General features: G+C 41.5%; 1 pseudogene; it reads right to left on the reverse strand.

Annotated features, from left to right (window-relative positions):
* Positions 1-12,679: 12,679 nt before the first annotated feature.
* On the reverse strand, positions 12,680-120,137 carry LOC119850628 (annotated as a pseudogene).
* Positions 120,138-129,036: the final 8,899 nt, after the last annotated feature.

The raw sequence follows: 129,036 nt of genomic DNA on the forward strand, positions 1-129,036 counted from the left end.
GGCGGGTAAAATAGACTATTCTTTAGTGTCTCATTTCTTCTTCTTCCTTGGATTTTGTATTTTAGGAATTGGTATTTCAAAAGCTGTTCAGGAGCTAAGTACTAATTCCAGCAATTGTGTCTCCTGGACTATAAAAATGATCTTCTCTTGCAGTGAATAATGCTGACTCTATTTAAAATAAAATATCAGCAGTCTAGGCTTGTTTCACAAACTCTCTCCTATGCCTTCAGAGCCCTTATTAACAAGACATATGTGTGGATTGTTAATGTTCTGGGTTTCTTTTCTCTCCTTTGTCATATTTCTGTATTAACAGCAATATTAGCTAAAACCTTGAATCCTACTTTTCTCTGCCCAGCCAGTGCTGTCTTGGTGGAATGCCCTAATGATGGGTGAGATGAGTATAGCTTTTATCACGGCATGCATTCCAACCTTCTAGGAAATCCAGACTCCCTGGATCAAGAGATTAATGGAATAATTGATATATCAGTAACTATATGGTACCCACAGATAACAAGCACTTTGTACACCTATTCCATAAACCAAACTTTACTCCAAGCCTTTCTGTGGTGTTGGACTGCATGTTCTCCCTCATGTTTCGCACAGTAGGTTTCCTTTTCCTCCTTTGAAACATTTTGGCCCCGACACACTTTACAAATCAGGAAATCCCTTTTTCTTTTTCTTGCTCCCCAATCCAAAATGGTAAGAGAACATCTATGACCACAAGTGAGCTGAGCTAAACTCATAGAGGCTTCCAGAAAAATAAAGGAATAACTCACCTACCTCACTTCTCAATTCACAAAACCAAATGTTCAGGAGCTAAAAAACAAAGGTGGCCATGTTATGACTTTCTCCCAAGGTAGTCTCACCCATTGGCTACATCCACACTATATGCTATTGACAGTGGCATGCAGTGTACATATAGCTACATGCCATGGTAAAAAGCAGACGGCATCCACACTGCGGAGTGTAGCTACACGTGTTACCGAAAAGCTTTGGCAAAGCAAAGGCAGTGGGGAAAGGCTGCAGCAGCTCTCCGCTTCCAGAGCCTATCCCCATTGACTCCCCACAGCCAGAGACTTTCCCTGTTGCCAGAGGCTCAGGATCATATCCCCATTGCATATCCCCTGTCGCAGGGAATCGGCACTAAACCTTACAATGTGGATGGGGAGGCACTGCTTGGGTAAGTAGAGATCTATGTAGGGTATGTACTTTCAGGTGTATTTTTACTCTACTCACTTAAGCCATGCCTCACAGTATACACAGCTATTTATACTTATGTGAGGGACACTAAGCGTGTATGTACATTACATGCCACAGAAAGAAAGTCAGTGTAGATGTACCCTTTAAAAGAAAACTGTACAGCTTCACCAAAGGCCTCAGCTCTGTTTCAAGTGATCCTAAAGGGCTGGTGTAAAGGGTTTTGACTTCAAGCCAACTGGTGTCTCAACAACAGTTGCTGGTAGGAAGAAGGCAGCAGAAGCACCTTTCACACTTTATAAGGAATTTTTTTTCTTTATTTTTTAATTATTATTATTAATAATTATTATTAATTATTTAATTTTTTCCAGTATTTATTATTTGTTGGTAGGAAACAAGCAGTTTCAAGGGCTTCCTGCCCTCCCAATGAATTATATCCCAATGCCTCAATATCCCCACTTTAGGGGGTTCTCAAATCTTCAGAATAAACATCAGAAATAAAGGTAACATGTGATAACCAAACTACAAATCATTAAGCCACTAAATTGATTAATATAGTCACACCTCCTCTGCCAAACTGCACAAACTGTGGAGAACTGGAGGACACCATACAGAAAGGAAAATACTGTGTTGAAAATTTTCCTCCATGCTACACAGCAACCAGCAACCTCTCTGGGCCCAAGTCCAGGCCATAGTTATACACGAAAGGGGTGAGGGTCGTTGAAGAAGTGAAGTTAGGACATAATGAAGTGGGCTGTAGCTCACAAAAGCTTATGCTCAAATAAATTTTAGTCTCTAAGGTGCCACAAGTACTCCTTTTCTTTTTGCGGATACAGACTAACACGGCTGCTGTTCTGACACCTGTATGTGGCACTTTCCTTTTGGGAAAAGGCATAAGCCAAAATAACTGTCCCTACTGCTCTAAGGTGCAGTAGCTATTATTACATATTCTGTGATGCCTTCCCCCTGTGCACCTCTATCAGAGAGGACACTTACCTTGTCTATGTGCAGGTATGAGTGCTTGTGGAAGTGTTCGGTTGGCAGCATGGAGTTAAAGGCAACCTACACAGATCTTAAGACTTTGAGATTTGCACTGTTATTTCTCAGAGGACCTCCCCTCCAGCCAACGTGCGTAATATGGGGATGCATCCACACTTGTTCCAGTGGTCCAGAAAGGGATCATGTGGCACAATGGGAGATTCCCCAAGCATCTTTGGTGGTAAGTTTCTTTTTGTAGACTTTTACCTGGGAGGAGAAGCAAAGGCGTCACAGCCTTACCTTTCAAATGCCCCTCATTGCACTCACTTTGGTCCCAAATTACCTCTGCTCTAACACAAATTAGGCGTCTCCTTCTATTGCTGAAATTATTTGCATCAGAAATAAAAAAATCATAAAACTAAGATCATCCAAAGTTGTTTGTAGAAAGGAATTAATTTAACGTTTCTGGCTGAATAATATTTTGAGATCCCTTATTTTTGTTCTTTGTGTCCCTTAGGCATTGTGTCCCACAGGAAAAAAAAACTTTCATTATTTTAATGTTTGTATTGGATAATAATATTTATAGCTTTTCATAAAGAATGACTTTTTTCTCATTTTTAGATTAGTTTTATGTAACCATTATCAGGTTTAATAACATGAACTTTCCTGATGTTAAGTGATTATCTGATATACAGGTATACCCAGGAGTGACTCTTACCTAACTCTGTCATCAATTTCTCCTCCTAAAAGAAACAATTTGAAAGAACCAAAACTATACTAATCACTCAGGCCCAAAAGGGTTACGATAATAATCATCATCTAGTTTTTCAGTCCTCAAAAATGGTTTGATGTGGTTTGGATTCCATTCCAGTTCTAGATGAAGATTTTTGGACCAATTTTATTTTATACAAGCCAACTAGCTCATCATTTTATACAAGCAACTAGGCTGCATGTCTTGGTGTAAAATGACGGAGGAGATTGACCTTTCCTAGTTACGAACAAAATCTTGAAGCAACATTCTTTGGGGAAAAGTGTGGCTGCATTTCCCTAAAGTAAAATGATTGATTATACCTGGTATACACTCTGCACAATGATGCATGTGGCCAAGTTTCTTTAATGATATGTGATGCCTGAAGCAATATTTGCCTGGTATAAAGAACATAAGAAGCTACTCCTGGCCTTTCCCTATCTATAGCGATGCATGAGACATAGTTTCTCTGATATCCAGTGATGCATGGAATTGTTTCCCTTACGTAAATTGATATAAGATGTAGTGTTTTTCTGATGCCCATCAATGTGTAATTCAATTTTTCCCATGTGAAAAGAGAAACACAAGGAAAGAATTCCTTGATGTAAAGTAATATTTGATGGCAGGGTTCACTGACATAAATTGATGCATGAGATGCTGAGATAGCGTTCCCATGATATAAACTATTGTGTGAAGCTGGGTTTTTCTGATGTTCATTGTCACTCGTGGCTTCATTTCCCCTATGTAAACATATACAAGACACAATATTTTTCAGATGTCCTTCAATATCGGAGGCCCACAATGGATGCATTCATCCATGTCTCTGATTTAAAAAGTGAGACAACCTTCCTAATTTATACTATATCTACCATTCAATAAGACATGATACCAGTCTTTCTTAATGTAAATTGAAGTACCTAATACATGCTCCTGTGCACCCCAACTGGGCTATACATTCCAAGTTTGCATGCCAGTATTTCTGCAGATGCTAGGAGGTGAACGTAACCTCCTTCAAATTACCTAACATCATAGCATCTAACAAATTTGTGACACTCCAGGAACCAGCATCAAAACTCAAATACAGTGATAGCACCTAAAAAGTTCGTTCTATTTTCTGCAGCGGTGTTTCCCATTTTAAAAGTATAGCAGGCGGGTAGCCAAATGCAAGATTTTGTCAGTGTCTTACAATGCGTTTTCTTTTTAATTCTGAATTTCAAGACCCCAAATTCAAAGAAACTGCTTGATGACACCTTCTCACTATTGAGCATTTTGAAATATAAGCAGTTATTTCCACCCCATCCTGATTCACAAGTCAGGTGATGGTGAACCACTTTCACTGAATCTCCATTATTTTCAATATAAACTTCACACTAATATTTTATTGTGGAACTCATTAGCTAGGAGATGCATATGTTATGTCCATATCATGCTATTATGTCCTCTCTTTCTTTCTCCCCAAACAATGACATAAGCCATATTCTTATTGTGTTCTCAGAGCATGCACACTTAACAAATTCTTACCATTCACTCAAAAGAATTCATTTTCAAGTATCGGACAACCATAGATATTCATAAATTATAAACCAAATACACAGCATCCCTTTGACCCAAGTAAGCACCCAGAGACAATAGTAACCATTGTCAGTGGTAGAGTGGCACCACCATCAGTCAAGGTAGGTGACACACTTCCAACTGGAATTCACCAAATGCAAACATTTATATGTATCTGGCTTTTATGGCCCAATATCAAGGATAGTAGAAACACTGGCAGTGACCCCCAAAAAAAAGCACGTACGAGCTGGTCCAATGAAAGATATTTGACACTAACTTTATCTATTCAAGAGTGATAGGCCTCCCTTTAAGTTCACAAGAGGCTGATATCAAGAATATTTTGCCACAAGATTTGGCTCCTGTACCAACATCAATGTTCACTGACTCTGGTGACATACGGATAGCCAAGGCTAAGTCTAACCTAAAGAAGCAGCAGCAGACAGAGGTGTCAACTAGACGTACTTCACAAGAAGTCAGGTGCACAGTCATTGATAATTCTGCAGTTCTTAGGGTAGTTCGCCAGCCAGCAGTATCAAGGGCTTTGTGACCAATTTCAGAGTCTACACTGAACACAAGTTGGCAGCAGATGATGTACATCTTGTCTTTGACGGTACAAAGACTTCAACACAAAGCATGTCATAAGTTCTAGCAGAGCAATAGAAGCTAGCAGAATGAATCAGTTGAGTACAAATACACAGTTACTTCCACAGAAAGTTGTCTTGACTGTTACTGAAAATAGAAACAGTTGAATGAAATCATCATTTGTGCAGAACATATTCAAGACAAGAAGTTTCACCTTTGACTAAAGCATAAGATAGTTATCATGGGCGGAGACAACACCCCACCTGAAATAAACCAAGGAGGTGTGGTGATCAACAGAAAAGATATGGCAACTTCACATGAGGAAGCTAACAACATCCTTGTACAGACTGATGTATTTGTCTTACTCTTGCACTACTACCTTATACAGGGCCTGACGTCTTTAGTGATTATGGAAGCCTCAATCCAAGACAGACCTGTAATAGACCTCCATGTTACTGCAGAGCAACACCAGAAAGTTGTACAAGGACAGCTAGTTGCCAGTGGTCTCTCAGGCTGACACAATAGCTTCCTACTTTGGCCTTGGCAGAGGCACTGGATTGATACTCCCTCCTGAGTGACATTAGTGCAGTAGTACCCCACATTGATGTCAGTGAAATACCTTCTATCCCATAGAGAAGTACCCCTTTACATTGATGTACTCCACCACACGATAGGGGCCAAAATTGGAATATGCATGCCATCTATCACCCCGCCACAGTTAGGGAATCCCATTGCCGCAAAGCCATCCACAATTTCATGCACATTGCCAAGAGTGGTAGCAGGATCTGATTAATGGCCCTGCACACTTGCATTACCACAGCCCCAACGGTCAACTTCCCAACTCCAAATTGATTCATGACTGACTGGTAGCAGGCTGGAGTCACCAACTTCCACACAGCAATTGCCATGGACTTCTCCACCAAGAGGGCAGCTCTCATTTTGGTGTCCTTGCACTTCCAGGCTTGGGCACGCGCCTCACACAGTTCCAGGAATGTGGCTCTTCTCATCCAAAAGTTCTGCAGCCACTGCTCCTCATCCCAGACCTGCATAATGATGTGATCCTCCCACTCAGTGCTTGTTTCCAGAGCCAATAGTGACAATCCATCATGTTCAGCTGTTCCATGAATGTCAAAAGTAATCTGCTGTTGTTTCTTTCCATGGCATACAGCAGGTCAGTAAACTCTGATTCCTGTTCATATTGGAGTACTTGTGGCACCTTAGAGACTAACATGCGTTCGATGAAGTGAGCTGTAGGTCACGAAAGCTTACGCTCAGATAAATTTGTTAATCTCTAAGCTGCCACAAGTCCTCCTTTTCTTTTTGCGAATACAGACTAACACGGCTGCTACTCTGAAACCTGTTCATATTGGGTGCTTATGCATGACCATCCACAATGTGTTCATAACAGTGATCACAACAGCAGAAAGCAGTGCAGATTCATCCTTTTAAACAGAGATGGCAGGTGCAGAGTAAACAGGGGCCATTGAAAAATGCCACAAAATGCAGTCAGAAGCCTATGGAATGCTGGGATGGAAAGAACTGCATCCACTCCAACTTCCACAACTCCTAGCTGCAGAAGGTGGTGAGTAGCACCTGGTCTTTCAAGTGTTTTTCTTAGCATCTGAGCAAATGTTTAGTCTACAGATGAAATACAGTCTTGTCAGTTTTTGAGCTATGCAAGGTTCTGTGCAGCAGCAGTAGTTGCTGGAGAGGGAGCTGTGTGAGCAGCCGGAGAATTGCTCTCTGCCTTGTTCTTGGATTTGAGTCTATTCTTGAGGCAGAGTTGCGCTCCCTGGAAACCAGGCATTGGTGTTAGGCTGGGATTCCTGGAAGAAGGGCTTTCCCTGCATACTGTTTGACCACCTCTGTTCTAGGACTGGTATACATGTATATCTAGAATATGTTACACTTAGAGTATACCCAGACACTGCATCACTAATTGCATCTCCACTGGGAAGCTGCCCTGAAAGGCCTAGATGTCTGCTACTGTTCAGCAGATGGGTGTCATAGGTGTCAGATTTTTCTGATGTCCACTAAGTCATAAAAGCATAGTTTCCTTCATGACAATGATTTTCTCAAATGGCCAGTGATGCAATCACTGCCATAAAGCTGAGGCCCTCTGACATACTCTTATGTATGATCTTATGTTTCCATCATGTCTAGTTGGCAGCCGGTATCAAGCAGAGTGTCCCAAGGGTCAGTCCTGGGGCCGGTTTTGTTCAATATCTTCATTAATGATCTGGACCATGGTGTGGACTGCACCCTCAGCAAGTTTGCCAATGACACTAAACTGGGAGGAGTGGTAGATAGGTTGGAGGGTAGGGATAGGATGCAGAGAGACCTAGACAAATTAGAGGATTGGGCCAAAAGAAATATGATGAGGTTCAACAAGGACACGTGCAGAGTCCTCCACTTAGGATGGAAGAATCCCCTGCACCGCTACCAACAGGGACCGAATGGCTAGGTAGCAGTTCTTTAATAAAGGACCTAGGGGTTACAGTAGATGAGAAGCTGGATATGAGTCAACAGTGTGCCCTTGTTTCCAAGAAGGCTAACGGCATTTTGGACTGTATAAGTGGGGCATTCCAGCAAATTGAGGGACATGATCATTCCCCTCTATTTGACATTGGTGAGGCCTCATCCGGAGTACTGTGTCCAGTTTTGGGCCCCACACTACAAGAAGGATGTGGAAAAATTGGAATGCGTCCAGCGGATTAGGGGACTGGAACGCATGACTTATGAGGAGAGGCTGAGGGAACAGATTATTTAGTCTGCGGAAGAGAAGAATGAGGGGGGATTTGATAGCTGCTTTCAACTACCTGAAAGGGGGTTCCAAAGAGGATGGATCTACACTGTTCTCAGTTGTACGAGATGACAGAACAAGGAGTAATGTCTCAAGTTGCAGTGTGGGAGGTTTAGGTTGGATATTAGGAAAAACTTTTTCACTAGCAGGGTGGTGAAGCACTGGAATGCGTTATCTAGGGAGGTGGTGGAATCTCCTTCCTTAGAGGTTTTTAAGGTCAGGCTTGACAAAGCTCTGGCTGGGATGATTTAGTTGGGGACTGGTCCTACTTTGAGCAGGGGGTTGGATTAGATCTCCTGAGGTCCCTTCCAACCCTGATATTCTATGATTCTGTGATCATCCGAAATACTGAATATGCCTGATGATAATGATGTGTGAGGCTGGGTTTCTCTGATGTAAACTGATTGACAAGCTTGTTTTCTTCCCTACTGTCAAACACCTTCTGTGTTTGGATTTCCTTCGTGCTAAGAGATATACTATTTTTGCAGAGGTCAATTATGATAATTCATCAGACTGTGTTTCACTCTAACAGAAGGTAATGAGTGGCTACGTTTTTCTGATATGAATTGATGTTTGAGCCTGGATTTCCATGAAATTAATGGATATAACTACATTTCCCTGATGCCCAATGATGAATGAGTCTGGCTTTCTTTGATATTCTCTGATGCGTGGTGCTAAATTTCACTGGTATAAACCAATGCATGGTACTGAATATCCTTGGCTTAATATGATACATGAGGCTGGGTTTCCCTGTTCTGGACATAAAGAGGTGTACAAGGATAAATTTCTCTGAAATTCAGTGATATACGATGCTACATTTCTCTGACGTTCAGAGAAACGCCTTCCCATGCATTAAGCAGTTCCAGTCTTTTCACACTTCAGTAAAACGCAGCCCCATGCATTACTGGTTATCAGCAAAACTGAGCTGCTTCCATCATTTACATCAGTGACAACGGATCAGGCACCATTTTTTATCAGACAGCGCCAGTCTCATGGATGCCTAGACAGAAGAAATGGCTACATTATGAATCACTTTATATGAAATAAATGTACTTTATCACGGTTGGGTTTGTTTGGTTTTTGGTTTTGGATACATCTTTTTACATCTGGAAATCTCAGCCTCACTCAGGATTTTATATTCTGAAAACCCTGTCTCACGCATCACATAGAAACCAAGTGTTGTGCAATACTGTACTTCAGGAACAAACAAACGAAAAGAATCCAATCTATCTCTTTATGTCTGAAAGAGTAACCCAGCTTCATACATTTACTTCTTGGAAACATAATCTCTTAATTCACTTTCCAACAGGGAATCTAGACCTCAACTGTCACGGTGCGTCAGAGAAATCAAGTTTCATGAATTTCTTTGTACATCAAGGAAAACACATCCTGAAGTATTAATTATTATCAGGGAATTGCAGCTCACTTATCAGCTCTTGTGACCTTCAGTCCAGAGGTCTGTCACATTTATCTTGAATAAAGAAACCTTTATCAGAAGACTGAGAGAAAATTAAAGTGAATCAAAGTTAAACCATATTAAAACCATTTATAATCTAAGGTCTGGGTAACAGTTTAGCTAGATAGTTTAACTTTTTGTATTTATGGATTTAATCTAGAGTAAAAGTCTTAGGGCCAATTATTATGTCGGTGCACAACTCCGGTTGATTTCTCTCTCTTTCTCAGTATCTCAGAATCATAGTGTCATAGAATCTTAGAAATGCAAGTCTAGAATTAACCTCAAGAGGTCATCTAGTCCAGCACCTGCTGCTGAGGCAGGACCAAATTTGCCTAGACTACCCCTGAGAGGAGTTTGTCTAACCTGTTCTTAAAAAGCTCCAGTGATGGGATTCCACAACCTCCCTTGGAAGCCAATTCTAGTGCTTAACTATACTTATAGTTAGAAAGTTGTTCCTAATATCTAACCTAAATCTCCCTTGTTTCAGATTAAGCCCATTATTTCTTATCCTGACTTCAGTGGATGTGGAGAACAATTGATCACTGTCCTCTTTATAACAGCTCTTTACATATTTGAAGACTAACAGGTCCACCTTCAGTCTTTTTTTCTCAAGAATAAGCATATCCATTTTTTTAAGCCCTTCCTGATAGTTCAGGTTTTCTAAATCTTTTATCATTTTTGTTGCTCTCCTCTGGACTCTCTCCAATTTGTACATCTCTTTCCTAAAGTGTGGTACCAAAAACTGGACACAATACTCCAGCTTATGCCTCACCTGCGCCAAAGGGAGTGGGACAATTACCTCCTGGGTCTTATATATGAAATTTCTGTTAATACACCTGTGGCAAATTGCCGGCACTACTTTGATGGGTCTCGCGCTTTCTCTTCTTGGGGAGGGTTTCTCACCTCGGAACTGGGGTACTAACTGGCCCACTAGTGTCCTCAAGGAGGGGAGTAGAGAGGGAGGGACCAAGGCCTGCCCTCTACTCCGGGTCCCAGCCCAGGGGCCCTCAGGATAGCGGTAAACTGCTTGAACTAGCAGTTTCTTCCCCGGACTACTTCCCTCTCCTGCCCTTCAGCTTGTGGGGCTTCCTGCCGTCTCTCTGCACAAACCAGATGTCCCTTTACCTAGGGTCTTGGTCTTCTTAGCCCACTGCAGCACTTCTCCAAACTCTCCTCTGCTTCCCTCGAAACTGTTCTCTGCTCCAACGCCAATCCACTCTGCTTCAACTCCTTCCTTGTCTGATTGAAGCAGGGGGGGTTTATCAGGTGACTGGCTTCAGGTGCTTTAATTAATTTATAGCAAACTTTCTTCCCTCTACAGTGAGAGTCACACCATTTTCTGACAGGGAAGCTCTTGCCGGCCTGTTTATATTATGTCTCAAGTCTTTTATTACTGAGCTGTTGATCCCTCTCTATCATTTGACTTCCACACAAACCTCTTTGTAAAATGAACACTGGAATTAGACTTCATCCATATAACTACATTTCTGCCACTATACAGTTCTCTACTGTGTTTTTCAGTTTGCCCAATATTAAAATTAAACAGACGCTTATATTCTTTTTCCTTTTGTATTACTTCAAAGGAATCCTTTGAATTCAGGTCTGTGTGTAGAGTAGTTACTCATGTTCTACTTGCATGCAGCTCAACTTCACACCAGTTGTAGTTTGTCCTCTTTAGACCAAAGTCTAGCGGCATGTTGATAGCCCTTCCTCCTCATAGGGTCACTTGCTGCCTTTGGCTGAATGATGGAGGGAGGATTCTTTTAGTCATATGTGAAAAGTTACTATATTTCTTTAATTTGTGTAATTTATATCAAATATGATCTCACCTGGATGGTCCTCTGTCTGTTACACCTGTTCATCAGCAAATCTCAGCCTCAGGCAATTTATATTATGGAAAAACAACTACAGATTTCACATTACACTGGAGAAGCACAGCACCATGGATCATGGAGCATCAAAAATCCCCCAGTTTACACATCAGTTTACATCATGTATATCTGACCTCAAGGAAACCCAGCCTCATATTACTCTTTGTTTCTGGAAAAGGAATTTGAGGCCTACATATCCTGGTTAATCAAGATACTAACCCCCCAGACATCACTTTATATCAGTGAAATCCCTGCTCACTCATCACTGAACACTAGGGAATCCCAATGTTATTCATCATCTTGAATTGTGAATAATTAGTGTCAGCCATGCCTTTACAGTAGGAAAACCTCAACCTCATTCATCACTTCACCACACAAGGGCTCTTTCTCCTACATCACTCTACACCAGAAACAGTAGACTAGCCATGTGTGTTGTTTTACATCACTGGCTTACCTATGACTTTATATAGGATGTTTCAGCATCAAACATAATTTTATATAAAGGAGCTACCTTTGCCCATCACTACATACCAAAGAAACCCAACTTTCAGCATCACTTTGTTTGAGAGAAAACCAGCATCATGCATCACTTTACATTAGGGCAAAAAACAGCCTCACGTAGCACTTTAAATCAGAGGAGCCCAGATCCAAAATGATTCATGAAACAGGGTTTCCCTGGTATAAATAGATTAATGAGGAAAGATTTTTCTGATTAAATCTGATAAATGATATTGTGCTTCCTATATCTAATATGATGTGCAAGGCAATGTAGCAAGGCAATGGGAAAAGATACATAAGACTAGGCTTCCTTCAGGGTGTGATAAATGAGATTTAGTTTCTCTTTCATTATACAATTCATGGGGGTCAGTTTTCCTGTAGAAGTATGAGTCTGAACAGATACCAAATATATTTTGGACAGGCATACCTCTTAATTCAAGATAATGCATGGTTTTATAATTTATTAGTATATATTTACCTGTCTCTTATGACTTAGCAATATTTATTTAAAAAAACCAACAACCCCACACCCTTAGAGCTAATAATGGGTTGTAGATATCTCTTCAAAGGAGCTGTCCAATTCATTTTACTGGATATACTGACCTCTGGTGGTTCATAACTGAGTATGAAATTTCTTAATTTTTAAAATATTAATTCTTAAAATTTCTTAATTCTGAGCCACAATAACACCAAAACATTTTTTCTTTACAATAACTGATCCATATAATTATTCAGGTATTTGCATATTTATATGTATTTAATTAGAAAAGGTAAATGTCAATTTCCAAAAGTGTCTTTGATGCACACTTTGCTCAATGCGAACATTTGAAGGGCCACATTCTGCCTTTTTGGTTTTCCCTGTCTAACACCAGGGAGTTTTTCTTTTATTATTTGTGAGAATTATGATTCGTTTATAAAGGTTGGTTTTAATATGGCAACTGATATTGTTCGTATCTGTGCACTATTATCTGAGTAGATTGACTCTACTAGTTATTCTAGTTTAACTCTGTTGATAATATGAGAACATCTCTGCATGGCTGAACTCTCTGTCTGTCTAACTTGGCCTTTTCATATACAACATATTTTGAATCATCAAATGAATATGAATCATCTCTTGCCAATGGTTCTTTCCTAGTAGAAAGTTTCCCAAGTTCAGAACAGATAGTCAATGTGTCTTTTTCTAATGTTAATTTTCAATGTGTGCATTATTTCCGTAGCTTTTCCTATAATATAAAATGAGCTACTTTTCAGTCATTAGGACAAGTCTTGAAGCCCCAGTGGACATTTTGTCAATTTAAGGATTGTGTAAGGACTTCAAAAGACTGACCTCATATTAATAATACTGCCCTTTGATTTTACTTTTGGATCCTACAGTTTTATTTTTGGCTAGTCTCTTTATGCCTTGTCTTCACTAGGATTTAATAGTTATTTTTAACATGTGTTAGATTTTCCCAGTGAAGGCAAGGCCTGAAAGTGTTTCATTCAAGTCCATTTTGACAATGCAACTCAAAATGTACAGTAACAGCCAAAACACTGATAACAAGCTAACTCTCCACTGAGTTAATGATTTGTTCCTAAATTGTAACTATAATTATCTTTTCCTTTTACCGCCTATCTTTGATTTTAATTTCCTAGGGATGTATACTATATTTGAAAACTGAAACATTCATGAAAGTGTATTTTCTCAGTAGCTTACTGGCATTAGTGTTCCAGCCTTTTCAGTGATTCACTTTTAATTACACATCAAAGACTAAGGCCCAGATTATTAAAGGTAATTTAGGTGTTGTAGTGGTAACCGATTTAAGAGCCTCAGTGCTTGTCTATACAAACACTTTGTTTGTGAAAGCTGGAGTGCAAATCTACCCCACACTAGCCTGCTGTTCACTAAGGGTCCACGTGAACCCTGCTGCCATATATTAAAAGTTCCATAATGCACTTTAATCTGTTCCCATTTCAAAGCAGGGTAGCTCAAAGAGCACTAGGGGGCATTTAGCACATGGCAGGCTATTGTAGGGTATTTTTACACCCCAGTTTGCCACAAATTAAGTGTTCATTTAGGCAGGACGTAAATCTCACTTTCAAAAGGATTTAGGCACTTAGGAGCTAAAATTCCATTGACAGTCAATGGGATTTTGGCTCTAAAATGCCTAAATCCCTTTTGAAAATGAGACCTAGGCTTCTAAATCAGTTATGCAATGCCATGCTCAGCATTGTACTGCCTAGATACCTTAGATATATGGGCCTAAGATCCTGCTTCTCCATTCACTTACATCAATGTGAATCAGGAATAACTCCACTAAAGTAAATGGGCAAAATCCTGGATCTATCCAAGGCAATGGCAAAACTCCTATTGACTTCTGTGACTCCAGGATTTCATCCAATGGTTTACACTCATGTAAAACCAGTGTAAGTGAAAGGAAAATCTGGCCCTTGGTTTTAATTTTTTACTTTTGCTTTTCTACAAATATAATATGGGGCAAGGCCTTTATCTGTTAGCACCCCTTTGTGGCAGAATGGGGAGCTACACCATTGGACTGCATCCCCCTTATGCTACCCCTTATCCACACACTCCCATGAATCTTGTCTTTCCAGGACATAATTCAGTATCTGCCCATGTCTATATGGGTTCAAGCAGGGTCACCCCTTTAGTCATCTTCTCTAGGTCTACTAGCCTACTCACCTCCCTTAATCCTTTCTTCCAGCCAGGGCTGCCTCAAGGAAGCATGCAAGCCCTTTAATCATTTTTCTATGGTTGTCAGTGAAGTATGAGAATACTGTAAGTTGTGTTCCCCAAAGCCCTATGCCAATCATGTGACAAATGAACTGCTCCATAGTCCTTGGTATGTTATCATTCAAAATTGTTGTGCATCTTCTAAGTCTAATCCTCTTACTTCTGAGGTAATCAACAGCGCTGTGCTCTCGCCATGGGTAAATCTGTACAACACTGTCTCTGTCTCTTTGGTCACAGGCTTTCAGGATCCACTCACAAGCACAGTCTTCAGAAACAATGTTGTTTTTCATCCAAACTAACTCCTCATTTGGGTTTCTAATTATTATGGCCTCTTCTTTCCTATGGCCATCAATAAAGAGCTTATAAGAACTCATATCTGAGCCTCTTGCACCCACAATATATTGTGTGTAATGCTATCTGTTCTCCCCAAGAGGTTCTCCTTTACCTGTACAACAGCTCCATTTTCTTTAGGGCCTTGCATTGCCGTTTCCAAATCTCAGGTCTCAGAGAGGAGCATTAACCCCTCCTCTTGTACTTCAGCTGCTTCTTGGGCATGCCTTTTTTTCCTCACCAGCTTGGAGGCTTTCCCTGGCAGGCACAGCCTCACCTGATCTGTCTTGGGCCTGACATTCCCTGGGGTTCAGTTCCTTGTTTGGGGCTACCTTTTCACCCTCCAATGATTCAGTCTTCTTATCCTGTGTCTTGATAACCTGGGACTCTTGAATGGCTTTTTCACAAAGCTCCCTCAGCTCCTTCTGTCATTCATTGTCCTCCTTTTTTTATGCTCATGCAGACTAACACTTGCTCTCGTTTTATGGCTACAGCTAGGATCCAGTCCCATGAAGAGCATATTTCCTCTAGCTCCTGCAAGGCTACTGCCTTTTGGCCCTCTGGGGTGCTGAGTTGTGCCATGACTTCCTTTTTGACCCTATCAGCACAGCAACCTTATTTTCTACCTTTCTCTATTCCAGTGGGGATTGTTTGTTGGGTAGCTGGAGATCTTACTGCAGCTTCTATAGTTGACACAGGCTATGGACGGACATGCTAAGTCCTTCACTGAGTGGTGAATCCATCCCCTTAAAACTTTGTGCAGGGTGCTTGAATAATTACCCCATTCTCCTCTGGGGATGCAAGCTTCCATATCAACTGTCACCAGGCTTTCTATTTCAAAGTTCATGCTTGTGCAGTTATTGCACCTCTGTGCCTCCTCCTGGACTGTCACCTTCAGTTCGCTCATTTCCTCATTTTGCTCCAGGAGGTGGTTGTTGGCTTACAAGGATTCTTGTAGCTGAGTTTAGAAGTTGTCCCATTGCCCTATGAGCATCTCTTTCTCACTCTGTTGCTGCTGCAGCTCCAGGCTAAGCATTATGCTCTGGTTTCTCAGATTCATCTCCTGGATCTTCAGCATCTGGATCTGGTCCTGGCAGGCTTGTTGAACCACCTCACGTGCCTTCTGCTGGCTATGTAATTGGTCCTTGGAGACACTCTGCGTAGATGTCTGAAGACCTGTTACAGTTTATGGTTTTGAAGCTGCAGCAATTTCAGCTCCTTGTCCTTCCTGTCCTGGATCTCCTCGATTTGTGGTCTTGCTATGACTAAAAGGAATTTCCTTCTCTACCAGTAGCTGCAGGAAACTCTCTTCAATGTTTAATGTGCTTATCCAGCTCATCCTTAAGTCTGGAGATCTGTTTATTTCAGTCTATACACTCTTCAATTGTTCCTTCCTTCAGCAGCCTCTGCTCTTCTTTCTCCATCAGCAGCTGCAGGGTCTGGGAGGGGCTGCTGTCTGGTATCTGCCTGTCTGCAGGCTCTGCCTCTTGCCTTGGGGGTCCTGGGGCCTATCCTCTACCCCCCACTCCTGTCCTCAGCCTGATGGAGTATTTCCTTTTGTATTGCTCCTGCAGGGGTGCCACATTTTTCTGCAGCGCTGTGTTCTCAGGCTGTAGCTTCAGTTGCTCCCTATCTATTGGGCCCGGGGTCTGTGAAGCACTGGGACTCTGTATCACATCCTCTTGTCCTCGTCCAGCCATTCAGTCTGAGAACACTTCTCAGAGGGCTTCTGCTTGAGCATGCTGTTCTGGAGATGAAAGTCATCCTCCGGGCTATGTAGCTTGTTCTGGGGTATCTCATTCTCATGGAGCAGCACCTCAATTTCCCAAGACTTTTCACTTTTACTCACAGCCTTCTTAGCCATGTCAGATTCCTTGTCCATAAATACTACATGCTGGTCAGCTCTGCACTGTTCTTCTGCAGCTCATCTGTTAGCTGATGGTTGTGAGTCTGGAGTTCTAGCAGCTGACCCTGCATGCACTGGAGTTCCTCTTGGTCATCTTCTTATCTCAAGACATGGCTGTTACTTCAAATCCTTTCAACTTGGTGCTGGCCAATGTCTGTCCACCCTTTCTGCAGCATCTCTATTGGAGCCAAAAGGCTTGTTCAGGCCCTTTCCATTAACAGTCCCTTCTTCCCCTGGGTTGCCTCGTGGCCATATGAACCTGGTGCTTCCTGGACTCTGAGTCCTATTGCTGTTGTTGCCAGGTTATCCTTCCAAAGCAATGAGGGAAGATGTGTACTTGGACACCATCATATCTCCTATCATCCTTATAGTCTCTATAAGTCTATATTTGTTTTCCTAAACTGATTGTCCCTCATTATGCTTTTGCTGTGGCACTCCTCAGTTTGAACTATACAGTACTCTCAGCTCTGCTTCCCTTCTAAAGTTAAGGTCCCTGGCCTTGCGTATTGGCCACCAACACAACTGGTCCCTCCCAGCCACGTGCCATCCGGCCTTTGATATCTTGTTCATGTGCACAGTCCTTCAGTGTGGGGACTGCTTTAGACATCGCCTAATGGAGCAGCACCCTCAACTGCTGAGCCTCTTGGATGTTAACCCAACTCTTGTAGAAGGCCACATTCCCTATGCAATTCCTTAATTAGTCCCTGTATCTTAGACTCAACTAGGTAACTTATCTCCTACTAACTCAATCTACCTGATTGGTAGTCTCTGGGTTTGCTTCTCTTTTTGGAATAATTTTACTAGGAAAGCCCACATTTTCATCTACAAACTGAATAAATGTTCCACCATCTCATTAGTAATCTTGCTACACCTGTTTCCTGAGACGCTGAGGACTTTGGGACCTAGGCTGACCTTCCCCACCTTCTAAGCGATTTTTTTCTGGCTCCTGTATTATGCCCTTCAAACTTCTCAAACTCTTATGCCCTGAGGCTGAAGGAGACATCACCATATCCACAATAAATGGGGAGAAGTGTGAACCCCATTGTTGAGCACTTACCCTGGTCTCTATATCCTGGGTCTGCCCAGACATACAGCCTCTGATACCACTGTAGTGATGTCCCATCTGTGGCTTAGAGCTCTTTCTAGACAATGTCTCTTTACATCCCCCAGCTCCCCACACTTGAAACATATTATCCCTAGGACTTCACTCTTCTCAGTAATGAACTATGATTCATCAAACGTTTTGTTTGGCTTTATTATCCACTGGGGTCTCTGGCATCTGAGATGCAGTGTTCTGCATAACCTGGATCTCCCCAAGTGTGTCAGTGCTCTGCATCATCCAGCAACCCCTTTGTCTCTGCCAGTCTAGGGACAAGCCCAACTTTCTGGTTGCTGTGGTGGATACTGGGCTCCCTACCATTCCCAGGACAGGTGCTCCTGGAGTCATTGCTGCTACTCCATCTGTAGATATGGGATATCCAATATTTAGTGCTCAAGAGGGATGTAAGCATTTCTCTGTATCATCATCCTTCCTTTATGGGACGGGCTCTCTCATCCCACTTTTCATACCATGTGTAGTATGGGTCCTTTATCTGTTGGTGTTCCTTTGTGGTGGGGTGGGGAGCTACACCACCTGACTCCATCCCCCTTTCTGTCACCACACACAATTCTGTGTTTATCAAGTCCTTGTTATGGCCCAGTCCTTTGGCCAATAGTCTCTGTCCCCTTCAGGATAATGGGGAGTCAGAAGTTCCATGGCTCCAGTGGGACCAGACAGCATTAGGTCTCTTTGGTTTAGAGCCTTCTCCAAAGTCTTTGGATGAGTAGGCAGGGGAACTCATGCCTTTCCACTCTAGTCAGCTCCTGCTCAGTGCCCATGTTTGGAATAGCCAGATCCAATCCTTCTTAGTCCCTTGCTGCTCCCTAAGCTACCTCTCCTCTTCTGTAAGCTTCCCCAGCCACCTCCTGTGCCACTTCTCCTTCCTTGGAGTGTCAGCTTCTCAGGCAGATTCTCACCAGTTTGCTGGAGGGATCCTCTCTCTGTTCTCTCACTGAAGTCAATGGCAAATTCCCATTGATTTCAACAGGGCCAGGGTTTCACCCTTTAATTTTTATATTGGTCATATTTGCCATTTACAGTAAATGTTTAGGGTCGGCCACTTGCCCACCCATAGCAGCACTTCACCTGGAGTCTCCTTCTCTGCCCCTATTGCCCCTCAGTCTCCTGCTCTCCCCTACTTTGTGCCCTAACTTTCCTTTGTCCTATTTAGCTTTTAAACATTTAACATTTAAATTTTTAAATCTAAAAGTGTTGATTAAAAACACATTTAAAGCCTGATCAGGGCAGGGGAAGCAAGAAAGACTCATCCAGTAGTTTGGACACCCACATGGGATTTCAGAGACCTCAGTTCAGTTCCCTTCTCCACCACAGACTTCCTGTGTGACCCTTGAACACTTAATCTCTCTCTGCCTCAATTTTGTAAAATGGGGATAATATCACTTCCCTACCTCACAGGGGTGCAGTGATGACCCTGTTTTCCTCCCTTCCCCATACCACATAGCTTGCAATGTCGATATAAAAACTTTTGATTAACTGATGTCTGATTGTCATGGGTATCAATGTCGGCAATGAACACATCAGTGCTTCAAGTGCTGTGAGGCTTTGTCACCAATGTATTTGTCATTGAGCTCTGTAGTCATCAAAGAGTCCCATATAATGGCATCACATGAAGGCAGACAACTAAATATTGACAAATTTGATAAGTGCTTGTATATAAATGCTAGATGTCTAAATGTAAGCAGGGTCTGAATGAATTCTTCTCTGACAGCTAGCTAGAGACTTTAGGTGTGTTCATGTAAATACAATTTGCTCCTGCTCTGCTTAGATATCCAGCAGATAGAGCAGTGTTTTGCTCAAAATAATCAACTTTGGCTGGTGTTGGGTTACCAATCACTTTAGTACTGAATGCAGGGATAGTGAAATGCTGTTACCAATGCTTTAATTATTGTATGAATAAACGGGAGCAGAACTGTACTTAACCTGCCCCAATGAGGGGGCCACCCTCAGCTGAAAGGACCTCATTAAGCCAGCAGCTTGAATGCCAGAGCCCTGTGAAAGTAAGAGGGGTGGGGACAGGTGTCCTAGCCAGGAGGTATGGACCCTTCCCCAAGGGTCCTCCCTGGATTGTTTTAATCTATTTCCCTCCCCCCAATGCACACACACACTTCAAAGAAAGAGCTAAATAGGCTTCATTAGGTGCCTCTTTGTTATTTTAAATGCTTAATCAGACCTGAAATCAGTTGTGGTAGGATTGTGTTTCTGCCCTGCCTGAGAGCTAAAAATTACTAAGAGACTGATGTGCAGAGGTCACAGCAGAGAGGCAGGTGGCAGCAGAAGGTGACTGACAGTTGGCTGGTGGTGAGCAGCCAACTGGAGGAGAGGGGCGGCAAGGGTGGTGCATAGGCAGCCAGCAGGAGTGGCCGGCGATCAGCCAGCGGGGCAGCTGGCAGAGAAGTGTGGTGAGTGGCCAGCAGGGCAGGTAGCAAGTGCGCGGGCAGTAGAGCGAGTAAGGTGCCTCTTTACCCCCCCATCCACCCAGGATGGGAGGTGAACTCTGCAGATGAACCTCTGAACTCTGAGTCTGCACTGATCAATGACAGCAACTGTGAGTGGGGTGCAGAGAAGGATCAATCACGTGAAAGGGACTTTTGAGTTGCTGGATTTAAGAACCTGAGAGGAAAAGGACACTGCCCAACTTACTTGGGGATGGGTCTTTTGCTCATAGTTTGTTTATGAATCCTGATTGTGGTGTTTTCCCAAATTAATGCTGAGTTTCTCCCCTCCTTTTATTAAAAGTTTCCTTTCTACACTCAGACTCTGTGCTTGCATGTGGAGAAGTATTGCTTCTCAGAGGCACTTAGGGGCAGTGTGTAATTTTCCCAGGTTACTGGGTGGGGGCTCAAGCCAGCCCTGTGTTGTATCAATGGAAAGGAACCCCTAGATATTGAACTCGGCTCTGGTTGCTGCTGGCTGCACCTGCAGAAAGGTTACACTAAGATGAGTGAACTTGAGTGCCGGTATTATGAGGATATTGATATAACAGGCATCACAGGAACTTAGTGGAATGATAAGCAATGGGAAATGCAGGGTACAAAATTATATAGGAATGACAGAGTAAGTTATGCTGGTGGGTATGGCACTATATGTGAAAGAAAGTGTAAAGTCAAATATAGTACAAAACTTAAATGAATCAGTCTATACCATAGAATCTCAGTAGATAGAAATTTCATGCTTGAATAAGAAGATTATAGCAGTAGAAATGTGCTACCAGTCACCTGACCGGGATAGTGACAGTGGTTGTGAAATGCTCAGGGAGATTAGAGAGGCTACAAAACCAGAAAACCAAGCAACAATGGAGGATTTTCAGCTATCCCCATACTAATTGGGAACATGGCAGCATGCAGAGATATAATTTTTAGGTACCATGAATGATTGCTTCTTGGAGCAGCTAGTCCAGGAACCCACAAGGGGAGAAACAATTCTTGATTTAGCCCTAAGGGAAGCCCAGTATCTGGTCCAAGAGGTGAACTGCTCAAAACTAGCAAACATAATGTAATTTTAATTTAAAATCCTTGCGGGGGGAAATATCAAAGAAACCCACTATAATAGCATTTAACTTCTAAAAGAGGAACTACACAAAAATGAGGAAGCTAATTAAACAGAAATTAAAAGGGAATGTCACAAGAGTGAAATGCTTGTAAGCTGCATGAAAACTATTTTAAAACACCTAATAGAGGCTCAAATTAAGTGTGTACACCAAATAAAAAAAAAGTAAGAGGACAAAATAAAAAGACTAAACAACAGAGTAAAAGATGATTACAAGCAAAAAGGTATCCTTTAAAAATTACTATATTTTTCTCAGTAGGATTTGATTTCTAGTGTGTAAAAGTGTAATTTTTAGCAGGCCACAAAAAAATTTGAAAGGCAAGTAGCAGACACAAAAACTAACAGCAACAAAATTTTGAGTACATCAGAAGCAGGAGCAAAAGTCTGAAAAACAACGTGGCCATTGGATGACTGAGTGCTAAAGGAGCACTCAAGGAAGACAAGGCTGTTGGAGAGAAGTTAAATGAATCTTTTGCATCAGTTTTTACAGCAGAGGAAGTGAGGGAGAGTCCTGCAGCAGAGCTATTCTTTTTAGGTGACAAATCTGAGAAACTGTCCCAGATAGGGGTGTCAATACAGGAGGTTTTGGAACAAATTGATAAGTTAAAAATAAGTCACCAGTACCAGATGGTATTCACCTAAGAGTTCTGAAGGAACTCAAATATGAAATTGCAGAACTACTAACTGTGCCATGTAAGCTATTGCTTAAATCATCTATACCAGATAACTGGGGGATAGCTAATATAACACCGATTTCTATAAAAGGCCCCAGAGGCAATCTTGGCTATTACAGGCCAGTAAGCATAACTTCAGTACCAGGCAAATTGGTTGAAACTATAGTAAAGAACAGAATAATCAGACACATAGATGAACACAATATGTTTGGGAAGAGTCAACATGTTTTTTGTAAACGGAAATCATGCATCACCAATCTATTTGAATTATTTGAGGGCATCAACAAACACATAGACAAGGGTGATCCAGTTGATATAGTGTACTTGGATTTTCAGAAAGTTTTTGACAAGATCCCATCCCAAAGGCTCATAAGCAAAGTAAGCAATCATGGGATAAGAGTCATGGTCCTCTAGCAACCACACACCACACAACAGAACCACTAACCCAGGAACCTATCCTTGCAACAAAGCCCGTTGCCAACTCTGTCCACATATCTATTCAGGGGATACCATCACACGAAAGCTACAGCTCACGAAAGCTTATGCTTTAATAAATTTGTTAGTCTCTAAGGTGCCACAAGTACTCCTTTTCTTTTTGCGAATACAGACTAACACGGCTGCTACTCTGAAACCTGTAGTTAAAAGTAGTAAACAAAGGGTAGGAATAAGTGGTCAGTTTGCACAATGGAGGGAGATAAACAACAGGACCCCCCAAGGATCTGTACTGAGAGCGGTGCTGTTCATAAACGATCTGGAAAAAGGGTAAACAGTGAGGTGGCAAAATTTGTAGACAATAGAAAAGTACTCAAAATAGATAAGACCAACCCTGATTGCAAAGAGTTCTCGCAAAACTAGGTGACTAGGCAACAAAAAGGCAGATGAAATTCAATGTTGATAAGTGCAAAGTAACACACATTGGAAAACATAATGCGAACTATAAATATTCAATAATGGGGTGTAAATTAAGTGTTACCACTCAAGAAAGATTTTGGATTCATCGTGGATAGTTCTCTGAAAACATCCTCTCAATGTGCAGCAGCAGTAAAAAAAAAAAAAAAAAAAGGCATCAGAATTTTAGGAATCATTAGAAAAGGGATAGATAAGACAGAAAATATCATAATGCCACTCTATAAATCCATGGTACTCCCACACCATGAATGCTGTTTGCCCCATCTCAAAAAAGATATATTAGAATTGGAAAAGGTACACCGAAAGACAACAAAAATTATTAGGAGTATGGAACAGCTTTCATCTGAGAAGAGATTACATGTTTATCTCAGAATAGAGAAGACCAATGAAGGTATGATAAAGGTCTATAAAATCATGGTGGTGAGAAAGAGAATAACAGTTTTTTATGCAATCATGTAACACAAGAACCGGGGGTCAGCCAATGAAATGAAAAGGGAGTATGTTTAAAACTAACGTAAGAATGTACTTCTTCATACAATGCACAGGCAACCTGTGGAAACTGTTGCCGGGGGATGTTGTGAAGGACAAAAAAGTATAACTGGGTTCAAAAAAGAATTACATAAGTTCACGGAGGATAGGTCCATCAATTGCTATTTGCCAAGGTGGTCAGGGATGCAACCTTATGCTCTGGGAGTTCCTAAGCCTCTGACTGCCAGAAGCTGGGACGGATGGCAGGGGATGAATCACTTGATAATTTCCCTGTTCTGTTCATTCCCTTTGAAGCATCTGGCACTGGCCAATGATGGAAGACAGGATACTGAGCTAGATGGACTACTGGTCTGATCCACATGGCCATTCTTTTGTTTTTATGTTGTGTTCTAAGGGTAGGATTTTCAAAAGTGTTCAAGACTGTACTCAAGTACTCAAATCTTCCCCTATTGAAACTTGACTTCAATGGGAGCAGAGTCAGACCAGCATTAAATGCTTCTGAAAGTCCCTCTATCAATTCAGAGTTCAGCGACCATCTGGAAGTAATGAACTGGCAGTGGAACGCAAAGTGCTGATGTACCAAATTAACACAGCACCCAGGTGCTGATGTGTTATTTCCAGCTGTTGATCAGTCTCCATCATTCAAGTGCATAGACTTCAACGACAAGCACATTAGGATCTTGATGTTGTGGTGCTTTTGTGCCAATGTGTTTATCGTTGCATTATATTATTGCTAGAGCTGGTCAAGTAATGTGGAAAGTTGAAATACTTTTTCAAAACAAAGGGCAAGTATTTTCCAAAAAATATCCCCTTTTTCTTTTGCCCAACTCTAAAAATCAGGTTCAATAAAACTTTAAAAATGGTGCTGTTATTTTCCTTGATTCTCTTTTTTCCTTTGCTTCTATATTTTTTCTTGCATTTCTTTGATTGCTATCTATGTCTCTTGGTCTCCCCCACTCATTTGTTTCCTATTACAGATTTTTTTCTCCTCTGATTCTCTATTTCTTCACCTGAACTTATTCCTTTTCCATTCCAATATATTCTCCTTCAGCGTACATCTCTGTGCCCTATATTTTATTCTATTTTCATACCTTCATCATGTTTCTTCTCTTGCTTCATCTCTGTCTCCACCTCTCACTTTCCATCACCACATCTAGATTACCCTGTCTAGGCCACCCTCTACAGTACCTCCCCACATTACTCTTTGTCAAACTTTACATTCCCTACTTCCACCCTATTTTCTTTGCTAGTTCACACCTTCTGTCCATTCCCCAGGCTCCCCTCTCCACCCCATACCTTCTCCAGCCTCTCCCAATCCCCATGGTTTGCCAGTTCCAATCTCCATCCCCTCCTCCACGGGTTTCACTCAACAGTTCACACTTTGCATCCCCCGTTAAAGGTAGATAAAGAGTGTGGAGAAGTGGCCCCTTCTTGGCCCCATTTCAGTATTAATATCCATGTAGGTGTTACAAGTGAGTATGGCCTGTGCTCCCCAAAAAGATACTGGCCACCTCCTATGCCAGGTCACAACCAGGAGAAGTTACTTGCATAGTCTTGTCTTTTCCCACCCAGAAGGGTCAGCTAGGAAAGAATCCTATGGGCTTAAGAACATAAGCTTTTGTATGGAGATATAAGTAAGAGGTTCTTGCTTTTAAGAGAAGTTTATTAAGAAAGGGGAAAAAAGTTTTTGTTGCAAATGTTCCCTTATGTTGAAATTTGTTTGAAGATGAAAGATTAATGCTCAATTGTTGGATTAACAAAGTATGTGAATAATAACTATTCAAAAAGGAAAAAAATCTGTTGTCAGGCACACAGGTATGATTCCTCTTGACTTTATTGGGAGTTACACCCCTGTAACTAACAGAAGACTTTGACCTCAAATATAGGATTGGATGCTGTGCATGTGTTTATTGTATCATGATCACTGTTAGCGAAAAGATTTTGAGGAGGAGAGGGAGGGAATAGAAAGGGAAGCTATCGAATGAGGGGGATATTCTTGGCTCATAAATCCCAACACATTGAAACAGATAATAAACCCCTAACATTTGCATTCTTTTAAGCCAGCCCCTGCCTAAAGTTCACTCCCGTCCTGAAATCTGCTGAACTGTTCAGCATATCTACCCTGAAGTAATGAATTGGCAAGCCTATTTCTTATGATGATTAATGAAGCCTTTCAGATGCAACCCATTATTTGATCCAAAGTTAAAACAGTGGTTCACCATTAATCACTATAAGGAATAGGCTCTCAGATTCATAATTCTAAGCAACCCCATTTCATTAAGGATCACAATCTTTCTTTTGTTAACCCAGAAGCTCCACATATTTCACAGCCCTTTGCTAATCACCTTCCTGACATTCTATTTCCCGATTAGTTTAAATAAAAAGTCACATTCCCTGGCAATATTTTTCTGAGCCCCCAAAGCCTTTGAAAATTGAAATGTCTTCTTTTACATTTAAAAAACTCTGCTCCCATAAAAAGATGCCTCCGTATATTACAGATGAGCCAACATTGGCACCCAGTGGCTGAACAAATTAATCACAGACTGAGATTCTCTTGAGGCTACTTTTATTGTTCTTCAAAGACCTTTTTTCCATAAAGGTATATGTGCTATTTAAGATAGATGTGCTATTCTCAAATAGCATACCAGCCCAGTCCTACCTGTTCATAATTTTGAACCAATGACTTTAAAGAAAGGTGGAAAGAAAACACAGATGTTTTGAACCTGATTCTCCTCTCCCACTGGGGTAAATCAGGAATAACTGCATAAAAGTCAAAGTGGTGTAAATGGTGTAAGTATGAGGAGTGTCAGACCTTTCATCTCTACATTACCTTGTCAAATTTGTTGCAGGCCAGAATTGACTGAAAGTTGTTATCAGAGAGCAATTATTTGGTGTCCTGAGTAAATGCAATAGCAGTCACAGGCCATTACCAGCACAGACGGCACCAACAGACACCCTTTATGCCAGTCTCCACCGAGAGGTCAAGGATTAAACAGATAAAAGGCCAGACTGGCTTTAAGCCCCTATCTGCACTATAGGCAGGTGAGGAAGGGCCACAGATCAGCCAGAGTCCCTCAGATTATTTTCTTAAACTCCTTTGGACGAGTTCATGCTGGTGTGGCACCTCGATCGACTTATTATGTATTCCTCCCATGAGGCCAGATCTCCTGACTGGCACAAAGGGAAAGTTGTAAACTTTCTTCTTGGCCACTTCTTCATGTGAACTCCTTTTGTGGTGTCTGCTCTGATACTAGCACTGTAACATGGTGTCTGTGTTTGCTGCCCTTACTGCCCGTGTTGCACCTGTCATGTGGACAAAGAGGCTTCAGTTATCTGGACTATCCATCTGGCTCCTTTCACAATCACTAAATTCACTGTGAAATTTTAAAGGAAATCTAAAGAGCTAAGTGGAGGAAGAGGATTATAATACTCAAGTTGGACTGTAAATAATAATAATTAATCAATGAATTAATAACACTTAGTATTTATGAAGCAGTGCTGATTTTGAAAGCACTTTATAAACATTCAGGCCCAGACATAAGATGAGATAGTCCCTCCAAGTCTGTCTAGGGTTGAAGGAGAACCTGGAGACTTGCATTGGACTCAGCCACAATCAAATCCCCAATGAGCTTGGATGAGCAAAGCGTGGATTAGCATTCAGGAGTTCCGGACACTCAATCTAACACTCATTCATCTACACTACGTTCTGGGGGAAAGTCTGAAGTTCTAAATTTGTTATTGTTCCAAACTGAAACCAAAATCCAAAATTTACTGCAGAATGGAAATTCAAAAAAACCCCTCATTTGGAAACACGAAACATTTCCCTTAAATAATGTTGAATCATTTTGTTTTGATAATGATGAAATATTTCATTTTGATGGGGGTAAAAACAGTTTCAAAAATGTGAAAATATTATCATATAATGTAAAGTGTTAAATATAGCATATCATATTAAATATATTATACATAAATATAATGCAATGTTTAAATTACAATTGTAATATAATATAAACAAACAAAATTAAATGAAATGGTAAAGCCAAAACACAATGTTTTCATCTTGTCACAACAAAATCTTTCAACATTATCAAGAAGGAATGAGAAAGTCAAAATGATTTGGTTAGATTTTTCTCTCATTAGAAATCTTGTTTAAATTACACATTCCCACGAAACATTTTAATTTTGATGAAACTCCATTTTCTGATGGAAAACTCTTCTGTTTAAAATATTATGACCAGCTCTAATCACTAAGCCCATTTTCAGATGTGTAAACGTAGGAGAAAAGAAGTGACTGTCTCAAGGCTACACAAGTAGTTAGTGGCAGAGTCAGGGATAAATTGCAAGGCTCCTAAGTCCCAGTCCATTGCTCTCTCCCAGTCCATTGCTCTGTGCAATGCTTTCCCCACTTGGTTATTGGGATGATGTCCATATAACTATTGTTTCAATTAGCAGTGAGTAAAACTCAGGCTTTAGTTTGGGCCAGCCCAGTCCCCAAATAGTAGCTGAAGGGACACCGATAAATTTGCTAATCCAATTTTTTCTTTGGCTGTTTTTTCTATGGTGCCCCATTTATCTCCTGCCCATAATACAATTCTAAATACTTATAAGTGTGAATCTGGGTCTAGCACTTGAAATACAGATGCAGCATGGAATTGGACTGGATACCTAAATGCAGATGTTCGTTTATTTATAGACTGAAACAGATCAAGAGATGAAAAGGCAAAAATATCTTTAATTTATAACATTCAAAGCAAGATTATCCAAAAAGAACACAGCACTTAAAGGATGAACGTAAAATAAATACTAAATCAAAATGAAAGTCTCATATGGAGAAAGCTGATAAGAGTTAACTTTCTTACCACTTCAATGTACATGTCTCATCATGCATATTTAATAGTGCAGCCAAGACTATCAAGATATACAGTAGCACATACAGTGAAGCACATTCAAGGAGCAAGTTTCATGGACATACCAGGTAAAGCTACTCAGCTCATGAACTGAGTTTTTATTAAATATGCAAAAACTGGAATAAGAGAAAAATAAATCCATTCTGGATGCCGATCACCTTGCATCTTTATTGGAGCCTTGTACTGGTAATAGTCTCACAGCGGAGTGGAATATTTGTTCTCATGCCCTGTCAAATAAAAAAATACTTTCCCTCATGAATTTTGAATACAAGCTCTGCATTGGTTAGGTATGCTCAGCAGAGATATGCTTTCTGTAAATATTTTCCTTTTCTGTCCATCAGATATATCACACTACAGCAGAAATGGTAGCAGCGAAAGTTTGAGTGCATGTGCATGAGAAGATCATCAGTAGTTGGACAGGTGACAGACTGCAAAGGTAGTATCTCTACAGTAGATGCCATATTTGTATAAGTCTGCATATGAGTATATGCATGAGTAGTTTTTAGTGTTGCTGAAAAGTGCCCAGGAAAATGAAGTTTTCTATTTACCAATAGAAAAAGTGTCACAACTGTCATGTGAGCACAAGCTTTCTCACGCTGCCTCACCAAGGCACCTCAACCCTGACCCAGATGGACTGTCTTTCAGAGTAAGAGCCTAGTTCAGTCTCCAGGCCTATTCAGAGTCCTTGCCTTCTTGGCTGATTCTCTCCGTAAACATGCCAATTACTGACATTTGCAGTGTTAGCTTTGCAATATTGACATCTGTCCACTGAGCATTCAGCTGACACTACCAAATGCTTAATGTTCTCAGAATTGCCCTTTTTATTGTTTGTGATTTGGCAAAGGATCTATTTGGACACCGCTTGACTACACTCATTAGCCACAGCTAGAGAACATACAATTGCTCATCTCAACATTGCATATCTGTCTCCAAAAGAAGGGTTTTTTAAAAATTTATGATCTGACCCAAAGCCCATTGAAGTCAGTAGAAACTCTCTCTTTGATTTCCACAGGCTTTGGCTCAGGCCCAAAGCCTCTTGAATGGCATAGCTATTTTTGATAAACAAAATGTATGGTGCTAATTTGAGTTTTCCTGCTTTTTGAGTGAGAGAGGCAGAGGGATCATAGAAAAGGCTATAAATAGTAATTAAAAATAAATTTTAAAATGGACACCGAGCTGGACAGAGGGAAGGAGTATTTTGCAAATTCATTTTTGTGAAAATTCCCCTTCTTTCCTTAAGGTGGCAGCATGTATTTACAGCTCTTAAATCACAGGCAGTGGTTTCACTCCTGCAGGGGAGCGTTCATTGTGTGTGTTCAAATATTGCTGGTTTAATTTTCCAGAAAATCTGGCACAAGCAATTAAAATGTTAATATTGTGAGGGAAATGCCTCTGTTGAAGTTCAAGAGTCAGTTGTGCTTGGTGGAAGGAGGAACAGTCTATTGATTTTGAACAAGGTCATATCAGACTTGCCACCTGGATTATTTTTGTTTGCCTTGATCAGCTACTGAGTCCTTGATTTCACAGTTAGTTTGAAACCACCTTAATGGAGAAAAAAAATTCCCACTAAGAGTTTTTTCATTACAGAAATGTACTCCTTCACCTGTTTATCTCTGACCACCTGTGTACCTCTGTGTTTCTTAACAGTAGCTCATTAAAGAGATAATGCTTTAAATTGGCAAGACCAAATTCTGACACCATTATTCACACTGAGAAGTTCTTTCTGAATAGTGCCACTGAAAGCAGCAAGACTACTGGCGAGTCCTTTCTTTTGGACATATGTGTCATATAACACTACCCACCTGGGATTGTGCAAAGACCCCACAAATCGATCCCTTTATTTCTTATGACTTTAAAAGCCACAGTTGTAGAATTTATTTTATTCTGCAATGTAGCAAGAATATGATAAAAGTACAGTTCTGCTTTTTTTATGACCATTTACATTGATCAGCATGTAGACTGCATAGCATTGAAGATGGCCTAAGGACACTAACAATATATATGCACAATCAAATAGTCAGTACATGTTTCATTATGTCATTAAGAGCAAGAGAGAGCTAAGGGGTAGATGCTGCCATCTCAGTTTTAGTCTTTTTGGGGACACCTCCTTCCAACCCAAGCATATATTCCCTCATTCACAAGCCAGAGAGCTCTTATTGCTCCCCCTTCATGACCATGGCTACACAAGAGATGAGAAGACAGGTAAATATGGATTTTTTTGCTTAAAGTAAAATGTATTATATTATTTCTGGAGATATTTCTGGCCATGATTCTCTAAACCATCTGCATAGATAAATGCATTAGTGTGTCTATGCAGTGTTGTTGTAGCCATGTCAGTCCCAGGATATTACAGAGACAAGGTGGCGGAGGTGATATCCTTTATTGGATCAACTTCTGTTGGTGCAAGAGACAAGTGTTTGAGCTTACACAAAGCTCAGACCTGAAGACGAGCTCTCTTTTAGTTTGCCTATTTCATATGTCTAATTACCACAATTGCACATGCTCACTGGTTCATTTTGTGTGCAAATGTCATGTTAGGTACATAACTGACCGTAGCATGTGCAATGCGTCTGAGTTGTGTTAGCACACATGGCAATTTTGTGAACAGCTGCACATGTTGCAATGGGGGAGGTTTAGATTGGATATTAGGAAAAACTTTTTCACTAAGAGGGTGGTGAAACACTGGAATGCGTTACCTAGGGAGGTGGTAGAATCTCCTTCCTTAGAGGTTTTTAAGGTCAGGCTTGACAAAGCCCTGGCTAGGATGATTTAACTGGGACTTGGTCCTGCTTTGAGCAGGGGGTTGGACTAGATGACCTTCTGGGGTCCCTTCCAACCCTGATATTCTATGATTCTATGATTCTATGACTCTATGTGCTTTACACGCTAAGGTTCAGATCCTGTCATAAGAACCACACAAATAGAAATCTTGTGCCTGCATGGTGTCCAATTTAAACAAATGGGCAGAGATTTCTTTTCTTGTGGATCTGATTGCAGGCTAAGGTCCTTAGTTTGGAAAATCAGGTTGAAGGTATGTATCATGTTTAATCAGAGTTTTATGATTACCTTGCCAATTGAGTTTGGGTATTATAAAGCAGAATATATTCAATATTGATTTGAAAACTAATAATCATGAAAGTGCAACTTTATAGCCTGATTGCCTTGGGTTGAGTTAATACAGACTTTCCCTGTCAGATGGGAGACAAAGCCCAGCCTGTCTCTTCCTATATTCCCACAGAAAGCACAACTGTGAATAACCTAAATAGCTCAGTGTTAGCAATAAAGGATACTAGCACTGCTTTGGACCAGAGCAGCTGGACAGCCTTGCTGCGGTAACAGGAATATAAGAAAACCCAAACTTTATGGACAAAAGTTTGTACTTTTCCCCTTTCACGAAAGATATATGATTTTAAAATAAAAATACCCAAGAAAGGACCAAAACATGTATGAATTCAAGGCACAGAGAGACTGAGTTATGATTTGTTTAATCCTTCACTTTTTCCTTCTCCAGCAAGTCTCTAAAGTCTCTTGCTTTGAATTTATGACATGCAGTACAAAAGAGACTGTCTATAGATTTAACATTGACATTTCCTTCATGCATTAATCCTTTGAATCCCATTTACTGTACATTTCTGCTGAATGACAGAAAAATGATGATTTTTTTATTAGTGAGCAAATTATAATGAGGAACGTTTTCACCACTGCTCAAGAAAATACTGAATGGGAGTCAGAGCCCTTTGAGCACCGGAATGTGCCTTTACTGTTCTATGAAAATATAGACTCTTTCATGAAATAATGCTATTTATCTGACAATGCCTGAAAACATTTTATACCACAATCAACAGGACTACTCAAAGTATGTAGTATGCCAGGATTACATAGTTCCTGTATAGGGCCTTTAGTAATGATTGTTTGGGAACGGGATATATGGATGCTGTGGGTAGGTGTTAAAGTCCCTTTTTTAAAAAATCCAAATGTGCAAACAATATAAGAGTAATACTATTGCATACAAACTGAAGTCAATACTTGTTTTGATTATGGTTTGTGCTCCAAACATATCTGTCATATGCCTGCTGATGTTCTCTGTACCCACTGCCAAATCATTCTTTCCTGTGGCTGGGGTTTTTTACAGGAGCTCAGCTACTAGGGTGTTGAGTAGAACTGATCACAAATTTTCAAATATTTGAAATTTTGAGGGAAAAAAATTGCTAAATATTTTCAACATTCTTTGACCAATCCAGTGCTAAAGGATGACTAGCTAGAGAGTAAGAGAGAGATTTGTCCGTAAAATACCATATCCTCTCTGGAGCTGTAGAAATATTGACAGTATGATTCCATAGTTTATGTAGGTTCTTTTTTACTCCAAGATAATATGCTTTTAATTTTAAAAAGCAAAACAGAGAGCAGTTGATACCAGGTAATAAATGCACTATGATCAGGATAAAATAACCACAAGAAAGAAAACTCAAGAGATAACTGTTCCCATACTGCTTTAGCACACCCAGCAGAGTAAGACTTGGAAATACTTTCCAGGCCATAAACTTTCACAAAGGGCTGGAGTACTGCATTTTTCTTATTAATTCTGACTAACTTTGAGCCATCAAAGAATGGAGAAATGACTTCTTCAGACCTACTCAGAGAGATTTCTGGTCAATCAAACCTGCAGGTCATTCCTGGAAAAGTGATCACAATGTTAAAGATTTCTGCATATTCCCCTGAAGTCTACAACGTCTCTTTTCCACTATGCCACTCCATACCAAACCTGTCTAAAGACTTCGTTGATGGCAAGAGGTTACGAGTCTTCCAAATGCAGATGATGGCTTATTTCCTGCAAGGATTTAGACTAAGATTTTTAAGAACCCATGTTAATGAATGATAGTTAAAGTCATATCATAATCATTACTTATTGTCAAGGCTCAACTTGACCTACAAAGTCTCAGATGAGAATCCATTTTTTAAAAACACATATTTTAAAAAATAAAATAAATTATTTTTATCCACTTATACTTTGCACAGGGCTAGATCCTGCCATGTGTTGTTCAGGTAGATTAGAAACCTCTTCCCATCTAATGCAATGATGCAACAGTTGTGAAGGATTACATCCTAGCTAAGTGGGAGCTCAGCTAATATACCGACCTGTACCCAAGGGCAGTAGAGTATCCATTTGAAGGCATTACCTGTTTTCTTGTCCCCCTGAAATAAGCAGTCGACACTAGGAGTGAGAAGGGGACTCAGTGCTTTTTTTACGCGCAATGGAAAGGTGCACTACACAATACACTGCCTTCAAGACACAGCAATATCTGGCAAAGGCAGAATTGAGTCCTAAAGGTCCAGAAGGCATCTGCCAATGACAGGTATCAATTGTAATGTAAATCATTTCATTTTTCAACCCAGGGGACATTCTTTTAATTAAAAAGAAAATTCTCTCTTTCTTTTTCCCCAGAGAAAAAAAATTCCCTTGTGACAATGGAATTTTTCCAAGAGGAGGAAAACTCCTTTCCAATCAGTCAGGTTTTCATAGTATTCTAAGGGCTGCACTTAGCCAACACTCTCAGAAAAACAAGTGTGCTTCAGAACCTAGGCTGCTGTTTGGAAGTAATTATACATGATGAAATATACAAGGGGAGACAATACAGAGCCTGATCTTGAGAAGTGCTGAGCACTTATGAGGCACTGAACTCCATCAGCTCTCAGTGACAGTTGTTAAGGGCATGCAGCATTTTGCAAGAGTGGCTAAGCACCTTAAAGACTCAAACCATAGCTCAGATTTCAGAATATTGCACTGACAAGAAGTAGATTTTTTTTTAGTTTGTTTTTATTTCTGGCCCGATTCTCATTTACCTGAAGGCCCCTTTACACCAAATTAAGAAACATTAATATTACCCACTCTTAAACTGATTGAAGAGTTACCCACTCTCATATCAGTTTAAGACTATCCTCACAAAGGAGTTGCAGCTGATTTAGCTACATCAATTTAGTTACATTAGTGCAATTTCTATATAGATAAGCTCTTATCTTAAATTAGAATCAAAACCACTGTGGCCCAATTGATTCTATTACACAGAGAAACATCTTTTTTTCATTACAACAAAAGCCTAAATTTAATGCAGGTTTAGATATGAATGTCAAAATGTGATGGGGTATTTTATCTATATCTAGAGTGACTAGACAGCAAGTGTGAAAAATCGGGATGGGGGAGAGGGGGTAATAGGAACCTATATAAGAAAAAGACCCAAAAATCAGGACTGTCCCCATAAAATCGGGACATCTGGTCACCCTATCTATATCAAGTCTGTTTCCAGGCATCCCTGGGGACTACATCTCCAGTTAGGGCATGTCTACACTACCACATATGTTGGTATAGCTTCTGTAACTCAGGGGTCTGAATAAACCACCCCACCCCCCAGAGTGACATAAGTTAGAAGCTCCAGTACGCACAGCACTATGTTGGCGGGAGAAGTTCTCCCACCAACGTAGCTACCACCACTCATTGAGGGTGGGTTAATTATATCGGAAGAGCTCTCTTCCATCGGCATAGAGCAGCTACACGAGAGATCTTACAGTGGCACAGGGGTTTGTGCTGATGCAGGGAGCAATAAATGATCCCTCTCTGTGCTAACTTGAGTGAAGCATAATGGTGTGACGTAGAAGATTAGTAAAAGACTGGTCTTTATTGCCTGGACTCTGTCATGTGACAGCTCAGGGCTCAGAGTTAGTAACCTTGGGTCAAGGTTACAAATGGTAGCATCTCTGTCTCATGGCAGAGTCAGTACCATTGACTCCATTGGGTACTGTTGCACAGTGACTCTAGCACTGTGAGACAAGCCCACAAAAGCAAGGAATGTCAAAGCTGACTCTGTGCCTTTAATTCACCTCTTTCTGCCTAGGTTCTGCGGGGGCCATTGGTTTAGAAAATGGAATGTTCCAATATATCCAGGATAATCTATGGGTTATGATGGCTTAATGTTTATTGTTGTTCTTCCCTCAGAGCATCAGTGGTCATTGCTAACATTACCCTGCTTAACTATCTACTGCCCCTCAAGCAGTCCTCAATACAGTGTTACAAAGATATACATTATAGGACTCTAGGCACTTCAAGCTGTAAATATGACACTGCCCATTAGATACCGACAAATGCATCGTATAATTTAAACCATACTCTTCATCAAGAAGTCCTGAAATAAACAAGGTAGACAGCAACAAACATTAACATCATGCAGTGCCCTGAAGATCTTCCCAGAATATTTGGTCTGGATGGACAAGCCCTGGGTCGGATTCCATTTAGAGTGGTATAAATCAGGAGTAATGGCACTTCAGTCAATGAAGGCCCAGCAGTGTAAGTAAAGTAAAAAACAGGTTCACAAGGCTAGTGGAGGTTCAGAACAGGAAAGTCTCCTGGTTTGGGTGCTGTAAGTAAAAGACACCTCTTTAATGTAGGTATTGTGTATTAACCAGTCTTTCACTGACAGTTGTAATCTATTTGTTATGGCAACTGAGCTTTGATTCTCTGTTTTTGTCTTCTCAGACCTGCAAAACTTCCTTTCTTTGCCATTTACCTTCTGCTGTCGAGGCACTGCTCTTCAGGTGGCCTTAGCCTCTTAGCTTTGATCTTAATTATTCAGTTTCCCACCTGTAAAATGAGACTAATAATACCCTCTCAGCTCAGGGGGGTTTTGTGAAAATAAATTAATTGATGTTTGGGAAGCAATCCGATGCCATAGTGATTACAGTACTATATTGTCTACCTTGTGCATGCCTTCTCTAATCCATGGACTATAACCATTTACCTTTCCCCTTCTATAGATCCCAGTTCAACAGCCATCCCTTTTACTTATGCACATGCCTAAGGTAAAGCCCATGCATAAGTAAGGTGACCAGACAGCAAGTGTGAAAAATCGGGAGGGGAGTGGGGGATAATAGTTGCCAATACAAGACAAAGCCCTGAATATTGGGACTATCCCTATAAAATTGGGACATCTGGTCACTCTATGCGTAAGTCCCATGGCCTTGAACTTAAGCACATACCTAAAGTAAAGAATGTGCTTAAGTGCTTTGCTGAACAGGGATGGACTTAAGCATGTGCTTAAACGCTTTGCTGAATGCCCTAGTTCACATAAATTGTTTTGGGTATACAGTTTTTTTTATATTCATATATAAGCAGTCGATATATATGTCAGTAGTAGACAGAGATTTTTGAGTATATCTCTGTAGTATATCAGAATAAATAAACAGAACTGCCTGTCTCTTCCTAGCTCTTCTTCAGAGGGATCTAGCTGTTAACATGTTCACAATTCAACTGATGAGAGGATGAAGCACTAGAAGCTTTATTGTTTGTATTTACTTTGAAACATGAAGGAATGAATTTGGTGTTTGTGAAAGGTGGCAGTTTCACAGCCTTGGAGCATAAAGTCCTATCTTTTCCACTGACAGCACAGGCCTTGGGAACAGTCTTCTCCTTGCCACCCTGCCAGGGTACCTCAATACTGTATTAGAGGGACCACATTAAGGGCTGAAAGGATAATTCATTCTCCAAGCCCATTCAGCCTTTGGCTTGTCTGCTGGATCTGCCAGTTTGTGCCAGTTGTGTTGGTGGAACTGGACTGATATCACCAAACTCAATTAACATAGGTGGCCAAAAAGCCTTCAGTTAGATGGTAGCAGAGAGGGATTGGTGAGACTGATGATGCCTGAGGCTTCACAAACCTCAAATTAGTTTTGGCTTCACAAGACCAGCTGGAGTGTAGAGAAAGGTTTTTCTTGACTTTGATATCCAGGGATATCTTTTTCACCACCGGGGTAATGCACTTTTTAAAAACAAATTCCATTCCTCACCCCTTGCTAAAAGGAAGCCTGTCCTGTATATTGGGAAAACACCACCGAGTTGTGGCACACATAGTTTGTGTGTATACATATAACATGGAAGGAGAATGCACAGTAGACAGCTTCAGACAACTAGATACCATATTTGTGTTCCATTAGGATTTATCTCTTTGTCCCTCCCCCCTTCCCAGTCTTTCCTCAGCTATGCGCAAACTCAACAATCAAGTTCAAATGATTATAAAATTAGGCTAAATGAATTCATCTATCAATTGTAATAATTTTCCAACACTACTGACCTAACTGAAGTTCTCATGTGGCCCCATTACAATAATATCTGAGCACCTCACAGTTGTTTTAACGTATTTATTCCCACAACATCCCTGGGAGGTAGGGAAGTACTGTTATCTCCCTTTGGAAGAATGAGACCTAGAGAAACTCAGGGTACGTCTTCACTGTGATTAAAAACCTGAGGCTGGCCCATGACAGCTGACTCGGGCTCTCGGAGGTTATTTAATTGCAGTGTGTATGTTTGGGCTCAGGCTGTAACCTGAACTCAGGGCCCCTCCCACCTCGCAGGGTACTAGAGCCTGAGCTTCAGCCGGAGCCTGGAAAACTACACTGCAATTAAACAGCCCTGCAGCCCAAGCCCTGTGAGCCCAAGTCAACTGGCACAGGCCAGCTGCAGATATCTAATTGCAATGTAGACGTACTGCAGGTGACTTGCCCAGGGTCACACAGGAAGACTGTGGCAGAGCAGGGAACTTAAACCAGATTTCCAGCTAGCACCCTAACTATTGGACAAGCCTTTCTCTGAACGTCTACTGAATTCAGCCTAGTGACTTTAGAGGTAAATAGCTCCAAATCCCTATTCCAGTCTGCTAAGCTGGGCACTCCCTCTATTTCTAGTTTGGTTGTGAATAAAACAAAACTATTGTTTTCAATCTCTTGCTTGTAACATCTTTTCTTAAAGCCTCAGAAGCAACTCAAACCCTTATTTTTCAGATTGCTTTTACATACTCTAAGAACATATTTTAAAATTCCCCACTTCACTCTTGCCAGTGACCAGGTCAGAAGTGTTGTAATAAGGAATGCAATAAATGTCAGTTTGTCTTAGAAGACACTCAGCAGTGGTTTAGGTTCACCATCGCCAAACAGTATTATCTTCAGTGCTATCATAAACCTGGAGGAGGAATGGGTTACCCCAGACCTTTGGCATTTCATATGAAGTAAAGTTATACAATTAAACGTGTTAGGAAATATCCATAACTTATCAAAAGCGGAGCGCAGTTAAGAGCATTACCAGCTGTCAGCACCTGAGGAACTAAATTGACTGGCCAGAGTACTGAGATATGAAAACTAAAGAGAAAAATTGCATTTGCCTACTTACTTTACTGCTACAGTGTCGTAGGTCATATGTCCTGCTAACCCATAAGAAATAATAGGAACTCGAAGATAAAATATAGCTCCAAGTGTGAAACAGGGCATGGCACAGGAGAAGTTAAGCAAGGACAAACAGATTACTTGAACCCAGAAGTGTAAAAATAAATGTCTCAGAGACCTCTCATTTTACTACTACAGCTTTATTAGCTAAACCAACTGATACAAGTAACACTACTTGCAGGTTTTTTAAAAAGAAACGGTTGTCCCAGTGCCTCTCTCATTTATTTCCTCTGGTCATTTCCCTGTAAATGGGAATTAAAGTTCCTGTATGCTTTTCTAATATATAAATGTTCTTCCCCACACATTTTTACTTTAAAGAAATGCAATTTTTGCTAAACTTAATTACATCAATTTTAAGAGCCATCTAGTAATCTCAAATGCATGGTTCCCATGACAGCGATTCTAGAAAACTCTGCTTATGCACTTGTGCATGCAGTATTGTTTTAGGGGGATACACAGTAATAACTAATACTAATAACAAATAATTTGATAGGATTTTCTAACCCATCAAAATTTGAGAAGACATCCTGACTAGGAGATGTCTTGCCCCAAATCACTGGGAGTGAAGAGGAGCAGTAGCTCTTGGTGTCTTCCATCACCTAGGGATGATGGTGAAGAAGGTGAGGCACCCCAAGTAGGAGAAAGGATGAAGAAGAGTAGGAAACTCCTACCCCTGGGATGGTGAAAAGGGACTACCTGCACCTCCCCTCATGGTAAAATGGGTGCAGAATCCTTTATCTGGATGCATGGTATGTGTATGGGAGACAGGGTGCATCTTAGCATGTATCAATAATAAAGAAGTAAAGGAGGGTAATGTAATTAAATGACATCAACATGGGTTTAAGGAAAGTAGATCCTGTCAAACTAACTGGATACCTTTTTTTTTTTGCTTCGATTACAAGTTTGATTGAGAAAGTTAATAGTGTTGACAAAATATACTTAGACTTTTATAAGGCATTTGACTTGGTACTGTATGATATTTTGATAAAAAAGAGCAGACCAATATAAAATTAAGATGGCACCCATTAATGGCTTAAAAGCTGGCTAACTGATAGGTCTCAAAATGTAACTAAATGCGAAACCATCATCAAATGGGTGTGTCTCTGGTGGGGTCCCGCATGGTTAAACTTAGCCTTAAGCTACTTAATATTTTTATCAATGAATTGGAAGAAAATATAAAATCATCACCGATTAAATTTGCAAAGACACAGAAATTGGGGGAGTGGTAAATAATGAAGAGGACAGGTCACTGATTCAGAGCGATTTGGATTATGAGATAAACGGGGTGCACAGAAACAATACACAATTCAGTACGGCTAAATGTATACTTCTAGGAACCAAGAATGTAGGCCATACTTACAGGATGGAGGACCCTGTCAATGGAAACAGATTTGGTGGTCCTGGTGGATAATCAAAAGAACATGAGCTCCCAGTGTGATACTGTGGCCAAAAGAGCTAATGGGGAATAAATATTGAGGGTAGTGGGCTGTTCAATCTAGCAGAAAAAAGTATAACACGCTCCAATGGCTGGTAGTTGAAGTTAGGCAAATTCAGACTGGAAATAAGGCATACATTTTTAACAGGAGAGTAATTAACCATTGTAACAATTTATCACGAATTATAGTGGATTCTCCATCACTGACAATTTTTAAATCCAGTTTGGCTCTTTTTCTAAAAGCTCTGCTCTAGGAATTATTTTGGAAAAGTTCTGTGGCCTGCATTATACAGGAGGTCAGACTAGATGGTCATACTGGTCCCTTCTGGCCTTGGAATCTATAAATCATAGGTATATTTTGCAAAGGATTGGTGTGGGGCAAGGGTTGGCAGGATAGAAAGAATTTGGGGCCATGCAATAGGATGGAAGTTGGGCAGCAGGGCAGCAGAACCTTCCCAAAAGGGGAGGGACAGGGACCCTGTCCCCTCCATGGCCACACCCCTGCCCCTGCCCCTGCCCCTCCTCTTCCCCCAAGGCTCCACCACCAGCCATGCCAGAAGCCGAAGTGTGCTGGGAGCTGGGATGGGAGGGCCGAGAGCAGCCCCCAGCCCATATCCCCACCCTGCAGGCCCCCCGCCCAAAGTAGGAGGGTCCAGAGCTCCTGACAGCCGCCCATGCAGCTCTTAACCTGACCCGGCTCCGGCGGAGGGATGGGGCCTTGGAGCTGCAGCCGGGCCATGGTATGAGCCACACAGGAACCACGGACCCTCCATCTGCCCTGGGCGGGGGGCCCACAGGGCAGGGACACAGGCTGGGGTCTGTTCTTGGCCCCCCCACCCTGGAAAGGTGGAGGGTCCATGGCACGGCACCTCACAGCTGCCCAGGCCGCCCAGCCCAGCTCCAGTTGCCAGCCTATTGGGGGAGGCAGGGCTCAGGGGGAAGAGGAAGGGTGGGGGCTGGAGTCGGGCCATGGCAAAAAGTGGGCGGGCCAGGCCTATCCACTTTCAAGAAGTGGGGGAGGTCCATGACCCCTTGACCTCCCAGCTAGTGCCTTGGGGATTATGAAAGGCAGGAAGTACAGGATGACTGAGTGATGTGGTATGAATTAAGAGAATGAGTAGGAATGAGTAAGAATTAAGAGAGTGAATAAGAACAGGAAACTTTCATGCTTTTCAAAAAGCTTTCTGAGCAGTGATAATGAAACAGCAGCCCAAAGGCACTTACTCCTATTTGCTTCTTTAATGCATCAACCTGAACCACTGCTATCATCACACACTGTTCCTACAGAGCAAATGGAAGGGGGTAGGGAGGCTGGCCGAATTCAGGGCACAGTGACATCCTTACCTTGGGGTACGTGAACAGCACGTACCAGAGCATGTAGTAAGACTCAATCCAACCCATTCCTGCCTGGTTCCTTGCAAGACAGAGCACAGCTTGTGGCACTAAAACAGAGCAGAAGGTGGGGGGGGGAAGAAGAGCCAATATGCTCAATGCATGACAAAGAGCTACACACCTCAGTAAATGACAGGTTTCAGAGCAGCAGCCGTGTTAGTCTGTATTCGCAAAAAGAAAAGGAGTACTTGCGGCACCTTAGAGACTAACAAATTTATTTGAGCATAAGCTTTCGTGAGCTACAGATCACTTCATTGGATGCAGTGAGCTGTAGCTCACAAAAGGTTATGCTCAAATAAATTTGTTAGTCTCTAAGGTACCACAAGTACTCCTTTTCTTTTTACACCTCAGTAACATCACTTCACTGTTTGGGTCAGAATATGGCTTCAGCCAGGCAGTGAGGCAGCAGGAACACCTCCAGGGAAATTGACTGACTCACACTCAAATTAAGGTTGAGAAAATGCAGTAATAGAAGAGCACGTTTGTTTTTGTGTGTTGATCAATCACTTACTGCCGTCATGGAAATACAGACGATAAGCGCAAATATTGAATCTATCCATAATAGTGAGAGTGAATGGATACAATTTAGAAATTCTGACATCTGAAATATGGCATGTACAAAATTCTTCTATTTTGTATTAAATTACAAGTGCAAGTCAGTAAACAAACCTAACGGGCTGTAGAACTCTGTGTGATGCTAAGTATTGCTTCATCAGAGCTACATAATGATACTATCTGTAGAGGGGAGGGGAGGGGAGGAAAGGGAGGGTAGCACAGGAAATACACTGTAACCATAAAATGAAGGGGGCAGGAGTAGAAGCTTGGACCAAAGTCCTTATGTTGGGTTTTTGGCCTCCTTCCAGTGAAAGATATTAGAAACTAATATCAAGGGTGGAGCAGCAGTAACTCCTACAGTGACTCATTCCCCCATGACGGTAGCTACCCAGCTGGCTGGCATGAGGCTTTGCTGTGTATATGGTCTTTGTGATCGCGTCATGTAAGCAGTTGGCACATTTTTCTCCTTTAGAACATAAAGAAATAACTAAAATGCAGATAATGTAACATGGATACATGAGCTTTATCATACAGATAAGACAATTATTTTATAATAGAAATGGAATCGGAAGTGACTTTGCATGACTTCTGATCCAGCCTGCACTGCAGAAAAGCATACAGCATTATGTTAGATAACCAGGAAATGAAAGTCCAGATGGAAAGAGATTAGGGACTGTTAAAAATCAGGACTAACCTTCATGTTCCATGTTCGAGCATAAAACGCATGACAGCCATAACAGTGCAACATTCAGGCTTTATTCCTTCCTCCACACGTGCTGTTCTTTCTCATCAATCACCACCTAAAAGTGGCGCTCTCTAAGTTCTTAGACATAATTGTACCTTTAGCACCCACTGTTGGGAACTATTCATCATAACATTCCTTTTGTCGTATTTATTTGAGATAGCAAAATGATATATGACTACCATTACCCGCATACATAACATTCTGTTATACCCACATAAAGTCTATATCATCATATATTTAACTTAACACCAACTTTTTTTGTTTTAATTAACAAACTTTTAACTTGCTTAATAACCAAGGTATTTTCCTCTGAGTTTGGGAGGGACGTTCTTTCATTCCTTAGTGTTGTATAAAGTTTTGTGTGTACCTTGCAGGTGATTTGATGTTGGAGTGCAAGTCTTTTTTGTGATGACAGGAGACTGCCTTGCACTTGGGTCCTTCTGATAATGTGATGTTTTGAGAGCCTGTTCTGACATCCATCATTGCTCATGGCCTGTGTTCCTTCTGCATCCTGCTGATCAAGTCTCAGAGGAGCACAGATTTCCATCCTTCACGTCTGTGCTTTTGTCTTGGATTCACAGTGAGCAAATGTATTGCGGTTTAAGTGAAATACATGCTTATTCACTACTACATTATATCATTGAGGATTTATTCGTTCAATACATATAGCTTGCTTCCAACTGCATGATTTGTCCTGAAGAAATAGTTTGATCCTGACAAGGTTCTCTTGTTGTAGTTCTGGGAGGTCTTTAGCTTGTTGATGTAGTAGCCTTTGGCCTTTGAATGCCTCTCTTTCTTTAGTCAGTTACTCTGTACATCACCGATGGCTATAGTAATTCTGGGGCCATAAGCACCAGGCCATACATGTGACTCTTCATCAAGTGTTTTATCGGGTTGCTATCAAGGCCTTCAGAGGAAGAGTTTCTCCATTCAAGGATGGCTTGCCATATATTTTCTTTACTTTCTGCAACTTTCTTTAATAGCATCTTAGCAATTGTAACTGCTGATTCAGCTTTGCCACTTGACTGGCTATGGTATAATGATGATGTGATATAAATGAATTTCCATTCCGTGATAAATTGCATAAATTCACTGCAAGCAAAGTGGGTTTGTCATCTGAAACTACACCGTTTGGGATGTCATCTTTGCTGAAATGCTTCATTGCTTTGTCTGTGGTGGTCATTGAGGTAGCATCTGACAGTTCATCCAGTTCCCAGAAGTCTCAATAGTAGTCTACAATAATGAGATTGTTTGTGTTTGTGGTGAAGAGGTCCATTCGTATTTTGCTCCAAGTATGCTGGGGATGCTGTGTGTTTTCATTGTCTCTTTTTGCTGCTTGTTCTACATTTCTCCACATGCATCACACCTGCTCACCAGCTCCCTGATTTCTTGGTCATATTTGGCCAGTATATGGCATCTCTAGCTTTCCAAAGTCACGCTTCTATTTCAGAATGGTTCTGATGTATTATTGAGAGAATTTCTGTTCTCAATGACCTGGGTATTATGATTTGATTGCCTTTATATATTATGCCAACTTGGACAATCAGCTTGTCTTGGTAGTTCCAATATTCTTGTGAGGCAGGTGGGGCTTCTCCTCTGGTATCTGGCCATTCTACCAGAATGATGGAGGTAAGCAATGGTAAATCTTTGGCTTGTATAGTCTGTTCTCAGATTCTTTCTAGCCCCTGCCTTAAAACTGACACATAGCTGGTTTAGTTGATAATTTACATGTATTTCTGTGTTTTCTTTATTTCTGAGACTCTCATATTCTTGTTCAATAGCCATATTTTTGTGCTGAAAGGCTGCTCCAGATAAAAAGTCAGCTATATACACCTTAGACCCTTTCTTGTAGTATATATCTGAGTTATAGCATTACTGCTTCAGTGGCATACACTAAAGGTATTTGGGGGCTGCCAACACAAGCTTTTTTTAAATGTTCTCTCGTGCTTTATGGTTATGTTCTACGCAAATGGTTTCCCATCCTTGAACTTTTCATGTGGAAACACTGTTGCAAGACACCCCCTTTCAGTTTGGGTGTCTCTTTTTTTCCCATTTGCGACAATGACCTTGATGTGACAGCTACCAGCTGTCCCTTTTGTAGAAGTGATGCCCCAAGCCCCGTCTTACTGATATCACATTATTGGTTGCTTCTTCATTCACATCACAGTATTTCAGGATGGGATAGTTGGTCACCAGCTCTTTGACATGTGTATGGCTGCATCATGTTGAGGTAAGCATGTCCACATTGCATCTTTCTCCCATAGTCACCTCAGGGCTTCACATATGGCTTGGAAGAAATTTTGTCACCTAGTTTGCAAATCTTAATAGTCTCTGACATAATTTAATATATTTAGGTGTGGGCATCTGCTGTATTGCTTTTACTGTTTCAGGATCAGGTTGTAGCCCTTGGGAAGTCAGAAAGCATCCCATGTGCAGTACTGCAGCAATCACAATTTTGTCTTGTTTTTCTTTAATTTTATATTTACTTCCCTCACTCTTTCTAGGAGACAGGTGAGGATGTAGTTGAAATCTGCCACAGCTTCCACCATGTCCATGGCCATACACCAAAATGTCATTAGCTATGACACTGATCCCTGTGAATCCTGTTAGTATATCTTTTGGGTGATGTTGATATTCTTCCACTGCAGGTTTGATCCCAAATGGCATTCTCAACCATCTGTATCTATCTGATGGTGTTCAAAATGTGGTGAGGTAGTTGCTTTTCTTATACGGTAGAACTTGCCAATACCTATGTTCGGTATCAAATATTAGAATATTTTTGCTTTTGTCAAGTTAGGTAGGATTTCTTCAATTGTAGGTAATTGATAGTGATAACTTTTTAGCACTTTGTTTAAGTTGCTTGGGTCTATGCAAATGCACAGCCTGCCTGGCTTCTCAGTGGTTATATCATATTCTGAACAATCATACCGCTCTCTTACATACAGTGCAACGCCTCCACCTTCTATAACTAGCTCTGTGGATATGGGGAAAGCAATGGACATGATATATCTGGACTTTAGCAAAGATTTTGATACCGATTGGATTAATGGACTATAAGGTGGATAGAAAGCTGGCTAGATCGTCGGGCTCAACAGGTAGTGATCAACGGCTTGATGTCTAGTTGGTGGCTGGCATCAAGCCGAGTGCCGCAGGGATTAGTCCTGGAGCCGTTTTTTTTCAACATCTTCATTAATTATATGGATGATGGGATGATTCCACCCTCTGCAAGTTCACAAATGACACTAAACTGGGGGAAGAGGTACATATGCTGGAGGGTAGGGATAGGTCCAGAGTGACCTAGACAAACTGGAGGATTGGGCCAAAAGAAATCTGATGAGGTTCAACAGTGACAAGTTGAATCCCATGCGCTGCTACAGGCTGGGGACCAACTGGCTAAGCAGCAGCTCTGCAGAAAAGGACCTGCAAATTACAGTGGATGAGTCAGCAGGGTGCCCTTGTTGCCAAGAAGGCTAATGGCATATTGGGCTGCATTAGTAGGGGCATTGCCAGCAAATTGAGGGAAGTGATTATTCCCCTCTATTCGGCACTGATGAGGCCACATCTCGAGTATTGCATCCGGTTTTGGGCCCCCCACTATAGAAAGGATGGGGCCAAATTGGAGAGTCTAGCAGAGGACAACAAAAATGATCAGGGGGCTGGGCACATGACTTATGAGGAAAGGCTGAGGGAACTGAACTTGTTTAGTCTAAAGAAGAGAAGAGTAAGGGGAGATTTGATAGCAGCCTTCAACTACCTGAAGGGGGGTTCCAAAGAGGATGGAACTCAGCTGTTCTCAGTGGTGACAGATGACAGAACAAGGAGCAATGGTCTCAAGTTGCAGTGGGGGAGGTCTAGGTTGGATATTAGGACACACTATTTCACTAGGAGGGTGGTGAAGCACTGGAATGGGTTACCTAGGGAGGCGGTGGAATCTCCATCCTTAGAGGTTTTTAGGGCCTGGCTTGACAAAGCTCTGGCTGGGATGATTTAGTTGGTATTGGTCCTGCTTTGAGCGGAGGGTTAGACTAGATGACCTCCTGAGGTCTCTTCCAACCCTAATCTTCTATGGCTCTATGCTGTTTATCCAGCTTGTGGGTTCTGTGATGTTAGCAATGATGCCTTCTTTTTCCATTCACTTTATTGGTCCCATTTTTTTTTCCTTTTCATGCAATGGGTAATGTATCTATTTCCAGGTGTCACTTGCCTGGAAGACATCCCAGCCTTTCAAATTCATCATGGTAATCTTTTAGCAGCTTTGATGCAGGGATGCCACAGTGTATGGTCTGCTCTGGATATGTTTTTTTTTTTTTGCTTGCGTGTTTAGTGTCTGAATTGTTTGTCTCAGGTTTAATGTCACTAAGTTAATTAATTCACTTGTTTTAGTTAAAAACAGTGGTTTGTGTTGTCTGTATTACCTTTCAGCCTGTATTCTTTCCCTTGGTGTTCTGCTTGTAAAGTACACTATCCTAGTGGTATTATGAACGAGCCATCATACAATCTAGCCTGGCTTTGCTAGGTGGCATCTTTCTTTCTTTCTTTTACATAATCTGAGGAATGCTTTGTAGCCTAGCACATTCACTGATTCCCTACTGTCCATTTGGCATTCAATTTTATATTTGTTTGTGCACTGTCACACTGTCTTTATATCTGAAGCTAATCAGAGTTTAACAAACCATTTATTGTTGCTGTTTTGTACTGCACTAATGTACTAAATCTCACGCTCTGAGTCACTGTTTGCTTCCTTGATGGAGTGCATTTTTTTGTTTGTTTTTCTTGTCTGCAAGCTTTGGCATAGTTATTTCTCTTGTCACAACTATTGAATGTGACACCATATGCTGTGCTGTCTCAACAAGCAATTCTGGAAAGTAGAGTTCTCTGCATTCTTATACATAATCATACAATAGTGTCCCCTGTTGGGAAGCTATGTATTGTTACACTTAGGACTCTGGTGAAGGCTGGTGCGATGGTCCTTTTCCTCCTGCAAATTCAAACATAACTAATTTTTTTTTAAAATAAAGTGATAGGATGGTTGGTTGGGGCCACCAGCAGTGCTGAGGTTTGTGCACAGGGGCCAACATTGGGGAAATCTACCAGGAGACAATGTCTGCTAAACCTGGCACCTGATCCAACAACCACTGAAATCAATGTGAGGCAGTGCAACTTAGAAGATAGGATACCTGGACTGGAACTCAGGAGATGTGGGTTCTATTTTCAGCTCTGCTGCTAGGTGACCTTGGTCAAGTCGATTTCCCACTCTGTGTCTCAGTTTTCCCATTTGTAAATGAGGTTAAGGATGCTGACCGCCTTTGTTAAACTGCTTTGAGAGGGGCTATATACATTAGGGAAGGAGGAGTAATGGAATTGGAATGCATGTTGGATCAGGTCCTTGAGGCTTAATGAGCTGAATTGCAGTTGCCCCTCTAGCAAGTGTTTCGTGTGCACGGTCAGGGGCTGGAGGCTGAAAGAAGCAGAGGAGCCATCCCCTCCCCACAAAAATACATATGAAGGATTCAAATCACTTCCATTGTGTGATTATAATGTACTATTAAATGGCAGGGGAAGAGGGCTAGTTCCTGTACCACAAGTCTCTCCTTCTCCCCTTTCCTAATAAGCTACTAAGAATCCATTTGGTTCCTTTTCCCACAGCCTGGTTGTTATTTAAAACTTGTTTGTGTCATGTGATGGCTGTCCCCTTGACTGACACACTGGAGATTGAACTGGAGACTTCCAGAGCTAACAGCACAAACTGCTGCAACTGAGCTGAAGAGCAAAGGCTCTATAGCGGAGGTCTTCAACAACTCATATCTTCTGTGTAGCAGCATAGCTGAGGACTTATAAAACACATTCACCAGTGGGTTACATTTACACAATATTTTAGCAGCTCCTTGCAGCAAAGTGCGTTGAGATCTGCAGCTGATGTGTGTCCTCGCTTACATTGAAAAATGGGATTTGGTGAATTTTCTTTTACATAGTTTAATATAAACTAGAGTTGTCACCACTATATTATCCCTTATTTTTGTTGTATACATCGTGTAGTTAAGATTTCCCTAAACTTGAAATTTCATCTGAGATTTTTTTTCGGGCCATCATATTAGGTCACTGGGTTTAGATCATCCTCTACCTCCTCATCTCCATGTTCAAGTTGTCAATTGTCTCTTAAGCACGCTTTGCTAAATCAGGATGCTTTGCTGACACATAGATTAAACACTGTATCCATGAAATAAAGAAACAAAAACCCAACAATATTTACAAATCTGACAAAATTTTGCTGCAAGAGCTGAATCCTTCACTTTCCTGAAGCGCATGGAAGTGGCTCTAAGCCACCCATTTCTCTCCCAATTCTAAAGCTGGTCTAAGAGCTGATCTAAATTTTGGCATCTGCAATGGTTCGTGTAGACTCCACTTCACCAACTGTGGATTGATCGGCATGTTGTGCAGTCTAACTGTGCTCCCAATGCACCCCAATATTCCTCTCCCTAACCCTGGCATACCCCCCAGGCAGAGGTGGCTTCATGGGTACTATGCCAATTTTGCACCACACAGATGATTCTCTTATGCTTGGTGGTTCCCATAGGGATGTTTTAAGTCACTTTGTGCTGCTTGAGCAGTGCAAACCAGCCAAAACAGGGGATGAGGATCTGCCCTAGCTATTTACACTGATAAATATATACAGATGAACCAAGCTTTCAAGAGAATTGATCATAATATAGTATTATCGCGAGGTTGGGACTCACTGCTGCGGCGCCTCCTGATGGTTGTCCAGGGAATTAGCTCTTTTCAGCCAGGAGCGCGTTCTGCCGGTCGGTGTCTCGCCTGCCACTGGCCCCATGCCCCTCCCGGACCCCGGTGCCCTTCTATCTTAGGGTTCTGCCCCCAGCAGTACCCCTCAGTCTGGGTCTCCTGTCTCCAGGGGAACCCCCCAACCCTCTATCCCTCCCATGCCTCAGTGGCTACTGTCAGTCATTGTCTAGCCCCTGCTTCCTGGGGCAGACTGCCGTCTGTACCACTCATCATCGGCAAGGAGGGTCGGACCAGCTGCCTCTGTCTAGGTCTGGGCTGCTCCTCTGCATCCTTAGTACCCTTTTGTGGGCCTTTACCTTGGCCTGCAGCTTGAGGCTCTGCTAGGCTGGAGCTCCCCAGCTCCCTCTGCCTTTCCCCAGCACTGCTCTGCCCTAGGTACCCTCCTCAGCTTCCCAGGCAGCCAGGTCCTCCTCTCTCCATGTAGCTAGAGAAAGTGTCCCCCTCCTTCTGGCCTGCTGCCCTCTTGTAACGGCCAGCTGGGCCCTAATTACACAGGCTATAGCTGTGGCTGTTTTCCCAAACAGCTCAGCTTTTTCCCTCTCAGCCCTCTCCCAGGGATGTTTTAAGCCCTTCAAGGCATGGGGGGAGGACCACCCCACCACAAGCATATTAAGAATATTTAAATAGTCTTATTAATAGAAAAAAAGCCACTAATTTCTAATACTAAAGTCAAGAGAAATTTATACCACAGCCTCTTTCTTTAGGAGCATGTATTTAGCTGCATTCTACCAGCAGAAACCATGCAACCTTAGGCTCCAATTCTGCAAGCACTTACATATGTGGGTAGTGATGTGGAGCTCATTGGGACCACTCTTCTTCAGGAAATTACACAAGTGCTTAAGTTTTTCAGTTTTGCAGCATCAGGGCCTTAGGCCTGGTCCACTCCTGAAACTTAGGTTGATCTAGGTACATTCCCCAGGGCTATGAAAAATTTCATGTCCTGTGCAACATATTTATCATAGAAGATTAGGATTGGAAGAGACCTCAGGAGTCCAACCTCCTGCTCAAAGCAGGACCAATACCAACTAAATCATCCCAGCCAGGGCTTTGTCAAGCCTGGCCTTAAAAATCTCTAAGGATGGAGATTCCACCACTTCCCTAGGTAACCCATTCCAGTGCTTCACCACTTTCCTAGTGAAATAGTGTTTCCTAATATCCAAGCTAGACCTCCCCCACTGCAACTTGAGACCATTGCTCCTTGTTCAGTCATCTGCGACGACTGAGAACAGCTGAGCTTCATCCTCTTAGGAACCCCCCTTCAGGTAGTTGAAGGCTGCTATCAAATCCCCCCTCACTCCTCTTTTCTTCAGACTAAATAAGCCCAGTTCCATCAGCCTCTCCCCATAAATCATATACCCCCATCCCTGAATCTCCCCTGTAGATGCAGATAGGTCAATGGAAGAATTCTACCTTTGACCTATCTACCACATCTCAAGGGGGTGGATTTACTACAGTGACAGAAAAGCTCCTTCCATCACTGTAGTGTCTGCACTACAACAACGTAGTTGCAGAACATAGTGCTTGTAGTGTAGACATACCCCTCAGTCTCTTATGTCCCTGGGTTACATAGGACAACTGGGTTTTCAGCTTTAAGATTTATCATCCCTTAACCTGTGAGGCTGTAGAGTAGCCACCCACTTCTTCTCCAAGCAATGTCTAACATCAGACTCCCTGTCTCCCATCTCCACTGGACAGCAGCACTTGAGAGCTTGTGTCACTTAACAAATATAATTTTTATACTGAATAGGGTTAATTTCATGTACAGTATCAGCTGAAGAAGTCCTTGATGTCCCAACTCGATGAAATGTGGGCTGGTTTGATTCAAACAACAACAATATTCAAGCACTCCTTGTGGCCCATCAAGCCATGCACCAAGTTAAATTGAACAACCCTGCCTCTCTCACAGCTGCAGAAGCCTTCCAGAAATCAAAATCTGAAGTGTAGAAAAAGCTGCAGGAGATGAAGGACACTTGGTGGAGATATAAAGCAACAGAACTAAAAGTACTTGCTGATACTAACAATACCTGAGGTTTTTTTCAGGAGTTAAAGTCATTTACAGACCATGAAGAGCCAATAACTGTCCAGTCCTGCTCTCTGATGGGACCACCCTCCTTACTGAGCACAGTATGAAGTAGAAAGATGGAAAGAACATTTTGCAACTCTCCTCAATCATAAGTCAAGCACAAATGATCAAACTGTAGACTCAATCAAGCAAAGACCAGCCCGATTTGAACTTGAAGATCCACCAATTTTGGAGGAGACGAAGAACACGCTTATGGAAATAGCAAATGAAAAGGTAGCTATAACCAATCAAATCCCAGCTGAAGTGCTGAAACAGTGGTCCTACATTTCACAAAGCTTTACTAGAATTATTTACTTTCTTCTGGAAAAATGAGGTTTTACCCCAAAGATGCCAAAATAGTTACAATCTACAAGCATAAAGGGCACATGATTGTGGCAATTATCATAGCATTTCACTCCTCTCCATTGCTGCTAAGCTGTTGATGAAAAGGTTTCAGGTTATTGCAGATGTACTCTCTAAATCCCAGTGTGGTTTTCATTCATCACGCAGCCCTGTTGACATGATATTTACCTTACGCCAGTTACAGGAGAAAGCTGTTAAACAGCAAATGCCCCTATATATTTGCCTTAGTAAGCCATTCAACTCTGTTGGACGATCTGCTTCTCTGGTGCAAAGTTTGGCTGCCCAGACAAACTAATCAATCTTATAACTGCTTCCTGTAGCCCATGGGGTTAAACGGGGCTGTGTGCTTGCTCCGACTTTATTTACTTTGTTCTTGGCAGGAGTGCTAGAAGTTGCCGCACATAATACCACTACAGGTGTCACTTTAACAGCACAATTCAATAGCACACTTGTAACCCTCTGCTGATTCAAGGCCAAAAGCAAATCCCAGCAAAGTAAAGTAAAGGATCTACTGTATGCCAACAACTCCACCTTTGTTGTCCTTTCTGAGAAAGACCTGAAACATTTGTTGAATTCCTTTGCCCATGCTATACCCATTTTTGGCCTTTGTATTAATGTAAAGAAAACAGAAATCCTGTACCAACCATCTCCTGGCAGAAACCCATCACTTTCATCACCACCAGAAATAAAATTGAATGGCTGCCAATTAAACAATGTCAAGTCCTTCTGCTACCTAGGTAGCACAGTTACCGACGACACCAGCATTGATAATGAACGTTCAGCACACTCATCTGTCTCAGCTTTCAGTCGTCTACAAAAAAAGACTTTGGACAAGATGGGGGGGGAAGTCAAAGTGTCCACAAATGCCAGGTTTAGAGAGCTGTGCTCCCTTATCTTCTATCCTCCCTAGAGACCTGCCCCCTTTATCATTGCCGTATCCAAAAACTTAACTGCCTGCAACAACGCCATGTGTGCAATATAAAGGGAATCAAATGATCTGATAAAATCACCAGCAACAAAGTACTACAGCTGGCAGCCATGCTAAGTGTGGAAACCATTCTAGCAAATGACTTGGGTCGGCCACATCATATGAATGGATAGCAATCAACTGCCTAAGAGAGTTCTGTATACTGAATTTGAAAAAGACCACAGGAAGGGGGGAGGGATAGCTCAGTAGTTTGAGCATTGGCCTGCTAAACCCAGGGTTGTGAGTTCAATCCTTGAGGGGGCCATTTAGGGATCTTGGCCAAAAATTGGGGATTGGTTCTGCTTTGATCAGGGGGTTGGACTAGATGACCTCCTGAGGTCCCTTCCAATCCTGATATTCTATGATTCTAAGGCTGGCCATCCCAAACCCTGCTACAAGTATTGCATCACACGGCACATACAGTCTGCCAGGCTGGGCTTAATGATCTGGGAGGCTACAGTCCATGACGGGTGAACTTGGCACTCCACTATGAAGGAAGCAGAATATCAGAACAACAAAATATCATCACACCACCTTGGCCGACAGTAGGCGGGAACGCTGACACCAACTTGCCTCGGCACATTTCATGAACCCTACATGTGAAAACTGATTTCCAATCATAGTCATACTTGAATACAAGTGACAGTCATTATCCTGTGCTCTGATAGAAGGAACGCAGGATGCATAAGGAGAGAATGATGTGTGTGTATGTGCCTGTGCGCGTGTGTGTAGGAAGATGAGGCATTACTATAGAGTTGACGGTTGGAATCTTTGCCTTCACCCTTGTCCACTTCAGATTTCATTTATAATCCCTTTAATATGCTTTCCCAAGTCCTGAGTAGTTTAAATTATTATTAAATGTTTTCTTTGCCAGCATAGTTTTTATTCAGTGTATGTATGTGCATTGCTACATTGCATATGCACATATATGTAATACTGAATAATTTAAAACTATAATCCACCCAAAAGATATTTATAACAATTTAAACTACCTTGAACAAGGAGTTTAGAGGATTAGAAATGAGATTTAAGCAGTTGTCAAGGGGATAAATGTACACGTACTTTATATTCCAGCACTCATTGACTTTAAGACCAATGGGATAGAGATATTCGCAGTGACAGACATGAAGATGCAAATTAAAAGTTGTCAGGGTTAAAACCGAGAGTCTGTTCATTATTATGGCCTTTTATCTTGCACGTTTGGAGGGCAGAACACAACTGGGCAAGTTCTGCTGTCCAATCTCTATCCCTTTCCCCCTTCCAGACAGCCTCTTCCTCTCAATCCAGGACCCTGCCTGGGCTTAAAGGGAGAGAGCAGGCTGAAATGTACTCTTGCTAATATCAGTGGAAAATCTCCAGATGCACTGTGACATAGGGCATGTACTGTATCTGAGGACACATGTGGACATTAAAGGTTTAAACTATACTAACTCCAAGTTTGTCAGGGAAGAAGAGAAGAGCAAGCATCCTAGAGATAACAACATACATACCTCAAAGAAGCAAAGTGATGTTACTTGACTTTTCTGGTGTCTTGGCAATACAACTTAGACACAAGTATTGCTTCAATTTTAATACATACCTGTCATATGTTTATATGGATACATTTATGCTTTTTTTCCATTCACAGACTATTTATATTAGATAATCATTGTTAGGCTGACAGTTCCCTTTGAAGTAAAAATCACCCAACCTAGTTATCTCTTTCACAACCCCAGCAGCCCTTTCCTGTATTTCTGCCTTGCTGATGAAGCAGAAGGTGAATTCTGTAACCATCTCTTCTGACATATTAGCACTGAAGGTATTTCCCATTTCTTGGTGCCTAGATGTTAAAATCCAAGAGGCTAAACACAAAAAAGTAAATGCCTCATATGTGCAATGTTTCTACATGCTGGGCCAAAATCATCTCCAGTGAAACTCCACAAGAATGATATCTGAGGCAAGTTTATTCCAGTATTCTCAGATAGAATTTTTTTTAAAAGAACATCTTGTTCTTTTTCTTGTTCTGAGTAATTTCTAATCTACATAATCTTCCCCTCAAACCTAAGGTATCAGTTTACAATTGCTCAGCCTAGGAGTGAGCAGCCATAAAGGGTGCAGAGTTAGATTGGGGGCATCCACCTAGAGCAGACTGTCCAAGCCACAATTCTTATGGGTTTGACTCAAAAGGAGTAATAATGTGGGACCCAGACCCCTTAAATACAGGTATTTCCTGCAAGACCCTTCCAAGCTTCTTCACAGGGAAAACCATGCTCCAGTTCACATGGGGAAATATGACTTTGCTAGAGTTGTCAGAGTGTGTAGTGAATGTAGGAGAGCTGTTTATTAAACATTCATTTATTTCCCTAGGTTTCAAAGCCTTTTCAACAGTAGCTATTTTTGTAGTTTACTTGGAAGGAAAGAGAAATAGTGGCATTTGGGTACCAAGTGCAAGGTAGAACTGCAGTGTATCATCACCTCCCCTAGGTACACCCTAGATGATGGGGTGCTTGGGGTTTTCATGATTTACCAATGCTAAGAAAAAACCTATACATTTGTTACCATTTTTCTTCTGATTATTGCTACTCTTCTGAATAAAGATGCCTGTTAAGGTAGCTGATCCCCAAACCTGATTCTGTTTTGCAAAGCCTGTAAAAGCCTGTATTTATGTGGGGGGAGAGGGTGTTTAAAAAGAGAGAGATTTCAAACCATCTTTCAGGGCCCAATGCACTGCCTTCTAACAGCAAATCACAGTATGCAGACAATACAGGGGGAAATCATGTTTTAGATAAGGAAACAGCTTTCATATGAAAGTCCTCAAGAGGTTATTGCATATAATGGGGGGAGGGGAAAGAAATTACCAAAATGATGATAAATAGCTCATCTATAAATTCCACCTGCTGACACGGTTTAGTGGGCAGACATGAGCCCCACCTGACGGAGGAAAAGGGAAGCCAGCAGAGGGACAGGAAGAGGTTAGGCAAGATATGCGTGTACAGGAAGCAATAAAGGTTGTGGAGGTTTAGCAGGAGTCTGGTGTGTGTTTGACTGAATCCTTGGTTAGGGAGCAAACTTGACAACATTATCTGGTTTTGCATAGGAACAACTGCTCACTTGTCTAAATCTTGCCCTCAGTGCTGATCTCTATCAGCCTTCACTTTACTTTTGCTTCCATTTGAGTCACAGTATGAATCAAGCACATCCCCCCCTCCCCCAGCTCCTATGCAGATGGTGTGCAGAAAAGACAATGCATAGTTTGTTTTAAGTGTGTGGCTTTCTTTTTAATTGAATTAGGCCTAATTTGTTCTTCCATTTCCTGCCTAAAGCTAGTTTTGCACTGTGCAGACAGGTGGTGTTTTCAAGGGTTGGGCAGGCAATTTGGATAAAAACTCAAAGGTGTCTGAACATGCAGCATTCACGCCTGCCAAGCTGAACCCAAATTTTGCAAGTTTAAGTTCGGTAAGCAGCAGTGGCATGAAGGCAAGCCACAGCGAAACAAAGAGACCACTCTTGGAGCCCAACCCCAGGAAAAGGCAAAAAAATGAGGCCAGCCACTTCTGAGCAACTAGGCAAACAGAGTCCATGTCTGAGAGCCAGTTCCCTGAGCACAGCCTGAAAGAATGTATGAAATGCCACACTAGATCAAATCAGTAACCCCATCCAGTCAGGAATCCTGTCTCCTAGTCTGGCCAGTAACAAATGCTTCCAAAGCAGGAGTAGCACTGCTCCCCCACAGACAATGATCATTCAGTAACATGCCCATGAGTGAACTTTCATTGTAAACTAAGCCAGGAGTTAGTGATTGTCTCATGCCCTGAAGCATGAGGTTTGATTTTTCTATGCATTTTTTTTAATCCCCGGTAGTTTAACTGTGGATATACTTAATATCCATACTCATGTCTAATATTTATTAATCCAGCTAAACTTTTTTTCTCAGTAATATCTTGTGGCAGTGATGTGTTAAGTATTTAGTGTTTCAGGTTTAAACTTGTTGCTTTCACATCATTGGGTGTCCCTTTGTTCTTTTATTAGGAAAGAGGGTAAACAGCAGCATTCAAATGATCTCTCTGTACCTTCCACTATTTTATGTACCTCTCTTATTTGCCATTTTTCTAAACTCAATCAACCTCATCTTCATCTAAAAGTCTTTCCACACCTCTGATCATACCTTTTGCTGCTCTTCTCTACACTTAAAAATAATCTCTGCCATGTAACTTTTTTGAGGTGAAACTGACTATACCTGAATGGCGTATTCCAGGTGAGGACATACCATTGATCCATTCACAGAATGACATTATAAAGCTTTCAGTGTTATCTTTTATCCCTTTCTTAATACAGATTAATGAGGAGGCCAGGAACCTATCATCAGAATGTTCCTTAAATGGAAGGAGTTCAGGTTCTCTGAATTCTGAGCCTTTGCAGAACCTTGTGTTGAACAGCAGAAACCAAATCTTATCCTGTTATCAGGAGTCAGTTTTATCTTATGCATAGAAAACTCAATGTGCATTTAACGGGGTATTCCATCAGAATTTTCAATGTAGTTTCATTTGGATAAATTATCCTTTGCCTGCCATCTTTAAATAAACTGCTGAGCCGCATGTTGGCAGAAGCTGACTGCTAGCTTCCACTCCCTAGAGGTGGCTGCATTTCAGTGGCAAGTGAAGGTGATACCACTGTGTGTGTGTGAAAGTATTTTGGTATCCCTCTCTCTGTGTATGGGCAACATTATTATATACAGACGTCCCCAACTCCTGCCACCTTGCACACATTCTTGGTGTACAAGGACAGCCCTATTCTAGGAATTTTATAGGATGGGGAGACCACCTCAATCAATTTCCTCTGTGGCTCTTCAGTATTGCCATAGAAACAGACTACGTGTATACTGCTTTATCCCAGAATGATGTCCCCTTTTGATATTCTGCCCTTCGGTATTGAAAATGCAGTGGTTTTACGCTGAGTGTCTTAAAACGGAATGCCAGAACTAAATACGAAAAAAGCAGATTTAGGAAGGAGGGGCTTTAAGGATTTAGAGATAATTGAATCTAGTAGACTCAGTTGAGCAGATCCTGTTGGAGTTGGAATTTTTCACTCCCTTTAAAATGCATGCATACTTGGTCAGAGTAACAGTGATATATAATATCCCTGCTTTGTTATTTTCTTCCGTTTGTACCTGAATCCTAAAGCTTAGAAAATGTGTATCCAAGTGTGTCTAGTTTTGTGGTAGGCACTTGAACTTTAAAAAGTACGGGGAAAAAAGGAGAAGAGAAAAGAAATAGGAAGAGGAATTTCAGAAGATCTGAAAAGTATGTTAGAAGGAATCTGACATGTAAAGACTAACAGGAACATCAGGAAGCAAGTTGTTTGTTCTGTCTGAGTATGTCATTACTCAGCTATTACAGCAAGATATTATTGCTTTGCCTTGATTATTGTGATTGACTTTGGTTCCTCTGCAAAATATAAGAAACAAATATTGAAAATATAAAAAGAGAGAATGGTGAAAGGAAAGAAGAAAAGAGAGGTAGGTATATTTAAGAGGCATAAAAGGAAACCTGAGGTAGAAATTTGTAATGGATTTCCATCATTGATCAGATTATTCAATAAGCAAATATAGTATATTGTGGATAATCTAGAAACAAACCCTCTCTTTTTAAGGTTACTGCATGGTCTTGTAGTTAAGGCAGTGGAAAGGAATTCAGGAATTCTGTTCCTGGCTCTGACACAAACTTTCTGTGACTTTGGGCAAGTCATTTAATCCATCAGTTCCTCTCTTTCCTATCTGTAAAATGGAGATAACACTTCCTTTCTTTCACTCCTGGTCTGTCTTGTCTATTTAGATTTTAAGCCTTTGGGGGCATGGAAAACTTAATACATGATATTTTTTCCATAGATTCATAGACTTTATGCCCAAAAGGCACCGATGCGTTCATCCAGTCTGACCTCCTGCAAAACACAGGCCATAGATCTTCCCTGAATTAGTTCCTACTTCAAGTCCAATAGCTGTGGTTGAAGTAGGGTATAAATTAAAAAAATATCCAATCTTGATTTCAAAATTTCCAGTGATGGAGAATTCACCACAACACTAGATAAGTAGTTCCAGTGGTTAATTACACTCACTGTTAAAAATTTGCAATTTATTTCTAGTCTGAATTTGTCTAGCTTCAAATTCCCGTTCTTGTTATGCCTTTGTCTGTAAGATTGAAGAGCCCTCTGTTATCAAAGTTCTGTTCCCCGGGTAGGTATTTCTAGACTGTGTTCAAACCACCTCTTAAACATTTACTCTGTTAAGCTAAACAGATTGAGCTCTCTAATGGCTCTTCTCTGAACCTCTCCAATTTTTCAACATCCTTCTTCAGATGTGGACACCAGAACTGGACACAGTATTCTAGCAGTGGTTGCACCAGTGTCAAATACAGAGCTAATATAACCTCTCTACTCCTATCTGATATTCCTTTTGTATATATGCAAGGATTTATTGCATTAATCTTTTTGGCCATAGCACTGGGAACTCATGTTCAGCTGATTATCCACCTTTTTCGGAGTCACTACTTCACTACGCCTCATCATCACCAATATGGATAGAGGATTATGTTCTCAACAATGTAGAAACATTCACATACTTGGGCAGCACCATCAGCCAGAACAGTTGAACAAGCCAGGACATCTGGAACAAAATCAATAAAGTCAGGAACACCTTTGGGAGCTTAAATAGAGTCTGGAAATAATCAAAATACAACACCAAAACCAAACTCAAGATCTATCAGAGCTGCATACTTTCGACATTACTTTATAGTGCAAAATGCTGGGGAATGAGAAAGTATGACATGTCCAAACTGTATTCATTCCATACAACCTACCTCAGAAAAATCTTCCATATTTTTTGGCCCAGAAAAATCTCAAACCAAGATCTATTGACATAGTGCAGCCAAGAGGATATGAGCACCATCATTACCAGGTGGCGTGGGAGATGGATTGACCATGTACTTTGGATGGAAACTGATTCCATCACCAGAGTAGTGCTAAGATGGACACCTGAAGGCAGGTGAAAACAAGGCCACACAAAAACAACATGGTGGAAGCTGAGCTGAAAAATCTGGGGCACAGCTGGGGAAACACTGAAAGACTTTCCAGAAATAGACAGGAGTGGAGGAGTTTTGTCATTGCCCTTAATGCCAGAGGTGTAATGGAAACATGATGATGATGATGACTTCACCATGATAGAGTCCCCATCATGTCAGTATAGCCTGCAGTCTTTATTCCATGAAGTATGACTTTACATTTGACCATATTGAAATACATAGGATTTGCTTGCACACAGCTTATCAAGTGATCCAGATTGCTCTGTATTAGTGTCCTGTCCACTTCATTATTTACCACTCCCGCAATCTTTGTGTCATCTGCAAATTTTATCAATAATGACTTTATGTTTTCTTCCAGATCATCGATAAAATTATTAATTAGTGTATGGTCAAAATCCAATAGCTGGGTGCCCCAACTAGAAACATATGTATTTGGTGATGATTCCCCATTGACAATTATATTTTGTGACTAATCATTTTTTAATCCATTTAATATGTGCCATGCTGATTTTGTATCATTCTAGTTTCTTAATCAAAATACCGTGTGGTACTAAATCAAATGCCTTTCAGAAATCTAAGTACATTACATCAACACTAGTACCTTTATCAACGAAACTTATAATATCATAAAAAATTATATGAAGTTAGTTTGGTGAGATATATGTTCCATAAACCCATGCTGATTGGCATTATATAACCCTCTTAATTCTTTATTAATCAAATCCCATATTGGCCTTTCCATTATTTTGTTGAGGATCCATGTCAGCTTGACAAGCTTATATTTACTTTGGTCATACCATTTACCCTTTCTAAATATTGCACTAGCTTTCTTCCAGTCCTCGGGATTTTTCCCAGTGTTACTAGATTTATTAAAAACCTGTGTTAACAATCCAGAGTGCCTCTTTATCCAGCTCTTTTAAACGTCTTTGATGCAAGTTATACAGACCTAGCAATTTTAAAAATGTCTTACTTTAGTAACTGCTGTTTAACATCCTCCTTAGTTACTATGGAATGGAAAGTATTTCATCATCATATGAATACATTGGCTTTTTCCAAAATGCAGAATAGAAATATTTTTGGATACTTCTGCCTTTTTTGCATTATTATTGACAAGTCTACCATTTCCATCTAATACCAGATAAAAGCCATTGTTAGCATTCTTTTTGTTCCTAATATTCTTTTAAAATACCATATTATTTTCCTTAACTTTGTTGGCTATAGATTTCTCCTTGTGTTATTTTGCTTTCCATATCAATTTTCTACAATTTCTAGCCTCTAATTTATATTCATGGCTAACAACTTCCCCTTTTGTCCATTTGTTATAGTTTTTTTAAAAAAATACTGCTGCTTTCACATCCCCTCTAAGCCAGACTGTTCTTTTAAACAATGTAGCCTTCTTTCTTGATTGTGGAAGGGGGTTTGGGGGCATCAGGTAAAATGTTCTTATACAGTTCCCAATTATCATTCACATTTTTCTGTTTAAATTCTTTCTCCCAGTTGACTTGGCTCAGAATTGTTTTCAGCTTTGTGAACTTGGCCATTTTAAAGTGAGGGTGGGTGGGTTGCAGGTGGGTGTCTGTATGAGAGAGAAAGAGAGAAATTATACAAAACTTTAAAATCTAGCCTCTAGTGCCTGGTTCTTGTTCAAAGATCATTGGGGCAAAGACAGTCTGTGTATGTGTATGGTGCTTGGTACAATGGAGTCTCCATCCCTGACTAGGACCCTAATTACTATCGCCACACAAATAAAAACATACATCTAGAATGTCACAGTTGAGTTGTGATGTAAATTATGGCCCCATGGAACTTCAAGTTGCCAATAGGACAAATAAGAATCAGATCCTCCTATTACAAACTGCAGGTTCCTACTGTTATTTGAGCTAGAGGATCTCTACTAGCTGTTATTGCAATAGGCTCTGTGGCACACAGATGAGCAGCTTAGATCTCATGCAACAGAGAGCACTGATGCTCAAGTACGCAGAATCTGAATGGATTCTCCCCTGACAGCTAGCTGTGGGGTGGGAGAGACTTCAGGAGCAAACTGTATTTACATGAACACACTTCTGCTAAGATATCCAGCAGTGTTGCTCAAAGTAATCAACTTTGGCTGATGCTGGGTTATAAATCACTTTAGAACTGAATGCAGGGGTAGTGAAATACTGTTACCAATATTGTTCTCATTATTATATGAATAAAGGGGAGAGAAACTGTGCTTAACCTGCCCCAAATGAGGGGGTCACCTTCAGCTGAAAGAACCTCGTTAAGCCAGGGGCTCGAATGTCAGAGCTCTATGTAAGTAAGAGGGTGGGGACAGGTGTCCCAGCCAGGATTCTCTCCCAGGGCCCAGGTCTGGTTTAACCTATTCCTCCCTACTGCTCAAAGAAAGAGCTAAATAGGCTTCATTAGGAGCCTCTTTGTTGTTTTAAATGCTCAATCAGAGCTGAAATCAGTTGTGGTAGGACTGCGTTTCTGCCCAGCCTGAAAAGAGCTGAAAATTACTAAGAGACTGATGTGCAGAGGTCACAGCAGAGAGCAGGTGGCTGCAGAAGGTGACTGACAGTCAGCTGGCAAACGAGTGGCTGGTGAGGCAAGGAGCGGCTTGCGAGGCAGCGAGGAACCACAGCTGGTGAGATGGCCAGCGGAGAGGAACCGTGGCTGGTGGGGAGGCTAGCCAAAGCATGTACTCAGATGGTGGAACAAGTAGGTGCCTTATTCCCTGGGTGGGAGGTGAACTCACAGAGATACCCCTCTGAATCCTGGTACTTCACTGACCAAAGACAACCACTGTGAGTGGGGTATGGTGGGGGAGAAGAGAAGGGCACAGAAAAGAAACTTTTGGTTGTAGAACTCAAGAATATGAAGTAGAAGGCACTGCCCCATGCACTCTAGGGTGGATGTCCTGCTCACAGTTTTATGATTATGAATCCTGTTTGTGGCATTTTCCTAATTAATGTTGGGTGACTTCCCTCCTTTCATTAGAAGTTTCTTTCTTACAGTTACACTCTGTGTTTGTGAGTGGGGAAGCATTGCCCCTCAGAGGCCTCCAGGGGGATGTGTAATTTTCCCAGGTTACTGGGTGGGGGCTCAAGCAGGTTCTGTGTTGTATTGTTGAAAAGGAACCCCTAGATATTGAACTTGGCCCTGGTTGCTGCTGGCTCCACCTGGCAGAAAGGTTACACTCATATACACTAACCAGCGCTTTAAAATGCTTTACAAGAAGGCATTGAAAAGGGTAAGGTACAGTGACATTTTCTGATATCTTAATCCTGTATTTGAGACAGAGGGATAATTGAAAAAGGGTGTAAAATTGGGAGAAAAAAGATAACAGGGAAAGAGGAAATTCTTCAGAGGGATTCAACAGATCTTATATTGATCTTTGTGGAAACCTCTACTCCCATTCCTAGATTTAACTTTAATCTCTGTTTAAATGTACATAGTAAGGACCAGATCATCAGCTGGTATCAACTGGCATAGCTCCACTAAAGTCAAACTTGCTACACTAATTTACATCAACTGGGGATCTGGCTCTACCTCTTTTCAGGATGGGAGATTGATTCTCTGCATAACCTCTTCTGTAAATGAGTGTGATTGCAACATACTTCGAAAAAAAAGAAACTCACACTTTCCCCTTCGAGCGATACTGTGGATGGAGGGTGACATCTCTTTTTCAGCATTATTAGTACAATGCCAAAGCTTAAATGGAGTAGATGGGAACACATCCCATTAGTCATGAGCGTGAGATTTGAAAAATTACTAGACTAGAAAACTGCAAAATGATCAAGTGAAAAAATAATATTAAGGTGAGAAAAGCCAGGAAATTCAGAATAAGGGCATAAACACCACCCTTACCCTTCCCATTCATGTCTAGATATTGCAGGGATTTCCAAACAGTGGATAATTTTCATATGTGTTGTAAAGCCTATTCACGAGCTGATTGTGTTGATGAAAATGACTTCTGTTTAAATAGTAGCAACAAACAAATGAAAGTCAGGCAATGGCCCTTTATAAGTCACTAAAATAATAATAATTTGCACTTCTAACACGCATTTCATCTGACAGTCTCAAAGTGTATTGCAAATATTAACTAAGCTTCAGGACCTCCTTTGAGATCAATAAGTATTATAGGTGAAATTCTGGCCTCAGTGAAGTCAATGGGTATTTTGCCTTTACAAGCTATGTTCCAATTCAGAAAGAGAAAAACAAACTTTGGCCTAAAATGTCTTTTATTTTAAATGAAGGCAAACAAAACAAGAAAGAACAAAAGTCTCCAGAAGAGTGCACTGTGAATCTGTCTCTTCTGTAAGAGGGAGTCTCCAGAAATTCTGTATAAATTCTATTCAAAATGGCTGCTGGTTCTACCTACAGCTACACGCAGCACCATGTGTCTTTTTTGGTGGAAACTGCTGGATGCTAAGCTCTTGGAAAAATCTAGTCCTAAATGTGAAGTACACAGAAAATAAAGTAAACTCTTTTTAGGGTAACCATACGTCCTGTTTTGGATGGGACCGTCCCTTTTTTAGGTCCTGTCCCAGCCGTCCCAACTTTTTTGGTAAAACTGGGCATTTGTCCCATTTGCTCTTACCAACTGATCAGATGGCAAGTACAAACAGGACAAATGCCCAGTTTTGCCAAAAAAGTGGGGTGGGATCCCTAGCAGGGCACAGAGGAATATGCGGGGGGAGGGGAAAGCAGCAACACCCAGCCCCACACTGGAAGGAGGGCTAGGGAGAGCAGTTTGGGCCAGCTGGCCAGCCCTACATTCAGGCAGGCTGCATGGGAGTGTTGCACAGGGGAAAGAGTGGGGAGGCCTCGGGCTGGGCCATGGGGTGTCCTGTTTTCCCTTTGGGAAAATATGATCATCCTAGCTCTTTTAGGCCCAGATCCTGAAATCTGATACACTTTTATGGAATTTATGGGTATTTATGGAATAGCACTGACTTCAGAGCCCTAAGACCCTGCCCAATCAAAGGAGCCTTAGACTGTAAACTCTTCAGGTCAGGAACAGTGCCTTTGTTAATGTTTATATACTGGGGCACCTTGTGGACACTACTGCAAACTAAAGAATAATAAATTGAAGAGTCTATTAAAAATAAATACTAATAATTGCAATTTCATAGCTACACACACCACAATGCCTGTTAAAAAATGGAAAAACTAAGGAAAGGGTAAGTGACTAGGTCACAGAGACAGGTGAGGTGGACAGGTAGGTGAGGTAAATATCTTGTGTGGCTCAAAAGCTTGTCTCTCTCTCACCAACAGATGTTGGTCCAATGGAAGATATAACCTCACCCACCTTGTCTCTCTAACATCCTGGGACCAACACAGTTACAACTACACTGCATAAAATCACAGAATCTGTCAAAAGCAGAGCTAGGATTAGAACCTTGACTCACAGTCCTATAGTCTAACCCAGGGATCGGCAACCTTTGACATGTGGCCCATCAGGGAAATTTGCTGGTGGACCAGGACAGTTTGTTTACCCGCACCGTCCACAGGTTCAGCCGATCGCAGCTTTCACTGGCCGCAGTTCTCCATTCCAGGCCAATGGAGCTGTGGGAAGCAGTGGCCAGCTGTGGCCAGTGGCCCGTGCCGCTTCCCGCAGCCCCCATTGGCATCGAATGGTGAACCGTGGTCGGTGGGAGCTGCGATAGGCTGAATCTGCAGACGCTGCAGGTAAACAAACCATCCCAGCCTGCCAGTGGATTTCCCTGATGGGCCACGTGCCAAATGTTGCCGATCCCTAGCCTAACCACTAGCCACACTACTTCCCAAAGAGGACTAAACCACGATAAAGCACTTAAACAATATTTATTCTTAGAATGGAGGAAAGGAGACAAGACAACACAGAAGATTTTTTTAAGTGTTTAAGTGAAAACAGACTTTGCCAGGACTTTAAACAAGACTTTAAAAAGACTTTACACAAGCTCAAGTCCTTTTCTTGAAGTTCAAATAGTCGCCTTCTGGTTTGGCTGCCAGCATCAATGTCCAGTTACAGACTCTTCATTCCGGCAAGCCAATCACTTCTCTAGGTCCAAATGTCAACATGCTAAAGTGAATTGGCACCACCTGATAAAACTCATTTCTATCATGCACCATGAAAAATGAAAGACAAGACAAATCAAAATATTATTATGTAGAGAAAGAGTTATAAAAAAATCACTCCTAAAGCAATCAGTGTTTACAAATGGATGATGAAACTGGACTTATTTTGCTCCTGATATAATTGTTACAACACAGAGCACCAAACTCATTAACAATAGTATATCACTCACAGAGTAAATATCAGACAGAGTATTCACACCAGTGTTTTTTGCAAAAGATATCGTGGTTAATAGTGCAGTGTCTAATATTACACAACACAGTTCAACAGTAACATATTAATATTACAAATCATAGCTGAAACCCTTTTCAGAAATTATAGTGGCATGGCTGGATTTTTTTTTTTTTAAAACTACTAGGTTGCTCAATGAGTAGAATCATGAAAAAGAAAATCAATTATTTAAAATTCTCATGGATGCCTAAAGTAGGAGATGGAATGCTCGTAAAGCCTCCAGGAGAATCCAGTGCTAATACATGCAAATTGGATGGATAATAAAGAGACAAGGTTCCCAAAGAGAAAAGGATATATCCGTAGAGCAGAATTGAAAAAAATAAATAAAAGAATAGGAACAACAGGAAGAATAAACCCTCATCCTATAGCACTCATATAATAAGAAATCAAAGATGGATAGGTGAAGCTGAATACATACCTCACTCAGCCACCAAACTTTTTGGAAGCCATGAATCAGACCTTTGTCCTCTCCTCATAAGATGCCATTCCAGGTATCTTCTGCAGGCACCCCACTCTGGCAATATAAGGAACAACCATCCAAACACAAAGCAAAAGACTGTCCTTCCTAACAGAAAGTAGGACTTATTTATGTCCTTATTTCAAAATTGACTAAGTGCAGATTCAGAAAGTCTCACATTGTTTTAATATTTTATCATCTCACCAATTCCTCTTCAATCATGGAACATGCTTATACCCTAGGAATCAGAAATGGTGAAAGTGAACAAGAGTTATCCAAATACTATTCAATGGGAAAATTCAACAGTTTCTTTCTTAAGGGCTGATTAGTGGTTGATCATCTTTGTTGTAATGCTCCGAAGGTCTTCCCTGTACAACACAGGCCACAAGGCTATAGTAAATTACAAAACAGGAAACACACATAATTCTAATGGTCTTCCCTCAATATGATGTTTATTCCCTGTTGCAAGATGATAACATTGATTTCCAATTATCTTATTATGGCAATTTATAAAAGTGCCCACAGGCAGGATGTTCATGAAGAGAGAAACTGGCTCACATCTAGGTTAGCACATGTGAATGGCCTCTGAATTTGAATTCTTCTTAGAACAGAGAGGTATAATATAAATACATCCAGCTATAAAAGGGACCAAAGATCTTTGAGGCAAGGATGCTATATACATATGTATAGCTCCTGCAATAACAGGGCCCTGATCCAGACTAGAGCCTCTGCACACTCCTGTGACACAAATAATAATAACCCAAGGTTTTAAATAAATAAATCTTCATGTCTTGAGCACTGAGACAAAAGGTCTAATCTTGTAGTCACTCAGTACCCAACAGTTCTTTGGGCAAAACTCTGCGCTTACTCAAAACTCCCACTGAAGTCTATGGGATTGCATGAGTATGACTGAGAACAGAATTTGGCCCCTTCACTTCAATGGGCCTTATGCACTTTTGGGTGAAATTTAGTCCTGTGCAGAGATCCAATACAAGGCCTATGCAAATCGTAAGCCCTAGGAGGAGTTAAGTAGTCCATAAGCCTTGTGCTGTCTTATGCACAAATCCCTTATGCAATGGGATTTGAAGAATCAACCTCCGAAGGTGGAATTGTTATAACAGAAAAGTCTTTGTGATCAAATATACAGTTCCCTTTAAAAGACTCCATCTATTTAGAGGCATTGTTGGGAGTTCATGGGCATGTGGTGACCATTTTACACAGAGGAAACTGGCATAAGTAACTATCAGTCCTCCCCACCCCATACTCCCAGTACAGGAGGCCACTTCAGGAGGCACAGACCCAACCTAACTGGCTTCCTGCCCACCTCCATTCTAGAGGCATCCCTAGCACAGGTGAACTCTCTGGCAGCTGAATGCAAGTTAGGGCATCTTTCAGAGCTGCCTTAACCTGCACCGATGATCAAACCAGCCCCCGGTGACCCAAGATAGGGGAAGAACAAGCTGCCCGCATGCAATCCCTGCACCAGAGTCACTGCCACAGGGATGAATTTCTCCCATAGACAGCAGGCATTTTTTCTGAGCTGAAGGAAGCATTTACTGGAAAATGAAATCCTTCAGTCTTCAAACTAACAGATACAGGAGAATTACTCCTTAGCCAAGTGAATCCAAGATGGCTACTATGATTTTGTGTGTGTGCGTGCATGTGCACATGCACACTTGCAGATGATGGCATAACAGATATATATTGGACGCTACAGTAAACTAGTATGAAAGGGACACATGCTGAACTCTCTTTTTTTTCATTCTTCATGAAATTCTCTTGGTGTTTGTCACTCCTCTGTAGCCATGTTTGTTCAGGGATTACACTAACACCTCTGCATTTTCATTCATATATTCTGGGAACATGTGCATGGGAAATTACAATGAAGTATTTAGTGGTGATGGAAAGAGAGTGTCAGAGGCAGTTCAGGAGTACAGTGAAAGCCTCCTTCTTTGAATAGGCTGAAAACAAATATAGCACTTTGAAGAGTAAGGGATTCATGAAAAAGATAAACAGAGAATCTTCTGTTTTCAGCTGTTACCAAATAAATAGCATTGCTAATGACTGTTTACATCAAACTCCTATACATATGGAGATGAAACACAATTCAGTACTTCTGAAAGGACAATTTTCTACCAAAGAATTCAAACTCACCACTAGAACTATTTAATACATTGCAGAAGGACATACTCAGCTGATGTAAATAAACATATCGCCACTGATGTCAAAGGGGATATGCCAGTTTACACTAAGAAACTGGCACTCCAGGAGTATTACGTAGTTGGTGAAATTCAAAGAATTTGGGCAAAATTCTTCTGCTCTGGTGTAAATCTGGAGAAACTGCAGTGAAGTCAGCTGAGTTACTCCAGATTTACACAGCATTTGGCAATCTGGCTTTTATTCCTTTCATGAGTCCACCACATAAAACTATCAAGTGAAGTCAAATCTTGGTTCCCATGTGTTGTTGCTGCTGCTGCTGCACTTAAGCTTCCTCTTCCAGGAAGTGCCTCTCTGTTGGCACTTCCCAATGCACACATTCTCTCTCTCTCTCTCTCTCTCCTCTTCCCCCGGCTGCTCAAGATATCTCATCACAATTAGACCAGGCTCTTACCCAGGTTTTAGCACCCACCACCACTGTTCACACATAAAAACCTTTCACCCAGGTTTATATGTGCTTTGACCCAAGACTCTTTACCTAGCTGGGGATACAGGTCAAAGCCAGGTCTTCACTTTAATGTGGGCTCTAACCTGCCCACCTTTCGGGTTAAAGAACTTGGGTTCTGATAGGTCTCCACTGTCTTCCCACAATTCCATGAGGAATGTATTTTCCTGTCCTTCTATCTACTCACTTTCTCTGCACCCGAAGCCATCTACCAGTTTTTATAGAGATATATCTGGTCAGCATTTGAAACCTCTCATCCAGCATGGCCTGCTCCATTTTTGCACAGCACTTGAACAGAGCAGCCATCCAGGACATCCTCATCCTAATATGCTGCTAGCTGGCCGAGGACCCACACCAAGAGTCTGGTGTGAGGTTCTGGTGTAAGGTTCACAATCTGGGGCGATGTACCCAAAATCAGCACTTCTATGACAACATCTCCAAGAGGCTGGCAGAGAAGAAGATTAAGCCAATGGCAATTCAGTGCAGGGTGGGAAACAAAAACCTGAAGAAGGCATCCCACAAGGCAAAAAGACACCAACGGCAAGTCTGGAAACTAACTGTCAACTTTCCCCTACTCTGAGGAGTTTGACTGGGCACTTGGCACTGCCCTAAGCAGAGTCTAGTGTCTTGCTGGCAGGCTTATGAGACCAAAAGGGCTTATTTTTGGCCAAAGGAGACCTCCGCAGCAGAGGGCATAGAGGAGCACAAGCAGATCCTGGAACTGGAGCAGAGGACTGGAGATGTCCTCAGCCCAGAGTCTGTTCAGGGAAAGGGAAAGTGGTTGCGGAATAGAGCAGAGGGAAAGCAGCAGGAACCAGAGCCAAAGCCAGGTAATAGGCTGATGCTATCTTTGTTATTGTTAAGGAGGAAATTACAGAATAAGGAGTGGGGTGTGTTACTGGTTTATGACTAATTCGGTTATTGTTATGGAGGATATTACATACTGTGGGCAGCTTTTGTTTCAGCTGAGGGCCATTTCTCTGCCGCCTTTTCCCCCTGACAATGTGCAATGCAAAAACATGTAGGAAAAAATGTAAACATGCAACTAGTGATTTATTCTAGCTGGGATTTAACTGATTTATTCAGAGCTGGAATTACAAACTGAGCAATGCCTGCAGACAAGGGACACGTATGGCACAAGCACACATGCATATCCAGTTGATACTGCACTGTGTGTTCTCACACTGGCACTAACATGGAGGTTGCATGGAGGTTGCATTAAATCATGTCCAAGAATCTGGATTATAAATCCACTTTATGACTTCGGGCTGTATTAAGTGGAAAAGTCTTTTGTTATTGCTGGTCTACTGGGCTTGCTAATCAGTCACTAAGTGACAAAAATATCTCCTTCACATAAATGGTCTTCTACCAGAGGCCTGGAGAAGTTGTTCCCTTTTCCAACCTGGAATCTCCAACAAATTAACATCTTCCAGTGCCATCACTCCCTGAAATAGTATTCAAACTATCACTGCTAAAAATTCCCTGATCTATGGAACCAAAGCCCCTCACCCAAGCCAAAAACAGTTACTGAATTGTTTTAATAAAATATTTCCCATTGGCTGGGGAGGCGGGGCTGATGATTTGAGATGAGCTGCTTCTGAACAGGCAAAAATGGAGAGGGTCACAGATATCAACTTGTGGCCTTGCTGTTACACAGAATATTAAAGGGAGAAAAATTTTTATTTCTTTCCTTGAACAAAAGTATTGCCTTTGCAGCACTTTCCACCTTTGCTGGGCCCAGGCAGCCACCCAGGCCTCTTGGGCAAGGACCCTGAATCAGCAGGGGAAAAGGAAAAGGATCAAGGACGACATACTGCAGGACATACAGAAGGACTTTACTTTGGCTGCAGGTTGGACTAGCAACTAGAATTCTAGAGCCAGCTGCTGGAACATGAATGGGAGACAGGGATGGACAGAGAGGTGAAGGACAGAGAGAGGGAGGACAGACTGGTGGTGGAATAATATGACTATGACAGGGCAATGAGGGAGCAGGACCAACAGCAGCAGATGGAACTGTTCGAGCAGCTGCTTAGCCTGGTAGCTAGCAGTCAGCAGACCCTAGAACCCACACCATCACCAATGGACTCTTCTCCACACTACTCCATCCTGCAGCCAATGCAGCCACTGGACAGTTGTGGTGTAGAGTGGTCAATGAGTCAGTCAATGAACTCCAGGAATGGAAGTGTGCATGGGCAGATGTAACCTGTTCACTGTACCTCCATGCAACCATGGAGGAAGAAGAACAGATAAAGTGATGATGTGCAATTACACGGACATTGCACTGATTAGCATTAACAATTATTTTCATTGTACACTGCACTTTTTACTTTTGTTATCATTTGCACTTTCTATATAGTGTCAGCTACGCTGCCAGTATTTGTTTTCAATAAGGTAGTGGTGGGCAACCTGCAGCCTGCCAGGGTAATTTGCTGACAGGACCCCAGACCGTTTGTTTACATTTGCTCAGCCACCCACAGCTCCCATTGGCCAGGAATAGCAAACTGCAGCCACCGGGAGCTGTGGGAGACCATGCAAATGTAAACAAATAGTCTGGTGGCCTGCCAGCAGATTACCCTGATGGGCCAAGTGCAACCGAGGGCCACAGGTTGCCCACCACTGCAACAAGGTATTCAGTTATACAATCCATCAGTCTGTGAGTGCTTGGGAAACAAAAAAGAAGCAGGAAGTTTAAACCAAAGCTTTAAACAATAGCAAATAAACAAACTGATATGCATTGATCACAACACCCTATAGCATCACATTTCCCCATGCAAAGCAAGAATGTGGGCTCAATGGGTATCCCTTACTTCCCTTGCTCTCCTGGACTCAGCCCCAATGATCAGAGATGCATTTCTTGATACCTGTAGCAGGCCAGTAGACCAGCACGGTCTTGTACCCACTCCTGGTGAAATCTCTCCCCCTACTCCTGACCGAAAATGTGCAGTACACAGTGCATCCCAACAACACAAATGGCATTGTGCACACTGGCATCCAAATGGGTCTATAGGCAGCTCCGTCTTGCCTTCCATCAGTGAAATTCACATTCTTCCACAATCCTATAACTACTCAGTGTGTGATTAAACCTCCTTCCGCAAGGAGCTTGTGTGGCTTCATAAGCCAGATCAGTAGAGGATAGGCAGGGTCTCATAAAATAAGAGTGGGCACAGATCACCATTAAAATCCATATTATGTGGAGAGAATAAAAGTTCCTTCTTGTCCAAACATGTAAATGTCAGCTTTCCTGAGGACTTGGCATCATGCACCCACCTGGTGCATCCCACATTGGTGGTCATGAACCTCCTTCCATGGCCAACCAAGGCCTGCATAATGAACAAGTAGCGTCCTTTCCATTTGACATTCATGTGCAACATATGAGGTGTGGTGGAGTACGGTGGAGGGGATTGAGGATGAGATTCAAGCTCCAGGAAAATTAGGATCCCCTATCAGGAAGGTAGATGTAAACCAAACACATGAGGCCTCTCTTCATGCCTTGCTGATCTATCTATCAGCTAGAAGTAGCTAGCTAGCAGGGTGAAGGTAAACCTGATAATACTGAGATGGGAGAATGATAATCTGTAATTGCTGCCAGATTTAACAGAATCCAGAGCAAATCCCAGGTTTGTTACAGGAAACAATGTCCTGGACATAAAGAACTGGAGACACCATACATTCTACATTGCAGCACAAGTGCTTCACAAGCATCTGGCTTCCATAATTCCTCTTCTAAACATTTGGGAGCCACACTATCCATCCGAGCTTGGACTCTGGTGGCTAGTCCAACCTGCCATCTGTGCAGCAACATCCTGTACATCCTTCCCATGCCAATGTTGGTGCACAGGACGGAAACCAATCTCTTCTATTCCCTCTGTCATTTGCTGCTGCTTCCATTTCCTCTGTGGTGTTGAGACTCTCATTCTGCCCTCCCTGCTAAGGATTGCCCTTAAGGGTTCTTCTTGCTTTTGGGAGCCCTAGTTTCCACACACCAGTTGGGGTTTCCACTGAACAGCTTCATGTGAGAGTCTCTTGGCATCCAGAATACATGCACCAAATATGTCCAGAGCTTCCTTCTGATTCTGGTGCAAAAAGTAGCTGCTGGTTGATGACTTCTTGGATCTCTTTGCTGGTGATGAAGTCTTTCTAACAAATACCCAGAATCTTTCACAGGCATTTATTTTGGAAGCCAACTAGTTTTCTGTGTAATGTTTTAGTAAATCTCTAGCTCTCAAAGCTATGTGCTAGCACAAAGATTACCTCTGAATTGAAAATTCTCAGTTTTGTTCAGGTGCTGTATATTTTTGATTTCCATATGTTGTTGAGTTTAGTAAATGCTGTGGTTGCATTTCCTATCTTTGATGCCATGTCATTCTTGAGGTCTCCATTGGCTAATATGGTTCTATACAGGTAGATGAACTGTTCTACTTTCTTGATATTTTTGCCTTCAAATGTAATGCTACTGCTTGACGTCTGGGTTTTAAGAATGTTTGTTTTAGCATAACTAATTTTGAGCCCTGCTTGGCCTGCTATTTTTGCCAAGTTATATGTCTTTGTCTGTAACTTTTCAGAGGGGTTGCTCAGTAGTGCAATATCAGCAGCAAAATATAGGTCTTCTGTGCCGTTTGCATTTGCCCAAGCTATAGCTGTGTTTGTGTTGCTAAATGCTTCTTCATTATCCAGTCTATGGCAATGCTAAACAACGAGATGAAATGCTGCCATGTTTCATACCAGTGTCCACACTGAACCAATCTCTTGTCTGGCTGTTCACTCTTATAAAGCACTTTGCATCTCTAATATGGCCATGATGATGTTGACAACTAGCTTGGATTCCATAGGACCGAAAAATATTCTGTAATGTATGTCTGTGCAGGCTGTCAAATGCCTTTTGAAAATCAATTAAATTGATGAAGAGGGGGGCTTGTCATCCTATACATTCTTCTATGATGGTCCTTAGTGCAACCATGTGATGGACACAGGATCACTTGGGTCTGAATACAGCCTGATTTCCTCTAAGCTTTACACCCATTGCCTCTTTTGTGCTGTGTAGTATTACACTGCAGAAGGCTTCCCTAAAACAGAGAGTAATAAAACTCCTCTCCAGTTGTTACACTCAGTAAATTCACCCTTTTCGGGTACTCTGATAATATTCCATGTTTGCACTGGTCAGGCGGGGTCTCTTTTTCTCAAACTTCACTGAACAGCTCTGTCAATTTTGTTAGAACAGAGGCATCAGATACTTTTAGCATTTCTTTTGTAATGTGATCATCTCCCAATGCTTTGTTATTTTTCAGCTTTTTGATTGCAGCCTGTACTTCTGACATCTTTGCTGGGCCATGTTAATGTCAAGTTGATCAGGTTCATAGGTTTCATTAAAATCTGGTGGGCTGGGTCTATTGAGGACTTGTTTGAAATGCTCTGCCATATTCTACCTCAGTTGTAAGTATTGCTTTTTATTGGCCCCTGTCCCATTTTGAAATTTGGAGTCACTTAGTAAATGGCTCTGTGGTTTCCTGGCGTAGCAGCAGGAATGTCCACATTGCAATTTTTAGTACACCAGCCCAAGCAGAGCTAATGCAAGTCTGTCCCCCTGCACTGGGAATCACACCTCCTAACTGCAATGCAGACATACCCTATGTTTGGAAAAACAATAGAGAACATCCATGATGTGGCATGACATCACTATAAATAAGCAGCTAATCAGTTATTCTCAGTATAGGTATGCAAGGACTTGTAAATGCCCTGTCATTAATAATTCATTAGATATTTATCCTAATTACTCTGCTTGTAATGATTTCATTTGGTATTAATTTACATGTCATATGGACAATATTTCTATAAGAATTGCTGTATGATTCAGCATTAATTCATCTATCTTTAAAGCGAAATGTTAACAATCAGTTCACATTATTAGAATACTTAAATTGTAGGCAGCACTTTTATTATGATTATTATTATTTACAGACTGGAGGAAGTAGACTATTACCATATATGCAATTATCTATGCTTTCCATACGTACAGCACAGTCCAAGACATCCATATACCCCCAGGGTCTTGCCAAATTGATTTGTCTAATCAATATACCAATGTCCTTATCTCTAAAGATGTCATCTTGTATTTACGGTCATTGGTAAGTCGCTATACATAAAGATATCTCAACTGGTTCTTTTTTTTATTGACAAAACCTACCATATATTATTTTTACACCAAATTTGCCTCCAAGACTTTCCACTCTTCTTTCTTCATTGCAGAGACAGAGGAAATGAAAAGCAGGTGGCCAAGGTTTAAAAAACAATCCTCAAGGAATTTGCATCAAAGAAGGGGGATTTATGCAAATAATAAAATAACACTTGATTTAGAAAAGGCTTTATTGGTAAAAAGAAGTCTTACTTTAATCAGATCTTGATTTAGTTGTACTACAATTTAGTTCTCAGTACTGTAATAAGAATGCAGTCATTTATTGCAGTAAGATATTCAAAGGCATCAAATAAGAACAGGCGTTATTGCTGTTTAACTGCATCCTATCCTTCACCTTATGAAAACTTCAAGGCAATAAAAATGGAGCCACTTCTAGAGCAGGTAAGAACTATGAACTCTATTTAAATTAAATGTAAATAAGAGAAACCAAAGTTAAGCTGCAGTAAAGCTGAATTTACTGTGGGGTCAGGGAACAATGAGAGATAGCCCTTCATATTATTCTTACAGTGATTTTGGATACATGATTACCCTTTGTAGCTCTCTTGATACTTGATTTCCAAATCCTGGGAACAGACGTCTGATGCCTGCTGAGATCTTTTTATTCAAAGTTTCCCCAATGCACCCCACTGACGCAACGTAACACTTTGTACTGGGCCAGTGAATAGCTTATTGTAAAATACAGAATTAATATTAATGCACATTCTTAGTGGCTTTTATCAGGAATACAGTGTGAGCCTCCTTGAAAGATTTTTTTTGTCCTCTTCTTGGGGTATGACAGTATGATGTATATGATCTATCATGCTCATTTCCTTCACACATTCTTACCGCTACTAGAGCGGCCTCAGAGTGATGGTAATCTTACAAAAACTCAAAATGATTTGTTTATTACTGAAGGTTTATTTAAGGCTGTCACCATGACCTATATCCATTAGTAACCTCAAGAATTCTTAAAGGGACACTGGTCCCATTACCTGCTATTTTCAGCAGTACTCCCTGATAGCAGAGAGCTAGGGCTGTTGCTTCTAAGAGCCTTTTTATAAATTATATCTCTATCTCACTCTCCCCATCAACCGTCCTTATTCTACGGTGATTAGGGTTGCCAACTCTCCAGGATCATATGATGAAATCTCCAGGAATACATCCAACCAAAACTGGCAATCCTAACAGTGATCGTGCCTGAAAAAAAGTTTAAACCCTCGTGTATCATCACACATGTAAGGTGATTCGAAAGAAGGGAAAGCACACAGCTAACACTGTGCTTTTCAAAGTATTCTGTCTCAGTGATTTCATGTAGCTAGCAAATCATTTTGAATACAAAGCAGCATACAGTTTTAGGATTATGAATACAAAATACATTAGTATGTTGCATATGCTTTTCCTGTATCATGGCTAAATCACCCTCATTTCCTCATTAGCCCCCATCCTCCAACCACCCCTTCTCCCAGCCAAAATATTTCAATCTTTTGGGGCTTGATCCTCTGGTCTGGCTGATCTGAGCTCTGCACAGGACTCAGTGAGGAATGAAAGAGGTAGCATAACACCACCTTTAAGAGTCCAATCCGGAGGGCCGCAGCCATGCCCTCTCTCTGCCCCTTACCCCAACAGGGAATCTTCAGATGGCTGTTTAAGGGGCTAAATCAAAGGCCAGAACCTGGCCCATTGTCTGTGATCTCAAAACCAGGCTGGATTTAACTAAATCACCATAGAAATGAGAGATGGGTGGAGGGACAAGACTTATTGGGTCATATAACACTAATTCCTGCAGCTTCTTTTCCCACCGCATATATTCAGTTATTTTATCCTATCCAGCTTTAAATGGCTCAAGCATTGTGGGTCTTGTCACTTCTATTCTACAGCCTAACAAGTCTACTAGGATTTCTTCCCGATATTCATCCTATCATCTCCATTTATTTCAGTTTCTCCTACTAACATGACCCAGGAGAAAATTCAATAGTTCTCTCTCCTGCCTTTTGTTTGCACCATTCCAGTGCTTGTAGACAGCCCTCAGCCATGCCCTCTAGTCTCGTGTCCATCCCAGTGAATGATCCTTGTTTAGCCAAGCTTCTACGTGCATTTGAGGAATGAAAACTAAAATAAAAACTTAATCTGCAGATGCTGGGCCTGATCCTGCAGTCCTTACACAGTCAATACTCACACTGAAGGAGCAAAGGTCTTGTGGTTAAGACACAGACCTGAGACTTTGTTCCCGTGTGGCCCTGTCACCACTCTGTGCCTCAGTGCCTCCATCTGTAGAATGGAGATAATGATGCATACCACATACAGGGTTGAGGGCCTAAATGTATTGATGATTATAAAGTACTTTGAAGTTGGAAGTTGCTAAGAAATTGTGTTATTAATTATCTTTATTCTAGTGGTATTAAGGACTGAATGATTAGGCTTCCTTAGGACCAATTTCTCTCTTCAGGCATGCACACACAATTTCCACTGAGACACCTAGGCAGATATTGGCCTAAATCATTTCAGATTACAATACAGCCTCAGCACGGACACATCTGTGCTACCATGTTCCTTGTCTTTCCTCGAATGAAATGAAGCAAAACTCTGTTTAATATCAAAAACTGGCTCAACATGGAATGATAAAAAATATTCCTGAATAGAAAGTCGCAAACCTGCCTATTCATCTCTCTAAAGCATTTCTACAGTGCCCATCACCAGCATACCAAAGCACTATCAAAACCAAAGCAAGGCTGAGTTCAACTTAAACATTTGTTTCTATTGTATTTATAAAAACAAGCACCTTTTGTTGGGCCTCTGGACATGGATGCATTAATAAAGACAAAATTAGTATTAAAATTAACTACATGTAAACCAATGTAATCTTCAAATAAATTTCTAATTGCCACAATAAAGAGCACTAGCTCTCCAACAACATCCCCACCACTTGCCCAATGGTTCAGCAAAGCACCCTTCATGTCCTACCCAGACTCGTGCTAAGGCCCAATCGAGCTGATGGGCTATACATACTGTGCACTGAACGTCAACAAGAGATGGTTCCAGCAAACTGACCAAGGAAGTGAGTTCTAGAGACAGAGACAATCCATGAAAATCCCCTTTGCCTCCAGAATTTGAAGTCTAGAGTCTGTAAATAGAAGCACCTTTGTCTGATTAATGATCTGGAGGATGGCGTGGATTGCACCCTCAGCAAGTTTGCAGATGACACTAAACTGGGAGGAGAGGTAGATACACTGGAGGGTAGAGATAGGATACAGAGGGACCTAGAAAAATTAGAGGATTGGGCCAAAAGAAATCTGATGAGGTTCAACAAGAACAAGTGCAGAGTCCTGCACTTAGGAAAGAAGAATCCCATGCACTGCTACAGATTAGGGACCGAGTGGCTAGGCAGCAGTTCTGCAGAAAAGGACCTAGGGGTTACGGTGGACAAGAAGCTGGATATGAGTGAACAGTGTGCCCTTGTTGCCAAGAAGGCTAATGGCATTTTGGGCTGTATAAATAGGGGTATTGCCAGCAGATCGGGGGACATGATCATTCTCTTTAGGCATTGGTGTGGCCTCATCTGGAGTACTGTGTCCAGTTTTGGGCCCCTCACTGCAAGAAGGATGTGGAAAAATTGGAGGAGGGCAACAAAAATGATTAGGGGACTGGAACACATGACTTATGAAGAGACGCTGAGGGAACTGGGATTATTTAGTCTGCAGAAGAGAAGAATGAGGGGAGATTTGATAGCTGCTTTTAACTACCTGAAAGGGGGTTCCAAAGAGGATGGATCTAGACTGTTCTCAGTGGTACCAGATGACAGAACAAGGAGTAATGGTCTCAAGTTGCAGTGTGGGAGGTTTAGGTTGGATATTAGGAAAAACTTTTTCACTAGGAGGGTGGTGAAGCACTGGAATGGGTTACCTAGGGAGGTGGTGGAATCTCCTTCCTTAGAGGTTTTTAAGGTCAGGCTTGACAAAGTCCTGGCTGGGATGATTTAGTTGGGGATTAGGTCCTGCTTTGAGCAGGGGGTTGGACTAGACCTCCTGAGGTCCCTTCCAATCCTGATATTCTATGATTCTATGATCTCACTAGTCAAGAATATTCACTGGGAGAGCATCACTTGTTCAGGCACCCAGGACCCAGACTATATAGGCCTATCTAACACACCTCTTTTAGACTTGCCCATAGATTTTTAACAACCAGCTCTTCATTTTGTCTAATTCAATTTGAACTAGTAGTGTAATGTAATGTAGTGGTGCACTAGAAAATACCATTGAAGCTTGCAAAAGCAGGTACCAGTTTTAACCTGTCAAACAGCTTGTCTCCAGCCTAGAACATATTTTTCCTACTGTTCTGGAAAAGCCTGGGTAAAACCAATAACGCCTATAGAAATACAACAATGTCCCATAGAAATTTCTCTATAAAAACTATAGGATCAGATCCTCAGTGTAAATTGGCACAGCTCCAAAGAAGTCAAGAGAACTATGATGAGTTACACAAGCTGAGGATCTGGTTCAGAGAATTGAATACAAAACTAAAAGCTTTCTCTAGGATTTTTAGAACCATGTTATAGAATTCTATCAGAGGGAAGAAACTGTCTGTCAAATTCCATAGGATAGTTAAAGCAAAACCCCACAGAGAAAACTTCTATTCCATTCTATGGGATTTTTCCATAACATAGACCCTTTTATTTTTATGGTTCCTGGGCAACTTAGGTGCCTCCGTAAATTACAAAGTTGAAACCAAATGAATAAAACATTAAAATGTGCCAATGGTTTTAGTAAATAATAGGAAATTGAGACCCTTTGAAAAGGAGTTAATTTGATGGTCATTCCAAGGTCAGGAAGAGAGGTATTCTTAAGACCCAAAGACACAGAGGAAATAATATAGGAATATTTATCCTGCCTCTGCAAAAGCAACATTCCCTCTGATTTAATAGGATGTTTTAGCCCATATGGCAATAAATGATTTTTAAAGTATGCAATTCGTGCCTTCAAACAGGTGGGTTTTTTGTCTTGAAGATACGTTTTCCTTTTTAGCCAGCAGTGTTGATGCAGCGTTTGAAATCTTACTTGTTGAGGGAAAGTTACACTCATTTTCAGTAATAAAAAAGGAGCCCTTCTCTGTAGCACTACAATTCCAATCACAGCAAATGGCCTGAAATGACCATCTGTTGCTCTGTTGAAATGTTTGAATGAGAGAGTGAAAGAGGAGGAGATGGCTGATAAATTAGAGCTCTCCTGAAACATTTATATGCATAAATATTATGGCTGAAATTGATCAACATGACTCCGGGGGAACATGGAACTCTTCTGATATTCTTGGGGGGTGGAAAATTTTAATCACATGCAGTCTTTCATGAGGAAACCCAGCCTCCAGAATGACAGAGTTACATGGGCCCCATATATATCATGGCTATCTTTCCGGAAGATACAGTCTAGTTCAGGCATGAATTGTTGGGCTAGATGTAGAAATCACTGTGTGAAATTCTATGGTCTGCATTATGCAGGAGGTCAGAATAGATGATCATAATTATCCTTTCTGGCCTTAAAAATCTATGGACTATTAAATCTTACATAAAACAGAGCTTATTCAGACAAGGAATGTGAAAACTAAGTGTAAAATTATAACGCTAATGTATTTTAAATAGGGATTTTTAACCTAACCCATTGTAAATCTAATTCTTCAAAAACTGATTTTTAATTTATTAAAACAGAGAATGAATATAAATTAAGCTTCTCTGTACTTTCAATCTCTCACTGAACCAGAGTTTGAATCCATGTTGATATTTAAAATATAAAGACATTTCATTTGAAATGAAAAAAACAACAAAAAACAAACAACAACTAAAATTTTAGAACAAAACCCCAAGTAAATAGTAACATTAATCTGGTCCTTATCACAGAGGGACCTTTTCAAACCACCAGCATCTGCCTCTAAACATAAACTAGCTTCCTCAAAACTGAAATGCACATGAGAAAGATTGGCATCTGGTAATGAAAGTATTGCTTCCCGGATACGTTGGGTAAACATCATTTTGATTAAATCATTTGGGGTTTAATAAAGAAGAATGGATGCAGCAAATACACAACAAAATTGGCTGGATCTGTGTCAGGAGCAAAGTATATATATCCTATTTTGTGATTTTTTTTCCTGGCTGTCTCAATGTTTTTGAGCACACCAAGGATATAAAAAGGAGCTTCACAGAATATTTAGAACTTGATTTAAAGACAACTATAACTTCACATAAATGTGAAAGATACAGATAACATGCTTGTGAAAGATTTTGCATGGTTGTACAGCTCAATTCATTTAGATCCTATGTAGCAGCAGCTGAAACATCCTGGGTCAGGGGACTATATTGTACTGAAGCAGCAGGATGGAGTCATTGATATAATGGGACTTTTCCATCTCTAACTACCATGATCCAAAACCATTTGGCCCAGAAAAATAATGAAAATGCTACTGTGTCAGGTCCTTACTGAGATAGTGGGTGTTCCAAACGCAGCCAGTAGATGGGGCACAAGGCTACAAACTCAGCTAGTTGGAACCACAGTCGTACTGCATAATAGCCGAGTGTTTTGATTCATAAAAAGCATAAATCCTACAAGATGAATAATAATAGGAAAATGAAATGACTGCTTTTGCCCCATAGGAATAAATTTCATAAAGGCCTAGAATCCAAGATGTTCAAGCAAATATTTATTTAGTGTGATTTATTTATTCACATTTGCATGACTGTTCAATATGATCATAGAGATGACTTATTTAGATTGTATAGCTTCTAAATGTTTCTATTGAGTGTGAATTTTGCTCAGCTGCTTGGGCCTCAAAGAGAAGTCCGTTCCCATCCTCATCCTCCATGTAAACACATATACAGTAAAAGAATTTAGACATTTTAAGAGCTATCCTACATATTGAATATGAGAAGGAGGAACCGATAAGGAACTGCTAGTTTACCCATGCACTGAGGCCCATTCAGAAGAATCGTAGAAAAACAACTTTTTAAGGAAACAAATCACCATTAAAGACATTAACAGTATAAAGCATTGCCTGTATGGGCTGAATGATTCCTGAAGAATCATCATAATACCTTTGCTATAGTTTATGCATACAACTGATTTTTGTATTAATATCAAAACTATATAGAACTTAATGTATGAATGAGTATATTTATTTTTCTCCCAGTTTTATTTCTAACATGCCTCAGACTATGAGCAAATGTGAATTTTTGTTTGTGAGTGCAATAGCTATTTATTACCCTTAAAGGAGGGGGACAAAAATCACATTTCTAAGTGCTCCCTACACACACACACAAACACGCATGCATGCGCGCGCACACATACACACACACACTAGATCTGCTGTCTGTGTACCACTCCCCTATTGTTTTCACTGTAACTGATTTTGGCACCAGCTCTTTAGCACTTTGGAAGGGCCTTCATTAGCACTGGGATACTGTCCAAAAGGAATCCAGAAAAATCAACACATGGCTGCTCTTGTTCTCATGATAAATGACAGCTTTGGCTGAAAAACAACAACAGTAAGGAAGCAAAACAAAAACCAAAAAGCAACAAGGGTAGCCATAACGTGAATAGAGGAAGTCAGACATGACTAACTCAACATAGATGGGGGAAATGGGCTTGGCTGGAGGGGAGGGGAGGGGAGGGGCGCGGCGATCTTCGATTGGCACTGTATTAAAAAAGGTAATTTGTCCTCTTTGCTGACATGGGTGGGGCATTCTCTATGGTGTGAAGTAAAGAGGGTGAGCTAAAGAAAATGGGGACCGTGTAGAGCCAGAGCCCACTGCTTTGGTGAAACGAACAAACAGGCAGCAGCAGACAGTAGGCTACAGAAAATAAAATGCCTGCTGCCTTCACCCACTAAGGAGGGGAATCTGTACCCTTTAAATAAAATAAAGATTACAAATGCAGAGAATATATGAGTGCTGCATGAACACTGTTTTCCAGTGAAGGTTTTACAGTTAAATCCCGCAGTCCTTACTCAGGCAAAACTCCCCTTGACTGCCATCCTGAAGGCTTTCTTCAGTAAGTATGCCCACTGACTTCAATGGGAGCTTTGCCTCAACAGCAATTCAGGATTATAGAAGTGTCTAAACTAGAGCTAGTTGGGATTTTTTTGCACAACATGATTTTTCCTTGAAAAAACCTTTATTTTTCAAAAGCAAAACTTCACAAAAATTTGTCAGCAGTTTTGACTTCCCCCCACTCTCCTGCCCCAGAAATTTTCTGTGATCATTTTTACAAAAATGTTTACAGAAATTTTAATTGAAAAGTCTCCAGAACAGTTATTTGGAAACCAAAAGTTTCAATAAAAGTCATTTTCAATAAACAAAATGTTTTTGAACTCTGTCAGTAAAAATTATGGTAACAAATATCAGGAAAAATGGGTCAAACTGGAAACTTTAAATTTTTCAGAAAATGATTTCCTTATTTTAAGCCATCTCCAGTATAAAATATTAAATACTATTTGGGAATGTACCAGAATTGTAGGAATTTGTCTTAAGTCTCTAAAACCTAATTTCAGACCTCATTATGGAAACTGAAAACTCTCACATTTAGGCCCTGATGCCAGAAATACCAGCATGTGCTTAATTCTATATACTCTGAGGAACTTCACTGACTTCAGTGGCACTTCTCACAATGCATAGACTTAAGCAAATGTCATTTTAGGAAAAGGGTCATATTCAGTACAGTAAGTAACCTTTAACTAGATTGTTTATGTGTAAGGCCACACACACATGTTGATGTGTATAAAATAGCCACAATAAAAGGAGAAACTCCTGGAACTATTTGAAAATTGGGTTTTGTGCATTTCATTACAAATCTGAAAATGTACTCCTTTTCCAGGCTTCCTCTTGAAGTTCACCTTTTTAAGGGGGAAACAAATAACATTTCTGAGTGGAAATGAACCCAATCTGAGCAAGATGTGGCTTTGAAATTTGAAATTCAGTTTTCCCATTGTTTAAATTAGAAAATAGTCAGTTTACTGAATTCCACGGAAATGCAAGATTTGAGAAGCACAATAGTGCTCCAAATGAAAAAGCAGTATTTTCTGGGAAATATTCACTAGCTTTGTACCATGCCGGTCTCATACAACCTTGGAAAATATCAAATAACTGGTTAAGAATTAACTTGAGAAAACATTCAAAATTCTCACACATTAGCTCCATTGCAACTTCTTCATTATCACATTCAGCATCACCCATTGATCGTGAATATATATTTCATTAGAAAACAGACTGCTTGCTTACAAGAAAGAGTTTTGAAATGCTTCCTCTTGAAGTTCACCTTTTTATGGGGGAAACAAATAACAATTATAGATTCCCAGACTGTATATGACAGTGATTAGATGAAATTATTTTATTAGATCTCAGACCCAAGTCTAGATCTTTGCAAAACAGTCATAAAAAAAATGAACACAAATTCATCATTTAGGGTTTTGTTATAGATTTGAAGCTCAAATGGGGTTTGCTATAGCTTCTGAATCTGGATCGGGTTTGAGCAAATCTGGATCAATTTCTGGGTTTGTAGCAACACAAAACTAGGAGCTTTCAGTGGTTTCAAATGAGTTTCATTTAAAGTTTTGGGGTTTATTCGGACCCACACATCAAAAACAAATTCAGGGGCACACATGGATTAAAGCTGAACATTACCCACAACTCCCTCTGCAAAGCTAAATCACTCAGAACAAACAGTTAAGAGATTTCTAAATTCCCCTTCAGACTCACTCAATAAAACTTTCATCAAATTGGTAGATCCGGTTGATATAAAACACAGGTCTGTCTTAATGCAATTTGAAGTTGTGGACTACCTTCTGGGAGAATGGCAGATGCCTGATGTACCTAAAGTTGAATCAGTTTTTTTCTGCTTTATGCCATTAAAACACTTGTTCACCATATCCCCTACCATGCTGCCATCAGGGAATTCCAAGTTTGGCAGCAAGCTGGGATCCCTGCCTCTAAATTGAAAGAGGTTGAGCTATTTGCAGAAATAATGCTTTCCAGACGTACTAAACAGCACTCAACTTTCCAGATGGAGTGGCATTAACATTGCTTCCAGCCATTTCTTCACCTTCTGGTATACTTGTCACTCCTTCCTTATGTACCATGAGTCTTGTGTTTTGGAGACTTCCTGCATTTTGGGAATCTCTGATATCTGCCTGCATCTCACACCCTCAGAAGATGCTACAGATTGTTGGAATGCTGTTCCCCTCTTCCCCCCCCCCCCCCCCCCCGCCCACCAACCCACTAGAATGCAACAGATTGTTCACTGAGGGAAGCAGAGGCCTTGAAAGTAGCCAAACATTAGGGAACCCCCAGCGCCTCCTGGATTTGATATTTCTACTTAAAATCCTTACAAATGAGAGGGTTTGGCATGTACACTGCCAGCTAAATAGAAGTTCTGATGGCAGCCAACTTCAAGGGATTGAAAGAGACAGAGAAATGCAGTGATAAAGAGGTAACCGCCCCATTGCAAAGCCAAAGCTTTTAACTGTCCCATGAGGCCTGCAGACTGTCTGGTCCAATGACTAAGAGCCAAGCCTTGAACTTGCAGTTCTTGGATCTGCAGCACAAAAGGCTAGCCTAGCCTAGGTCAGCTGGATCCTATGAAAGCTGAAAGTCAAACAAGTGGAAATTTTTTATTTTTGCTTTTTTGGGGGGGGGGTTTCTTCTCATGAATCCCCATGGAAGAAATCCATCAAACAAGCATGTTGATTTTGGCACCAGCACACAGTCATTCTGTTCTAAAGATGAACTGACATGTTCAGATTCACAGATTAGCCATTTCTAAAAGGTTAATTAAATATTACCATTGTTTTCCAAGCTATTAATGTATGTTATTCTATTTCTCCGTATTAAAAAAAAACATTGGGGTTTCTGAGTTAAAAACATCACACAGTCCCCTTCCCCCATGAAACATTTTTTAACGCAATCTCCCCTTTAAAAATATCAAATGAGCTGTCATCTCACAAAAGCCTGAAGCTGAGATGAGATTTTTGGAAGTGAATCCTAGGGAAAAAAATTCTCCTTCTGTAAAACAAAGCATCTGACATGTAGTCTCAGCTTGTGACTGAGTTTCAGAATGATCACACACTATAAAGGGACTATACCAAGGCTGAAAGAAAAGCTCCCGGTATCTTTCAGCCCTTCTTTACTTTGTGAAATTACCAGAAGTTGTAGCCCTCAAAGATGTTACTAACTGAAAGCATTAGTCAGAGCCAGGTCTGTGTGGAATGCTGGGACACAGAAAACTTGCAGACACTACTGCATTCATGCACCCAACCTGCATAAACTTCTTACCATTTTTGTCCTGGGGCTTTCCTAAACATATCAGACTGCTGTGTGTAGGTTTGGAGGAAGGAGGGGAGATAAAGAAGGGGAGGAGGTTACAGCACTAAGAACATGGAGCCTGACTCACCATTACCCTGTAACCCTGTATAAAAAGATATCAGGCTGCTTTGGTAGAGGTTTCCACCCACTTGCACTGCTGTAAATGACTTCAAAAGGTACAGGGAAATGGTGTCTCTATGCCCCAAAGCCTTATAGTTAAGGCTGAGGAGTGGGAATCCTGAGTTCTGCTCCCAGCTGTGACCTTGAACAAATCAGATTCTTTGCTGCCTTGCAGCTGGCACTCACTTATGCCAGCGCATGCTGGTATTGAATGCTACAAAATCCAAATGGTACCATTTTGCACAAATGTAAATGACTTGCACAAAGTGCAAGGCAGGGGAGAATCAAACCTCACCGTAGCTGTGTCTCACTGTGCCTCTGTTTACCGTTCTGTAAAATGGTGATGATAATAATATACCATTGACTCTCAGGAGTGTCAAGAAGCTTAATTCATTAATTTTGGCAAAGACCTAGATCCTAATTAGGCACCTAAATAACTTTGAGGATCTGAGCCAAAGTAATTTGAGATCCTCGGGCACTATGCAAATGCAAAGTATTATTGTGTCACAATGGGAGGTGATTTTGTATATTAGACATCTATTCCTCTGCAACCTGACTGGGACCATCAAATCCACATTATTTGTACAAACTGAAATCACACTTCAACTCAGTTTCCAAAAACGGTGTGCATGGGTCTCAGTTCTGATTTAGGATCCATGCCAAATCAGGCCTGATCACGAGCTAGTGTAAATTGTTGCAGTTCCATTGACTTCAGTGGGGCTGGTGCAATCTACACTGATTGGTGATCTGGCTCACAAGCTATTTAGATTCAGTATTACACCATCTGGCCTTCTGACTCCAAAAAACAATTATATTTACCTGCATTTAGGGACTGGTGTGGGAGTATCCCTTCTCTCTTATGCCACCCTGTGGCAGGCAGGTTTCTGTTTCACTCCCTGACCTAGCAAAGGAAAGGGTAGTGTCACATTCTCTCCTGAGGAGGCGCTACAGAGCTGATGTGTCCACTTCATCTCATGGGAGCCAGGTGAGGATGCCTTGGGGCCACCTCTTCTATTCCCTCACAATAGAGTGAAAAGGACAGAGCATCAAAACCAGATGTCTGCTTCACCCTCACCAGATGGATGCAGAGGGTTCTTCTTTCCTCACTAGGCCTGGCTTCAAGGATATATTTGACTTAATGAAAGCTGCTTATGTGCTTTCCGGAATCAGGGCCACAGTCAAGAGGGAGGGAGAGTTAGGATACGGCTACATTGGATATATACATGTGCTCTGACCCATACTTCCAGATAAGCACACCAGGTCAGGCTCAACACCCACCTAAGTACATGTCTAAGGGCTTTGAGTATGGACGATGGGGCCCTGGGCAACAACTCGCAGCTCCACAAGCAGAAAGCCGGCAATCCACGAGCTTGGTGTAATGGCAGGGGCAGAGGCAGATCAGTGTTCCATTTAGTTTATCTAAGAATAGGCAGAGCTAGCTGAGAACTGAGTGGGATTAAAGAATACTTTCCCCAAACCTGAATGTCAGTGACACAAGATATTTAGGGAAAATATGGTATATTTGGCTCGAGGCAAAAGTCTAATGTGTTAACTCTCCTAGTCTCCCTTACCTAGTCCAGCACTTCATTATGCTGAGCCATTTGCTAGCCTGTTAAAACAGGAGCAGTCAGATCTGAAACGAAGAGAAGCCAGTTATTTATTTCTGTCAAGTTCTGCTTGGAAGGTTTGAAGATTCCTCCTAACAGGCATTTTACTAATAAACAAAAAGTTATCCACAGTGTGATGCCTGCAAGTTGGTGAACAATAAATCTTAATTACAGCTAAACGCCAGAATTTGCAAAGAATGAGGTAACATTAGTCACATGTGAATTGGTCTTGACTCCTGCTTCTGCTTTGGCTAGAGATGCAGCTGCAGGAATACATAAATTAGTTTTTGATTTGTTTGTGCCAGTACAATCAGTTGTAGCTGTTTCTTGAGAGTGTTTCCAGAACTAGTGGGCTTACTAGCATTTATCCTATTCGCATCTCTGATGTGGGTAACATCTGCAAAGTTTTATTTTAAAGAACCTTTAGTATTGTACTTAGGTTAAGAAATAAGAAAAGATAAGCACTATTTTTAAATATCTTGGCAGTTTTCCGAAGTGTAGCTCAGTCTCATGACATCTGCTCAATTGATGCTTGTTACCTTTGGGTTTATTCAAGAAACCTTCTGAGTAACCCTTTTTGTTAGCAATCTGCTTTATAGGCTCAGCAGCAGACTAGCACTGAAGTGCAAATGCAGTCACTAGTGAAGGGGAGGGGGGATTTTCTGTGCTGTAACAAGCTCTTTAGTATTCTAGCACTTACATGTCATGATGTGAAATAAAATCACCCAGTCCCCTCATTTTTCCCCCTTTGTGAGATTCCACCATGTTCATACAAGTGCTGGAATTTAGTCATCAGCAGTATAACTCAGTTTGATCAATTCAGGGTGGTTTCCATTCTCAAACAGGAATCTTGGCACGGAAAGGGACTTGCTAGGGGAGGATTCAGGTTCTACACCCCAGTTATCAATTTGCACATCCTCTAGTTTTAAACCTAGCAATGGGACAAATCAGTATGGAAAAATGTATGTACCTCCAAACATCTGAAGATATCTGCCTGTCTATAGATAAAGGCACAGATGTTTAAAGCTATATAGACACCTCATTCCCATTGATTTCTGTTGGAATGAGGCACCTAAACACCTTTAAAATCTGGGCCAAAGTGACTATTTTAATAGCTAATAGTGGTGTTGTTGGGCCAGAGAGTGCTGATAAATTACATTGGCTGAGTAAAGCCTCATTCATCACAAAGCAATGAAGGAGTCACAGAGTAAATTGCATCCAGTATTCATGATTAAAAAAAATGAAAACAATTTTATGGGAATTCTACTTGTAAGCAATAGGATTTGGTTTATATGCAAGAATGCAAGTTTCTTTGTTGAAATGTAAAACCTATACCCTTTATGAGATTCACCTTTACCACAACTAAAAGTAATCTTGTAACAAAGTGTAGCTGATAAACCAAACCAGTTATTGTGGGAGTGTCCATATATTAAACCAATGCATAAAGTGTCTTTGCTAGAGGAACTAACAGAGACTGGATTATTCTTTGGGGACATCCTTCTCTATACACTATCATACTTTATAGATTAAACTGCAGTAGAAACACAAACATAAACCAAAGTAATGCAGCTGAAATAGTGCTTTTCCTTCCATCATGTTAAGAACATTCGTTCCACCCTAAACATGTAAGTGTGATGCAAGATCTCCTGCTGGTGTAATATGATGTAGCTGAAGTCAAAGCAGTAAAGCTGTAAATAGAACTATGTTGATTTTCATCACTTGAGGATCTGGCCCAATCTTTATAATCAAGTACTAGTGAAAGTTCAGTATGATGCTTGGAGTTTGGGTATGGAAAATCTGGACCACTCTCTACATGCATTGCAGACCTTCCATTAGATCTTGCATTGTGATTTTTCTGGTTCCTGATACTGTCACCTCTAGGGGTGCTGGTATTAGCACTAAATCTGAAAGGAATTTTTCCATATATAACCCCTAATCAAAACCTCAAAATCAAGATTATTTTAAAAAAATGTTCCTACATGGCCATCAACTTGCTTACTGATAACTTGGACCAAATTGGCCAAACAGAAAGTCAGTGGCTCAAAATTTCAGTGCTGGTTGTCAGCCAGTTTTTAGTTAAAGGCCTTCAATTGGCCACTACAACAATGGAGCTTGTTGCACAGTCACCTCTGGAATGACATACAATACCTGTTTAACAGGACACAAGAGGACTATAGATTAGTACATGAGGTCAGAAACAATAATATATACATTTGAGTCTTTAGAGATATGTAAGAAGTCTGAATGTTAATACCAGAGCTGGACCTTGGCTAGGAAACCAGGGTTTACACTTACAAAAAGTGCCCAAGGATCTTTAATGAACCTAATTGCTTGGGACACCAGTTTAATATATTATCTAAAAGATGACATCTCCAGTAGAACAATGCACCTTTGGGGCTCTGGTGCAGAGCATTGACTCAGAGCAAATGGAACCATGAACAGAACTTCTTGTAGTTACTAGATATTCTTTGTAAGTCTTTCATCTAAGTATTGACCAAGTATGGCCTTCCTTTGCTCATGAGATCACAGCACAAAGTAGGAGATTTCCGATCAGTGAGACTGTTCCTAGCAGAAGTAACAGTATTTACCTCAAAGACGAGGAACAGACGCAGAAGCTGATGGAAGTATGCCATATCCCCCCTAAACCACCAGGATAGTGCAGGAGTCATCAAGATAGAGGGCCAGAAGTGGTGGAATAACCAAATCCTAGTCCCATTGGTATAAATGGGGATCTTTCCATTGACTTTAATGGGAAATTAATAGACTCTATGACATCAGAATGTTGTAAGTTGTTGGTACTACCAATGTTGGTAAGTAGTTTTCAGTCTGGGACTGGTATTAGTAGAAAGTGTCAGAAACAGACATCATGGTTATAAGAGGTGGAAAGGCGAATGTTGATTTGAAAAAACTGATTGTTCTGCTTGAAGCAAATTTCATGACACATCACTGTTGGAAAGATCATATTTTTGTCCTTTTTTACCAGCAAAGCTGTGCTAGTTGTACTGAGTACACTGGAGAAGGTGAGAAAGCTCAGGGCATTTTAAGAAGTAGGACTGGTTGAAGAGATGCCCTTCCCCCCAAATTGTTGATATTGTCAAAACTTATATCTGCCTGTTTGGAGAGGTTTTTTGGTTTGTTTGGTTGGTTTTGGTTGGTTGGTCTGTCAAAAATAAATTTTTGATGCAATTTTTTTGTCAGGGTGGCCCCCAATTCTTAAGGTGTGGAGCAATTCATCCATTCTTTTACTGAGCAGCTCCATCCCCTGGAACAGGAGATCCTGAATAGTGTCTACAACCTTTCTTGGTATTCCAGATGGGAACAACCCAGAGACCTGCTTCATGGTTATACACATAGCCATCAACCTTGTGGCTGTGTCAGAGACATCCAGGACTAGGACTGATAATATTCCTGAATTACTCCTAATGTCCTATGACATTTTCAACAGGAAAAGAGTTACCCTTTCCTATGGCCGGAAATTATATTTGGCAAACAATGCCTGGTAGTTGGCCACATGGTGTTGCAGTGAGACAGAGGTGTAGGCTTTGTGCCTGAAAGCTCCAGCTTTTTGCAGTTCACTGATTTTGACTTTTCCTGCACTGCTGCAACTATTAACAATCCTGAGTTTGGGAGGGCGTAGAAGTCCTCAAAGCTGATAATGCTTTTCCACCTGTTTAGATGTGGGCTGAGAGGTGGCAAGGTTTGCCAGAACCACTTGGCTAGCTCTAGTAAAGTCCTCGCTGGTAGAGAGTGGTCCTGGCCAGGGTTGACGTGGCCAAAATGTCGAAGATTTTATGGGATTTCTCCTGTATGACTGTTGTTTCCATACCTAGGGTCTCCGTGATGTGAGTGAAGAGATCCTGAAAAAGCTTAATCATCTGCAGGACAGTCCACCACAAGACAGTAAGGGCTAGTGATGGCAATGATGAAATTTCTTTCAGTAGACTAGACATGCTATTGTTCTTCTGTTGCTCCCAGCTCCTGACAATTGGCTCTGGCATCGATGTCACTATGGCACCTGATCTCCTCTCCTCTGGGAGCTACAGGAGTAAGATCTACTGTGAGACACTTGAGATGATGGTTCCCAGCAGGGCTAATATGTCATGTTATATGCATGGTCAGCGCCCATTGCCACTCACATCTCTTTTGTGATGGTGCCCAGTGAGAGGAATTTCTGGTACCAGCTCTACCCTTGGAGCATGGGCCATCTTTTTGTTCTGTGTTTATATAATGCCTAGCACAAAGGAGTTCTGATCTATGACTAGGGCCCCTAGGTGCTATGGTAATACAAATAAACAACTATAATAAAAGGTCACCCTCAAAAGGAATAGTAGAGGCATCCTTATTCAATGCCAGGGAGAAGGCATAGTGAAAAAGAGTAATACTCTTCAAATAGTAGAGCCATGTGGTAATGTTTTAGGTCTGGTTCCTGCGCTGGGTGCTATCTAGTTACCAGTGATGTCCCTGTTTGGTTCCATGAGAGCACATCTCAGACCTGTAATTCACATGGTGGTCAGCATTGGTGCTGGTGTTGATGCCAGATTGCAGAACATCGTTCCTGCCTTTATGGAGGATTTAGCACTCTCTTTCTGAAGGGTTAATGCTTCTCCTCCTCCCTATGCTTGGAGCGGTGTTCGGGTCCTTCTGGGCTCTGCCTTTCAGACTCAATCTTGTGTTGGGCTGGTGGGGTCAGCTCTGATGATGTTGTTGGTTCCAGTACCAAGACTGTTGGCGCCCATGATGTTTTGGCGCTACCGCTGGTGTAGCAGCAGCCAGTGCCAAAGGCCCTGATTTCTTGATAGTTAGTAGGTCTCAACATGGTCAGTATCATGGTCAGTTTTGATGGTCTCTTCTTTTCTACAGTCTTTTTACTGCTAGAGACTGGGGTTTGGGTCTACTCAAGGGACTGCTTGTTTTTATTCTTTACCTGTGAATCAGCTACAGTTTTTAGGAGGATCATGCCACTTTGTACAGCTCCTTCCCTCACCCACTTTTCCTATGCATTCCCTGAGCTGGATGCATATCTGGCACAGGAAGAAAGGTAGCCTCAGAGAAGAAGAACAACATTGTGCCTTTCCCTTTTGCAGGGCCCAGCCTGGGTTCCTCTGCAGAGTTATCCCCATCCATGCTGCACAGCTGACTGCAGCCAAAAGCTGTACTTGTTGTGTAGATGAATAGAGGAGTTCAGTTTCCTGTGCTGTTAATCAGGTGCCTTTAATATCACTTAATTCACTTTTTAAAAAGTTACCATCTTTTTTAGTTCTTCCCCTGCTTCCTAGGAAAGGATGATCCCCTGAATGATATGTCAGTGGCTCAGAGTTCTGATTAAACTGAACTCGGTGCAGTGAAAACAGCATTTGTTCATGCACCAGACAAAAGGACTGACCTGCTTTCTCTTTGAGTTTCTTCTGGGTCAGGATACCCAATTAACCTGCAGGCCCTGGTATTGACAGGTACCTGCTCTTCAGTTTGAAATCAAGTCACTCTCCTGTTTGGGAGTTTCACCATTCACAATGCTTCCCACTCTTCAATCTGATAGAACAAAGCAGCTATAACCACTATTAAAAACGAAAACACAGCATCATTCAATATGTGGCTTATCCTCTCCATTTTGAACTGCCTCTGCACCTCACATGGCAGATGCACCTACATCCTCCATAAATGGGGACTGAGACACAAGCCTATTTGTGACTTCAGAATCAGAATTCAAACTATGGAACATCTTGTCAACCAACGTCCAAATGATCATATCCTTGTAGTATCTCTGCCATGCACTCCACAACACCTAAAGTAGAGGTGGGAAAACTACAGCCCAGGGGCCGCATCCGGCCCGCGAGCTCCCGCCGGGGAGTGGAGTCTGGGGCTTGCCCCACTCCATGCAGCTCCCAAAAGCAGCAGCATATCCCCCCTTCAGCTCCTACGCATAAGGACAGCCAGGGGGCTCTGCACACTGCCACTGCCCCTGCAGCTCCCATTGGCCAGGAACTGTGGCCAATGGGAGCTCCAGGGTAGCACCTGCGGACAGGACAGTGCACTGAGCCGCCTGGCTGCACCTCTGCACAGGAGCTGGAGGGGGACATGCCGCTGCTTCTGGGAGCTACTTGACATGCTGCTACTTCTGGGAGCTACTTGAGGTAAGCGCTGCCCGGAGCCTGCACCCCTGGCCCCCTCCCATGCCCCAACCGCCCTGCCCCAGCCCTTTTCCCTCTCCACCCGCCGAACTCCTCAGTCCTAGCCCGGAGCACCCTCCTGCACTCTCAACCTCTCTTCCCCAGCCCCACCCCGGAGCCCACACCCCCAGCCAGAGCCCTCACCCCCTCCTGCACCCCAACCCCCAATTTCATGAGCATTCATGGCCCGCCATAGAATTTCCATACCCAGATGTGGCCCTCGAGCCAAAAAATTTGCCCACCCCGAACTAAAGGAATCAATTGGCTCACCTAATTTGACCTGAACATCTAATGTTGCCATTTTTAAGCCATGCAAGAGAAGATGATTCCATATGAACTGTTATATGCGTGGGTAGCACTCTATAAAGTTCAATTACATTGTAACTGTTTGGCTACTAAAACTGCATGCCCACGTTTAAGTGTTTGCAAGATCAGGTCCCAAATAATGTATAAATCTTTTTATAATCCACCTCTGCCATGGTCTATCCAGAATCATAGGACTGATCTATCAATACAACTCAAGTCAATAGAGAATCAAGTCCCACTGATGTTTGTTTTAACCTGACATAGAATTAAGAGTTTGGGGGGAGCATTCCCAGCTTGAGGAGACATACTTACGTTAGCTCTCATCAAGCTAATGCACTAAAAAGTGAGTGCAGGTGTGGCAGCACAAGCAGCAGGAAACGCTAGCTGTCCCGAGTAGATGCCCAAAGACTCGAAGGGGTAGCTGACCTGTCTTGCTGCTTATGCTGCTGTGGCTACACTATTTTTAGCACACTAGCTCAATGAGAATCACACTCCCAGCTTCAAGTGTAGACATAGCTTAAGTGCAGTTATCCTCCAGACCTGGATCTCCATTGCCCTGCACCACATGTAATCATTTAAATCAGTGCAAAGCGAAGATAAAACACTACCAGATCAGAATGACACAGGAGCTGCAGTACAATGGAGAATCAGGCCCTCTGTTTCCAAACAGCGTTTTCTCTTGTCTGGTATTCATCCATCTAGCTCACTCTCTTTAAATACAGACAGAGAGCTAACTCATTCGTTATTTTACATAGGACAGTTTGGAACAGATGGAGCCCAGGAAACAGTGGGCTATACCCTCCTTTGATCTGATTTTAATCAGCATAGACTTAACAAAAGTACAATGATTTGGGATGGACATTTTTGTTATAGTTTAATTTCATGCACATGCTCTAGACTTTATGACTCTACCATACTGTAGAGTGAAGAATTATATGCAAGAAGATCCTACAATTGCCTCATAGATGCTAATTGCTAAACTTCCCAGGAGTCCTAGCTTGTCTGCATCCCAAGACACTTTAAGGGCTTCTAGTCATTAGAATTCCCTGGGTTTCTAACTCCCTTCCTTGCAAGCCATCTGGTGTCTCTGTACTCCAGCTGTAGTCCATCTTCCCCTCACCACTCACACCTGATCTTTTTACTCTGTGCACCTGAAACAACCCTAGCCCAATCTATCAAACAACATAAAATTAGATAATTAACTGGGCTTTTCCAAAAGCTTCAAATGATCAATCCATCTTAAAAAACCAAACACTTTCTTTCTACAGTAGCCAATACAATATTAAAAAGGGGTTGATAGGGCTTTTATGGTGCAAAGTCTGAACCCACTCAAACTTCCTAAGATTAAAATTATCTAATGGGACAAAAAAAAGTTAGGGTCTGTGTATTTCTTTAAGAGGTTGTTCCCTTAACGCATGCTGGTGGGATATTTTGACTGACAGCTCACTCATACCCTCCCACTGACTAGCCAATCAAAATGTGGCATGTAAATGAAGGTACTATGGAAAGGATGCAGCAGGCAGGGAAGGTAGAATAAGTGATGTTCAAGTGGCAGCAGCTGGTAGTGTTCTGAGAGAGTATGATTGAATGGCGGCAGAACTGATGTGAAGGGATTGTTATTCCTATATTCCACCTTGTCCCACAGCTTAGAATCTATCATCTTTACAACAGAGCTGGGGTTTTCCTCATTTTGTTTCTTTCCTACTTTCCACATTATGAGGCAATACTGAAAATGGATTATTTGAATATTTTACAATCAGTAAGAAGGAAACAAAACTCCTTACAATAAGCCTCTTTCTGCAAGGCAGGCTTTTGTTATGCTACGATGAGCTGTACTGTACCAGCAAAGTACCTGTGATACAAGATGGAAGCCAGTAAGCAGTGAAAGCATATAAGTAATAGGTGACCCTCAGTAGGCCTGGATATTTGGTTCAGAGGTTTAGTGAAGAATAACTGCTGGGAATTAGTACTTTCTGGTTTTCATCAAATCTCAACAAACCAATTTTGAAACCTGGAAAAAGATTCAGACCTATGTTCTAGGCAGAATCCAAAGAGGTTTTATTTTATCATTTGAAACCATTGGCCCATCCCTACAGTAAGAGTCAAACAGCTGTTGCCTTCTAGGCTCATCACAGCTTTTTATAAACTGAAAATTAGACCATTCATTTATATCATTTTTGCCACTATCTGGCTATTGCGTCTGCAGCTACAGAAATACGCCCAAAGTGTTGCAACCACTCACACTGGGACAAGATTCTGCTCTGTTATCCCTACTAACTCCATTGACTTCCATTGAGTCACTCTGGATTTACACTGATGTAATCAAGAGCAGATTTATCCCTAAATTCATAGCACTAAGTGTAATAATTCAATTAAAATATGTGCTGAATTTTTCTTCCGAAGCAGTCTTGAACTGAAGCAGTCTTTATGGCATTAATAAATCATAGAACTGCTTTGAGGCCTTTGTTTTTAGTACAGCTCCTAAATTTTCAGATTAGGTGAACCAAATATGTATCACAGAATTCTCTTACTGCTAGTTCCTGAGCCTTTGAGCATTGCATCTCATATTTTCCTTCCCTACTATTTTATAGTAAGAAAGTCAGTAGAAAATATAGAGTTCAGCACTACAGAAGTAGAAGCCAAAAGCAGCCATGGGCAGCTGAAACTAACAGGGGCTCTGATTCAGCTTCCTGTGTTTGGTTCCTGCTTTCCGTTTCTGTTTCCATGGAAATCAACATCAGATCATAGAATATCATAGAATATCAGGGTTGGAAGGGACCTCGGGAGATCATCTAGTCCAACCCTCATTGAAAATAAAGTAAGGATTTTAAATTACCTACTTTAAAAATTTCCTCCAACCTTGATAGTTGGGGGATGGGCATATATAATTCAAATACATTTGAATTGTTTGTTAATTAAATACACATTTCTAAAATATTTGATTTCTTTATTTAAAAAAAATGACGAAAGCATTATTACCCTTCAAGTAGTGCACTTATACTGGCTACCCTCCCTCCTCTTTGGGGAAGGCTAGTTTTTTTGCTCTTTTCCTCTGCAATGTACCAAAGGCACATAGACATCATGTGTAATGTGCACACCTTGCTCTGTGCTGTTACTTATCCATTAATATTGTTACGCTGAAAGTTGCTAATGGTTTGCCCATTGGGGTCATTTAAGCATAAATGACCCTCCTGAAGGTGACTGTGTCAGCTAAAGCACTCTCCTTTGTCTGGCTGGTAATGCTCTGAGGTTTGTTTGCAGTTGCACAGAAGGGTCCAAGCCCATCTTTGAAGACCATGTGGTTCCAGAGAAGGCGCTTTGAGCTAGAGAGGTTTCCCAGGAGAAAAGCCCAGGGACTGGGGCAAGAGGAGAAAGCTGTTTTGTTAAGCTTTGAAACTTGCGAGAGACTGAGAGAGACAGGAAGCAGGACCTGGGTGCATTTATAAACAAAGAAAATATTTGATTCCACATCACCAATTTCTGTTCCAAATGGGAGACTGACCTGCAAGATCCCCAGATATGCTGCCACTTGACAAAGGGACAATGATACATTCTGGTTCTAAGAAAGGAGTACTTGTGGCACCTTAGAGACTAACAAATTTATTAGAGCATAAGCTTTCGTGAGCTACAGCTCACGATGAAGTGAGCTGTAGCTCACGAAAGCTTATGCTCTAATAAATTTGTTAGTCTCTAAGGTGCCACAAGTACTCCTTTTCTTTTTGCGAATACAGACTAACAGGGCTGCTACTCTGAATTCTGGTTCTAGTTTGTGATAGGTTAGGCCATGAAGATGAAATGTAAAGGGCCAATTTTAACAGAAACATCCCATGTCTACAGTTCAATATTCTTTCCACCAGCTCCAGTGACTGCCCTTATTGTACAGTGGCTAGAGGCAAAATTAGTCACTATCTGGTAGTCCGACACTGCTGTTCTACTACCAGATGATTATTCATGCCTTTTTCTCACAGCAGTCCTCTAATTCTATGAAACCCAATGGATTAACCTGAATTTGCGAGCAGAATAGCACAAAATGGTATCTCTGCATGAGCTAGTATTCTTTGCAACCTGCAATTACATGGATCCAGTTTAAAAGCCTAAGAACATTATTTCATTAATTCAATTAGTTTCAGTGCCAATAAATACTATATCTTCTGATTGTTTTGAAGTGATTCGTTACCCAACAGGTAGCTGGGGAAACACAATACTGTTTGGCAAAGCATCTAATGAAGTGTCAATGTCTTTAACACACACACCCCCAACAAGAAAAGGGAGAGAAAAAGCAATCAAGGTAAATCTACATAGGATGGTTTCAGAGTAGCAGCCGTGTTAGTCTGTATTCGCAAAAAGAAAAGGAGTACTTGTGGCACCTTAGAGACTAACAAATTTATTAGAGCATAAGCTTTAAAGCTTAAATTTGTTAGTCTCTAAGGTGCCACAAGTACTGCTTTTCTTTCTACATAGGATGGTAGTTTTAAACCATCTAATTACTGTAGCTGCAGCCAGTTATCTCTAAAGCATGGATCACAAAAGCTTTGCTCCTGTGGAAATCAGCCATGCGTGGGAGATCAGGAATTACAGCTACTTTACCAATGTTAGGGATTTACTCTGGTCTCTGAATCAAACCTTTAAAGAGATTTCCTCCAGTGACAAAAGCCCTTTGCCTGATGCTAATGCACAGCATGCAACTAATTTACTTTACAGAAAAGTCGCCTATAACGCAATCACAGCCAGTCTTAACCCTAATTTGTTTAAATGACTTTTATGAGACTTTTTATTATATCACAGGCCTCTCATTTTTACTCAAAGCCATCACTGTTGAGCAGTCTAGTGTGTCACTATGGAGAAAAGATAGCCAGATCATAAGTAACCCCATGGTGTCAATGGCAGAGGGTCTGACTTTTTTTTTCTTGAGGGCTGGGTCAACAATCTTAACTTTGAGTAATCTCTTTCTGCTTCCTTTCTATGTGAGGTGGTTACTCTCATGGGGACTTACAGTTCCAAGGCAGATCTGGTTTTTAAGTGTTCACCCTGCAAACACTTATACACTAGTTTAACTTTAAGCACATGACTGGTCCTACTCAAATCAATGGGACTACTCACATCCTTAAAGCATACGTGTGAGCATTTGCATGTTTGGGACCTAAGTTGGCAAGCACTGGAGTAGTTCACCAAGTCACTGGTAATGAGAGCATTGCAGAATGGATGAAAGAGAAACCTACTGAGTTTCATTTGGATACTTGCACTGAAAAGCATATAAGAGGCAGGTCACAGAGTGCAAAGCACTTAAGGGACACACCAGGGAGAATAAAAGAGCTGGAATCATAGTTTAAGGCCTAGTTTACACTAGAAAGGGTTTGCTGATATAGCTATACCAGAAAACCTTCCCAGTGGAGAGACAGCTCGTATCATTTCCCCCAAACAAAATAAGCTATACTGGTTAAAAACACTTTTTGTCAGTATATAAATATCATAAAAAAAAACAGACATTATTATACCAGCAAAAGTTTCTAGCGTGGACCTGACCTAGTTGTAAGTCTGGAGAAAGATCCTCCAATATTCTTCTGCTTTGTGTTTGCCTCTCCCAGATGTTGGGGGCTTTTCAAGTAGTAAGAAAGAAGAATTACTAGTGTTTCCTCAAGTACAAGAACAGCTGGAGAAAAGTGAGTATTGTGTGGCCTAATGGGTTGGAGCCTGGATTAGGGCTCAGAAGACCTGGATTCTATTCCTGGCTCTGGGTACCGTGTGCCAATCACTTTGCCTCAGTTTCCTCATTTGTAATATGGGGATAATGATACCTACCTCCTTTCTAAAGAGCGTTGAGAGCTACTGTTAGAAATTCTAAGTGTTAGGTATATATTGCATCTAATTCACCACAGTGTTACTCCAGTTTGCCCATTTTACACTAGTATGACTCCACTGAAACCAATGCAGTTGTAGTAGCTTAAAGCAATTCTATAGTGCTGGCACAGTAAGACTCTCCAACTGTGTACAAAATTCAGTTCACCAACCAAGGCAACATCCTTTCAAGTTACTACGCACTGAGTGTATTATGATTTGTAAATTCATTCAACACAGGGAAACATGAAACATTCTAATTCCCTCAAAAGGCTGAGAAATCTGGCATGCCAGATTTGCAAGATGGATGTAAAAGGCCATTATTTATTATTAAGACTAACTCCATCACAAAGCAGTGACCTCAGACTTGATGTTCATGCTAACCCAACTGGATTACTGTTCAGAAAGCTTCATCATTACCATATAAGGCTCAATCAGTGCATTAAAAATTTAAATAGTTAATTGTAATTTAATTAGCTTGGCTTAATTACTTCGCCCAATGGCTGAGCATTTTATGGTTATTGTGAGAGCTTCTCTCATTAGGGGACTGATGTTAAGTGGAAGAGCTTTCCTTATCTCTTCTCCCTTTTCCACCTTAATTTTCAGCATCAGGAATGTGCTGGTGAAAGTTTTACCCAAATTTTGCAATATATCCTTATCAATATCATCACAAATTATAAAAAGCTTCTAGCAATATAACTTCTAAATGAAGTGTAACCAGGGCACTAGCAGACTCAGCTGTTAAGTCATCATATTTCCTATCTGGCCTGACACACTGTCCAATTTGCTCGCAAACTTTATCCCAAAGACAGCTATATGAGCTGCCTGTGACTATGGATGGAATGGGGAAGATAGAAGGACACCCTGCTAAGCCTGCTTGGCTTTCTGAGCTCCCACACTTTGTATACAACCTATCTGTAAACTAAAGGCAACTTCTTAATGACATGACGTCTTTGCAGTTTAGTTGTTTTCTTAATTAATGAAAGCTCCCAGTCCCTAAGCAACAAAACAATTACACTATTGATTTGTAATGTGCTTTAAATCTATTGTACAGGATTCATTCCTGACCATGATCTGATTATATAGTTCACATAAGATGTTTAAAAGAGATGAGACCAAGTGAGCAAGGTAATATTTCTAACTGTGCTTCCATGTCCCATGCATCATACAAATTTAGGGGCAAATCCTATGAAATTACCTATGGGAAGAGTGCCAGGCAACCTTACAAAGTCACCCACAAACCTTCCCTTTTGGGCAGAGGTTACAGAGAGCTGTGAAGGTGGATATTAATATCCCTTTACAGGGTTGGTTGCTCTGTACTACTTCTCTGAAGCCCCTTCCCTCCCTTCCCCTCCTGCTTTGGCCACCCTGAACCTATGAAACTGCCCCCTCTCTGAACCACAATTTACACTGATTCAAGCAGCATTATGTCAGTCACAGATGTCTTCTATGTAATCATAGATGAAGACCATAGAGAGCTGCTCCTCCCCCCGTTCCTGACAACCCAGAGCAGAGCTCAGCTCCCATGGTTTACCATAAAATGGCTTCCATGAAATCTCGAGGGGGTGGGAGGGAAGAATCAATAATGCTGATGTACTCCAAAGCTCTGAGAGAAAGAGTGAAGTGGCTCTATTTAGAAATGTAACTGGCTATTGTGGCTTAAATAGAAATTCGTAACAAATAAAGACGGATTATGTGGGACATGCAAGTTCCAGGAAACAATTGATCCCTTCATGGGAGAGTGCAAAGAATGTACCATTGAAAGGGGATATTAACATGAAAAACTTAGAGGCCTTCAAGTATCAAAATTTTCACTGCAACACCTAGTAAGAGCATCAGGAAAATGGGACCCTATAAAGAAGCCATATTGCAATTTTTTAAGAATATTGGGAAAGGTGAAAGACTTCAATTTTGAGTTATCTATGGTGTCCAGTGCTTGGCAGTCATAGACTTAGTAAGTGAGTCTACTTCATCATGAAGAAGAAAAAGAAAAAGAAGATGGACATAGTGATCTGATTTTGTATCTCATTGCCTGGTGAGGGTCATAAAAAAAAAAAGCAATTCTGCTGGCAAAAGCAGAGAGGGTGATGATCTCAGCAATATCAAGATGGACAGTATTTTCATCTCAGGGGACAGAGGTAAGAATGGGAAAATCCAATGAATTCAGATGTTTCAAGACCTTTAGAAATTTTTTTAAATGACAATACATTTTAAATTTGATGCCTGTCTTCTCTTTTTCATCCTTAAATAAATCACAAACCTTGTTGTGAACTTCTGAAGTGTTCCAAGATTTAGGAATCATGAACTTATAAACTGTAGACTGTGTCTGTGGCTATCGCTAAAAAGTCTGGGGAATGTTACTGAAAAGATATAAATGATTGGGAAAGCTCTTAGGTCTGAATGTTAGAAACGTTAGCTGGGAAAAATTAAAACTGAACCAATGCTTCTGTAAATTCAAAAGAGTTTTAAAAAGTATCCCTCTGTAACAGAATGTACCCCTGTGTACACTCTACACACTACTATCATAATTTTTGTACAAGGCATGTCTTGTAGGTTTATCATTTGACAACTCATAATTTGCTGGTCATTATTGTCCTGATCAAATGTGTCTGACAATATGGTATGTGAAGTTATAAGATTTCCCTGTATGATGTTACTAACACATGTTCCAAACAGAGGTTGGCAAACAGGTCTGGTTCAAACAAAGGAACATGTGTTCTGCTTAATTTGTATTTAAGCAGTAAACAGAAACAAAGGAAGTTCAAACAGGTGAGGAAAAAAGCAGCAGGGAACATCCTTCCCCACAGACTTTTTGTCTCCTGATACCTAGCTGGAAATGTTTTTCAAGAGGGGGATGAAACTATAAAGAGGAAAGACAAACACCCCAAGGTATACCCTCTCTCTCCCCATTGCGCTACTGCATCTGAAGGAATAAAGGAAGCAGCCATTTGACTGGAGAAAGGGTTCTGACCTAAAGACTTTGGTCAGTAAGACTAATGAAAGCATGTGGAGAGAAAGCTTTGCTTTTAATTTAACATAGTTTGTTAAGTTGGGTACCACTTGTGTCTTATCTTTATTTTTCTTGTAACCATTTCTGACTTTATGCCTCATTATTTGTACTCACTTAAAATCTCTTTATAGTTAATAAACTTGTCTTATTGTTTTATCTAATCCAGTGTGTTTAAATTTAAGTGTTTGGGAAACTCCATTTGGGGTGGTAAGTTGTGTACATATTATTTCTATTGAAGAAATAACACACTTTTTATAAACTTGTATTGTCCAGGAGAGGGCTGGGCAGTACAGGACATATGTTTCTGATGGAAAATCTAAGACTTGTGTGTTGGAAGTCACCCTGTGGTATAACCAAGGCTGGAATGTAACCCATGTGTGGCTGGCAGGGTACAGTTGCACACAAATACTCATGGTGTGGCTTGCATGCTGGAAGACTCCTTGTGAGCTGCCCAGATGGGAGCTCCTTCAGCAAGGCATTGTAAAGCATGCACATTTGCAGAACAGGGGTGACACAGCTGCTCATTAGTCTAGATTGTACCTGGGTATGTCACACCCTCCCTCTTCCTGACCAAAAGGCTGTCATCCTTTGTGGGGCCTCACTAAGTCCATCGCTTTCTGCTAGGAGGATATCTGCTGTCTTCAAATTCAGCACTTCCCTGTAGTCACATGGTGGATGAAGTCACATAGTATGCTAGAGTTTAAAAGAGCAGCCAGTCAGACCTCAGCAGAGAATCAAATGTGAGGCTGGCCTCCCGCATGAATTATCAAACACAAGGGACTGCTGGGGAGTCAAGGAAACAGAAAGATGTGGCAGTTATTGTACCTGTTGCTGTTAAGGGAGAGGGACGTGAGGAAAAGGAAAGGAGAGCGGAGGCCTAAGTGATCTGAAAAAGTGAATTGAGAGAAAGAGAAGGATGGATTAGGTTAACCAAGAAGAATCTGATAGGAAGAAGACAGGGAGAAGTTTGAATGCTTAGAAACAGAGGGAAGGAGAAGGATTAGTCCAAGTTCAAATAAGCTTCCAAATTTGGGGATGCCTATTGGAACCAAATAACCATGTGTTAATCTCCTGAGGCTCTGCCTACCACTGCTGAACATGAGATCTACTTGTTTTGCAGGGTGGACTCATTAGAAAGTGGCCCCCGTTGTTGACAGCTTTGTCAATCATTTGGTGCAGTTCCTGTAATAAGCATCTTCTTAACAAATGTGTCAGCAGTCAGGCAGAGACTGAAATGCAAGAAGGAGAGTGAACATCTGCTGGCATATTTGGCAATGTAACTCTGAGCCAAGATTATTTCTAACTAGAGCTGTGTTTCAGTTCACAGCATGCTTATGCCACCTTACTATTGTTTGGGGGTGCTTATGAGGTCATGTCACTAAACTTTGCTTTGAACTTTAGGTTCAACCAATTCAGAGCAAAATGCAGCTGCAATCGTTGATTTCTGCACGCCTTTGATCCAAAACCATAACTCTGCTCAGGTTTGCTTGTGGTTCCTGAGCTTCAGCTTGCACAGAATGTTTGCACAGCTCCACTTATAAGTTGTTTGCTTCTGATCAGCCTAGGGGGTATATTTTTCAGCTGGGTGACACCTAGCTGGCAAGCACAAATTGCATCCAGAGTATGTAGTCATATCTCCAATTTCATCTGCATGTGTGATTTGCAGCATTGCAAGTTTGCCAATTGCACCAGCAAACAGAAGTCCACCCCTCATAAATTTAGCCACTATCCCGCTCCTATTGATGACAGCAACAAAATTCCTAGGCACAGATTCTCACAGGTAGTTAGACTCCTAACTTCCATGGAAATCCATTGAGGATCTGGACTCCACTGACTTAGACAGGGCAAGATAGATCCTGGTCATATAGGTTTGATTAGAACAGGCAAATTCCAACCCATTTTGAGCTAAGTGTCTGCCTGCCCTTTGGACTTGATCCTGTGCAATACCAGCCACCGCCTGGGAGTTAGTGTTCAGTAACTTGAAGGAACATGCCTGTTTTCAGCCTGTCTGAGGGCTTGCAATGGAGAGGGGTTAATACAATCATTCACCAGTACTCTTTCCAGACCATGCTATGAAACACTGAACAGAAGGAGGATTTCCCTTCCCACTCCATAAATCCATTTAAGATAAGATTATGAACCATATTCACCCAATTTTTGTTGTGAGCTTAGTGCACCACAGTCCTCCTGTCATGGTTACAGAAGGCTGTAAAGTTCAGGCAGCCTCCGAGAGGCTCAGATTCAAACTTCCAGATGTGAAATGGCAGCTTCTTTCATTCCACAGGACTCGAACAGAGTAGGTCTGTGTTCCAGCCACACTTCGAGGTCACTGCATAAGATATTGTGGAAATACACAATGTGTGCACAGAGCTTAGCAGGAAAGGGCTTGTTTTAATAACTAAACGCATGTTAGCAGCGTACAGAGAATGTCCTTTTCAGCAGCTCTCTGCCACACTGAGATGACAAAGAAATAAGAGGGAACACTTCCTCTCTGGACAGATCTTGATCTGAATATGGATCTCATTTCAAGTTAGTGAACAACTAGCACTGAGGGTCTCAAACCCAGGCTCCAAGTATTACTTCCCAGCCTGCATTTTCTACCTTTATATTTCTTCCCCTCAATGCCAGTGCCCACAGAAAGAAGAAAAACAAAACAAAAACAACATTGCTGCTGGCAAGCTGTGTGAAACCTCCACACGTCACCTGCTTCTAGTGCTGTCCTTCCAATACCTATCCCTGATGAGCTGGCTCAGTGGTGCAAGTTAGCTCCTAATTACCTCTCTCCTGGTTTCTCGTTTTCCCCCCTGAGGACAGCCTTTCCAAGAAATAACATACATGCACACACCTGGCACTGTGAGATAGGGAAACTCACCATGGATACCAGGCTACCATTCCCAGCCCGACTGGTGCTTTTGGGATTTGAGTAACTATCTCCAGAATGTGGCAAACTCCAGGTGTGCATTACCCAATGTCTTGAGACACTGCACACAAATAGCTAAGATGGAGAAGGGGAGAAAAAAGCAAAATGGTAATCTTAATCTTTCTTTTAATATGCTACCCCATTCCAGAGAAGAGCAGCTGTGCTTGCACAATGTGTCCTACTTGGCATGATAAATAGTATATATATATATACACACACACACACACACACACACACACACACATACTCTTTCTCTCTCTCTCTCTCTCTCTCTCTCTCTCTCTCATAGAGTTTTAAAACATGTTTATTTACAGGGGGTGGAGGCTAGCTCACAATGTCTTTTATCAATATAAAAGCTGAATAGAAATAAGTATGGCCTGCCAGGGTTGGGACTGCAAATAAAATTGTACAATAAATATCAACCAAGGTACCCCAAAGGGTTAAACTGATAAATGAACAAATACTGGAGCTCCTCTTGTTACAGTTTAAATGCTGATTGGAAGGAAGAGATCACTGTAGGTCAGCATGTCCTTTACATTGTGAATAGCTTGACACAAGCTAATAAACCCAGCCGCCTATGGCAAAGATAATTTATTTTATATTCCTAGACATCACATGCAATGTATTTTTTTTAAAGGAAGGGATAGAAATCTGGTTCAAGGAAAATGTTAAACAGGAGGATGTGAAAATTTGGCACCAAAGTTTGATAGCTCAGATCTCACTACCCTTTTGTGATACAGTATAATCCTATTTATACCTTTACATTTTTCTCTTCTCTTAAGTGTGGTAAATGAATGTCATAGCCAATGTGACTTTGAGCCAGTGCAGTGTGGTTCAGTGGACTTCTTTGGGATTGGGAAAAAAGATAAATCCACACACACCACTGCCTCACAGGCAAGCACATGTAGATACACATCCCTCTCCTGTCATAAAATAAACCCAGTTGATTTATGAAGAGCCTCTTGAATCAAGATAATTATAAACTAACAGATTTCAAGTTTATTTCCTGAGTAGTCCAGTTGAGGACGGCTCCTCCACAGTCTTCTAATGAGGAAGCCATACCCTAGAGAGTAGTCTGCTTTGCTCCTGTCTTGCACTTGCTACATTTCACATGGATGAGGTAATTTGACTGCAGATGAGGTAACCGTGCGACTTGGCCATGAGCTGGAAGAGGTTACCATATGATCATTCATGTAAACATAGGGACTGTTCCCCTAGGACGCTGACTGACAGCTGCGTTCTGCTGTTGTGCTGCGCTCCGAGACTGGTAGAGGAGAGGAATCGGTGGGAGTAACACAGGACTCACAGAGCCTGTCTGCTCTCTTAAAGGAGACAGATCACAGACTGAATAGTTGTCATGTACTATAGACACCAGTACACCCAGCAACAACAGCACAGCTCTGAGAGGTCTCGGCCTGTTGTGCCTGAAACCAGCATATGGCTCACAAGAGAAGCGATAAGACCCACTAGGTGGGTCACTACTATTGGCTATGGACTGTTTGGGTAAAATGAATCTGAAGGCATGTTACTGTGCACATCAGACTGTGCTGACACCTTGGGAGCTGGTGGGAGAGTCCACAGAAACAGAACAGGTGGAGTCAAGAATTGTTTTTTCCATCAAGGGATACAACCAGAAATCCAAATGAGTTACTATAAGTATAGAAGAGTAACAGAACTACCCCATCCTGCGGTTTAAGCCAGCCCTGTGCCTTGGAATGGAGCCTGCCTTTCCGGAGGAACTGTGCCCCAGGTCTCCCAAGCAGCCAGTTTATAGTTCTTTCCAGGAGGATGGGAAAAGAAAAGCCGAGTGAAGGTTAACCCCCCATTCATGAACCCTGCCATCATCACAAGTCCTCTCTAGAAGCAGTGTCCATATTGCACTGCATCAGAGATACAGGAACATTTGCTTTTCATTAAAAAGAAAAGGAGTACCCGTAGCACCTTAGAGACTACAAATTTGTTAGTCTCTAAGGGTGCCATGGGTACTCCTTTTCTTTTTGCGAATACAGACTAACACGGCTGCTACTCTGAAACCTTGCTTTTCATTGTTCATGGAACATTCTTAATATTTCATTTCTTTTTATCTGGGGTAGGATTCAGATTTTGCATCCTTGTTTTTCTTCTCTCTCTACATTACCCTTTCTAAATAGGTGTGCAGCTTCTCTTCTCCTTCTCTCAGTCCAGGTGATTATGTTCTTCTCCAAGTGTCTGGTTACTACTCAGGGGCACTTCTTCCTGTGCTGTAAAGTGCTTTACTCCCAAGGTTTCAAGGCGCCATTGTTTGTTCCTTTGTCCACAGAGGGTACAGTGAGAAGGGCAAGGTACCTACCAGAGAATTGGGCGTTTTTCTTGTGGAGGCTGAATTTTTTGTACATGATGGTAAAGATTTCATCAGTTCAATTCAGAAATGGGGTGAAAGTCCCTGAATCTGCAAGAGGCTGAGTGTAATTATTTTCTGCTAGTGGACAAAATATTTTCCCAGTGACATGATATTCATGTCTTCCTCTTTCCACTGGATGCAGGTACAGAATGCCTAGGCCCCACAGGATTTGCTGGCCACATTGGCCTGACATGCAAGAAAACACTAAAACACCCACCTTATGTCAGGGGCCTCACGACATTATGATGATTTACATTATGGCAGAGCTTAGAAACTCCACACAAGGATGAGCGCCCATTGTGCTAGGTGCTGTTCTGACAAGTGAAGATGGCAGTCCCTGCCCCCAGCAAATTTACCTATCAGACTGAACAAACAGACTTGGGGTGGACTAGGAGGATGAAGTAACAATAAAAAGAACAGAAGGCAGCAGAGGAGAGGAAGTTCTCAGAGTCCTGTGTTATCATTCTGGAGCCTGCTAAATGCCTGGTAGATTATTGGAGTTTTCCAAGAGCATCCTTTTGGCTAAAGATCTGCCCAGATCAAATTGTAACGCAGTTCCCAGCAGTGACTTCTGCCTCAGTGGACTCTATTTAACCTCACGTTTGTTTAAACTAGTAGTTTAAATAAACTTCATTTCAGCACACTGACTGCTGTAGGTGGAACACTGTTCTAGAGAGACCACAAACCAAGATAACTCTAGGAACAAGCCACAAACAATCTAGGGCCCTCAAGGCTAATGTTGATGGTGCAAGGCCCCTTGACGTAGGGAGGCACATGTTCTGTTCAGCCCACCAGATATACGAGGCTGCACTTTCCTGGCCAAGGCCTTAAATAGCTGAACTCCTTAGAAAGGCCATTTGAGGCTGGTCCAACCAACCCATGACAGTGCAAAGCATTGCCATGTATAAGATCCAAGTGCAGGTCCCCAGCTCAGTCCCTGACTGCCAGGCCAGCAGGTGCTAAAAGCACTGTGGAGTCAGCACATTCGGCCCCTAGAGAGGAGGGAGCACTTTCAATCACTCTTTAGTGAGCCTGCCTGGCCAAAATAAGGAATAGCACTAATGGGCCCTGGAGGGAGCCACACTTTTATCCCTCTCCTCCTCCCAGAGAAGCGGACCCAAGGACCAGAGTTCATGAGATGAAAATTAATAGTAGTTATAATTAGAACATATAGAGAACAAAAACAGCAGCATACAGGGTGAGATAGTGCCTGACCATTACGGCTGTGCTAAGACTGGAACAAGGAACCTTTTATGTCCCTTGATCTTCCACCCTTGTTTAATGACCAGGCAAGTCCCCAGCAAGCCATCGTGAAGGGCAGGAAAAAGGAGGGAGGCATAGCATGCTCTCCCTCCCTCTGCATCAGCCAGCAGAGCTGGCCCGTCCTACGATAGAAAGCACTCTGCACCAGGAATGATACAGGGTGCACGCTTCCCTGCATAGCAGCAAGAGCCAGAAAGAGTTGCACCTTCTGAGACACCACCTCCCTGGGGCAATGCAGTGCTCCACCATGATTTGCTCAGACTGCAACTCCACAGCTCGACTGAGCCCACAGCATGTGGTCAGCCTGTAAATTCACTAGTGCAGGATGTTGGACTCAGACACCAGAGCTAGATTTCAAAAAAGAACTTGCTAATTTTATAACCTATAACATTTGCTGTCGTTAATAGTAAGATACCGTTAATCATACCCATGCCTCCTGCTGTAATCTGATCGTCTGCACAGTCTCTCCTCCTCGCGTAACATAGCTAGATGAAGTAGGTTTCTTATCTTACTCAGAAGCATGAAGCATTGGTCATTGCTGGAGGCAGGATACCTGGTTTGGCAGAACAATGGTCTGATCACATATAGCAAGTCCTAAAGCGTGTTGCCATTTCACAGTGTCTGTGAATACAAGGCAGCATCCCAAAAAACATAGGTTGCTCTGGAACCTTGCCCTCTCCTGTAACTCTGAAATCTTTAGAGTTGGAGGCCCTCACACTGAACACTTTCTCTATTTTAGGTATTTATATGGTCCCCACTATTGTAAGTATCTGAGCACCTCACAATCTTTCATATATTTGTCCTGACCTTCCCAGAGCGCTGTGAGGAAGCACTATTATCCCATTTTACAGATGGGGAACTGGGGCAAAGAGAGACTGAGGGTACATCTACACTTCAATAAAAGACTCGCAACATGGCCGCAGCTGGCCTGGGTCAGCTGACTTTGGCTCACGGAGCTACAAATTGCCTGTGTAGACATTCTGGCTCAGGCTGGAGCCCGGGCTCTGGGACCCTTCTCCTCTCAAAGAGCCCCACAGCTCAGGCTCCAGCCCTGCCCCCAAATGTCTACAGAGCAATTGTACAGCCCACAGCCTGAGGCCCATGAGTCAGAGTAAGCTGACCTGGGCCAGCTGTGGGTGTTTAATTGCAGTGTAGACATACTCTAAACGCCTTGTCCCAGGTCACACAGGAAGCCCGTGGCAGACTAGAGACTTGAACCGTAACCACTGGGTCATCTTTCCTTCAAACTCTAGCATCAGCTCTGACAGTTTACAGTGCACGCATAGAATTTGCTAAGAGTGCTCTGTGCCATATCAGCATAACCAATGCCAGCAGAGGATGTGAAGCATGCTCAATGGATAAACATATACTAAATATATAGATATTATACAGATTATGTCAAACAGCCGTTGTGAAAAAACAGCAGCAAAAGAGTTAACAGGCATCAGCAGCTTGTTGCTAATCAAGGAACTTGGATGCTATCTCACCTTAGAGGGTAACATGCAGCTAGTCCTTTCTCAGGCATTTTTTGGCATGTAGCATTGTCAGAAAACCACCTGTTACTTGGGAGAGATTCAAAAGAATTTTAAGCCATAATTAAACAATAATGATTTAAAAAAACATATTGTATGTTACTATCTAACCTTTGGACAGATGTGTTATTTAAGTGTGGTTACGATCTGTGCTATTAATTTTAAACAACATATGATCAAAGATCATGTCTGGCTTTGTGCTTTGTTTCCCTTCAGCTTCTGGCTTATGTGCTCATGCCAGACAGTTGTGGTTTGTGTCATATGGCAGGAAAAGCTTATTTTACATGCTGTCTAAATTTGTACTATACAGCACATTAAAACATCTCAGTCAGCCCATCAGAATTAAGTTGTCGCATTATTTAGTATGGCAAGTGAATTACAGCTGTAGGAAGAGGGCACAGTGTGAGATAATAGGGATTTTTTAGGCACACGTACCACCAATTGCTGAGGCTATAGACCTGCTGCCTTTAAAATGACTGAAGCACAGACTAGCTATCTTCTCTTGGTACATGCATTTGAATAATCTATGTAGCCAGTGGCTACTAGTGTAGCTGGCTGAAGAACCTTGAAAACACCAGTACTGCCAACACCACACTTCTAAAAATCATGAGGCAGGTCCAAAAAAGGTATGTGATTGACTTAAAAATCATGAGATTTAAAAACTAATACACCCTGGGTTATTTTATTTGCCTTCTGGTTTGAGCCTTCGGGGTTCACCCTTTTCAAGCTTTTTCCCCCACAACCATGAAGGGCTAGAAAACTATCTTTAAAAAAAGGGGGCGGGGGGTAGAGTGATTCTCATTCTAAGTCTCATTTCCAGTCTGTATATAGTAGGGTAATAGCACACAAAAGACCAGATTTCACAGTCTGTGACACATTTTCATGGTCATGAATTTGGTAGGGCCCTAGTCATGTGACAGGGTTACAGTATATAGTAATCAAGCCTGTGACTCAGAGACTCAAAGGAATAGGATGGCCATGAGAGTTGCTGTCTAGAGAGACCAGGGACGGATAGAGCTGGAGAAACAGCCATAAGGGCCCTGTGGTGAAGGATCATGGAGAGGGCCTGGGAGAGGCAGACTACAGAAGGAGGATTTTTTGTGAAAGGGAAGCCAGAGAAGAAGAGACAACCACAAGTGGTTCTGGGAAAAGAGAAGCAGGTTAGTTTGAGTGTGGACAGCCTGTGGTATGAAGTCCCAGAACTAGTGGCCTGTAGCAGAGGGAGGGGAGAGGTCTACCCTTGTTTTGCCACCCAGAAGAATGGTGCAGAAATCTGTGCAACAATGGGACCAAGAGCCTGAGAAGGCTAGAATGACACTTGGGTCAAGAAACTGATCACTTGTCTGGACAGGGTGTGAGGGAGCTGCCCTTTGTCCTGTGTCAACAAGAGAGATCAACATTCACTCTGGTGGGGAAGGGAAAACTAGTGCCTGAAAGGGGATTTCAAGGGGAGACCAGTGTTTCAAAAACTGGACACACTTCTTTTCACCAGAGGCTTGCATTCAAATGTGGTGTAGCTCAGAAGTGAAATGACTGGATTTCAGCTTCCAACTCACAAATTATCGCAAGTAACATAATTTTGGTCCCTGTGGGAGCCAGCCTCACCACAACACCTGATCAGCTTTCACCTGATTTTCAGCTCTGTCCAGGGGAGAACCTTTTCTGACTGGTTCAGGCTGTCTTCCCTCCTTCCTGCATCCTGGCGAAGAGCAGCCATTCAGAGCTGCTACAGGAAGCAGATACAACTCGCCTTCGCTTCAGGAGCTAAGAGGAGTTTTCAGGTGGGGCAGAGGGGTGTTGGGAAGAGCTGACACCATTTGTCACAGGAGGGAAGGGAACAGAGAGATCCCAACAGCTTGAAGCAGTCTGTTCCCACTTCCTCTCCCCTTGCTGTGAACAATGGGTCGTCTGCTCTCTGCTGCCACTTTCCCTCTCCAACCCTGCAACATCAGACCCAGGAAGGGGGTGAAGAATCTCCCCAGCTGCAAGAGGAGCAGATGTTGGGCTGAAGGGCAAATGGGATGCAGAATTGATGATGTATCTGGTGGATAGGGTTGATTGGGGTGCTGGGGAACAAAAGTAACTAACAGGGTGCAGCAGCAAAATCATACCAAAAATCCCACCACAGTAGCATTTAACTTCCAAAAAGGGAACTACACAAAATGAGGAGGCTGGTTAAACGGAAATTAAAAGGAAGAGTCACAAGAGTGAAATGCCCTGAAAGCTGCCATGGAAACTATTGTAAAACATCATAATAGAGGCTCAAACTCTCGGTATTCTCCAAATTTTGTTAAAAAAAAGTAAGAGATCAAAAAATGCCACCATGGCTAAACAGAGTAAAGAGACAGTTAGACAAAAAAAGACATCTTTTAAATTGAAAGTCCAATACTAGTGAGGAAAATAGAAAGGAACATAAACTCTGGCAAATCAAGTATAAAAGTATAATTAGGCAGGCCAAAAAAGCATTTGAAGTCAACTAACAAAAGAGACAAAAATTAACAGCAAATTTATTTAAAGTACATCAGAAGCAGAGAGCCTGACAATCACTGGGGTCACTGTAAAATCGAGATGCTAAAGGAGCACTCAAGGAAGACAAGGCCACTGAGGAGAAGCTAAATGAATTCTTTGCATCAGTCTTCATTGCAGAGGATATGAGGGAGATTTCTACACCTGAGCCATTCTTTTTAGGTGACAAATTTGAGGAATTGTCCCAGATTGAGGTGTTAATACAAGAGGCTTTGGAACAAATTGATAAATTAAACAGTAATACATCAACAGACCAGATGGTATTCACCCAAGAGTTCTGAAAGAACTCAGAACGCAGAACTACTAACTGTGGTATGCAATGTATCACTTAAATCCAGCCTCTGCCCCAGTGACTGGCAGATAGCTAATGTAAAGCTAACATTTTAAAAAGGCTCCAGAGGCAATTCAGGCAATTACAGGCCAGTAAGTCTAACTCAGTATCAGGCAATTGGTTGAAACTATCATAAAGAACAGAATGAGTCAGACACAGATGAACATGATATTTGGAGAAGAGTCAACATGGCTTTTATAAGGAAAATCATGGCACTGCCAATCTTACTTCTTTGAGGTGGTCAACAACATGTGGACAAGGTTGACCCAGTGGATGGAGTGTATTTGGAGGTTTCAGAGTAGCAGCCGTGTTAGTCTGTATTCGCAAAAAGAAAAGGAGTACTTGTGGCACCTTAGAGACTAACAAATTTCACGAAAGCTTATGCTCTAATAAATTTGTTAGTCTCTAAGGTGCCACAAGTACTCCTTTTCTTTTAGTGTATTTGGACTTCAGAAGCTTTTTACAAGGTCCCTCACCAAAGGCTCTTAAGCAAAGTAGGCAGTCATGGGACAAGAGGGAAGGGTCCTCTCACGATCTGTAACTGGTTAAAAGATAGGAAACAAAGGTCTGCTTTCACAGTGGGAAGAGGAAATAGTTGGGTCTCCTAAGCAGGGCCATCCCTACCCATACGCAAAGTACACAGCTGCGTAGGGCACCAGGAAATTTGGGGCACCACATTTCCTGGTGCCCTACACAGCTGTGTGCTGCTCCAGTGCTTCCCTAAAGTTCCGCCCTGCTCTGCCCCAGCCCCGCCCCCACTCCCCTGAGGACTGCAGCAGGGCCGGGCCTGCACTCACTGACAGCGGGAAGTGCAGCCACCTGGCCCCAGCTGCACCTCTGGTGAGTGCTGGGGGGCTGTTCCGCCCCGCCCCCCAAGCCAGCCCCCCCTTCCTCCCACAGAGGGGGGCTGCGTAGGGACCCAGAATAGCTAGGGACGGCCCTGCTCCTAAGGGTCTTTACTGGGACCAGTGCTGTGCAATATGTTCATAAATGATCTGGAGAAAGGGGTAAACAGAGAGGTAGCAAAGTCTGCAGATGATACAAAATTGTTCAAAATAGTTAAGACCAAAGCTGACTGCAAAGAGTACAAAGGGATCTCACTAAATTGGATGAAAGGTGGATGAAATTAAATGTTGATAAGTGCAAATAATGCACACTGGAAAATATAATCCCAACTATACATACAAAATACATCTAATTAACTATTAACACTCAAGAAAGAGATCTTGAAGTCATTGTGAATATTTCTTTGAAAACATCTGCTCAATGTGTAAGCAGCAGTCAAAAAACCACAAGTGTTAGAAACTATTAGAAAAGGGATAGATATAAGACAGAAAATATCATAATGCCACTACATAAATCCATGGTTCTGCCCGTACCTTGAATACTGCATGCAGTTCTGGTTGGCCCATCTCAAAAAAGAAACACTCATAGGAGTATAGGACTGGAAGGGACCTTGAGAGATCTTTTAGTCCAGTCCCCTGCACTCAAGGTAAGTAAGTATTATCTAGACTATCCCTGATAAGTGTTTGTCTAACCTGCTCTTAAAAACCTTCAATGATGGAGATTCCACAGCCTCCCTAGGCAAGTTATTCCAGTGCTTAACTACCCATACAATTCAGAAGTTTTTCCTAATGTCCAACCAAAACCTCCCTTGCTGCCATTTAACCCCACTGCTTCTTGTCCTACCCTCAGAGGTTAACGAGAACAATTTTTCTCTCTCCTCCTTGTACAACCTGTTAGGTATTTGAAAACTGTTATGTCCTCTCTCAGTCTTCTCTTTTCCAGATTAAACAAACCAGTTTTTTAGTCTTCCCTTATAGGGTCATGGTTTCTAGACTTTAATTATTTTTGTTGCTCTTCTCTGGACTTTCTCCAACTTGTCCACATCTTTCCTGAAATGTGGTGCCCAGAACTGGACACAATACTCCAGTTGAGGCCTAATCAGCACGGAGTAGAGTGGAGAATTATTTCTCTTATTGTCTTACTTACAACACTCCTGCTAATAGATCCCAGAATTATGTTTGCTTTTTTTTGCAATAGTGTTACACTCATAGTGTGACTCATATTTAGCTTATGGTGCACTATTACTTCCAGAACCCTTTCCACAGTACTCCTTCCTAGGCAGTCATTTCCCATTTTGTATGTGTGCAATTGATTGTTCCTTTCTAAGTGTAGTACTTTGCATTTGTCCTTATTGAATTTCATCCTATTTACTTCAGACCATTTATCCAGTTTGTCCAGATCATTTTGAATTTTAATTCAATTTGTCCCCCAAAGCACTTGCAACCCTTCCGGTTGTTATCATCTGCAAACTTTCTAAGCGTATTCTCTATGCCATTATCTAAATCATTGATGAAGATATTGAACATAACCAGCCCTGGGACTGATCCCTACGGGACCCCACTCGTTATGCCTTCCAGCTTGACTATGAACCACTGATATCTCTATGGGAATAGTTTTTCTATGGGACATACTCTATGGGAACAGTTTTTCAACCAGTTATGCTCTCACCTTATAGTAACTCCCTCTAGGTTCTATTTCCCTAGTTTGTTTATGAGGTCATGCAAGACAGTATCAAAAGCCTTACTAAAGTCAAGATATACCACATCTAATGCTTCCCCCCATCTTCAAGTCTTGTTACCCTGTCAAAGAAAGCTATTAGATATATTAGAATTGGAAAAAGTACAGAGAAGGGCAACAAAAATGACAAAGGGTATGGAACAGCTTCCATATGAGGAAAGATTACAAAGACTGGGACTGTTCAGCTTAGAAAAGAGATGACATGGAGGGATATGATAGAGGCCTATAAAATCATGAATGGTGTGGAGAAAGTGAATAGAGAAGTGTTTAGTCCTTCACATAAAACACAAACCAGGGGTCACCCTATGAAATTAATAGGTAGCAGGTTTAAAACAAGCATATAAGGAAAGGCTTCTCCACACAATGTACAGTTAACCTATGGAACTCATTGCCAGAGGATGTTGTGAAGGCCAGAAGTATAACTTGATTCAAAAAACAATTAGTTGTGTTCATGGAGAATAGGTCCATCAATGACTATAGCCAGGATGGTCAGGACACCAACCCATGCACTGGGTGTCCCTAAATCTCTTATGCCAGAAGCTCAGACTGGACAGGAAGTCACTCAATAATTGCCCTGTTCTGTTCATTCCTACTGAAGCATCTGGCCCTGGTCACTGTGGGAAAACAGGATACTGGGCTAGATGGTTCATTGGTTTGACCCCATATGGTCATTCCTATGTTCTTATTTCTCACTATATAATGGCTAAATTAATTATCAGACACATATTGGGGACAGAAAGTTCAAAAATCAGAAAATGGCTCACAAAACATTTAATCTTTTTTTTAAAGAAAAATCTCATGATTTTAGGAACCAACTGATGACTTTCAAACTTTTGCAGTTGGCAATACTGGGATTATATTAAATCACAGCCATACCAGGGTACAGTACAAAAGCCCAAATTAGCCAGAGGAAGAGAGACTGTTTTCAATGGCCACATCATCAAACCTGACCCAAGTTTATCAGAATGACCATGAGATCACTGCAGGTCATGACTGAGAAGCAAAGACTCAATAGTGCAGGGAAGCTTACATACCACTAACAAGAGATGAGCACTGTGCGGGGAGGCGCCCTCAATATTTAAGAAATTCACCAAATGAAGAAACAGTGATGCAAAGAATGAAAAGGAATTAGTGCAAATAAGATATTTCCTCCATTGGCAAGCCAGTGAGGGGGAAATCACGGCCCCACTTGCTTTCCTCCCTAACCTCTTTCAGATAAGTCATTTCTAGAGAGTAGCAACATAGAAGCAGTCCTGGTGCACCTCAAGAACTGGGGATGCAATTCTCACTGGATTTATTGTGGGGGCTGGGGTTCCTCCTTCCCTCCCTACTCACTGCACAGTAATTAAGGGAGCCACAAACTGGCCTTCCACAAGGGCAGTTTTCAAGTGTCTCTCTGTTCCCTGCTATGACTATGTCTCCAATGGCATCCTGTTGTTGCTGCTTTGTGGCCTCCTAATGGAACGTGGAGATGAGCTCTATATAGATAGGAGCACAAGTATGAATAACTAAAGGGAAATGTATCAAATTCTATTTCACCTCCTCACTTTTCTGAGTGGCACAGTGCCCCAATTAGAGCTGGGTGAATAATAGATTTTTTGATTCAGGAACTGAACTGACAGAATAGAGGGGAAAAAATTGTTTCAGGTTAGCCTGCAATGACAGTTTTTCAGTTTTTCATGCTGAAATGAAAAACCAAAGAACATTTAGTGTCCGGATAAACTATATGATCAGTTTGGTCCAAAACTAAAGTTTAGTTTAATTTTGGAGTGTCATTTTTAATCCATTTTTTGGCATCTTTGTTTGGTTTTATTAATCCAGCTACATTTTTAAACTAAACATTTGGAAATGGAAAGTTAAAACATTTTGGGTCAAAAACGTTGACCCAAAATGTTCAAATTGTTGGGAATTTTTCTCTATTCTTTTTTTCAGCTGTAGCTATTCAGAGACCTGAATTCACTACAGTTTAAGTTGACCCAAACTGTATTTTCCAGCAATAAACTATTCACCAAAAACATTTTGGCTATCTCTAATCCCAATGCCAGAAGATCACTACGAATGATCTTCAGGGGAAGCAGCTGTCCTAAAGCTTCACGTCTACATCCTGAAAATAAAAAGCAGAAAATTTTGCATGTGAAATAACTGCCCCAAAACCAAAACATTTGGTAAAGGCTTCTAGAGAGAAAATGATTAGATTTAGAAGGAAGGTTATCCCCAGGTTCTGCCCAACTCCTGAAGCCAGATATAAGGTGCAGTTTGAGTACTAGCATGGGCAGCATACGCCTGGGTTAAAGTGATCTCACTGTGCTGATTTAGTGTGCAGTACGTACTGTACTTGGATGGCTATTTTAGAAAGACTAAACTAACACACACACTTATCAGGCAAGTGTGTCTGCAGGGCAAGAGGGGGATGTCTGAGGCAGAAAGTTGCAGCTGAGGTGATTGTGTAACACAGACTCAATGCAGGAATCACTGGGTGAAATTCTATGACCTATAGTATGCCGGAGGTCAGTTTAAATGGTCATAATGGTCCCTTCTGGCCTTAAAAATCTTTGAATCCATATAGGAACTTGAAATGACCAGATTCCTCAGAAATTGGGATTCTGTTGCTTCTTTATATATTTTTAATATACTGTCAGACACGCACCCTCCTGGACAAAGAGAGAGATGGTAGCCATGGTCGTAAGTATTCTTTTTTCTTACTGGTAATATTCTATTGGTGGGGGGGGGTGAGGGTTCTTGGTGCTGAGCAGATTTTATATTTCATTCAAAGGAGAAAAGGTTAAAGAAGGGGAAATATTTCAAATTAATCATCAGAAATGTGGAGCTGTTCTAGAAATGAGGCACCGGGACGAACATGTGGGAAGCTCAAGCAATTTAGTGCTAGTGTTTTCCTAATAGGCTTTTTAAACTGCACTTTCCCAACCTCAGATTAAGTAGCTCTCCACTCTCCTTGGAAAGGTCCAAGAGCTAATGATAGCCGCACTAATTGCTGTTTCCTTTTGCCAATTAGATAAAAGGGCTCCCCTATTGTCTATTATTACTTCATAATTTTAATTGTATGAAAAACTTGTGCACATCGCCTTATTGACTATTATAATAAAAATACAGAAATAAAAACAACTATACATCATTAGTATTTATTTAGCATCATTGTCATGCATGCCAATTTGTAATAGAAAATTAGACAAGCTGTCTGTCCCAAGATGCTTTTCAATATAAGGCTCTAGTCCACAAGCATAGGATCTGATTCTGCCTCCCAGTCACACACTGAGTAGTACCACATTCAGCAAGTAGTCCTATTTCTACCTGCTGAGGCATGTACGACTGGTTCCAGCCGCCACTTCAGCTCCTGCAGCAAAACAGAATTAGTAGGGCACAAAGGTGACTTAAAACCACCATCCCTCAAGACTACGCCCCTGGGAGGTGTGGCACACAAGCTGACCCATGAATTATATCTGCATAATTATGGAACAACGGGGAAACAAGTTTCAAACATCTGTCCCTTCTGTGTCAAAGCATGCAAGTTTGGGACAGACCAAATTTCCAGTGCCAGACTCATTCATTTGCACCTTTCAACTCAACGATACTTTTGAGGGAAGAAAAAAAGCAAATGAAAAAGGGATGCTATTAATATTGAAAATTGTAAGCAAACAAGGTTAGGTCCAGTAGAAGACCAGTAATCTTGAAATGCTTCTAACGTACACCTTTTAAATCACTAATACCTTGTTCAAATTCAAGCATAAATAGGATTTTTATGAGGACGTTACTGCTCTTGCCGCATTGAAAGCCATATCATGTTTTACGACTACTAAGGCTGAGCATACAATCAGTCTGTAAATGGAAGGCCTTCTCACCAGATGATTTTAGCACCAACCACAAAACAATATTGGGCTGAAACTTACTTTTGTGGAAAGTCAGATACTAAGACATACAAGTACATTTCTCTCCCAGAGCCTTTCAGTAGTGTTCCAAGGACTAGTGGGGCAGGTAAGTTGCATTTTACAACTTTCATTTTTTACATCTGATATGGGCAAGCTATCTTGCAGACTAACCACATCCTCTCTCTTAAACTGCTTCTCCCTTCCTGCCAGCTAATCACAACTCATACAGCTGTGCTGAGAGGCAGCTTAGGACAAGCAGTGAAAGGCAACTGCTTCCAATCACCTAACCCCATTTTCTTTCTCTCTTTCTTCCAATAGGATTATTTCTTTTTATCTCCATCCACCCATTTTGCTGAAGAAAGGAAAAAAATACAGTTCCCCCAAATTTCTTCAGCAGGAAACATTCTCCAAGATCAAACCTTTGGTAGATCATTTTCTACCACTCTGACATGTCAAATACTCCAGTGATTCACAGTCATCTAGCTAGTGCAGTATGATTCACCTGCAGAAAATGGGAATGTCTGCTTCCCAGAAGTGTTATTGTTTACACTATAGTTTAAAGCACACACTTCCTTTTTTAGGATTGGAGCATACCCAGCAGCAGCTGTGTGCGTCTCAGCTCCTAACAATGAACAGTCTCAATTGACCTAGTACAAGGAACAAATAAACAAACAACAAAAAAGCTAAGACATTCAGGGTTTGATCTTTAGCTATATGCAAATCAAAATCAGGGAGTTTGAGGGTCAGTATAACCTCATAGTCTCTATTTGGAGAGTGAAAGTTGAAAAGAAAGAAGCCTCTTATACCCACCCTCCATTCCCATATAAGGGTGAAAAAAGAAGGGCATAGGAGAGGCAATGTGAGTTAGTTGGAATGTATTATAGTGCTCACTGAGTTCATCTCCCTGCCAGCATAAGATACAGTTCCTTGGAGAGGGAATATCAGCAACAGAACTGATGAGACCTAAATGAGAGTTTTGGTGGCAAATACATTAAGCTTGTAGAAAAGGGTAGAGAGACGCAGCAACCATGTGATGCTTAGTCTTGGAAAGCCTCCAACTGCACCCCTTTGACTCATAAGGGAAGTAAAATTAGCCATGACTCAGGGCAATAATATAAAGATGTGGAAACAGGAAGGGGCCAATTCATTAAGCTGTTCCCAAGGCAGAGGAACCCTTTAAATTCCTTCCTAATACTGGCTATATTGAGGCTTCTGAGTTCCAGGGTATCCAAGGGGTTATTCTGCCCCTGAGGCCCTACCACCAGGTCTGGTTCAGATACAGTCAACCAAACCTGGAGCTGCAAAGGGTGGCAGGTCATGGGGGCCGTACCTAACCAGGGACTACTGAAGTATGAGGGTCATGTTTGCTGTTTGTACTCTAGTAGTGCACATGGTGTGGAGCATGAGCTGCTTTGTGCTGATAAGAGCTCAGAATCCAAGTCCTCCTAATGAAACATGTTGTCTCTCCATATATTCCTCCTAGAAGCCTCCATCCCTTACTGAAGATTCCTTCCATAACCAGACACATTTCCACCTGATGGAATTGATGCCCTCTTCCCAGAAGGTGATAGCAGAGCAGCTTAAGGAGGTGTGGTGGGAAAAGGAAGTCGCACATTAAACCTGGGGCCTTGCAACTGGGGGGGCTGAACTGAGGGCTTCACGGGGGGGACTCAGATTTGCTTGAAACAGCCATGCCAATTCCAGTCGAGCTCTGGAGAGACAGTGGTGGAAACAGTGCAGTAAGAGCCTTCAGGACCCCGAGGGAGGAGCAGAGATACAGGCTGCTAAACTGACACCAGCCAAAAGTTGGCCGCATTTTCTTTGAACCATGAAGGAATAGCACAGGCAAATCAGACGTGACCATGTTAAAGGAGCCATGAGAAAATAAAAACTAGTGACAGCTGACTCTTGAAGTGCTTGTGGGGGTGGGGCGAGAGAGAGAGAGATCAAAATATTGTGGGGGGGAGCAGGAGTCTGCAACCCAGGACCCTTCTGCAGCAGCAGATGGAGAGGGAAGTACTGTTGATTCCTGCAGAGTCCGGGAAGGAAAGAGACAACTTGTAATAATGAGGTGATCTCAGAAATAGACAACCAGAGGCAAGAACAAAAAGAGGACGCAGGAGAGAGAAACCCTGAACTGTGCACCAGGGGCTCTTCTCTTAGGCATTGCTGCTGTGAGTATTGCTTGCTGGCGAGATGGACATTTCAGGCAGAAGGCCTGCCAAGGAGACTAGAAAAATGGCTCAAAGTGAGGCTTTGATGGGAGTAGATGAGAGATAGGGGAGACCATGACATGGGGAAGTTTAGGGAGGATGGAAGAGAATTCTGTTTCTTGATGCCACATAATAAGGGATTTCTCCTTCCTGGGCCCCAGTAATTAGGGATAAAGTGGGAGGCCAGGTACCATGGAGAGCCTAATTCCTCTCACCCTGGGGTTGGGTTGGGAGTTTCCTTTAACTGACCATGGGACACAGTAGCAGAGATTAAAATTGCGTTGTCTGCCTTTATGGCAGCAGCGATTGTACACTGCGGTGCAGATGATTTTTGTTACAAGACACTCTTGTTATGATTGACACTTCTGGGTTAGTTCAAGGTCACGGTTAGAACATCTCCTTTCATTTGAATGACTGAGAGCCAGTGCATAACCACAGGCCAGGGCTAATTAATTAAGAGCCCAATTCTGCCATTTAGGTAGAGGCTATAATAAGGGATGATGCAGAGCCACTCCACCCCACGAGGAGCTCGGGTAGGAATTCTCACCTAGGGAGAGTCTTCCCCGAGCTCTCCTACACTCACGCAGGGCACATCTGCTCATATACCCCTTCATGGATTTGAGGCAGATTATTTTCCTTGCCCCTTTTTGGGCACAAACGGTAACCCAGGGAACTGGGACCTGCAGTTGTGTCTAGTTATTATATGGGCCATAAAAGGGGAAAGAGAAGGTGACAGCAGGATCCTTGAGACCCATCAGGCCATAATTTAGGGAATAATAGATGACAAACAGACTTTTGATTGGAAAAAAATCATTTTAAAATACCATGGGGAAAAAGGTTAGGCCACAATCCTCTGTAATAATTAACTTCCTTTGCAATATAAAATAACATTATCTAATACCTGAAAAACTTCTTTAAAATGGGGAACATTGATACAAGTCTAGGCTGGCTTTGTAACTTAGTAGTTTGCACTTTTAAACAGGTGTGGTGGGACTGTAACAAGTCCAGATTTTGGGGAACAAATATTCAGAGAAAGCAACCTGACCCTAGAGCCCCTACACACATTAAAATGTCTCTTGCTTTGCCTGGCCTGGATAACATCCCATTGTCATGTGTCAATAGTAAAGAACCGCAGCAAAAACCACTTTCTTCTAACACTGAACAAGGAACTGTATTAAAATAGTATAATCCCTAAAGCTACTCTGTCTCTCACTTTTTCACTATAGGGATATTGCCTGAAATCTTTCTCAGAGCCCTTCTGCTTGGATTCCTACTACAGACAGAAAGAAACAGTACTCTGTCCTCACACACACATTTCACAAAAAGCTGATTCCCTCAGTTTTCTCCCAATTGCTACTACACTTGTTATATTAGAAGAATGGCTGATATTTTGCAATCTGGCTATCATTTTTTCAACTATGTTATTTTGGGTTCTTAAAATATACCAACACTGCAGCTGGGTGCAAGTCTGCCAAATCGGGTAGACAGACTCGCGCTAGTTTGGTTCAGGCTAACGTGATAAAAATAGCAATGTGAACGTTGCAGCACTAGTAGAGTCTCAGGCTAGTCACCCAACCTTGGACCCACCTGATCCCTCTGGGTCCGAGCTTAGGGAGCTAGCCTCAGCCTCCAGCGGTGTGTAATGTCCACGCTGCTATTTTTAGCATGGTAGTGCCAGCTGAGCTAGACCGCATCTGACTACCTGGGCTGGGAGCCGTGCTCCCAATGCAGTCTAGACGTACCCTTAGGTTACCAAACTGCCCAACTAAATATTCTTTATACCTTACTGACCCATTGGGTTATACTGAAGTGTATTCTGTTTTGCCTAACTAAATGACCTCCCCCCATAATTTTTTTCTATTGTTACGTGATTGTAAACTCCTTGCATACAATTTTCAAGTATCCAAGTGACTTAAGAGTCTAAGTCCCAATAAAAGCTTTTATGTTGTCAATGTTCATATCATTCATGTATCTGCATAAGTACACAGCCTATTTCTTTGGCTCTTCCCTCTATAGTAAAAATTAAAGATTTGTGGGTTGCCCACTTGAGAAATGGAAAGTTGGATCCTGTGGCACAGATGTTGGAGTGGGCCATTTTAAATCAATCTAAGGGAAAGTCAGGAGTAGCCTGTGTGTGTCATGTCTGAGAAGGCCAGGCTTTGCATCTAGAGATAAGATACAACATGATACTGATATTTACAAGGATATATATTCATACATGTACACACACACACACACACACACACACAAACACCTGTTCCAGTGGTGCCTCTGGCAAAAAAGCTGGAATTCCTGGAAGGATTCCCGATACACTAAGCATATGCAACAATTTTGAAGTCTAATGTAGAAGCAAGTTAGATGTCTCACACAATGTACATTTCTTTTTGGGGTAAATATATATGATTAAAACACTATTCTACATTTTCCATTAGCTTCTCTCAATAACTGTGGTTCATAACTTACTTAGGCACTGAGTCTACAAATACGCCTGTAGCATGTCCAACACAATGGGCCCTGATCTTAATTGAGTAATGTAAATATTAAATAATAACAGTAATAGCGTGTGCTTTTGTCTGGGATTATGAACAAACAGACAGAAAAAGATATAACTGACACTAATTCACTTTCTTATACCTTGAGCTGCTTACAGATGTAAACTTTTAAGAATATATACTACAGACTACCAAATGCCTCTTGTGCAAGTGACCATAACTAAGTAAAATATATGTAATGAATTCACCATTCCATTCCATTCTATGACTGTCTAATCCAGGGCAGGATTTAGAAAGACCCATTGTGGTGATACTCGGCACCACACTGTGAGAGTCAGTGTGGGAGCTAGACTGCTCGAAAAAAACTACAGCTTTGGTCTGTGTCCAGTAGCCTAAATAAAAAGTTTCCTTTACATTCATTACAGCAGAGTCCTATGTCTTCTCTACCGCAAATATGCACTACAGTATAAATGCATACACTTTGCTGATGCAACATTAAAGTTGCACTGTGAAAAGCTCAAAGCCAGAAAATACAAAAATTAAACTTCCAACAATAATGTTACATCAGCCAAATTGCTCTTTTATAGGTCTTATGGCCTATATTCACTATTGCCAACCCCAAACATTCAAAAATCATGCGTTGGGACCCCCAAAACTCATAAGATTGGCTTAAAAATTGTGAGGGGGGTTTTTAAGAAAAAAATAAACCCGGGAGTCTTTTAATTTGGTTCCTTGTTTCTGAGCCTTGACTTTACACTTCAGTCATGTTTTCAAGCTTTTCTCTACAACCATGAGGCTAAGAAACGTATTTTATTTTAGAAAAAAGAAAACAGATTCTTACATATTCACATGATTCCAGGGCCTGGGACTTTACGTAATAATCAAATATCATAGGATTCATTATGAAATTGCAAGAGTTGACAACCCTGTACATTTTACAAGATAAACAATAATATTAATCTATACATTAAGCCAGAAAAACAGGAATTGAAAATACACCTTTTGTGCAATGCTTCTGACTTAACATTGCTGATGGAAATTTTACATTTCCTACGTTTCAGTCATATTAACTGTTTGCCATTACCAAGGCATTATTAATATAGTTTTATGAATGTAATTTCCTTGGCTTAAAAAAAAAACAATGTTAGCTTAATTTTAGCATTTCAGCGGTCCCAAATAAGCATTGAAGTTCATGCCTCTCAGAGGTGAATGAAGTTGGGGAATGATGAATTCCCACTATGGCTAATACCCACACTGCTAATTGGACAGAGGCCACTTCCTGCGAGATTGGATTAAACATGACATCAGCACTCTAGCTTTCACTGAAAAAGCTGGGCCTTTGCATCGGGGGGAAAAAATCTCTTTAAAAACAAGAAAAACAAACAACAATTTAGGATCTGCAGAATATTGTAGATTAAAGTGAACACTGCAGACCTAAAATCGACTTACATGCATGTTACTACTAGTGTGTCCAAGAGAGTTGCACCTATCTGAATGCAGAATTGGTCTCATGAGGGATCCATCATTTGTAGGCACCTATGAGTTTCCTCACTGCTGATGTTAAAAGAGTTTTTTGAGCATCTTGATCATTTTTTAAAATCTTTGTGCCCTGGTGTATAGAGCCCTGGGCAGATAGAAATTTATATCCGCGGGTGCAGATATCCGCGGCTATAAATCAGTATCCGCGGAACTGCAGGGCTCTCCCAGGAACTGCAGTGGCGAAAGGAGCAGATCGTGGGGCTGCCGCTCCCAAGAGCCAGTGCCCCACGCTGGCAGCTCCTCGAGCACAGGAGTACAGGCCCAGCCCTGCCCACGAGTGTGGGCAGCAAGCTCACCAGCAGCTGTCCCTGGACATGCTTTTGTGTTCAAGCAGCGTGCATGCCCCCAGACAGGAGACACAGACAGCTGCATGGAAGGGACGGGGGCGGGGCTGAGGGCGGTACAGCCATGTCAGAGGAGCTGCCAGCACAGCACGGCAGCCCCACGATCTGCTCTTTTCTCCACTGCCCTGCAGTTCCGCAGATACCAATTTATATCCACGGATATCCACATCCATGGATATAAATGTGTATCTGTGCAGGGCTCTATTTGTGTGCGCTTCAATGACATACAGATGATCTCCATAGGCAAACTGGTTCCAGAACAGGCCCCGGAGCTGCCAGAACTGGATGGGAATTATGACCTTTGTAAAGCCATCAAGGAGGCTGGCCTTCAGTAGAGTCATTAAAATCTTAGCAGATGAGACCAAGCATAGTCAGAGTCATTTTTCAGTCACAGCTTCTTTCATTTGTGTGTCCTCTTCAAACCAAGTAAAGCACCAATCCTTAGTGAGGACTATGTCCATTGTGACTTCATCCATTTTTGCTGTAGAATTTTGACTTAAGCCCTGAAGCATGAGGATTTAAATCTCTTTCAAACAGAGTTTGGGAAGGGCTACAAAACCTCATGCTTCCTAATTTAAACCAATCTCTACTTTGGGGGTTAGGAGGAAAACTGTCTGGGGGATGATTATCCCACAGCTTTCTATTGTGGATTATTGTTTACACCTTCTTCTGAAGAAACTGGTGCTGGCCACTAGCAGAGACAGGCTATTGGACTAGATATGGATCTGATCCAGTATGGCAATTCCTATGGTGATGTTCAAAAGTCTGGAATTTTCTTTTCTTTGCTTTTTTATTTTATTTTTGTTTTCACAGTATTCTCCCCTATTCATTTTTCACAGTGCTCTTTCATTCTTGCATTACTCAAATATGAGCTGTAGGGCATTTGCGTAGCCAGAGACCAAACATAGAAAATTTCAGCCCAAAAAGTGAATGTTTCAGAAAGTTACAAACATAAAATCAGAAGGCTACAATGGAAACCGTTTTACAGTCTTAACTATAATGAGCAGGACACAAGCTATAGCCTCTTGGAACAAACACAGGTGCTGGCCAACATGTCTGATTCTAGTCTCCAGTTTCTGACTCGCCATCTCATCCTGCTCCTGTC

Source organism: Dermochelys coriacea, chromosome 2 (genome assembly GCF_009764565.3).
Source record: "Dermochelys coriacea isolate rDerCor1 chromosome 2, rDerCor1.pri.v4, whole genome shotgun sequence".
Classification (NCBI taxonomy): domain Eukaryota; kingdom Metazoa; phylum Chordata; order Testudines; family Dermochelyidae; genus Dermochelys; species Dermochelys coriacea.